Here is a 133,565-nt window from a genome sequence, read left to right on the forward strand (position 1 = left end):
TTTTCCGCGTAGTTTTTCCGCGAATGAGCACGTTTTTCTACACACCACAGCGTTTTCCGCGTAGTTTTCCGAATTGGGGATCTTGTTTCTTGGTATGTTGATGAAAACTGAGAAAAATTTGGGATATACTGATAAAATATTACTCTTATTGACGGGAATTCTCGTCACTGCTTATCGAATGTATAACACCTTTTAAGGAAAATAAATTTTTGAGACAAGGCTGCCATCTATAGAAGCGTTTTACAGTTCATTTAAAAATCTAATTTTTTTTAAATCATCATCTCGTTCGTAATTGCCTTTCTATCTCTTCAATTTTAAAAGTATCCTAATTAATTCTATATTTTTAACATTAACAAGTCTCCAAATTATACCAACTTTTAACCAATTTTCCCCAATTGTACTAATTTTTAACAGAATTTCCTAAATTATTCTAATTTTACCATAAGCCAACTTAATTTCAAAACTACTGTTTATTTATGAAAATTGAGTTTTCTACGTATTTTGAATCGTTTCATTTTTATCCCTTAAATGGGTGATTTGTAGGAAATTTATATTATTTTTATTGGCTTTACGATATTTCAAGTTAATTTATAAAATTTATAAATGAGTTTAATTAAATTAATAATTAAGTTTCGTTCGTATATTGAATCGGTATTTATTTATAATAATTTTTTCATCTAGATTAATTTTTTATCCCCCACACTCTCGATCCAGCTCCCTACTATACGTGTCCATTTATAATATCAAAATTGAACCGTCATGAATAATCCATATAAACGTAAAAGACGCGGGCGTCTTGAAGTCCAAGTTTCGTTTCCGCTGAAATAGAAAGAACAAGAGGAAAGGGTCTTTCTGGTGACCTAACTTTTAACATTGCTGGACGTTTTATATTTATTGTGTTCTGTTACTGTAGCGCGGGTGTCGAATGTTGGAGATCTCAACCTAGGGACAATCGACTTAAGCGAACCCCTAAGGTACCCGTCTACAATTAATAATAATGACTGAATACGCCCGGGACTACTCGCGTAACGTGATATGGTGGGGTTAGCGAGGGTCCTCAGTATTAAATTGGTGTCTAGGAGAAATTTGTTATTAAACGTATCAAGCCAGTTGTTAGATTGCCAAACACTAATTGATTTAATTTAAACTCAATATCCTAACCAAACATTTAAGCTAACTTAAAACTACCTAAACACTAATTAAACTAAATGAAATATTATCAAACTAAGCAACTGGCCAGTGCTCGCGGCATTAACGAAATGTAAAATCTAGGTTGCAACCATTACTTAACAAAGTTCATCCCGAAATGTTCAGTTGAACTGCGGAAACTTTATCGAAGTGGCAGAGTCCGGTTGGAGCCGTGGAAGAATCTGAGCGACGTTGTTGACGTTTCGGAACAGCGGAACACAGAATTTATGTTGGTGGCGATGGTATATCGTACAATATGTTGAATGTAGCCGCTGGATGGTTGGGCATAACGAATTGGCCAATATAGATTGTTCCTGTCCTTATCTTCAAGTCAACACGTTTACAGCTCGAAGGTTAAACAAAACACGACTTTAACGTCCAAAATTAGTTGAAATATCAATTATTTTGCTCCGATCATAAAATGGAGTCCTTTTCAAATCAAAATCCGAACCGTTACTATTTCTTTTTTTTAGCTCGCGTCCGAGCGCGCGTTATTAAAAAAACTCGCGTTATTTATCTCGCGTATTATTTTCCAACTCTTCAATTTTGAGAATAAATATAAACGTAAAAATATGTATAATACATGTAAGCATATTTTAACACAATAAATAATTTATAATATATATAATGTATAAGAAATATAAATGACTATCAAACAACTGGTCTTAGACACGTCGGCATATCAATAAGGGGTCAAAGGGGCGCTGTGATCTCCTCGCTATCCCACAAAAACAAAGATCTCCCGGTAAAAGGACGGGCCCTTCCCTTACCTGGGGTAAAACACAAACAACCGAATCACCCAATCGCCAAAATATTCGACCAGCAATTATTTCGGGGGAAAGGGGATGGTATATTTCTTATTAATTTGATATTTCGCATTACAATTCCCCCCCTACTTAAGTCGAACGTCCCCGTGAGACCACTCTTTTAACAGTGATAGATAAACAAAAAAAAATAAAGTTAAAAAAAAAATATGAGCTCAAATGAAATAACTACAAATCTTCTGGTGCACCATTTTAACAGGCCTTTAGAAACTACAACAAACCAAAAAAAAATACCAGGCACACTATCGTCGGACTCTTCCAGTTTGTGGGTCTCGTTGACGAAGGTTGTGAACACCATAACTTGCCGGGGAGCTAGTAACTACAGGGGCATCGACATTTCCATCTATATCTGAATCCCTTAAAATACAATCCGTTCGCTGTACATATGGTTTTAACTGGCGGATATTATGGGTCCCTTTCAAAAGTTTTCCCTTACCGTCCGCTAACCTATATGCCCATTTGGACAACTTCGCGGCCACCCTGTACGGTCCATCAAATTTCGGCGCAAGTTTCACGGCATAATTATCCGCGTTGCTCGATTGAAAATGCGTTTTTTTTAATACTAAATCACGAACGTTTAATTCGACATCCCGATGACGCTTATCGTAAGAAGCCTTCTGAGTAGCTTGCGCTTTCTCAATATTTTTACGGGCGTTTTCTAGTGCTTTGGCTACATCTTTAACAACCCTAAGAGAATGAACTTTTTCTACGTCTGCGCTCAAAAAGTGGTCGGGATCGTGTTCGCTTTGTATACTGAGTGCAGTTCGGAGCTCACGACCGAACATCAAAGCGGCCGGAGTGTATCCGGTGGTTTCAGAGGGGGCGGTTCGCATAGCCATAGCGTATTGCTGTAATCCGCTATCCCACTCTTTATGATTGTTTGTCACATAGGCCGAAATTTTTATACCTATAGTCGCGTTGAAACTTTCGGTGAGGTTCGATTGGGGTGTATAAAATGAAGTAAACCGCTGTTTAACATGGAGCTTTTTGAAAACAGCTGCCATTAACTTAGACGCGAAGGAACTTCCATTATCCGAGACAACGACTGCGGGAAGTCCAAACCGAGAAAATACATCGTCGACTAAATGTCGAACGATCCCGGGGCTACTCGCATTACGCAGAGGGAAGACTTCTATCCACTTGGTTAGGTAGTCCGTTATGACTAATATATAACGAAAGCCACGGTTGGAACGCGGGTAAGGACCTTTAAGGTCCATAGAAATTACTTCCCATGGCTGGGGAATAGCGCTGGGTTTCATTAGACCCGGGGGCGCCTGATGAGAAACCTTATGCGTTTGACAAACATCGCACGAACGACAGTACTTGAGAACATCCAGAGTCATACCATCCCAACTATACTGACTTTGGATGCGTTTTAATGTTTTTTTGACGCCGAAATGTCCCGCGGATGGGATATCGTGGCTAAGATGCAAAATCCTAGCGCGTAGGGATGTAGGTACTAAAACTCGAAATGTTTCCCATTCGACTGGGTTGGCTTTACCGATGTCTTGGTATAAAATTCTATCGCGGATATCGCAACGGGGCGCAACTTTTTCAACCCAATTTCTGATTGAACCGTTAGCTGGGATTTCATTATCCTCCATATATCTTATTAATGCTCCTAATTTTTCATCAGCTCGCTGCGCGGTGATTAATTCTGTATTGTCGAACCGAACTATAGGGGTAGAGTTCGGTACACCGACGATGGCATTTACTTCTCCTTCGGGGATCCGCGATAACGCATCGGCTACCACGTTATCTTTGCCTGGAACATGGTGGATCGTGAAGTCAAAAGCCTGCAACCTTGCGTTCCAACGAGCGAATTTGCCTGTTGGGTCAGGAGCACGATGTAACCATTTTAGTGCCGAGTGATCGGTATAGACTTCGAAGTGAGTGCCTTCGACGTACGGGCGGAATTTCTCTATGGCCCAAACAACTCCGAGACACTCACGCTCCGTCGTAGAATATTTTTGCTCAGTGACGCTTAGTGACCTACTCGCGAACTGAATAACGCGGCGCTGACCATCAATGTGCTGAGCCAAGACGCCTCCGAGGCCTGTCAGTGAGGCATCGGTAAAAATTTTAAATGGGTTTTTATAATCAGGGGTGCAAAGAACCGGGGCTGAGGACAAGCGCTCTTTCAAAACGTTAAAAGCGCTTTCTCGCTGAGCAGACCATTTCCAAGGAGTGTCATTATGCAACAGCGCGTTCAGAGGGCTAGCAATTTTGGCAAAATCCTTAACAAAACGTCGGTAGTAGGATGCCATTCCTAAGAAACGCCGAAGCTGTTTAACATTTTTCGGAGTTGGAAAATTTCGCATCGTTTCAGTCTTTGCTGGGTCGACCATTATTCCGGAGTTGTTCACTATATGTCCTAAAATAGCGCATTCTTTTTGGCAGAATTGCGTCTTTGAAGCTTTAATAGTTAGGCCCGCCTTTGACAACCGGTTAAACACCTCTTCCAATGTTTTAATGTGTGTTTCAAAGTTCGCAGATGCTACAATAATATCGTCAAGGTACGCGCATACGCCACGTCCCGACATATCCAAAAATAACGAATTTACTAGGCGTTGGAAGGGAGCGGGTGCGTTACAAAGGCCGAACATGAGTACTTTAGGCCGAAACAATCCTCTATGGGTTACAAAACTAGCTATGTCCCTATGACCCTCAAAAATTGGCATTTGCCAGTAACCACTACGCATGTCAAGGGTCGTAACAAAGTTGGGTTTGTGTAGCGAATCGAGAATATCGTCTATCCGTGGTAACGGATAGACGTCGCGTCTTGTAATTAAGTTAATTTTTCTGTAATCTATACAGAGTCGCTGGGTTCCATCTTTCTTACCCACCAACAAAGTGGGACTGGCCCAAGGACCAGAAGAGGGCTCAATGATGTCGAGAGTAATCATCTCGTCGATGATTCTATCAATTTCGGCACGCTTTGCGGGAGAGAACCTATACGGGGCGGTCGAAATTGGCCTATCATTTGTCAAATCAATATAATGTTGAACGCGATCAGTGCGTCCGGGTACTGTAGAAAATATAGGTTTAAATCTGTTAACTAGGGATTCTAATATTTCTCGTTGTTCTAGATTGACCGGGGCGGCTTCTAACGCTTTAAAAAGTTCGTCTTCATCGATTAAACCTTCGGTAACTGCTAAGTTGAAAATTGAATTGTTACTAAAATTTTCCTTGGGATAAATACTTATAGATGGTGGTTTATCATCAACTAACTGCTGAACGCTTAAGTGAAAACAACTACCTGACCTAAAGGAGTCACTACAGTTAATTCCACCCTTAAATTTCAATAAATGATTACTCTGATCTTTCCAATAAAAACTACTCAACTCGTGGTCTACGACCATGCCGGTATGCCTTAAAATATCTTTCCCTAAAATACAAGTGTAGGGAATATTTGGGCAGTAGACTGCCTCAAATTTTACCAGCTTTCTAGGCAAACCAAAATTGACGGTTACTGCCCCATCAGTGGGTAAAAGGGTTCCATCGGGTTGACGAAGGCCTAAAACAGATTGAGAAGTTTGACAACCTAAATTTTCTAATAAGGGTTTGAGACTACTATGAATTATCGTATGTGTTGAACCAGGGTCAATGAGGGCTACGCACGGAACAGTTTCCAAATAAATGTCTAATAAATCTTGGCCCATATTAAAAATATCTGGGTACCCTGGTGGAGAAACTGCCGCGCTAGCTAATTGGGTTGTGTTTATTGTTGAGATGGCGGCCTGCTGCCTGTCAATGCGGCAGAGGCCGTTTCTCTGAACCGGATTCGGAGGGTTCCTAAGGTTAGGACAACGATTTCTAGCGTGGCCGACTTCTTGACATCCGTAACAAGTCAAGTTCGGGTTGAAATATGGTCCTGGTCTACCATTAATGGATTGAGTGTTTGGAGCCTGACTACCAAGGTTGCTAGGTTGTTGCCCGCTATAACCACGCGAGTGAGTATTATTATGAGCGCTTTGATTATGGTTTTGGTGCTCAGTTTGGTTAGTGTGATTAAAACTGTGATTACCCCGATTATTACGGCGAGAGTTCTGGTTGCGAAAACCATTAGCGTTACTATTACCCCAAGAGCTGTTGTTGCTTGATAAATCATGGTTTCTCGAGGAGCCAGATTCAGCCTGAAAACTATTTTCACCCTTACGGCGTCCATGCTTTTTCTCAATTCTTTCCACCTGGGTAGAACTATCAATAAGTTCACGTAATGTATCGTATCCTCGCGGGTTTATTAAATGAATTCTAATATCATCTCTCATGTTTCTTTCTACATATCTAATCTTTTCACGTTCGGACAAGGAAATATTCAACTGACTAAAAAGTTTTTGCATTTGTTCAGTGTATTCGTAAACCGTTTCCTGAGCGTACTGGAAGCGATCGAAAATTTTATCCTTTACGTGATCGTCGTGCGCTGTACGCTCAAATTGCGCGCGCAAACCCGATTCAAAATCATTCCACGAACTAAAAGGCTGGTTATCACAAAACCAGTCGAGCGCGGCCCCATCTAACATAGCCGGAATGCATTGTTCCAGGAAATCGTCCTCACTTAAGCGGCTAGTTAAACGCATTTGTTTGGCGCGTCTGAGAAAATCTTTCGGACCTGTGTCCGTAGATTTACCGGAATAGGTAGGAGTTTTAAATGGGTTTGAGAAAATAAATGGCGCCAGACTCATTGGCGCGGCTGGCATTTGACCTTGAACATTAAAAGCAGAGTGTTGCACTGAGGAGGTTACCATCGGGTTCCCTGAATTAGTTGTTACCAATTGTGACGATAAAGAGCTAGGCATACTGAGGCTGAGATTAGCCAAGGATGGGACAATTTGATTCACACCAACCGGTGGAATTGCTTGACCCTGATTTGCAACCGTTGATGCCAATGGTGACGGACTTTGGTTCGTGGGAGATTGAAATGCACTTGTCGATGCCAAGGGCAAAGTTAGATTACTAACCGAAGAAAGTGCCAGTTGCGCCGAAGTTACAGTAGGCATTGTTGCCGGTAAAGTAATAATTCCCATGACAGGTGCAGAAGACGCTGGAGGCGCTAAGGGCGGCCTTGCATTTTGGAGTTGGGTTAATGCGTTTTGAAGCTGCTGCTGCTGTGTCGCTAAAGCTTGCAATTGCGCTAAAATATTGGTCAATACGTCCGGTGGGACGTTAACTCCACTACCACTAGCATTACTCGGAGACAGGGGGTTGGTATAACCAATGCCCGAGGTAGCAACATTACTTGCGGCTGGAGATAGCGTTGGGATAGGTGCGATGACCTGATTGGCGGAACCATTACTTGTATTCATCGTACAAGGTATTAAGCTAGCGGGGTTCGCGGATACGGGAGTTTTCGACGCGTCTCTATTTGCGCTTCGCTTTTGGTAACGAGCTTCTCTTTGTCGTTTGCAATATTCAAGGTAAGTGGGACTGTAATCACCACTCATAAAGCTATATAAATCTTACCAATAAAATATGGAAATGCAGATAATCGGTTAGGGACTCTAAATCAAATCTAGCTAACTTTCTGGAATAGCCGACGAATTTAAAATAATAAAAAAAAACCACACACACACACACACCTATTACGTATAGGGAATAGCAACAAATATCATTGCGTTGTCAACCAGAGAGAAATGAGAGACTTTGATAAAAACTACCAACTAACAATTGACTACCAAATTATAAGAGGAAACAAAATTACTCTTCCATTAAACATAAAAGATCCCGGCTGGGCCCCCAAATTGTAGCGCGGGTGTCGAATGTTGGAGATCTCAACCTAGGGACAATCGACTTAAGCGAACCCCTAAGGTACCCGTCTACAATTAATAATAATGACTGAATACGCCCGGGACTACTCGCGTAACGTGATATGGTGGGGTTAGCGAGGGTCCTCAGTATTAAATTGGTGTCTAGGAGAAATTTGTTATTAAACGTATCAAGCCAGTTGTTAGATTGCCAAACACTAATTGATTTAATTCAAACTCAATATCCTAACCAAACATTTAAGCTAACTTAAAACTACCTAAACACTAATTAAACTAAATGAAATATTATCAAACTAAGCAACTGGCCAGTGCTCGCGGCATTAACGAAATGTAAAATCTAGGTTGCAACCATTACTTAACAAAGTTCATCCCGAAATGTTCAGTTGAACTGCGGAAACTTTATCGAAGTGGCAGAGTCCGGTTGGAGCCGTGGAAGAATCTGAGCGACGTTGTTGACGTTTCGGAACAGCGGAACACAGAATTTATGTTGGTGGCGATGGTATCTCGTACAATATGTTGAATGTAGCCGCTGGATGGTTGGGCATAACGAATTGGCCAATATAGATTGTTCCTGTCCTTATCTTCAAGTCAACACGTTTACAGCTCGAAGGTTAAACAAAACACGACTTTAACGTCCAAAATTAGTTGAAATATCAATTATTTTGCTCCGATCATAAAATGGAGTCCTTTTCAAATCAAAATCCGAACCGTTACTATTTCTTTTTTTTAGCTCGCGTCCGAGCGCGCGTTATTAAAAAAACTCGCGTTATTTATCTCGCGTATTATTTTCCAACTCTTCAATTTTGAGAATAAATATAAACGTAAAAATATGTATAATACATGTAAGCATATTTTAACACAATAAATAATTTATAATATATATAATGTATAAGAAATATAAATGACTATCAAACAACTGGTCTTAGACACGTCGGCATATCAATAAGGGGTCAAAGGGGCGCTGTGATCTCCTCGCTATCCCACAAAAACCAAGATCTCCCGGTAAAAGGACGGGCCCTTCCCTTACCTGGGGTAAAACACAAACAACCGAATCACCCAATCGCCAAAATATTCGACCAGCAATTATTTCGGGGGAAAGGGGATGGTATATTTCTTATTAATTTGATATTTCGCATTACATTACTTATAGTCATATGGATTTCCATTCAGTCGAGGAAGTTAGTGAAATAGTGGAAGAGTATAATAGGACGTGGTTAGATATGCAAGAAATAAAAGAGCATTTGGACGAAATAAAAAAGCATTTAAAAAAGTGCGAATTGAAGTTAGAAGAAGCTTGTCAAAGGGAAATTGTACTAAGAAATAAAGTTAAAGATATAAAAACTAATACAATTGGATTGAAAATATTGCAAGATGGTTGGAAGGGAGCAGAGAAGTAAAGGGATAATATTGTATGTCATTGATTGGCTTAAGACCTGTTAAATAAAATATAAAATAAAATATGAAATAAAAATAAAATATAAAATAAAATATGAAATAAAATAAAATATAAAATAAAATGAAATAAAATAAAATAAAATGAAATAAAATAAAATATAAAATAAAATGAAATAAAATAAAATAAAATGAAATAAAATATAAAAAAAAAATAATAAAATATTAAAATTACTAATTTTTAACAGAATTTCCTAAATTATTATAATTTTAACCATAAGCCAACTTAATTTTAAAACTATGGGTTCGGGATCGGGTTCCGGGATTTAAGGGGTGAAATGAGGGTAAAATCGTCGAAAAGTTAATGTATTTATGATATTTCTCGCGATGATTTGTTTTTTTCGTATATCAACATACTATGTTCAGGCCAACTTGTTCATTTATCTCGAAAGACACTTGAACGTATATCTTATCAAGTTTTATCGTACGGAATAAGTTGAAATGATGTAAAAATTGATAACCTAGGCGGCGCGCGCGCGGATTACCCGAAGGACGCGGTTAATTTGAATTTAAGAGTGTTTTGACGTGGGCGGCGCGCGTGCGCGGATTTCCCGGGGTCCCGCTCTTGTAACCCATACGGGCGGTGGCGCGCTTGGAGATGTTCGCTCCGTCCAAATGGTCCTATCTCCACCTCCGCCTTCGGTCCGGTGTGGGCTGGTAACTGGGCTTCGGCCCAGGCTAGCGGAGAGGGTCCGGGCAACCTGGCTGCGTCGGCGGATTGGGTAGCCTGCTGTGGGGCTGCGGGCCTCCGTATGAGGGCACGGCGGTCCTGTTTCCCGGCCTTTTGGACTCCCGGGTTACTTGGACTGCTGTGTGCTCACCGTTCCCCTTTAGGCGCTCTTTCCAATGGGCCGGAGTTGCCAGAGCATCCGCTCTTTTTCCCACTGCTGTGTGCGAAGTGGCGTGCTGGTCGGCCCATTGCTGCACCTTCTGCTGGGTTGAGCGGCGTGCCATCAGTAGTGGGGTTCTGCTACCTATGCTGGTTTTGTCACCTGTCTGGGCTTGTGGACGCTGGCGTAGGGCATTATTATGATTGACCTCCGGTGGTGTGGTTTGAATCTTACCGGTACACCGGGCTATAAATCTGACGCATGTATTAAAAGTTTGAGCCCCGTATCTCAAATTCAGTCCAAACTACGAAGAAAGTTCTTGTAGGATCGATAAGCCTTGGCGCGTGCTAATATGGTAAAGCATAGTGCCAAACCTAACCACATTTATCTATATTCAAAGTTTAAGCCCCATTTTTCAAATCCAATAGGAACTACGAAGATTATCAATTTTTCTCTAAGCCTTGGCGTTTATCAAAAAGGTAAAGCATGGCGTCAGACGTAAGCTACTTTATCTGTATTCTAAGTTTGGGTTCAGTATCTCAAATCCAATAGAAACTAATCTATTAATAACGGGAGATTTTTGGAACTTTCGTACCCTGCGTAAATCTACGCTAAAAATCGGAAAAGGGGGGCTGTTGCGCACCCTGTTTACCTGACAGAGCTCAAACGTGCATACATTGCAGAGGTATAGCAGTAATAAAGATTAAAAATGAAACGGGATTTATAAGTCAATTGGATCCAAAATTATAAGACTGCCTAAAAATGCTAAGCCTTCGTTAATTTAAATTTAAATCTGGTAAAATATCCGCAATACCCATCCTAATAACTACATCAAGTTTCAAATTTATGCCTCAAATCGCACGCGAATAGCGTTAAAATTAAGGCAAAACAAGCTAAGCCTTGGTTAAATTAAAATTAAGTCTGGTAAAATATCCGCAATACCCATCCTAATAACTACATCCAGTTTCAAATTTATACCTCAAATCGCACGCGAATAGCGTTGGCCATACACGGCTCCGTTAAGTAAGTGTCACACTTATTAGTTACTTCTGGCCATACACGGCGGCCCTAAATGGGTTAGAGTGTGCAATAACTAGTGGATTTACCGGGGAGTCGGGGTCCGGCTCTTGTAACCTCTAAGGGCGGTGGCGCACTGGGAGATGTTAGCTCTGATCAAATTGTCCTATCTCCACCTCCGACTTCGGTCAGGTTTGGGCTGGATACTGAGCTTCGGGTCAGGCTAACGGAGAGGGTCCAGGAAAACTGGCCACCTCGGTGGATTGGGTAGCTTCCATATGCGTGCACGGTGGTCCTGTTTCCCGGCCTTTTGGAGTCCACCGAGATCTCCGGTGCCAGCTGTGCCGGGTTACTTGGGCTGCTGTGTGCTCGTCGTTCCCCTTTAGGAGCTCTCTCCAAAGAGTTTGGCTCCTTACCTACGTAGGTAGGGTGTCGGCTGGAGTTGCTATAGCATCCATTCTTAATCCCACTACTGTGTGCGAAGTGGGGATTGGTCCACCCATTGCTGCGCCTTCTGCTAGGTTGAGTGGCTTGCGTCAAAGGTGCGACCATCAGTAGTAGGGTTCTGCTACCCATGCTGGATTTGTCACCTGTCCGGGCTAGGTGGACGCTGGTGTAGGGCACTATGATGATAGGCCTCCGGTGGTATGGTCTCTGTTACTAGGTACACCGGGCTATAAATTCTGACACACTGTTACTTCTGGCCATACACGGCTCCGTTAAGTAAGTGTCACACTTATTAGTTACTTCTGGCCATACACGGCTCCGTTAAGAAAGTGTCACACTTATTAGTTACTTCTGGCCATACACGGCTCCGTTAAGTAAGTGTCACACTTATTAGTTACTTCTGGCCATACACGGCTCCGTTAAGTAAGTGTCACACTTAATAGTTACTTCTGGCCATACACGGCTCCGTTAAGTAAGTGTCACACTTATTAGTTACTTCTGGCCATACACGGCTCCGTTAAGCAAGTGTCGCACTTATTAGTTACTTCTGGCCATACACGGCTTCGATAAGCAAGTGTCGGACTTATTTGTTACTTCTGGCCATACACGGCTTCGATATGTAAGTTACGCACTCTGCGTAAGGTAAAGACGAACGCCAGCGGGAATGTGTTTTAAGTGGCGCCCAAGGGCCCCTTAATTTTTTAAGTTTATCAGTTCGGTAATAATTAATTAGAGTGCGTAAATCAACGCTCAAAATCGGAAAAGGGGGGATGTAGCGCCCTTCGTTTAATTTACAGAGTTGAAACTTGCACACATTGTAGAGGTATAGCAGTAATATAGATTTAAAATGAAACGGAATTTAAAAGTCAATCATATCCAAAATTATAAGACTGCGTATTTTTTTAAAAAAGTGTCTAAGGTGGGACGGATAGAAGGGGCGGGAACATCACCGCTAACTACTTTTAACGAGCGGGACTTAGTTATGCATATAGTGGAAACCCTATAAAGTATTCTTAGAAAAAACGGCATAGTTATGTCACCCCTTTAAAAAGATATGAAAGGTTTTGCAATTGGGGGTAAATAGCTTGCTCCGCGCGGTCGTTGCTATTTGCCCCCGAAAGTTGGGGGTAAATAGCAACGGCCAAAGAAATTAGATTAAATTAAATCGTCGCTTACCTCTCTTAACCAGATGTTTGAATTTTATAAAGGAGTTGCAATAACGGAAAAAGGAAGTTTCTCGAGACTGATTTTCTTAGTCGATTTATTCTAAATTTTGGTTTTACAAATTGGTTAATTCGAGATATACACTTTTACGCTGGATCCACTTCTACTGGTAACAGTTTGTTTCACTTAAAATGCTTTAATATTTTGAAATGAGATGTTATATACATATTAATATACCACATCTTCTCTTAACTGGTTAATAATATTATTTGTTTAAATTAATAAGGGAAGGCTTATCGAAGCGCCCACCTGCAGCTACCGCGGATTACAACAAGTTGGCAAGCCAAAATATACCTCTCCTCGGAAGAATTGCCCCTAGTGGTATTAATTTCTCGAGATAACCCTTAAAGATATATCTCCGTAATTAAGAGTTATTTGTTAAAAATGTTATCCCAGTTCTATCCCGCCCGGTATAAAATTATAATTATAATTAAAATAATTGAGACGAAACGACCAATTTTAATTTATTCAGAATATCATAAGTTAAGTAGTTACAACAGTTAGTAAGACGTACTATAACAATGCACAATTGAATTAAACCCTTTTAACAGTACAAGTTTATCAGTTGAATATAATACGAAGCAAATTTTAATGAAAGAAGTATCTACAGAGGGTATTAAAACGACCGTTCGCTTTTTGGTTTATAATTTTAACGGAATCGGGCCGATTTTAATTAAATGATAGTTTATCGAAATTTTGTTAAAAGAATATTCCCTAAGGCCGCGCGATAAATTTACGAGAATAATTTCCCGTCGCCGTTATATCGAAAATTTATTTGATTTGGGATTGCCAGAACTGTAATGTTGTGGGCGAGTGATTAGAAAATAAAATGGCAACCAGAATTATGCAAAATTATAAATGTTTATTTTTATTCAGAACAGTCTATGGAACGTTCTAGATTTAACTTTCATCAATAACCCAACAATATATATCCCTTCTACGTAATTGTACAGAACTGGTACTCAAGTGTCTAAGACTAGATTTGTCTTAGTTCATCGTGATTGAAAAATAAACCAAAACACACTTACACTTAAGTAAATATCATAAATAATACTGAGTAATTTTAACTAAATTCAAACTACCTAACTATAAACTGTCTTAATTAACAGCTGAGAGCTGTTCGCTACTAATTACTTCCAATCTACTTAATTAGCCTCACAGGTTGAATTGATAATTTCAAGGGTATAATTAGGTTATTCCAATTCAAAAAATAATAACAATCAATTTTATCTTACAGCTGACTTGAGTTAGTTCACAATTACTTTAACACTTTCAGTCTTAAACACGCACTGTTCATAAACTTAAGTCCATTCACTCACGTTCCAAACGAAAAACACAATTTAACTCTTTTCTTGACCGAAGAACGAACATACTTATTAAAACCGCAAAGTTACCTAATAACTTTTGACCGGCACCAGGACCCCGTCCTGTAGTAGTTCGTCTGACAGCCAAGAACTAAGAAAGACTATATCTTCTATATTGACGGCAACGGCCTTAAATACTTTTATTTTGTGTTTATTTTGACCCGTCGAGATTTGACTAAAGTTCGAAAAATTGAAGAGATTATATGTTTTACCCGGTTTGATTGATAGTTCTCCACATGGTGGCGCTATATTATTACTTTGATATAGTTTCCGCGGGTGTTTTGAATAATTATCCTTTTTCTAAGCGTTATTAAAAGGTAACAATGAACTACTTTTTGTGTTTTAACGAAATTTTGTAAAGAATTAAACAAAAATTTAACACAAAACAAAAAACCGTACCAAAGAATAAACAAACAAAGTTCAATAAACAATATATACAGATATTGTATTAATCCGTTTAGTAAAAAAACCCGCCTTATCATAGTAGTTCATTTACTTTAATATTTTCTAAGGAAGTCAATGGCTCGGCGGTGAACTATCCGCATTGTTACAATGCGACCCGAGTTCAAGTCTTGATCACGATCAAATTTTACATTAAAATACTAAAATATTTAATTAAATATAAGATTAATATAATCTATAAATATTTAATTAAATATAAGATTAATATAATCTATAAATATTTAATTAAATATAAGATTAATATAATCTATAAATATTTAATTAAATATAAGATTAATATAATCTATAAATATTTAATTAAATATAAGATTAATATAATCTATAAATATTTAATTAAATTTAAGATTAATATAATCTATAAATATTTAATTAAATATAAGATTAATATAATCTATAAATATTTAATTAAATATTAGATTAATATAATCTATAAATATTTAATTAAATATTAGATTAATATAATCTATAAATATTTAATTAAATATAAGATTAATATAATCTATAAATATTTAAATAAATATAAGATTAATATAATCTATAAATATTTAAATAAATATAAGATTAATATAATCTATAAATATTTAAATAAATATAAGATTAATATAATCTATAAATATTTAAATAAATATAAGATTAATATAATCTATAAATATTTAAATAAGTATAAGATTAATATAATCTATAAATATTTAATTAAATATAAGATTAATATAATCTATAAATATTTAATTAAATATAAGATTAATATAATCTATAAATATTTAATTACATATTAGATTAATATAATCTATAAATATTTAATTAAATATTAGATTAATATAATCTATAAATATTTAATTAAATATTAGATTAATATAATCTATAAATATTTAATTAAATATTAGATTAATATAATCTATAAATATTTAATTAAATATTAGATTAATATAATCTATAAATATTTAATTAAATATAAGATTAATATAATCTATAAATATTTAAAATGATGTAGAATAAATTATAGTACCTAACGTTATAACTTTGTAAAGGACACTCGCCAAAGCTGTTTTTAGAAAAACACCGTAACTTAGCAAGCGTTGGTGGCTGAGTGGTTAGAGTAAATCTTCTATATACTTTTATTTTGTGTTTAATTTGACCCGTCGAGATTTGACTAAAGTTCGAAAAATTGAAGAGATTATATGTTTTACCCGGTTTGATTGATAGTTCTCCACATGGTGGCGCTATATTATTACTTTGATATAGTTTCCGCGGGAGTTTTGAATAATTATCCTTTTTCTAAGCGTTATTAAAAGGTAACAATGAACTACTTTTTGTGTTTTAACGAAATTTTGTTAAGAATTAAACAAAAATTTAACACAAAACCAAAAACCGTACCAAAGAATAAACAAACAAAGTTCAATAAACAATATATACAGATATTGTATTAATCCGTTTAGTAAAAAAACCCGCCTTATCATAATAGTTCCTTTACTTTACTATTTTCTAAGTCAATGGCTCGGCGGTGAACTATCCGCATTGTTACAATGCGACCCGATTTCAATTCTTGATCACGATCAAATTTTACATTAAAATACTAAAATATTTAATTAAATATAAGATTAATATAATCTATAAATATTTAATTAAATATTAGATTAATATAATTTATAAATATTTAAATAAATATTAGATTAATATAATCTATAAATATTTAATTAAATATAAGATTAATATAATCTATAAATATTTAATTAAACATAAGATTAATATAATCTATAAATATTTAATTAAATATAAGATTAATATAATCTATAAATATTTAATTAAACATAAGATTAATACAATCTATAAATATTTAATTAAATATAAGATTAATATAATCTATAAATATTTAATTAAACATAAGATTAATACAATCTATAAATATTTAATTGAATATAAGATTAATATAATCTATAAATATTTAAAATGATGTAGAATAAATTATTGTACCTAACGTTATAACTTTGTAAAGGACACTCGCCAAAGCTGTTTTTTAGAAAAGCACCGTAACTTAGCAAGCGTTGGTGGCTGATTGGTTAGAGTAAATCTCTTCCACGAGGCAGACCCGGGTTCGTTTCCCGGCCGGTGCCAATGAATCGCAAATTGATACTAAGACGAATACCGTGTACAACTGGTGGAAACCCTGGCATTGGACGTTGAGAGGTTGCATAACACTCAGCACTCGGTCCGTCCCAAAGTCGTTAAGAAGAAGTTGGAGAGAAAACGCCCGTACAAACACATCAGACTCAACATCCACAACCATCATTACAGAAACACAACAAACTCAACACCCACTACCGTCATAACACGTACTCAACATCCACAAACTCCACACCCACAACATTCACAACACGAACTCAACATTCACAACCTACACATAAACATTACAATAACGAAATGTGCAGTTAAACAAAATTAAAACAGTCGCGACGGTGCGCGTTGACGAAAAAAAGACAATCCAAACAAACCCATCCGCAAATCAATCCGTTAACGCTCACCGTCACATGGTGGTTTGGCCAAACTTTCGAGAAACTGCGAACGCAGAAATTTCGAGAAACTGCGTACGCAATGATTACTCTTTGCCCGAAAATGCGGCCTGACAGACAGACCCACAGACAGACCCACCCACCCATAGACAGACAGACACGGTGATTGTATAACCCCTCCTAGGGGACTTTGTCCCTTCGGAGAGTTAAAAAGGTCAGAACTGAGCAACGTAAAACGATTTCAGACAAGCTTCAACTGGTAGCTCTGTTATCTGCAGATGGATTAAAAAATCTGATTATCTACAAAATGATCGATTAAAAAAGGTGCAGATTAATTGATGCAACAGATAACAGATTTGGTTTGAAACACTGGCAAGCGTTTTTGCTCTCAACTTGTAATTCTAAATTTTCCAGATAGCGCTTTTCTAAACAATTAGTTGTGCAAACTAAATGTTACTCATCTTTAAAGCAGGTGAGTTTAATACTAACACACAATGTTATGCCTCAGTCACAACTTCACACTGACATTTGTTTGTATATGTTTCATTAGGTAACTATTATGATATTTTTTTCATTAAAAAATGAAAGATTAATAAGAGCAATGGTTTAAACCAATCAAATAAGAACATGCTATCAGACAATGAAACTAAAAAAAACTTTAAAGGTTACACAAATCAGTCACGACAGATCAGAAATGTATTTTATCAACATCAATATTTCTAACGAGCACGAGGCTAGTTAATTCTAACTAACTCTCATTTAAAATATTGTATCAGTACACGATGTTTATATGTTAACGTTTCTTAAAAAGACTATTGCAGCAGAGCATCTTATTTCTGAGAAAGATACTACCCTTCTACTGAAGGTTGATTTAAAGGAGTTGCCACGGCAGATCTTATTAATTCTCCATTTTTAAGTTAACTGGTGGGTTTGCGCTGTAAGTAACAGCGAGAAAAACAGATTAGAAGACGAAGAAACGGATTCAATTTGGATTGACCTTACAACGTTTGATTTTGTAAGTAATTTTGAATAAAATAAGATAAAACATATATGTCACATAGCAACATTAGAAAGAATTCTACTATTTTATATAAAATGGTAAATATAACTTTGTTATCCTATATTTTAAACTAAATGAACTTTGATCACGCACGAAAAATTTCATTATCCGTTTTCGTTTCAACCTTAATGGTAGTTTTATAACTAGATAATATTAAAGACTTACTCAATATATAATACGGCACTTTATTTTAAATAAAGGCAAAACGATTTAGTTTAAATGGTGTCCTCGTTTTCATTTCAAAATGAGTTCCTGTAGACTGCTTACCTTTCTCTCGATTCTTTCTACTCAATAAACTGCTCTTATAGATTCAATAATTGTAAATTTTTGCAATGCAGATCTCAAAATAAGTTAAAGTCGAGTTAAGTTAAATTTCAATGTTTTTTAAAGGTTTGATGTTGAAAAAGTTAATTAATAGGATTTTTAATATAAATTAAAATATTCAATTGGATTGTTTTTTCACATATTTCTACCATACTATCGTTATGCTCGTTATCCGTATTCGAAGGATTTTGATTACGCAGTCTGTTTTTAAACTTAACAAAAGTAAATAATTTTAATCACGCTGCTAAAATATCACTTCAATTTTCGTAAAAACCGTAATGAGTTTTGCGTAATAATATTTAATGTTCTTTATATATTTTGCCCAACACAGAAATGGAAAGTAAAACTCATTGATTTGTATACGTCTACAAAGTTTAACTCTACTTCGTTATAAAGACTCCCGTATCTCGCTTTCTATCTCTCTCAAACACGAAATATTTCAGTTCAAATTCGATATTAAAGCGTCACGCAAGCGACGTGAAATTAAATAAAAAGTATGCGCCATTGATTATCAGGAATTTTTTGGTTTTAATAAACGTGTCTGTAACTGCTACAATCAGTTTCTTAGAATGTGAGTGTCACTAATGATATTACCATTCTTTAACCAAAATAATTAAAAGAGACCAATGTTGGAGTAAAACATTCTGAAAACTCTTGAAGATTGATATCGAGCCAGGTTTGCAACTGAACATTTTTCTGCTTTCAACATTTTCTCTTTTATGTGAAAAAAGGAGAGCAGAATACGAAAATTACAATAATCAGAGATAATTTCTCAATTCACAAATGCATTTTCTTTATTTGATGTTCTTGTTCGTATAATATCAGCACAGTTCATAGAGTGTACGATTGATAACCAATTATTTAGTTGTTCAAAATTTAAAGTATATCAAAACTTTCTTTAAAGTTCTTTATTAACGACATGTTATCCTGGGCTTTATAACTGTGTATTTGTTGTTTCGCCCTAATTTGACATTATTTATTTTCTTTTTAAAGCTTTATCTACCGCTTGTAAAATCTTCGATATTTATAAAATTCCCAGTTCTTTTGGGAAAAGTGAAATAAGGATGATCTTTCGAGTGGGAATTGTAAAAGTAAGTTTAATTTATGTTCGTCTTTACGACAAATAACAATTTTTCAGCTTTTAGAGAGCGCTATTATTAAAATAAAACAGGCTTATGTTACATTATGTAAATAACTATAGTATGGAAATAAAGTATAGCTTTCAGCAAAACATTTACAGTATTTTATAAGACTAGGAGCATTCTACTTCGAATTTTGATAGTGCAAGAATACGAAAAAGTTATTTTCCTAGAGACAACATGTTTATTTAACATTCATTATAGGAGTCATTATACATTGATGCAGTGAAAGATCAAATACGATTACTTGAAAATGTTATTTTCCTGTATTTCAACGCAAGGTAAATATTAAAGATTCTTATAGATTTAAATAAACTTAGATTTAAAACGTTAAACGCTTACTAACAAATTTCAGTCGTTTAAGTGCGAAAGAAATGAATAATTGGAATTGTACTTTCTGAACGTAACATATTTACGAGGACTCGTTAAAAACTAGGATTGTCTTTTGATAATTAATAAATTGTGTTTCTTTGTATATTGGGAAACCCGTTATGTTCTTAATTGTTTGTATTAAATAAGCAAAATATTAGGACATTTTTTATCGTAAAATGTTTTATAGTGTAGCCATCATTTTGACTCAGCAACCTATTAACAAATTAAATAAAATCAAGTTATTTCGAAATAAAAAATGCGCCGTCGATTCTAGAGGAAGTTGTATTTTCGAGAAAGAAAAGAGAAACGGCCTAATTTCTCAACTACCTTTCGTTTGCAAATATTGCAAGATGACTAAAACTATTGCTACTACCGAAAAGGTTGATTCAAATGGAGATAGACCAAAAATTCATCATCATAATAGCGTTACTGACGAGAAGAACAATGCAAACGCAATCGCCAAAAAACAATTGTCCCTAAATTATTTGGCAGTTTGGGGATTTGTCGCAATAGGCAGTGCCCACGAAAATATGGATGAAGTTTTGTCGCTAATGGGGATACCAAACATGAGCAAAAATGCGTATCTAAAACGAGAACAAGAAATCGGAGAGGTAATAACATAAGTATATAATATTTTATTTCATAAGTAAGTTTGCGGGAAAAACTAAAAAAAAACTTTATAAAATATGTTGATAAAAACATAGCTCGGCACCTAGTGACGTGTATGTTATATAGTTGAGTTTACTAGAGTATAAAATAAAAAAGAATAAAATTAATTTGAATGAATTGGAATAGCTAGGTATTAATTATTTTGATTTTGTTTTTAGGAATGGTTTAAAAATTTAGCTCGTGAAATGATAGAAGCTGGAAAACTAGAAAGAGAGCTTGCAATTGCCAATGTTGATGTAATTGACGGAGTAGTAGTTATCGCAGTTATAGTCGACGGAGGTTGGTCGCACCGTAGCATGGGATTTCGATTTTCTTCTAAGAATGGCGTTGCTATTATTATTGGCGCCAGAACTAAGAAAATTTTACTCATACTGTTGCATTTGCGCGAAGAAAGAGGCAGGCGCCGATTTACAAGTACCTTTATATAAATGTTTTAAAAATTGGGAAGGATCTTCAACTAGTATGGAATCTGATATATTGATCGAGGGTTTCAATAAAAGTATGGACATGCATGGAGTCGAGTACAGGACGCTAATCGGATATGGAGATTCGTCAGTGAATCAGAAACTGCAGGAAAATGTTCCATACGGTAGCAAAATCCGAAAAAGTGAATGTGCCAACCATGTGGTACGTAATTATAGATCGAAGCTATACGCATTGGCCAAATCCTTCAAAGGAGTTCTAACTCAGTCAAGAATCGTAAGAATGGGGAAAGGAGTAAGAAGTGCGATTGCTCATGTCGCCAAAGAAATGAATGAGGAAATGAACCTAGAGTCGGAAAAAACCAAGAAAGTAAGTTTGATTTGGTTACTCTTCACAAGAAGTATGCCGAGCGTCTACGAAAGGACATACGAAATGCTCACAATCATGTCTTTGGCCGCCACACCAATTGCAGACTATTTTTGCGACAAATCGAGGCCAGACAGAACGGATTTATTGAGTAAGCCTCTCGAGATGAAGCTGCTAGAAGCGTCGCAACGTGTTCATTATTTATCTTCTTCTTTACTAGACAACGAGACCAATAATTTAGCCGAAAACTATATGTCTCTAGTTGCAAAGGCTGTCGGTGGGAAACAGATATTCTATTGCCGTAAAGGATCCTATTTCACTAGATGCGCAGCTGCCGGGCTACAGTTTCAGTTGGGACGAAATTGGCATGGCCAAACAATTAAAAATATTACTCAAGAAAGTCCATGCACTACTGTAAAAAAAAACACGCTGCAAGATCAGAAAAACAGAAGAAGTGGAAAAAGCGATCGCTAGAAAAGAAATTCGACGAGTTGGAAAAATGTAAGATAACAATTCAATCCACGGACAAAGCAAACTACGGAGAAAATTCGCAAAAACCGGATATGTCAGCGGAAGAGTTGGAACGAAGGAAAAACGAAGTTTTAGATGAACTACGGGTAAATGTCCAAGAGCAACAAGAACTATGCTCACGGACTGTGAAACAAGCTAATTGTGAGGAGTGGCATCTTCAAAGTCAGGAAAGAATAACTGCTTCCAATTTCGGTAAAGTTGTAAAGAGAAGAAAACAGAATGGGTATGCGAAGCTCGTAGAGAGTCTGCTTTATTCAAAACCATTTACCTACGCGGCAGTTGAATGGGGGAGAGCAAATGAAAGTGTAGCAATAGAGCAATATCAAAAAACAACAAATACCATTGTGCACTCTAGGGGACTCCACGTTGATATTGCAGACGGATTCCTAGGTGCCTCATCAGATGGCCTTATAGGAGAAGACGGTGTTATAGAAGTAAAGTGCCCCTATAAAGCTAGATTTAAAACTCCTGAAAACGCGGCCAAAGAGCTGAAAGAATTTTGCTCTAAAATAGTCAATGGAGTTTTAAAATTGAAGAAAAATCATGACTACTATCACCAAATACAAGGATTGCTTTACATTACAAAACGCAAGTATTGTGATTTCATCATATGGACTACGTGTGGAATCAGTGTTGAAAGAATTTTATATGACCAAAAATTTTGGGCCAAATCTTTGGAAAAGTTAAAATATTTTTATTTGAATTGCATGCTATTGGAAGTCGTCGACCCACGATTCACAAGGTCAATGCCAATCAGAGAACCAACTGATACAAATGAAAATACCGGGAGCAAATTCTCGGGCAACAAGAAAATAACAGTAGCATCCCGGGAAAAGGTTCCAAAACATACGCCAGTAGCTAATAAAAGAAAATCTGCTAGTAAAATTGAAGCCCTTCAAGAAAATTGTCAAATAAAAAAGAAGCGCGGCTAGTGAAGTAAAAACACTAAAAAGATAATGCATAATATGTCTTGTTTGTAATTTTATGAGGCGCGTTCTAAACCTTGAAAATTTTCGTATAAGTAAAAGCAAAAATATAAATATTTTATAGTGTAAAAAATATTATTTTCATAAGTATCGTCTCTTTACTCCACTTTTCGGGAAAAATACTCTTTATATTTTTAGGTCTGAGTTGGCTGTAGAGTGTAGACCATAGTTTTGCCGAATGCAAAGTGACCCTCCTTGACTCGCATATACCGCCTCTGGAGCCGTCTCCAGCTGGGAAGGCCCAGTAAGCAGTGAAGGCGCAAGCTTATTTTCTCTCGTAAGGCGGCCCATCTCATTTCTACAATAAAATAAAAGCAATAACCTTATAAACGCCATTTTCGAAATTTTGGAGTTATTAGTAATTTCGGGGGTTATTTGTAATGTTACATCATTTTTCAATTTCAATTCAATTTATTTCGCATAACATAAGAATTAATTACATAGTTGATTGAGGGCTAAGTCAACTTAGCTACTTGTAAGCCCTTGTACCGACAATTTTTTATATTAATCATAACAAAAAGAAAAAAACCAAAATAGACCAACAAAGAAACAGATAAAAATTAAAAGGATAAATAAAATATAATATAAAAAGGTCCAGTGGTATTTTTTTCCTTAACTAGTTTTCAATTTACACTTACGAATATTACAAGCTAAAACGCAAAACCCCAAATATCTCGATTTAACTTTTATGGCGCTTAAAAGGTTTTGCCATGGGATAGCCATGCCAGAGAGTTCCTAGAAAGCGCCTCGAGCAGTATCTTTTGTCGACTTATAATCCCCAAATTCCACAAGCGGTCGTTTTCCCTACCACACGAAAAGCGTCTTCGTCGCTCTAGCTAGATCGACTCTATTGACATCCCCTGTCAATCAATATCTCTAGTTGTAAATTCCAAAGTTTTCGCGCGTAAAAATCAAACGGAAATATATTCCGGCAACACTGCCAAGAGACGAGTTTTAGCGCCATCTAGTATTTTTTTATCGAGACACAAAACCTCGAACTTCCGCCTTAAAATTAATTGGATTGGTGCAAACGGAAAGTGTGGTCTTAGAAATCACAAACTCATAAAAGCAATTAAAAGTAAAAGACCTTGCCTTTTCGCATCATTTAAGCTATCATTAATTATAACCACTGTCACACATAGAATATAATGATAGACTTATGTTGTAGCTTAAAGCGAAAATAATTTTATTTTCAAATTCCTAATTAGTTTTTTTCTTTGTCACTTTTCACAGATGCGCTTCGAACGAATCCAAAGTGCTTTCGTGCAACAGATGATGTAGTTGAGCAAAATATCCGTGATTGGATTAAACACGCCAAAGATAGAAACGGAGGGCGAAAAAAAAAGATCTGCAAATATTTAACAAATTTTAAAAAATAAACAAAAATACAACTTTAATATCAAATTCTGATGTGTGTGTAATGTTTCTTTCTTTATTGTAAATTTTACAGCTCTCATAGGGTTTAATCGACTCCTTCCCAACCCTTGAATGTAAAAGTTAAACCAACACGTTAAACAGTCTTGCCATTTTAACCATTTTAGCCACTTACTATTTGAACCGGCTAGGAGTCGATAAGGTCTTATTTTCAGTATCTCAGCCAACAACGAAATGTGTAGTCATTTTCGAGTCGGGTCAGAGTCGAGGAGGTCTTTTTACAGTATCTCAGCCGACAACGGAAAGGGTAGCCATTTTTGAGTCGGCTCAGAGTCGAGGAGACCTTCTAACCGACTCGCGTCCGACCACTAAATAGACGGTAATTTTTCAGTCGGCTAACAGTCGGTGCGTATGCTTTGCGATTATCCGATGGATAGTCAGTGCCTCGGACATCGAGTCCAATGGCCCGACTACGAAAATCGCACGCCAGCCGACAAAGATTTTCGCCGTCGGCCCGACTGTATTTTGCTATTGGGGTTCGTTTGATAGAACCAAGATAAATAAATAAATGATTAAAATCAATATTTTTTTATTCAAAAGAAACTAAAAATCAATCCTTTAACATTAATTCAGGCAAAAGAAGATGTTAACTACAACGAAATATTACACATAGTTGATGCGCACGAAAACTTTCGTGTTGAATTAAAAGAGCTCTTTTTAACTGATATCGTCGATGACTTTTTGCTTCAAGGGAGACAATTCTTCGTAACCACAGATATTCACTTTCAATATTGTGTTCTGTTTAAAGACGACGAGTTTAAAGAAATTGGTGCAAGCCAAGTGTTTATTTCTAACGCTTTATCTGTTAATTATGAAATATTGCTCATTTCAAGAAATTGCTCTCAAAAAGAAATCAAAATAATAAATTCTGTGTGAGTATGAACCTTTAGAATTGTAATCGCTCAAGAAATTAATCCACTTTATAAGTTCGTCTCAGACTCCAAAAAAATTCAGACAAATTTAAAAATATGATGTTTTCTTTTTTTCTAGTATGGGACTGGGTCTATATATTTGTAAAAGCGCCCAAGTTAAAAAAACACTATTTGAAATTAAACTTATAATTAAATAATATCAAAAATATAATTATTTCAGTTACTTCAAAAAATACTTCGCAGATTAGAAAGATTTTTCTTTAAGTTTTTTTTTATTTTAAGTAAATCTGGTGTATATTAACAAAATGTATCATTTGATTTAGGCTTTCATTAGGATTTGAAAATAAACTGACAAAGCCGGTGTTTCAAACATATGAAATCATTGTGAGCCTGGCCCTCTGGAAAAAACCATCCACGGACGAAAAGGTCTTAAGGACTTTCGATATTATAAATTTGATACAAATATACATCGCAGGAAATGGCATTGGTGCTGGAATACTTTTGCTTGAAATTGTGTTTTTTTATTTGGAACAATAAACATCGTCGTTCAACTGACTTATGCGTGAGGTCCGTATAGTGCCAAATTTACCTTCGAATTTTCTTTTAATTTCAACCATTTTTTTTGTTAAGTGTGAGAACCGTCTGGCTTTTGATGAATAAATGGTTAGCTCTTTTCATTCTCGGCAAGAGAGCCGAACTCGATCCCAATTTTCCGCAAAGGAAGAAAACTCAAAACAATCTGTTCTGCTTTGAGTTAACAATTTATATCCCATCTGTTTAACTGATTTTCCTCCGGGTTATTGAAAGCACAAATATTGTGAATAGCCAATTGATAGGTTTATTGACACTTTGTCATGATTGATAGAAGTGCATTAAAATATTTAACACTGTTGTAATTTTTCTGGAGTTAAAGCTTGAATTTTGTCGACAATATAGTTATTTTATAACTTGCGTTCAAATTTTTAGTACCATTCAATTAAACAACCATTAAAATTATTTCTATAATTTTTAGTGTTTTATTTAACCAGTTTAACGATGAAACATGTTGTGCTATCAAGTGTTCGGGTGAAAAGAATATGGTGAATATTGAAATGTGTTTTTATGTCAATAAATTATTTAATCCGAAAAATTTAATAAACGATTATTATTTATGTATCCTTAAAATTGGTCCTGGTTAATACAATAAAAATAAAATATCCTTTGTAATTGGGTACGTGTCAAAAAACAAATATGTCTGAATTTGAAATGGCTATAAAGTATTACGCCTTTTATACGACATTAAACTGACATTTACTAACTTTTCCATTATTTAATGATAGTTGACAGTTTTTTTAATATGCGTACTTAAAACTTATTATAATACTAAATAAAATAAATAGAAAATAGCCTTCAATTAAGGTGACGACCAATAAATCCTAATGAACCAATGCCAAGAAATGTAAGTTTAAAAAGTTTCCATAAAAATAAAACATTAGTATATATTTGAAACATCTAAGGACTTTACCTGCGGCCACTTAATTGTCAATAAATTATTTAAAAGTTACAACCCACCACGCAAGGGCAATTTACAAAAATGTTAAACAAAATACAACAATTTACAAAAATAAAAAAAAATAATTCATAGCAACATTCGTACTTCAGATGCATATGAAAAGTTATACAGGAACAACTTTTGAAGATTAAAAAGTATCCGTTAGGGTGCGGGTGGAAAAAGATGGCAGAATTTATCCTAGTGGTGATTTATGGTAATAATTTAATAAATTATTCACCCCTTCAACTTACAAGGAGACTACCCTACAAAACATTAATAGTGTTACATTTCAACCAGTTTAAACTAGTCTATAAGTTTAGTTTTACTTTTAGATTAGAAAAAATGAGTTGAAAATTCCGCTTAATTTAAATTTGCAAACAATATATTAGAAAAATCATGGAATGAAAACGTTTTTAATATTTTTCGGAAAAATACGGCAAATTGTCCGGAAAAAAGGCCTCGGTAATTTTCCGGAAAATTTTCCGACTTACAACACTAAAATAAACCGTTTCCTCTATAGACGTTTAATTGGAATATTTTAAGCTAAAAGCACTATTTTCTAACTAAAGCAAACCAATTAACTAATTTATCCTTTAAATATTTATTTAATCCGTTAAATATTGATTTTATCTAATAAAAATTGTTTTTATCGGTTAAATATTGATTTAATCCGTTAAATATTGATTTAATACGTTGAAAAATTGATTTAATCCGATAAATATTGATTTAATCCGTTGAAAAATTGATTTAATCAGATAAATATTAATTTAAACCGTTAAATATTGATTTATTCCGTTAAAAATTGACTTTATCCGTTAAATATTGATATAATCCATTAAATTTTGATTTAATACGTTAAATTTTGATTTAATCCTCTAAATATTTATTTAATCCGTTAAATATTAATTTAATCAGTCAAATATTGATTTAATCCGTTAAAAAAATTATTTAATCCGTTAAATATTGATTTAATCCGTTACATATTGATTTAATCCGTTAAATATTGATTTAATCTGTTGAAAAATTGATTTAATCCGTTAAATATTAATTTAATCCGTTAAATATTGATTTATTCCGTAAAAAATTGACTTTATCCGTTAAATATTAATATAATCCATTAAATTTTGATTTAATACGTTAAATTTTATTTAATCCTCTAAATATTTATTTAACCCGTTAAATATTAATTTAATCCGCTAAATATTGATTTATACCGTTAAATATTGATTTAATCTATAAATATTGATTTAATCAGTTAAATATTGATATAATCCGTTAAATATTAATTTAATCAGTTAAATATTGATTTAATCCGTTAAAAAATTATTTAATCCGTTAAATATTGATTTAATCCGTTAAATATTGATTTAATCTGTTGAAAAATTGATTTAATCAGTTAAATATTGATTTAATCCGTTAAAAAATTATTTAATCCGTTAAATATTGATTTAATCCGTTAAATATTGATTTAATCCGTTAAATATTGATTTAATCCGTTAAATATTGATTTAATATGTTGAAAAATTGATTTAATCCGTTAAATATTAATTTAATCCGTTAAATATTGATTTATTCCGTTAAAAATTGACTTTATCCGTTAAATATTGATTTAATACGTTAAATTTTGATTTAATCCTCTAAATATTTATTTAATCCGTTAAATATTAATTTAATCCGTTAAATATTGATTTATACCGTTAAATATTGATTTAATCTGTTAAATATTGATTTAATCAGTTAAATATTGATATAATCCGTTAAATATTTATTTAATCCGTTAAATATTTATTTCATCCGTTAATATTGATTTAATCAACAATTGAAACCTGAAATCCAATTGTATTTTAATTTCAAAAATAAATAAATTTTGAGGTACTACTTACTCTGGACTTTCTGCGGCAGATTTTCCTGATCACTTCACGTACTTTTACTTGTAAGATTAGACAAATTTTCAATGAAAATTTTCCTTTTCCAGAAATTACCACACTCATTATCACTTCTTCTACTTTTTCTTTAAGTGTCATATACTCAAATTAATAACCATTAGCAGTTAAAAAATTAAGCAGCCTTGTAGATTTATCATTTCTAGGGCTATTTCATGCATCACCGAGTTTCTCTAGAGATTCACCTAAGTTTGATTGAAATCGATTTACAAGAATATATAATAAAAAAATTGTTAAATAATTATTAATTATTAGTAGTACTTAATTTGTAAAAAGAAACTTCACCTTTCATTAGTTTGAGCTCGATCTCCATAGAGGCTGATATCTTGTACTATATCTTTAACTACAAAAGAATACATCGTGTGACGCTGCTGTAGTTTGTCGATGAATTATGAAAACCAATTTTTTTTGGATACAGTCCACTACTGCCAATACCCAATGCAGTTAGCGACTTCTTTATGGTGGTGCCTTGGGTATTAGCCTAGCTGATTAATATTATTATAATATTAATTCACGCAAGCCCCTACACGTCCTTTTACCGTTAACCTCAACAAGGCTTTATGAAAGGAGAAATTCCCTTTAACCCGCGGGAAGAGAGCTTGAAAACTCAACGCAGGAAGAGTTGCTCTTAGTTTTTACCGCGTGCCACAAGCTGGAAACGAACCTGGTTTCTCTATCTGCGAGGCAAAAAGGCTTACTTATCCTATCCGCAATTACATTCAATGTCCATATTAAGGTTTCAAAACACATAAATCAAGACATTTCTGTTTATAAGAAAGTAATCCATGTGTGTTTCAGCCGAGAAAGCAGTTCATTACTGACTTGGAATTTTAAATTTCAGTCACGTAGTTCGATTCTCAATAGTTTTAAGTATAATCATTTCAAAAACTCAATTTCTAAACTGGGTTTGGTAATTTGATTTTGAAAATCCTATTTGTTGAATAATCTTCATAAAAACTGTAAAAGAACCCGCTTTATTTACTGATCGTTTAAAAGAAGATCGAGAATCATTTTGTAAAAACGATAAAAAATGAAATCTCTATTATTACGCAAGCTTTTTATTTCCCTTCACTTACCGCAATAGTTGCAGCAGCGAACCTGTAATAAATCTTCTCTTAAAAGAGGTATTATTACGCCACTAGAATTATCTCAACGAGGTTAGCAAATACAAGTGCAGTAGCTTAACCAGACACACGCAATGGGATTAAGTTTGTTATTCGTTCTGGAAAAATGAGCTTTCTCCAAAAAAAACAAACATTGAATAATCAACAAATTATCCATAAAGTTTTTATATATAAAGACAGAGCAAAACGTTTTTTTACTATTGGACTTATTGACTTCAATACCTCAGAGTTAAAATATTTTCTCAATTTTTCGAGAGTTTAAATTTTCTTTTACCACGGCAAAAAAATGTCCAAAAAGAATAATCATTTCAAACTGGCCGTTATGCAGGTAGGCAAACAAAATGGTTTTGAATCCAGTAAGAAATATTTCTAAAGAAATTCTAAAGAATCTTTTGTAAAGCTTTGTAGATAAATTATGTTGGTATTTAAATACTTAAAGTAAAAGCGCATGATTTGTAAAAGTTTAATTTTACAATTCTGCGACCACGTTGAACACAAGTTAAAAGTAATTTGCACTTAAAAACTAGCAGACGATTTTTCTATTTAGTTTATAATCCCTTTGAGATGAGCTTTAAGGCCTTAAAGTGACATATATTATAAGCATTTTTAAAAAACTACTGTTTGATATTTTGTCTTTATTTTTATATTATATTTACCTAAAAATGTAAAAAAAACCACAACAATTGTTTTGTTAAAATGTCACGACCAAACCCCTTCAAAGGCATCACCCAAATTTTCCACCCGTTCCTTTAGATTTTAGAACTAAAGAGTGGACTTATGACTTTCAGTACAGAGTTCTCTAAGGCTTTATTTGAAAGGGTTTTATGGATAAGGTAAAGAAAAAATCAATCGTGGTCGAGGAATTTTGTAGATATTTGTATCTTTTATTTAGAAACAACTATAACATATTCGTAGACTTTGGTATTTTTTTTTTATGATGAGGAAAATCAGTGTTGATCATAAAGTCAAATTTGAGTTCAGTAATCGTATAAATAAAACCAGAGAATCTTAATATTTGAAGAGATAATTTAATGAAGCAATAACATAAATAAAAAATGCAGGAACATTAAATCAACATAATTTAAAAATATGTATTAAAAGGTGTGGGAGTTAAGAATCAATGGTTTTATGTTAATGTAGATAAAACGCATTTACGAATATAATTTATATGAAATTGTCATTCTAAACAGTCAAATGAAAAGGGGTTCACTATTTTAAATGTTTTCATTTATTAGTTGAATGATATAACCATAGTAATTAAATTTTTACCTCTCCGATGGAACTAAAAAACGCGTTACCGGAGCAAAGTCGAAAAATCGTGTTACCAATATAAAGGTTGGCAAAACTACCGTGTGACAGTGAGCGTTAACGGATAAATTTGCGGTTGGGTATGGTTGTTTTTTTGGTTAACGCTCACCGTAAAGTTTGTTAATGTAATGTTTATGTGAAGTGTGTTATGACGGTTGTGGGTGTTTAGTCGGTTGTGTTAGCGTTATGACGGTTGTGGGTGTTTTCTCTCCAACTTCTTCTAATTGACTTATGGGACGAATCTAGTGCTGAGGGTTACGGTAAACGTCTCAGAGTCCACATGGCAGAGTTTCCACCAAATGTTAACGGTATTCGTCTTAGTATCAATTTGCGATTGCATCGGGCGGGATTCTAACCCGAGTCCTCCTGTATGACAGGCGGACATTCTACCACAGAACCACCGATACATATTACAATTTATTGAAAATTATAAGCTCAGCTTAAGCGGAAGAATATATTAATAGTTTATAAAGTCTTCATTTTTTACGTATGAAATTTTAAAGGTCAAATTTTGTTTTAGCCCAGTCAGCAGAGATAATAGGGTTAAAGGGTAGAACCCGTGGGTGTCCACTACTCCACTTACGTCATTAGTTAGTTTTTGGTCTATCGGTACTTTTGGTTTTCGCTTTAACTTTGGTTTTTCCATATAAATTTGATTGTTTAAGACCTATAATACCATGGGTTGGTTTTTCTCTGTGAAATAGTTTCTTGCACGTATATTTTATATTTTTGGAGGAGCGAAGTCAGTGACTGGTTGCTTTTCCCCTCGTTCCCCCTCTGTTCATTTCCGGGTTTCAAAGATTTTCGAACAAATTATACGAATACGACACTTAAAATAAAAGCAAACAAACCTAAATATATAAGGAAGCTGTGACAAATATTCATCAACTATAGTAAGAACACAATTGACGTTTCCGTAATTAACAAGAATGTGATTTTTTAGAAATTGTAAAATTAATTAGGATGGAATTAAAGTTTAATTTGATTGAGCTCTGGATTGGTACTAATACTATGAATTAGTAATAATATAAGTGGCATCAAAACAAGTTGAGATGGACTTAGGACTTTTGGTAATACCAGAAGTAAATGAACCGAAGTTATTAGAATTGTCCTGAAAACTGGGAGGCGTTTTCCTTATGGAAATCTAGTTAAAACGAAGCTGATGTACAGCCCCATCTACTCCGACGATAAATTGCCCTAGAGAATTGTGGGTACTATATTCCCCATGTAAACGCTGTATATAATTCTGTAATTTAAGCACGCGCTCCAAAAATGACGTGAAAAATCGTTAGCGCGAGTTTTGAAATTATGTAAAGACAGACATCATTTCAATATCACGTGTTATTTTATCCATTGTATTGTAACTAAAGCCTAACAATGGGTAACATCAGACTGTACGGTGCTTATCTGTTTTACCCGAGAGACGGTAGTAAAACTTAGGCTCGATAGTCACTTAATGCATGAAATTTTAAAAGATGCTTTTTACTATGGTTCCATAACGAAAACGTCTTCAACGTGGCCAATATAGCGGTCTGATAGCTTCGGTTCATTTACTTCTGGTAATACTCATAGAATACATTGTAATCAAGGGCCATATCCATGATTTTATTTGAAGGGCTGAAGTTGAGCCCCCAAAACCTCTTGATTGCAGTGGCGCAACCCAAATTATGTGCATAGATTTTCTAAGATCCTGGGAAATGTTATATTGTCAAAACCCTTTCTATTTGCACCACCCCCTCTCGAAATCTTAAAACGTTTTTAAAATTTTGTTGATTTAGCTCCTTCCCCCTTGAAATACGGTAATTTGATTTAGGTAAAAATTGGTGAATAGTTTCCACCTAATTCGTACATATTATAAACTTTTGCCCTTACTTATTTACTATTAAAGTCGGATTTTTGTACACGGAACCCCCTTCCTTGCCTATGCCACTGCCCCTCCACAGTATATAGAGCGCTTTCGTTTGATACGTTTTTGAAAACGCGTGAAGTCACAGCTGTAGTGTTCACCATGGCCGCCATGACAGTTACCGGTTTCTCTCAATAGGCGAATAACATTGGTGAAGTCATGAGTTTCAAACTTAAAGCACTCTATTTAAGGTGTTATTCCGGTTTCCCTCACTCACTTCGGCCAAGATAGGGGGGGTGATATTCTAGCCTTTTCCCTTACAGAGCAGGCAAAACCCTCAAAAGATTGCATTATTTTATAGTTTATTAATAAATACCTTTTCGATAATAGGATGAAATATTATACAATGCGTAACTCCAAACTAGTGTAAGAGTTATGCGAAGGAATTAAAAACTCAACGATTCAAAGTACAGTATAAAGCTATTTTATTGTTACAATATTTAAAACATTAAAATAGTTCAACTAAAAAAAAAAAATAAGTCGCGACATGTTTCGGCTTGTGGCGAGTACGCCGCCGTTTTCAAACACAGTTACAAGTCTAACTACAGGATGAAATATTAGTTGGTAGTAAAAATACATCCGTATGCTGAAGCAGCGAAGATTGAAATGCCTAAGCATTGTCAAGGTTTTTGTTGGAAGAACGCCAGCAAAAAAAACATAGAAGCAGCAAGTAAATAATTCCCCCAAGAGGTGAACCCAAGCATTGGCTGGCTCTGCCACTTGAAGACATGGCCATCCAAGCATTCTGTTGTAACGTGTAGCAAAGATCCTACAGTTCTACGCGTAATATTGATAAGTGGCTTTTGATGGCACATGTGGCAAGTTGTAACAAGGTTGAGTAGACAAGAAGAAAAAACTATAAATTTTTCTTGTTGATGTGGAGGTGTATCATCTATCTATATTTAATATAAATCTATTTAAATGGAGTAGGACCTTCCTAGTTCAGTATGGTGCTAAAATATCCACACGAGGCGCTACGGTTAAATAGTAGAATTAATTATCCATATAATTTCTACTTTAAGGCTGTTGATGACCTATTTGTTCATTATGTTGATTTTAGTTCAAAACCCTACTGATTTTACGTTTATTTTTTAAACAAAACCATTGTAACTAGTGATTATGTAAATAGTTAAGTTATAAACAAGCTATATTTTGAAATACAGTCTCTTCATGTTTGCTACCTTAGCTATATGTTAAAAATAAACTTTAACCGCATTTAAAAAGAAAATGATCTGTAAAAAAATCCTATTAATTCTTTCAAAAATACAACTACACTTTCTCTTCTTTCACACCTGAGGGGTATAAAAGACTTTTCCCTAATTAACGACAAAGGTTAAGCTCCCTTTAAATATCAATACTCACTCTTCAGTTTCTAGCGCTTCACTTTCTTGACTAAACTCCGTACTTTCATTAGGATCGTACGATGAGTCAAAGTCCTGGTCACGGTCAATTTCACTTAATCTTGATAATGAAAACAATGGAGACCCAATTGGTTCTGCCACTAGTGTTGAAGGAGTGGCCTTAATTTCATCTTCATATTCCTCATCCGAGTTGTAGAAAATGTCTTCAGTGCAACCAGATTTTAAAGATTTAATAGGAGACGGTGTTGGACTCTGAACATTCAAAATCTCGCACTGAACACTTTGAGAAACACCTAAATCTAATGAAAGTTTTTTCTTCTATCAAGTATTTTTTGATAATTTCATTATTTCTTACTGATAGTATTCACTTGCACTCCAATACTTTTGTACGATGGTTTTCCTTGGGATGCAGTAGACACAGATAATTTCTATTACGATATATTTATATTAATTAAGCCTTCCAACATTAAATTTAGCTAATTGAATATTAACTTACTTTAGAAGCGTAAGTATGGAACTGTGTCCGATCTTCTCTAAAAACTAATTGGGACGCATCTGTTATTTTTAATGATGGCTCACCTAGCTCCATATTTTCTACTGTCGGATTGGTTTCATCTTCAGACATTGTAGGACATCTTATTCTTGCTTTTTTTAAAAACATTTGGGTCTAATACACTTGGAACAGCATTTCTTTTCAAGGATTGTTGCTTAGTGCTCTTTTGAAAAGTAATCGGATTATAGTTATCGGTGTGAAGTGAGCTGAGCATACTCTCCAATTTGAATTGGTATAATTATTATCACAGTGTGTTACTACACAAACTGTTCTGCTCGACATTTTCAATCACGCCTCAACTCTCAAATCTCACTATAGTTATTCTCCAAAATTTTCAAACAAACCAAATATGTCGAATTCTAGGAAAACATGTTAAGCCTTGGTAGTTATTAGTAAACAGTGAAAAAAATTGAAGATTATTACGTAATAAGAAACTTCCAGCTGGCTGACAGAAACGAATTCGTGAATATTTTCCGAAAGATAGTTGAGCGCAAAATGGATTTGTGTACTTGAATAAATGTTAAAACCTGATTTTTTTACGAAGAAAATGCTTTAAGAGTGAAAACGGAAGTAAATCAAGTAATGCAACAACGGGCGGGCGAGAAGCGTTTCTCCAATTGGTTGAACACTCTCAAGACCAGAGAGGCCTCTTATTGGACGTCAGTATTCGAAGCGGCATTTTGAAAGTACACGGAGATTCCGAGTCAAGTTAGCACGAAACGTTTTAGGCCCGATTTCGTCCAAGTTTTTAATTTTTTAAAATTTGAATTTTAACTACTTTAACGAATGGAGATCGAAAATAGGAATATTATTGGAAGAGAAATACAATAAAAGTAGCTTATTTTTCCATTTCATTATCCCTTAAAGTTAACCATAACTAAAAGCCATAATTATAAGTTGAAAGAATAATTTCCAAAAGAGTAAAACGCAAAGAGGTAAAAAGACGGAAAATATTTCAGCCACGATAATGACCTTTCCGAGAAACATTTCTAATAGTTGTGAATTTCAAAATAATTTACTTCTAATAAGATTAAACACCGTCTAAAATTTTTGGAATGCTTAATTCAAATTTATAAAATACTTGTAATAACGTCGGCTGGATTTCAACACATTTTAAGTAAACATATATAGCTATCTCATATTTTAGAAGATGACGCTCGTGTCAAAACAAGTCATCTAGCTACTTTAAATGACTTTAAATCAGGTGGCTGCTTTAAAACGCGTAAGAGGGGGGGGGGCAAGCCCTCTACACTAGCCTACACCTATCAACACTAACTATGACCGTTAACTATGCCAAGCTAGCCAACAGCTCCCTACACTAACTATTACCGTTAACCTCAGCACGTTTTTATGGAAAGGGGACGTCGAAGAAAACCGAGTTTTCGGGAATCACACCTAGCTCCTCCTTCGGCAAAACGAAAGTGATAACCACTCTGCCACCCTAACATAATATAATGGTATTAATAATAATGTTATAATAAATTACATAATAATTATAGTATTTTTCAACAAAATATGTACTAAGGTTTCAAATCCGGAATATATTTCTGTTGCAGTATCACCCTTGGCTGGAAATTTCCAAGGATGGATCCACGACTGGAGCTCTATCTCATATGCTGAGAGAAACTTCAAAAGCGCTCAATTTTAGGTAATACAATTTTTGGTCTTGGAGGTACACTTACAGAGATGCAACCATTAAAAAAAAATTAAAAACTAAGAAAGTTTCCGTTAGTCTTGAAATAATGGGAGTACATTCTTCATCGAAAAATCGTCTCCTAAAACGCGCTACGATTTTTTAACGTATCTTGCGTCAGTTTATGTGAAATTAAATGACCCACAATAAGTATTGACTCTTTGTTGATTTAGAGGATGTATTTTCACCCAAAAAGGCTAAAGTACCTCGATTATCACTTAATGAAGCCTTGATTATTTTGTTGACTTTCTTTTCTAATTCACGTAATTTCTGATGAAAAAAATCATGTAAAATATAGATATTTAATCGCAATTTCCGTTTAGATAAAGCTTAGAATGAATCTCTAGGTTCTAAATTGAAGGGTTTGAGCAGGGTACTTATGGTTGGTATATATTTCAATAGAAGACACGCGAATCATGATATTAACGGAAATTGATAAAGCGGCGAGTTGCTATTTCTCTGCTTTATTTTCTAAGAATTTTTTTAATACAGGAAAAACGAATCATAAAATTTTATAAATATATTATCTTTTAGTGCAGATCCCCGAAATAGCATTCCCCAAAAAGCCTTTCACCCACTCGTCGCATTCAACTTTTCAACCCCACCGAAAAAGTATCCGACCAATTGTTAAAAGATATTAGAACAGGAGTGCGTAAATAGGTGATCTTTAGTAACTGGTGATTTTAACGTCCAAATAAGTTATCTTTCTCTTCAAAATGATTATCTCGAAAATAAGAAAATTTTATATATAAAAATATCTATTATAAACGGCGATTTCCACTTTGAAAATGCTGTTTTTTTAAATTGTTAATTTGGGCATTCGATGGTGTAGAATTATAGCCCCAAGAGTGAAGATATACTAATGAAATACTATTTTGACTACAACGCTGACCTTAGATTTATTAGCTTCATTTCTGACTTTCTTCTCCACAGCTTACATTCAACCCATAAAGCTCTTTCATTGAGATATCTTGATTAAACTGTCTCCAGATGTTTAGAACAATAAGTGATATTTTCTCTTAGCTACGAATTCTGTTTCCCGAACGTGAATGAAGGCTGGGGAAAGCTTCGTGAAGATGGAAACTGGACAGGAATGATGGGCATGGTACTCAGAAAGGTCGGTCACGGTAATTAACACCGACATTTCTCAGAAAGTTAAGAACTTATGCAAGCGAGAGAAGCTCTTTGATAGGCAACTTAACTTCGTTTCGCAACTTCTAGCAGATCTCATAAACTAGTAAATCAACATTATTTTCGTAAAAATTTAAAAAGAAAGTGAAAGCTCTTTTAACCCTAGGTTATATCCTCCAAATTGTTAGAGTTTGTCCACAAACATACTGCACGAAGACGTTATTTTTACATTGTCTTAAATTTAATTAGTTACATTATGAGCTAGATTGTACACGGCAAACACTTAGAACACTATTAAAAATTCATAAAACATAATATAATGTTCCTATTTTTAAACCAAACTGAGGTTATACACCGTCGAATTAATCTCTAAATACTTTTAATGGAAGTACCAAAAATCTGGAGAATATCGGAAAATAATCCTAGAAATGCTGGCCAATAAGGTGCTATCGAACACCTAGAAGTCAGGGCCACGTTACTGACCAAGCAAGGTAGGCAGTTACCTAGATTCTGGAAATGCTTACCTTTTTTAAGACAACTGCCCATTTTTACAATTAAAAACTTCTTAGGCATAGATAAGATAACAACCCTTAGAAAATAGTTTGCAAACCGTTTACCCGTGTACCTTTTTTTATTTTTATCTTTGCTCAATGATTGAAGGAAGCAGACATGATCGTTATTCCGATATCAACAACGGCTCTTAGGATGGAGTACGTGGACTTCTCAATCCCTTACTACACTGGTCATCTAGAGATCATGTCCGGGATCGACACGGCTCCAGAGAACGTCTTCGGGATTCTGGTCACCTTCGATCTAGACGTAAGTTCGATAGGGAGGAAAATGCGTTACTTTGTTAATACGTGTTTGCGGTGTAAGCAGGTTAAAGACCTTTATATGACCTGATGTAACTGTACCCAGTGACAAAACATAGTTATCTAGGTCCGCCCGCGAAACTAGTTTTGGGCCACTTATTATCTTGTTGACCTTTTATCCGGGAAAGTTTGGCGCTATTTACGTCACTGGCTGCACCATTTGCAGTTTTGCACCATATGGTCATTAGTAAATTTGGAAATGGAATATTTTCATAGTACCAATTTCCCTTGATGTCCTAAGCACTTACTTATTTTACTTCATCCAATCCTGAACTAATGGTGGCATTCCTGAACAATATTTACCACACAATAAAGAAACACTAATTGCCTTGGTTAAAGACGATAAATTACTAGTATGAAGCTGGTTACTTTAAAAGTAAATTATACAGTAGTATTTGAAGTGACAAATACAACATTAGCTAGCTTAAACATCAAATACGAAAAATGTGTCAATAAACAAAAATTAAATAACATGAACGAATGAGTATGACCAGATTAAGAAACTTAATTTTCTCAAGTAAAAGAAGGTGACACGAGATGCGGCCTTGGTGCACCACTTTCGCCTAGTGAGACCACTCCGTGTATTAATCATATTTATAGTAAAATAACTTAAACAGGTCTGGTTGGGAATCTTAGTGGCTATTATTATGTTGGCCAGTGTTTCGACTCTTTCCGATTTCCTTCCGCGACCATTTCTCCGGAAAACGACGCATGTCTTGGCCACTTGGTCCACGTACTTTTTGGACTATTTAGCGGCTTTCTTTACAGAAGGTAAATTATTTCATTTTAATAGAATTTTATTATCGATTGTCTAGTAAGAAGTTTCTAACTTCCCAATCTGGTAACATAATTTGCTTCACACAAGTTCTGTTAGTTTTGCAAAAAGGTTGAAACAAAACAATCGTTTCCTTCGTGATGAGGATAATGCTTCCTCCGTTTTTTTTAAATTGGCTTGCACAAAAAACTGTGATGGTTTTATTTAATTTCTATGATATAGATGAATATCTCTCTCGTTAGAGGTATTGTATCTTTTTCTGATTTCTTCAAATCTTTAATTTTCATTTACTGGTAATTGGCCACTTATTGCTGCCTCAATACGTTTAAATTAATAAAAAATCCTTATTTAATGATTAGCATTAAATAATACAATGTATTTTCGATAGCCACGCCTCGTGAAGCGAACAGTAACCTTTTGAAATCTTTGGTTGTTTTGTGGTGCTTGTCCGTCTTAGGTAAGATAAGTATGTTGTGTTTAGATAATTTTTATCGATCATTTTCATCTCGTCTTTACTGAACAGTATTGATGAATTCGTTCAGTGGTCACTTCACGAGTACGCTGACGATTGCCAAAGAACCTGACTACATCGACAGCATCGATGACTTGGCATATACGAACGGCAAAATGAGAATTTTGGTTTGGAAAGCGTTAGTTAATATTTTATATTAGCAAGAATATTTTTATTTCTATATCGATAAAATGGAAAAGTCGAGATGATTTTTCGCGTTTCTCCCAATCCTCCTAAAACGAAGCACATTCCTCCCCTGGTTAGTCAATAACCATTGGTTCCCTGAAGATAATGATGTGATTTAAGAATACCCCGGTGACGTTTCTCTTTCCCACCCTTGAGCCCGCAAATCATCCCAATTTTGGCATTATCCCTTAAGGCCTTTTCACACGAGTCAACTTTTTGATACAACTAGATGAGTCAACTTGAGTTTAGTGAACTAGTTGGTTCGTGTGAGTAAAAGTTCGATGAGTTGATCCACCAAAAAAGTACGCGAGAAAAAAATTGGATCAATGATCCATATTTGCTGACTCAGCATTTTTATTTGAAAAGTTGGCTCGTGTGAAAAGGTCTTAAGTGTAAATAAATTGGTTATGGTATTAGTTGTAATCTAAAAGCATACAATATCTTTTTATATATTCTAGATCTTCCTTTGAACTCCTGCTAAGGGTTGGTAATGTAGAAAAATAATAATAATTAGTAATAATGCAATTTTTTAATGTTTGACTGTATGTATACTACCGTTAAAAATGAACGTTTTTGTCAGGTACTTATTTCAACCTGAAAAAATGCACTACGCAGTATTTAAAAAATAACATTAAAATTATCGTTATTAGAATGGAATTAGAGTAAGTTCCCACACAAGCGACCTGTAATACTAATACTAACTATCGCCCATTTTTTATTTTGAAATATTATCTAAGTGTTTTGATGTGAAAGTGTTAAGTTTACTCGAAAGCTCGTTCATATGTTTGAGCAATATATTATGTGACTTTTATATAAAATCGTAATGTAGTATATGCTTGTTCAAATGATTACGTTGGCTTGGTCGTTCTAGTAGGTGGTAGCTACAATCAGACTTTCTCACTGAACTTCCCGAGAGCTTCAGTTAGTTTTATAATTAATTTAAATTGCTAGAATACCAAACTACTATTGCCTTTGATTTAAAATGGACTTATATCTTTTCGAGATATGCTTTCATTTCCCAAAATGATAACTGTAATGCTAAGCGACCTTAACTAGCTACAATAAAAATTGAAAATTAGTGCATGAACTAGCCATTTGAATAAAGATAGTTTGACATAATAAATCGAAATAAATTAAATTAATATAATATAATATAATATAATACAAATGGATATAAATAATTAACATTAAATATAAATAATAATTCCGTTTTTGAAATTAGACTTTTACCAAATGTTTCGGTTTCTGCTTTCCATAAAAACTTGTTGAGGTTAACGGTAATAAAGAGTGTAGGGTTCTTTTGGCTAACGTGGCATGAACCCGGCCTCCTGATTTAAATAGAGTTATTGTACACTGTTTAAATAGTCTTCGACCGGTGAAACTTTTTCCCTCTTTTTAATTCTGCTAGAAAACTATAATAGATAGATCGATGAAACCAATTGCAACTATTATTTATTTTCCAATATCTTTCGTTATTTATCGGTTTCTTCCTCCAAAAATTAATAGTTTGGCGGGAACCGTCAAAACTCATTTTTGACAACTTTTTATATATTGGTTCTACGGCACTGACTCGCGCGTTTTTGAAATCACAGTGGTCGGTTCATATTTAGAAAGTGAAAAAATTATCCCTCTACAACCAACGGTTGATAAGTTATCGCGTTTACAAACTTTCGTCGAAACTAGGAAACACCTAAAATGCATCAAGCGATTATTAATACTGCAACTTCGACAGTGATAAGTTGCGTTATTAATAATCGCTTGATGCATTTTAGGTGTTTCCTAGTTTCGACGAAAATTGTAAACGCGATAACTTCTCAACCGTAGAATCAATATTTAAAAAGTTGTCAAAAATGAGTTTTGACGGTTCCCGCCAAACTATTAATTTTTGGCGGACGAAACCGATAAATAACGAATGATATTGGAAAATAAATAATAGTTGCAATTGGTTTCATCGATCTATCTATTATAGGTTTCTAGCAGAATTAAAAAGAGAGCAAAAAATTCACCTGTCGAAGACTTTTTAAACAGTGTACCTAGCTGACATGGTGCCTTGATTGTTATCCTAGTTGATTATTACTATTATTATTATTATTATTATTGTTATTATTATTGCTAATTAAATAATTTATTTTAACAGGCAACAGAGCAGCAATCAATGAAGAGAGTCGGCGAATTAGTGGTGCAGACGAATGGATACGTGACCGTCCGAAACATGTACACCCGTCAAAACTACAAGGACGTCGTGAACGGAAAGTCCGTCATTTTGACGGAGGACACCACGCTCAAGTTCTACATGGGCGTCATGTGTCAGCGTGGACGTGGAGGGAAAGTCCATTTGGCGAAAGAGAGTGTCCTCTCAGTGCCTATTACTTGGGCTTTCAACAAAGAACTCGACGCCCAATTGAAAGAATCCATTAACCAAATGTAGGTTAAAAATTGAGCACGTAGCTGGAAAGACCATTTTGAACCGATTCAAATGCATTGGAATTTTTAACTTAATTCCTATCAACGGCAAATGATATTTTATGAGTTCTGACATAGCGACATTAGTAATTATAAGTTAAGCTCAAACCCAAGGCATCGAGCGACATTTATTGCTTTTAAATCCGTTTGCTGGGTCACAATTCATAAGAAAGTGCTGAAAGGCATAATTGCTAACAATTCTGCCCCTCACCCTCTTATATTGATGAATCTGATTATCGTGCAAGTGTTTAGATAATTTAGGAACGGTTTCAAACATAATTTGAAAAAATATAGCAACCTCAAAATTAGAAGATTGATTACCATCTGAAAAAGGAGAACAATGCAAATTTTAACTGTGCACTCTCATTTCGTTATAGATTATACCGTTTATCGGAGAGCGGTCTCGTTTCAAAGTGGATGAACAACATGTACCAGGATTACGGACGATGTCTCGGGGAAGGAGAGGACAGTGTGCAGAGCGAACGGCCTCTTGGGTTCAACGACTTGAGGGCCGCCTACGCCCTGTGGGCCATTTCGTCACTTATATCGATATTCGCATTTGTCGCTGAACTGATCACATTCAAAACCAAAAGAAAACAATAATTATAATTAAATAGCGTGACTTGAAACATTGGGAACCACGCAAATTGTTTGGGAGGACTGTACTTGGCAACTAAAGCAATAATCTTTAACCACCTGTAATGCTTATCCTGTCAAAGCTTTGCAATTAAACGCCTTTCCAGACATTTTGTCTTACATAATATATATTTCAGAAGGTCTTCGTTTCGCTATAGGCGTCCACCGCCTTTGCCTATGAGCGCTCAACCCTGGCCGAAATGTAATCTTCCAACTTGAGGTCCCTTATGCTTTTTTCCTTGAACCCCTTATAATTAATGTCAATTTGCAATATATAAAAACTTAAAAACGTTAAACAATTTGTTCTAGTATCTTAAGCATGCCGATTTTATCAATGTGTCTTTAACTAACTAGGATATCATTTATATGTACAAAACTAGGAAATCATTTATATGAATTAGTGCCTTAAACTAATATGTTTTTTTATCATCTTTATCTTACGTATTACGCCTTAATATTTTTATTTTGGCAGATAAAATCTTTATATCTTAATTAAGGATATAATTTCTTAGCCTAATAAAATTTATATCAACTACTGCGAATTATGTATGTTATATGTCTGTTACCAAGAATGAATTCAGGTACAAAAGAATGTTAGACTGCAGAGATTCTAAGCTCCACGCTCGCATCATTTTTAGCGAGAGTTCGTCTGGAGTACGGGTATACGAAAATGGAGCCGTCACGGAAGCGTGCTGCTTTAAAACAAAAAAATAACTTACTATATATTGTATCTCTTTTTCTGAAGCAAGATTTCCGTAACAATGGTCATGCAAAATATGTCTTATTGACTGTGAAATCTCTATATCATTATTTCAGTAAAATTAAGAATCGACATTTTTTTACTTTGGTTTTTTAACTTTGAATCTACGGTTATCGACCTTAAGCCTTGGTTCCTTAACTCGAGGAAAATATACTTGGCTTGTTCTCGAGATAAATATAGAAAAGCTGTCTTCTCAACTATTATTTAAAACCAAACTGGTATTCAAATCTGTTAATCCATTACCTGACATTATATTTCTTACAAATAATTCAACCGAACAAGGATACAATTCACCTTTTGCCAGATTTGTGCCAAGTGAAGTTACTACCACAGCCATTTTCACGTAAAAAAATAAACGCAACGTTATTAAAAAAGCAGGCTAATTTTCACAACAAAGTAAGCGAGGGTGGAACTAAAGCTAAAGGAACGGTCCAAAATTCTTGGGTACCTAAATTCATTCTTGCTGTTATTTTGGAATATATTTTTCAATATGTAAATGACCTTGGTAAATCGTTTGAGACAACTTCCATAGCACTAAGAACAATATGAAAAAGTATAAAGTTTTTTTTTAATATTTTGACCTACATTTTTAAATGTTATCCTAAGTAGTGTTCGTAGGAAGTCGGCAAATATCACTATTCTAAATTTGACTGTTGGAAAGCCTACTCATTAATATCCATTTTAACTACTGCCACGCAGTATTAAGTAAGATAACGAAAATTGGACCAAAATATGTTGAGCTAGGGTCCGGCTGTAGTTGGGAATAAGATTTCTTATGAGTGAGACTACTTACCCTTACAAAAGGAAAATCGGTAGTTCTAAAGCGCTTCTGGATTATTACATTAAATTGCTCTATATAAGTTTGTCAGATGTTGAAAATAAAATTAATTTTATACGATATAAAACTAAATTTGATTGTTTATGTAAATTTGAAATGCAGTTTTTTTTAACTTGAATTGTTTTTTTTTCATGTTCAGTTTTGTTATTTTAAGAATTTCCATGCAATTCTCTCTTTACTTTTTTTTCTACTGATTGTATTATTGCGCAAGACACAAGCTGCAATAAGTGTAGGCTCTATGCATTATTTGTCCAATAAACTCTTATTTTTGTATATTCATGTACTAAAATACTGGAATATTCACTGAAAACAGAAAATATTTGAACAACGATTTTTAAAATATTTTTTTACAATAGAGTAAAAAGGTTTATGCAATGTGCTATTAACCTTTGAGAAAATTGTTATTTTACTATTTTAATACAATATGAATTATGATAATACAAATAGTTAAAGGCAACTATTTTATGAAATGAAGTACCCCTTTACATTTTAAGATTTAATCTCTGAAAAAAAAACATGTCACATTACGGATTAATAATGACTGCTAAAGCGAAGAAATTGAAAAGTTAAGAATCTAAGTTGTAAAAAAATATTTGGTATATGAATAGACAATAATCATTTTATTGACTACAAAGGTTTATCCGACTAAAGACAAATTGAATTGAACTAGAAAACGCGTTAAATTTCAACATAACATAATTTAACCTGTCGAACGAAATAAAGCGATTCATTCATTATGGAGGGATATTTTATGGTTTTCAAACTTTTTTTAAGGATTAGCTTGGTTAAAGTTTTCAGGGTCATTGAAGAAATTTGGGTCAATAAGGATAATTATAATAAAAATTGATAGTGTGATTGTATAGCCTACAATATCTTTAATTGAAAAATAAGGGTGGAAAGGAATTTTATCTAAATTTCTATTTAACCCTAATGGGTTATTGGACCCTTTTTGGTGGAGAAAAACAATATGGATAAAAATTAGTGCAGTTAGGATAAAAGGTAGTAAAAAATGTAAGGTAAAAAATCGTGTTAGTGTGGCGTTATCAATTGAAAATCCTCCTCAAATTCAGATTACTAGATTGGGGCCAATATAAGGAATTGCTGAGAATAGGTTTGTGATAACTGTTGCTCCTCAAAAAGATATTTGTCCTCATGGTAGGACATAACCAAGGAATGCTGTTGCTATTAGTAGAAGAAGAATTATAACTCCTGTTACTCATGTAGTTAAGTTTTTGTAAGATGCATAGTAAATCCCTCGTGCAATATGGATATAAATACATACAAAAAATATTCTTGCGCCGTTAGCATGAGAAAAACGGAAAAGTCAGCCATAGTTAACATCTCGCATGATATGGGAGATGGAGTTGAAAGCTATATTAGTATCAGGGGTGTAGTGTATGGCGAGGAAAATACCTGTGATTACTTGAATAGTTAAACAAAGGATAAGGAGTGACCCAAAATTTCATCAATAAGAAATGTTAGAAGGGGCTGGTAAATCGATTAATGCTGAATTTAAAATTTTTAGAATGGGATGTGTCTTACGTATAGGTGCTGTCTTTCAAATTAGTGAAGAATCTAGATTATGTCTGCTTTATCAAAGCAGCCCTTTAAGTTTAAGGTACTTCTCTTTAATATTCTGTTTATGGTTAATGGTTCTCTAGAAAATTGAGCGAAGTGGGCCACTTGTTTGTGTTGTGATTTTTACGATTGTAATTAGAGTGATAAGAAGATATGTTATGATAATTGTTATTCATGCAAGTTGTAATATTAGGGAGTTGATTTTAATTATTGTGATTGTATTTAAAGGGAGAGAATTATGGAATAGTGAAATAGAGGGGGTTAGTAGAAGTGTCCCTATCAATAGATTTTTGTTTTGAGTAGTCGAGATAGGTTCATTTGGTGAAAGAGAAGCTATGTATAAAAATAAAATATTTAAACCCCCCAATAGTACTAAGATAATAATGTAACTGATAAGACTTATTTTAGTTAAAAAAAATGCCTTAATTGCTAAACTTACGGTAATAAGAATTAATGCCAGAATTAGTGTAATAGGGTGGTTTGAAAACGTAATTAATAGTATGGTAAAGGTGATAAGGAGGGTAATTAAAACCAGAAAATAGTTAATTTATAATATCAGTTTTGGGGATTGAAGTAATTTTAGATTTTTCTGAGTTTAGCTTAAGGGTAAATTTCCTATTTTGGTTTACAATACCAGTGTTTTTAATAAACTACTAAAGCAGAATTATGGAAAATCTCAATTTTTTTGTTTACTTAGTTTTTTTGGGGGGTTTTATAAGTTTAGTTTTAAGCCGCTCCCACCTGTTATCCATAATTTTAAGATTAGAGTTTCTAATATTAAGTGGTTATCTTCTAGTCGTTAATAGAGTTGGTTACATACTGTTAGATAGTTTAGTCCTTTTTTTGTACCTTTTTGTTGTTGTTTGTGAAGGCTGTTTGGGTTTGGGTATTTTGATTAGCCTTGTAAAAGGGTTTGGGGGGGAGATATTTAGTATAATGAATTTGTTACAGTGTTAAGGATTTTTTTATGTAGCCTGTTTTTGACCTTCTTTCTGGGTTTGTTAGAGTTTCCTCTTATTGTAGCTTTTCTTTTCTTTTTAATGGTGTGTATAGCTTCTGTGTATCCTTCGGGGGAATGGGGTTCTTTTAGAGGATTTTTTGGTTTAGATAGTTTAGGGTATGCTCTTTTGTTCTTAACGGTTTCGGTTATAGTAGTAAGTCTATTGAGCTCTTATTCTTTATTGTTAAGGGGTGGTAGCGGTGTATTTCTTTCCCTAAGTTTTATTCTTATAAATTTTTTATTTTTAAGATTTAGTGTGAATAATTTAATGCTCTTTTATATTTTTTTGAAGTGTCTTTGGTCCCTCTTTTAGTTATCGTTGTCGGGTATGGTGCACAACCTGAGAGGGTCGGTGCTGGTCTTTATATGTTATTTTATACTATTTTTGGCTCTCTACCGTTGTTAGTCGGGATTTTATTAATTGGGTTAGATGTGGGGAGTTTAGACTTTAGCTATTTGTACTACATTAATTGTGACTTTGACTTAATTATGTTCCCTCTAATTTTCTTTGCTTTTTTGGTTAAGTTGCCTGTGTATATGGTGCATTTGTGGCTTCCTAAAGCTCATGTGGAAGCACCTGTTTTTGGTTCTATAGTATTAGCTGGTGTAATATTGAAATTAGGGGGTTATGGACTTATTCGATTTTTACCTTTTTTTGTGAATACTCTTAAAAGTTGACTAGACTTAGTAGTAAGTTTTTCTATTGTGGGTGGTGTTTTGTCTAGAGTTATTTGTTTATCACAGGGGGACTTAAAGTCCCTTGTAGCATATTCTTCTGTTGGGCATATAATAATATTTTTAGGTGGTGTTTTTAGTATAAGAGTATATGGCTATAATGGGGGGGTTATTATGATGATTGCCCATGGGTTTACATCTTCTGGGTTATTTAGCTTAATTAATATGGTTTATGAGCGTCTCCATTCTCGTAGTCTTATACTAATTCGTGGGATACTGTTAGTAAACCCTTTTATGGGGTTATTTTGGTTCCTTTTAAGTGCAAGAAATATGGCTGCTCCCCCCTTTTTGAATTTGGTAGGGGAATTAATTTTATCTTTTGGGATTTTGGGTGTTGAAAGATTATACGCAGTTCCTTTAGGGCTAATATTTTTTTTAGGTGCTGCATACTCCTTATATTTTTTTTCTTTAGTTCAACATGGTCCTTTATTGTGTAGTTATAGATTTTATAGTTGTTTTAATTTGCGAGAAAGTTTTATCATTCTAGCACATATTATCCCCCTTTTATTCTTTGTTTTGAAGTTAGATTTTTTTTAGCCTTAAATAGTTTAAGAAAAATATCAATTTGTGGTATTGGAGATAATATACAATTTTTAGGTAGTGAATATTTTTAAATTTTGATTTATACTATTAAGAGTATGTTTCGTAGGGGTATTGTTTTTTGGGTTAAATTTATTAATAAAAGGCCAAAGTTTTGTTTTAGAGTATTCTCTTTATGAAGGGGGTGTTAGAATGAGTTTTATACTTTTGTTTGATTGACTAGGCTTATTTTTTTTTTCTGTGGTGTTGATTATTAGAAGATTTGTACTTTTTTATAGAAGAAGTTATATAGGGACTGACTTAAATTTTAGGCGATTTTCTTAAATATAAAACTTATAGAAATAATGCTTATGAATACAATAATAAACATGCCTAGAAATTTTCATCTGTCCACCGTTCACTAGAATTTTATCAAAGAACTGCACGTACGTGACTATTAATTTAATTTCTAATTGTTCTATTTGGATTTTAAGAATGGAATATAAATTTTCCATAGGTTGAAAATTTAATGTCTCATACAATAGTATCGATAGTATCATGTATATGTATATGGAAATGATGCGGTTGATTTTAAACATTTCCTTCTTCAATCTTCAAAGGAATTAAAGGGACGAAATACAGTCGATTTCGAGAGACAAGATCAGTTTGAGATTATTCTAAAACAATCATGAAATTACTAATATCAATCTTCATCTTGACTTCGCTGCTGGTTTCGTCCATGTCGCGATGGAATCAGAGAAAGGGTTACGGTGAATATTACTGACTTTAAACTTTGATTATTTGAATAACAGCGGAATAAAAATGTGCAACATGACTTTCGAAATTACTGCACGGCTCGTTTTCAAATCCGATTGCTAAACCAGTTGATTTATTCCAGGCATTTAGTGTAGTGCAAACCTAATAAATAAATATTTCAAGGTGTCTTTAGAGTTAAAGCTAAAAGTTCTGACGAATATCACGTCAAAATTTAATTTTGATCAGTGGCGTGTCAACCACGAGGGCAGAGGGGGTGATTTGCCCCCTTTTTAGTCCACCTGACAGGTCGACTTAGCATGCGACAGACAACCTTTTGTTTTGTTTCCTATCTCTAGGTTTTTTTTCGGACGCAGTCTATTTAAATCAATGTTTTGCACCTACGATCGTAAAAAATGTTGGCACGCACCTGAGTTCGATGCTTACCCATTTAAAGCAACAGTTCATTTTTGAAAGGCAGACTTTATTTCAGACTAATGTTACTTTATTTCCAATGCACTGCAATTAGATAACTTTTAATTTCAAAAGTCACAGAACGTTTAATCAATCCTTTAAGAGCTGGGTAAGCGTCTGATGCTATGACGTTTTTTTAAAACCTTCAGTGATGTAATACAAAAACAAGTTTTCAATAGAAAATCAAAATAATGAATTTGCTACAGTGGCGGATACATATGGTGGGCGCTCCCCCCCCCCCCGTTTACGCTTAAGCTTTGTATTTGACTTGTAGATTTGTTATTACACCCTTAGCTCAAGATGTCTTTTAGCACCCCCCTTGACTTTTTTTCATTATCTGTCATTGATTTGCTAATTATGATAATGATCATAAAAACAGTTATAAAATGAACGATAAGTAAAATAAATTCGCGTTTCATTTCAAAATACGTCACAATAAAATATCCCATCTGTAAAACCTTATCCTTCTACCAGTAACGTCAAAACGAATAGAAAGCGTCAACCCCTACCACGAAAATCGGCGGCAATGGTTACTAATAGCTGTTACATTTTTATTTTCAAGATTGTAGAGACGAGCCTGCGGGTTACTGTGGTGACTTTTGTTATTGCAGCCGACACTACGGCTTTGCTTGTTCTTGTTTCGAAGAAGCTTATAAAAAATATATAGGTAAGAGAACGGGAGAAGACTTTATTGAAGGCGGAGATTGTACTCATTACGGAGATTAAATGAATTGTTACTTAAAGCCAATAAAATAAAATTGTAATTTAAGATTTCTTTAAATATATTTTACAATTTTATTTTGTTTAATTTAATAAAATATTAAAAATTTGGGCAGAATTTGATTGCTAAATTATCTTTTTAAATTTATCATGTAACATAATCACTCATAAGTATGCCACAAAAGGATTTTCTTTACTGAAACCTTGTTCACCAAATATAACATAAATTTCGTAACTTCCAGCTCTGAAGAAAAACGCGTCATCAACTTTGTAACGAAAGTTAGTGAATTCCTGGCGCCTTTCTGGCTTTGACAATCTGGATCTTAGCTAGCGACTCGATATCACGATATTTTGTTTCCATGGTAACTTCTAGTATATTCCGTGTGAAACCAGGTTTCATTGAAATTTTTTCTAAGGAAATGTTATTAAGAGGCATACTTATGTGTAATTATGTTAAATATGGTTTTATAAACGAGAATTCTCATGAACATTCTGTTCCTAGAAATAAAGAATCGATCTGAGGAGCTAAAAAAATTTGAGTTTCTATGATTGGTCACTATTTTTCACGCCAGAGCCATTTTTGTTCACTTTGGAGTTAACTCTGGTCATTTTCGGGCGGTTTTAAGATGTATCTCAATATTTGCTTATTTCTAGTAATTTTTAATTCTTTTTCCGGTTATTTTTGGATTAACTTCTTACACCACTTTTATTAAATATTATTTTAAAAGTTATTATGCAAATAAAGCCAGTTAAATTATAAAAATTGTGTCATGTCTGTTTAATCATTTTAATAATAACAATATAAAGTAAATATAATTTTTTAAATTTTAATCTAAAATTGTGGACAATGTGCCCTTTTACATTGTAATGCTAATTGTGACACGTTTTGATAGTTACGTCCTACAGAGTGCAACTGCATATTCCAATTTCATTTTATAAACAATTTTAGCGTTGTTAGGCTTAACTTTTTAAAGTTCATTTAAGATTTATTTAAATTGGACACACTGGCCTGTGGGAAACACTGGGAAGAGATAGCTAATAGAAGACCGATATTTTCTAGATGCCAACTCGGCCTATTTCTCGAAAAATGGCTGGTAGCACTGCCATTATTTGTTATTAGCAAGATAACGAGATGGCGTTTGATTATTCTTTCAAATGATTTAAAAATTGGTTATAATTCGTCTGATCTTAAAAATTGGCGGAAAATTTTATTAAATATAAATAATTGAAAATATGTAAGATTAATAATAATAATAATTAGCTATTCTAATACCCAAGGCACCACCTTAGGCCTAAGTCATCAAGCGATTTTTGAAGCCTTTAATTCCGGGGGCCGGGTTTATAGTGCGTAGGAGGGTGGTGGCCAGCCTTGCATGCCACGCGAGTCAACAGCTCCCTACACTAACTATTACCATGTCTCCTGCTATTACCGTTAACCTCAACAAGTTTTTAAGGAAGGGGAAACCGAAGAGCTTGGGGGAAAACCCCTTAAGAAAAGTATGCTGTTTAATTTAATTAGATTAAGGTGTAAATATTTATGAGTTTGAAAATTGCCGAATAATTTAATACAAATAAAATTTTAGTAAATTAAGAAGAGAAAGATAAGTGTTTTATATCTGAAATATTAAGGTTAAACTATTTATGAGTAAGTTTCGAGAGTTTGAGGGAAGCAGAGTTCCTCTTACATTTGTGGTTTTTCACTTATTTTTATGGTTTTCTTTCCTTTTTTTCTTCACACAACCACCTGTTTTTAGGTGAACATCTCGATGTATTCTTATCCGAACTAAGTTTCATAATTTTTTTTTGGCTACTACACATATTTCGGAAACGAGATTTTATTAAGACAAGACAAAAATTTGCTCGCTAGTCCTTCCTCCCTTATGGTTTAAGCAAAACTCTCCTGATAAATAATTCCATTTTCTCAAATGCATCGTAGATCTATTGTGCCAGAAAAGTTAGTTTCCCAAAACTGTATGTTGAGTTTTTAGTACCGTAAGCGTGGACGTAATTTTTTTGCCTTTCATGATTGAATTCTTGCAAACTTTTCACTCTTGAAATGATGCCATGTAGACAACAATGTACGTCTTAACCTTGGCATGTTTACTTTCCTCAGCCATTAATTCAGGTGGCCGGGTTACAATGCGTAGGAGGGTGTTGGGAAGCCCTTCACGCCACGCGAGTAAACAGCTCCCTACAATAGCTATTACCGTTAACCTCATCAAGTTTTTATGGAAGGGGAAATCGAAGAGCTCAGGGAAAAACCCCTTAAACCAGAAAGAGTGGTTCCGAGTTTTCACCCAGTGCCATAAGCAAGAATAATTTCGATTTACTAGAGTTTAAAAAAATTTATAGAGTTGGCATAGATTTACACTTCTCGTACCAGAAAATGGGGGTACTAACTTTTAAGAAATTTATATGAATAAAATAAAGAATTTTATGTTTAATAATTCAGTAAGTGATATATATGACTTCAGTGTTATCGAACACTGAAGAAAATAAATAAAACATGTATAAAACTTTCTTTTATTTGTAGGAAAAAAACTGTTTTAAACATTACATGTTTAAAATAAATTGTAGGAATATATACTAGTTTTAAACAACTGAAAAATGCCTTTTTTTATAAAAAAAAATCCCAATGCTTCTCAATGAGCATTTGATCAGTTAATTTTTGGTGCTGGTGCATTTTGGTTTAAAATAAATAAAAGGGGACAACAAACGAGTCGAAAATATGGGGAAACCTAATTAGAGCATTTTTATTGGTTTTGTAACTTTTTATAGAAAACATCAAAATAACTGATTGTTCAGAAGTAAAAAATATAAAAATACAAAATGAATTTAGAACGATTTTGTTTAAACTGCGCTCGTGACATTTCCCAATTTATTTGTTTAGTTGTTTCAATCTGAACCGGAAATGGGTTACTACCCAAAAGCACCTATCCTTTTCAAATGCTTGTAAATAACGTAAAAGCTCAACAGATTGTAATGTGATACTTGTCTAACAATAATAATATCAGAAGAAATAATGAATTGTGATATTTCACGGTAACTCGAAAACCGCACAAATTAGATTCTTTCTGTCGAAGCAGTCGGTCGGATGGTTTTAAAACGTTTTCATTAGCCTGGCAAAATACGGTGTTTAAATAATAACATTAAAATTACTTTCATAACTGCCCAATGTCTATTTTTAGGTGCATTATCACAGAATTATTGTGTTCTTTGAAAAATTTATTCCAGAAGCTTGAAGAGTGAAGTGATACTGGCAAATGGAAAGGCTCATAAAACTTTCGAAGACATTATTGACAGTGAAATTATGAAAGTTTTTGGGAAATAATTTAGCTTTTGGTATTAATGAGCTTAAGGTTTTAAACGTCGCTTTCTTGTTAGCATAGATTTGATCATATATTTTTAAGAAAAACCAGTCTGTTCGTTGCTATTAAGTTCTTGACCAATCATTTAATCCCGTGGTTTTTACGCTTCAGTCCCATTCGACCGAAATCCCATTCGGCCAACGGCGATTTGGGATTCTTCCTATTCGACCTAAATTAGCTCAAAAAACGGCACATTCATTACGTGATCAAAACGCCGATGTTTAATATTTAATTATCACTCTTCCCGAGATTTACTACACCATCATTTTATCTTTTTTTGTTTTTGATTAATATAGACCAATATGAAAGTTTGATTTAATGCTTTATCTGGGAGGCAGATCTATAGAACAGCCCCAATCTAAAAATATTCGTTAGAATGAGATGGCTATTTATCAATTGAATGGGACCTTTAAACTTTGTAGCCCATTGGCTCAGTGGGCTGGAAAAAATAAAATTATTTGGTTGAATGGGAATTCGGTAGAATGAAAAAACACCGTTTTTACATATAAGTCATAAGATGTACAAATAATAACGATTTAAGAATCCCACGTTGTAATCTTAAAACTTTCATTGATTCATAATTTTTTAATTTGTTATAGCATTTTTTAGAGGTTGCAAAGTCATAACTATAAAATAGATTGATATAAATTTAGAATTTTAATAAAATGGAATTTTAGGCAAGTTAACCAAAAATAGCATTAAATATTTTTTTGGAAACTGGAAGCCAAAATCAATGAAACAGAGTTTTTGTTGGGAAAAGTTATTTATTAGTTGACATTTTTATAGAATATCGAGTCAATTCTCAGAGAAGAAGCGGCGGTAACTAAACATCGTTCCTCACCCCGAGTATAGATTCCCAAAGCTCATTTTAAATTCCTGTAAACCAAGTTTAAGCGTGTAAATCGTCTGTTTAGTATGAAGATCAATGTTAAAAATTTATTTTGGACAAACTACTGCCATAAAGTATCAGGAACCTAGTAGCTTCAGTGTTAGTATTGTAACATTTTTTTTAGAGCTAACGAAAGCACAGGTGTACTTACAAGAACAGACCTGATGATCTGACCGGAGTAAAACATAGGTGGACCTCGAGCTAAATGCAAATGATCTAGTACCATTGTCTTACTAAAGGTAATCTAATTGTTTTTTTTTTCAAAAACACAGTTTGTAACTCATAAAATTGTTTTTGGTTTATTTGCCCAATTTACTTAAAATATTCAGGGGAAGCTTTAGTCATTTAAGGAAGTTAAGTGTGATTTGTGGTTTTGACTTGTTACCAGTTGTGTGACTTTAATTCGATTACTCTGAATCTGCTTTACCTTTTTTATCTGCAGTTTTCTTAAAAAAGTTAACTAACAATATTATATTTAAAAACAATCCCAAACATTTAGTGATGTTTACTTTTATTTTAAGGTTTAAAATATCAAAGAAAGGCGGAATATGGGTATTGTTAGTTTTTAATAAACTAACGCAATACAGACAATCATCTCTAGAAATTGCCGAAGCTGAATTTGAAATGTTGTTATTCTTTTTTAGTATTGCTTGATATTATGAGACATCGCAGTGCGCCCCTTAATAGATAAATTCCAATTTTTCTTCGATAAATGTTGTATCGGCAAGTTAACCGATGTGGTTTTGTTGAAGTAATAAGTGTCAGATTTTGGCTATTTTTTTAAAACATGGATTTCATCAACTAAAAACAAATAATGTTTAATTTACTAGCTAAACAATGCACTTAAAAATTATCAATGAAAACGACAAATTATAGATTGACACATTTATTTCCAAGTGGTCAGCAGTAAGCGTGTCAACACATCCGAGTGTAAATTATTTCCATGTTGTAATAATTTGGTTGGTACCGAAAAAACTATATTTTATGACCTTGAACACCTTTTTCAAGGTCATTCACAAATTATATCTAATATCAACAGATTAAAATATTCAATTCGAACTAGAATTTTTCTTATAAATTTTTAACCAAACATTTCTCATTGTTGAAACATTAAATGTATGCTTCTTGGGTAAATAGCTAAATAATATAAAAAAATTAAAAAAATCGAAGGTGACGTCATTTCCGTTTTTTGGGGGTTTCTTAGACCCCCCGAAAACATTAATATCTTCCAAACCAATATATACAGGTACCTTTTGAAGCGAGAATACGATTTCTTGTCCAAAATACACCTAGAAAACAAATTTGCGATAGTTTAAAGGTATTTAACTGGAAGATATGGCCAAAAATGTTGATTTTTGGGTCGGCGGAGCCTTTGGTGTGGGAAAATTTCAATTGTTCATAAAATGGCCAATTTTATCGATAGAGGGCCAAAATTTTGAAAATGGTCATTATTTCAAGGCTACTTACGCACCAAAATTTGATGTACAAATTGGTGAGGTAGTGCCTCCCAACCTCTCGATTTGACATGGACTGACCCAAATGCGAGTTAGGCCACCGGGCGGTAGACGCCTAACTGCGAAGTAACGCCACAAGGTGGTAAACACTGAAATATTTTTGATAATGGTTATTTAAAATTTTATTCACTCATTTTGAAATAAATTACCACCCTAGTATTACTCTGCATTTTCACTTGTTTATTGTTGAAAATATAAATTTTTAGTGCTGCTCAAATTTCTTAACAGTTACAGAAAATTTCGAAATTTTACTATTGAAAATTGTAGTGAAATACTTATCGCGAACCTGGGAACGTATCCATCTGTCACTTGGTTCCACGTACAATTGTGAATCGGATATATTCATAAATATGTGCAAATACAAGTACTAGTTTAAATAAATGTAAATGTTAAGTAATAAAAAATTTTCAGTAACAAACTTAATTCTTTGACTGCAGAGATAAAGCATTGGCGCTGACGCGTTTATGGTTCGAAAGTTGTTAAACTAATAAGCTTAAAAATTTAACTTATTCGCAAGATCTTTGTTTGTATTCCAGCAAACCACTTTAAAGGCGTTTCCGACAGTATCATTATAATTATTTTATTAATAAGGTGGGTAAAAATATATTCGCACTTTCTTAAATATCAATCGGACTTAATGAGCCCTAATAAGACACTTCAAAATCAAATAATATATCAATCATTTTCAATTTGACTGGAAAATATTTTAAGATTTCTCTATTCCTCTTTCTTGAGAGTGTCGGTTCGAATATCAAATCGAAATATCTTTGTCGAATTTCGTATTATGTTTAAAATAAATCGATTATCCGTTGATAATTGACCGATTTTCAAATAAAGACACTACCTCCAAGTTAACTAGACTCCTGCCGTGTTTCTTCTCTTAAATATTGACATATTTTCATGTTAAGCAGCGTTAAGACTATACAAGTAATTTTGCATTTAAGTGGCATTGAAATGTAAATTTTAAATTAAAATAGTAGTAACACTATTTGAGGGAGCGACAAACGACGATTTAAGGGAAGTGTGTCTTTAGAAGATAAAGATAACCAAATTTAAACGCAGTGATTACTATTGTGAATCTATTAATTTGGGTCTTTTCGGCGACGAAGATCGTCATTTAAAAAATAAAACATTTCACTTACCTTAAAGTTATAATTTTTTTTAAAGTGTATGCTTTTTAATATAGGTCTACCGTCAGACTATCAGCTCCTCGCTAAAAAATAACTAATTAAGATAAATGCCCACTCGAAAAATTGCTAGCGCTGCAGTCAACCCAGTCTACAATAATCCTCTTTCTACGATGGAGCTTTTGTTTCGCTTTTCGGACTATATCTTGTCGCAAAACGTGTCTGTTGGTTTGGCTAGTCTTTGTTTTGAATTTTGGTTTGCCGTCTTCTCAGACTTGAGCAGCCATTGTTATATAATTTTTTTGATTTTGATCATTGTAACACTGTAAAATTTATGGTCTAGTCACTCAATTAGATAAATCAAACATTAAGATGTTTACTAAATTTATTCAATACTTATCCTTAATTTTGTTATTGCAATCCATTAGGAACGGAGTTTGCAGTGAACTTATGTGAGTTGGTTAATTTATGAGTTCCATACTTTTACGCCTGTATCAAACCAGTAATTTAACATTAGCCGACATTAATAGGTCCTCGTCTAATTGGTCGACGGATGAATTAGGAAACAACACAAATGCAATTCTCAGTCCCATCGGCGATGGACAATCTTCGGGAGAATCCAGAGACGAAGATTGGACTAAGTACTTTCAGTACATGAGGTCAAAGGACAACGACACTTGTCTGTCTCGTTTCATCTGCGAAGTCGTGTCGAGGCCTTGGAATTTTGGAGAATACGGATACAAAGTGCAAAGATTCTTCTTGTAAGTTATTATTTAATAGTCAATTATTAATTGCAACAAACCGTGAAGTGATCGTTATTTTATAACCGCATCGTAATTTCGTGAAAGGTTTATATATCTACAATAATTTTTGACGGTTTAAGATCTATTACAAAGTTTGGAATGCCGAAGAGACCTTTGAGTCATTTTGAAATTTGAACATCCGGTATAATCTGTCTCACTTCCACCTTTTCAAGAAGGCTTAATTTGTTTGTCCTAAATTAGAGTATTCAATTAGGAACCTGTAACATTTCGCGCTTGGAACTCAAAACTCCTGTCCATTGTTAAGCGTTGAATGTTTCTAATTTAGACTTATATTCTATCATAGAAATTAAACCAAAATACGAAACACCTGAAAAATATACGAAATCTATCGAGTTTTAACCTATTTCACGTAAAGTGTCGAAGTCATATAATTTCGGAGATTTTCGCGAAAATTAAATGAGTTTAAAGCATTTGTGTTCCGTGGAAATATATTTTTTAGAAACCCAGCAAATCTTATCGCATTTTAACTCTTGATATAAGTTTAGTCGCTAAACGAATAAAATCGTCTTTTTAAGTTTGCTGGCAGCTCTAATTTAACTGAAGTTAGAAAAAAAAATTTGAAATTTTAATTTTTTCGCCCTGTAAACTATTCCTCTTCTGACATTGGAAGTCCAATTGGCAAATAAAACTTATTTATCTCACTTCAATTTTTTCACCAAAAAGTACATCTTCGACACCCACTTTTAACGGTATATAAGAAAATTACGTCACCAATAATCCAATCCCCTCAATTATAATAGCGCCATAAACACTTAAATTATTTAGTTTCTCTGAAAATTAAGCCATATTATAAAGTGGTTAACCTCTATAAAACTAATCGCTACTGTTATATAAAATAGTTGACGGATATAAATCTGTTTATGACCTAACATTTGAGCGATTCCTCTCCACTTAGTAAATATTAGTAACTATAACAGAACCCTTATTCCTCTTTGCGTTACGTTTCTTGTGAACGGTCCATTATTGTTAAGTTAACATCTGCAGGAAATAATTGTCTCAACCGTCAAAAATGGCTTTCTTTAAAATTGGAAACTTGGATTTTACGCGCGATGTATGTTTTCTTCGTTTTATATTTGTTACTCTTTGGTACGTGGAGATATTGGTTCCGGGAAAAATGCGTTTCCTAATTTATGAAAGGCCTCAAATGTGTTATATTCCCTTTAAATACAACGGAGGGGGAAACGTGCTAAATCAACTCAGTATATTGATGAAAGTATTTTTAATAAAATATTTCGCATATTACGTTGCGCAAATTAAGTTCGACGTTACCCTAGTGTTAGAAAAAGATTGAGATTATTGGATGGGTTAATGGCTGTACAACCTTTTTTTGTAGTCTGCACACTCCGGACGACTCCGACGAAGCTGGTACTTACTTTAAACACGTGGCCACGACCAGCTATTTCACTTGGAATTGCGCTTCCCAGTTCCCAGCCTGTACGCTGAGTGTCACCAAAATTCGTTCCTTGAACTCACGACATGCTATGGCGGGCAAATAAATAATTTATGTACCATGTTTTAAGGTTATAACTTTAATTTTTTTGTGTTATGGTAATATAATAAAAATTTGGTCTACAACTTCCATATTTTCTGGATTAAAGAAAAAACACCCATCACTACTCTCACTATTGTTATAGTGGGGGATTGTAGCCGTGGGGGATTGTAGCCGTGGGGGATTGTAGCCGTGGGGGATTGTAGCCGTGGGGGATTGTAGCCGTGGGGGATTGTAGTCTTGGGTAGGCCCTGGCTAGTGGCTTTACCGGGGAGTCGAGGTCCAGCTCTTGTAACCCATAATGGTGGTGGCGCACTGGGAGATGTTAGCTCTGAACAAATGGTCCTATCTCCACCTCAGGCTAACGGAGAGGGTTCGGTCAAACTGGCCGCCTCGGAGGATTGGGTTGCCTGCTGTGGGGCTGCGGGTCTCCGTATGAGGTGCAGAGGTCCCATTTCCCCTTTAGACACTCTTTCTGAAGGGTATCTTTGTAGGTAGGGTGTCGGCTGAAGTTGCTTTAACATCCGCTCTTAATCCCTCTGCTGTTTGTGAAGGGAGGAGTTGGTTGTCCCATTGTTGCACCTTCTACTGGGTTGGGTGGCTTTCGTCTATGGTGAGACCATCAGTACTAGGGTACTACTTCCCATGCTGGATTTGTCACCTGTCCGGGCTGTGGACGCTGGTGTAGGGCACTATGATGATAGTGCTGTGGTTATAATCTTACCTTTCGCACGTAGTATAGGCTATAGTTCCGGTTGAGGTAAGGTAAGATAAGATAAGGTTAGGTTTAATAATAATAATATTAATAATCAGCTTAGCTAATACCCTAGGCCCCACCTTGGGCCTAAGTCATCAAGCGACTTTTAAAGCCATTAATCCAGGTGGCCGAGTTACCCGGTTACTCGGCCTAAGGTGGCGCTTTTTTTAAATGTATTACCCAAAATCGTTAAGCTCTTACATGTTTATTACCATAAAGAATACAAGAATTTAAAAATAACTTATAATTGAGGTGTAAAAGCTTAAATTTGTAGCAATTGCGTCGAGTAGTGCTAGAGCGACTTCTTCTTTCGATTTCTTCGGTTTTCAAGATTATTTTTGATGGCAAATTCGTACCTTTCGTTGCGGGTTAACCTACATCTCGATCTAATTTATGGCCTTGGAATTCCATCTGTAAATCTTGAATTTCACAAATTAATAAAATTAACGTTGGTTTTACGTTGAATTTATTGTTTAATTTGTGGTTAATCCCCAAAGATGGGCACTCGTTTTTCCTATCTATCTCTTTACGTCACAAAATCATAAAGATGGCGCCACTATCACTATCCCAATCAATTTTTTTAAAACCCCACAACATTTAAATATCAATTTAAAATCAAAGATGAGTAACTTTTCTTTATCAATTTTCTTTCCTCTCAAAATTTGCATAGAGAAAATCACTATTACGATAATTTTTTCTATCAATATCCCAAAAAATTTAAATATCAAATGAAAATCAAAAATGAGTACTTTCTATCCAATAGATTTTTCAAAAATTTTGTAAACACCACTTTCAAATTTCTATCAATTTTTATCTTATGGTTAAGTCTATATATCAAATCAAAATCAAATGAGTACTTTCTACCAGATCAATTTTGTTCCTTTCAAAAATCTTTACAAGGTTCCTCTTATTAAATTCCAATCAATTTTTCACTAAAGTCACTTAAGTATATATATCAAATCTAAATCAAATATACACTTTTTTCTCCGAATACCTTAAATAGAAATTTACAACCCTAATCCCTAATCCACCGGAATAATGTGAACTACGGTTTTGGTTGTGGTTTTAGTCTTACTTTGCCCACAACCAACTTCGATGACGCGCTTTTCGCGCTTAAGCGCGTCATCAAAGTTGGCCGTGCTTTAACCATGCCGAAAATAATTCATTGCACGCGAAATCAGGTGACTTTCGTCAAAAGACATGTTTTAGAGGAAGCATGGTCGAACTGCCGCATAAAAAAAACAACGGTTTACCCCTACCCCCCCCCCCCTTTTACGTAAGCAGGAAAAGGAAAAGACTGTTAGCAATCAACTTTTTGACCGAGAACCGGAGATCATATTAAATTCAAATCAATATTTTAACTCAGTTTTTCGAAACTATCAAAAATTAAGTTTCACCTAACCTACAAAAATCTATCTAGTTTCAATTTTTTCGGTAGATGGCGACCTCTATCACTTTCAAATCAAATTTCAGTTGACATGTAAAAATGAATATCATTTCAATTTTTTTTTCAATAGTTTTCGACACGTGTCCTATCCCATTGACCCACGAGGGGTCGGAGTGTGCAATAACTGGTGGCTTTACCGGGGAGTCGGGGTCCGGCTCTTGTAACCCAGCACGGGTGGTGGCGCACTGGGAAATGTTAGCTCTGATCAAATGGTCCTATCTCCACCTCCGACTTCGGTCCGGTGTGGGCTGGTAACTGGGCTTCGGCCCAGGCTAACGGAGAGGGGCCGGGCAAACTGGCCGTCTCGGCGGATTGAGTTGCCTGCTGTGGGGCTGCGGGCCTCCGTATGAGGGCACGGCACCCATCTCCCGGCCTTTTGGGATTTCCGGTGCCAGCTGTGCCGGGTTATGCGGTCTGCCGTGTGCCCGCCGTTCCCCTTTAGGCACTCTTTCCAAAGGGCTAGGCTCTCTACCTTTCTAGGTAGGGTGTCGGCTGGCGTTGCCAGACCATTCGCTCTTATTCCCACTGCTGTGTGCGAAGTGGCGAGTTGGTCGGCCCATTGCTGCACCTTCTGCTGGGTTGAGCGGCTTGCGTCGAAGGTGCGACCGTCAGTAGTAGGGTTCTGCTACCCATGTTGGTTTTGTCATCTGTCCGGGCGTGTTCGTGATAGATGTCAACAGAATAAACGACGGTTCATGATATGCAAACTTTTAATTTAAAATCATATTTACAGGAGACGAACAGGAATAAAAACTGACGCCTTTTTGAGATTTACAAAGGTTTTTATACAGAATTTAAAAAATGTAATATTGATTAAGAAATGCTAATATCTGATTGATAAGCGTTAAAAACAATTATGATATAAGACAAACAAGAAGTCGCGTACGCCCAAACATCCCGCCTACCTTAAAATGTGAATTTTGAAGTTAAGGCTCCAACGGAAGTTGACACAGTTTGGTGACCGGTCGTTGCAATTCCCTGTCCGTAGTCTTGACCGTGACGACGCGAACAATTTGATCGGCCCCTGGATGGATTTTAATGATTCTGGCCATCTTCCATTTGGTTGGCGGTAACTCCTCCTTAAGTAGTACCAAATCTCCGATTTCTAGATTGCGAGTACTCTTCGTCCATTTTGGACGTTGTTGGAGTCGTGACAGGTACTCGGCTTGCCAACGTCGCCAAAAGTGTTGTAATATCTGTTGTCCGAGCTGCCATCGGGAGAGACGGTTGATGTTGGTTGAAGTGAAATCGGGTTCTGGTATGGACGTCAAGGAGTCCCCAATCAGAAAATGTCCTGGTGTCAAGACTGCTAAGTCGGCTGGATCTGATGTCATTGGAGTCAGGGGACGGGAGTTTAGACATGCTTCTACTTGACAAAGTAGTGTCTGCATCTCTTCGAACGTCAGTCGTGTCTCCCCGATGACTCTCTTCAGGTGATATTTCACTGATTTCACGCCCGCTTCCCAGAGGCCACCAAAATGCGGAGCTGCCGGGGGATTGAAATGCCAGATGGTTCCTTCGTCGCTCATCCATTGCGCTATGGCCTGGTCTTTGGTGTTAGTTGAGACAATTCGGGTAAATTCCTTAAGTTCCTTGTTGGCTCCAACGAAGTTCGTCCCGCAATCGCTATAGACGTCGGTGCATTTGCCTCGACGGGAGACGAAGCGTTTGAAGGCTGCCAAAAACGCAATAGTAGTCATGTCGCTGACCAGTTCGAGGTGCAATGCACGGGTCGAGAAACAGGCGAATATGGCGATATAGCCTTTGAATGATCGGCATCCTTGTCCCTTCATGACTTTCAGATTGAACGGACCGGCGTAGTCGACTCCACTTTTGAGGAACGCTCGTCCGGGGTTGACTCTAGGAGCTGGTAGATTGCCCATAAGTTGAGTGATGGTTTTTTTCTGTTGTCGGACACATCTCAAACACCTTCGGACATGAAAGCGAACAGCATCACGAAGCCCTATGATCCAGAACTTCGATTGTAAGGACGCCATCATTAGTTGCGGCCCTCCATATAGTTTTTTGGCATGTTCGTTGTTGATGATGAGATCAGTGAATGTACTTTTTCGAGGCAGGATGACTGGGTGAATTTGATCGATAGAGATTTTCGCATGTCGGATTCGTCCGCCAACTCTAAGGACACCAGCTGCGTCCAAGAATGGTGTCAGCCCCAGAATTTTGCTTTTTGTTGGTAGAGGTTTTTTATCTTCCAGTTGTCGGATTTCTGCTCCGAAGTGAGCCGATTGGGTGACTTTTATCCAATGATTGAATGCGCGATCGTTCTCTTACTTCGTTAACGGGCCCAGTTCTCTTGATTCCGGCAAGGTTCGGCTGTTGCGAAGATAACGTTGAATGTACCCGGTAACGTGAAGGAGCTTCGTTAATGATGAATATCGTTCTAAGAGACTGGTATCGCTCTTGGAATGCACAGCGATGACTGGTTTGATTCGCTCCTCAATTCTGCATTCGGGATACTCTTTAATGGGTGATTCATCGGTGTTGATTGGTTCAGTTTGTAGCCAGTTTGGACCATGCCACCATAGAGGGTGCGTTAGAAGTTCCTTGGCGTCAATGCCACGTGAGGCACAATCCGCGGGGTTGAGTTTACCCGAAACGTGATGCCACTGGATAACGGGTCGTATGTTTTGAACTTCTGACACCCGGTTTGCGATGAATGTCTTCCATCGTTGAGGATGTGAGGCCAGCCAGGACAGTACGATGCGACTGTCGCTCCATCCATGAACTTCTGATATGGTGCTTCGTAGAGACTGTTGTACGAGTGTGATAAGTCGTGCGAGAAGGACTGTAGCGCATAGTTCTAGTCTAGGTAACGTAATTTGTCGAAGAGGAGCAATTCTGGTCTTGGCGACGATCAATTGAACCGAGACCAGTTCGGCTTCATCAATAGTTTTCAAATAAACCGCCGCCGCATACGCCTTTTCCGACGCATCGCAGAAGCCATGTAAGCTCAAGTTTGAGGCTTGAGGTTGACTGATGAAGCGCTGGATTCGGATATCTTCAATGCCGGTTAGATCTTTTCGGAAGGTATGCCATTTGTGAACGATCGTCGATGGTAACTCTTCATCCCAGGTAACCTTGATTTGCCACATCTCTTGCAGCAGGATTTTCGCTCGGATCAGGATTGGAGACAAGAGACCTAAGGGATCGAAAACCTTGGCGGTATCAGACAGGATGGTGCGTTTAGTAACGACTTCTCTGGAATTCGGTGATGTAAGAACAAATGAGAGGACGTCTATTGCCGGTTTCCATTGTAGGCCCAAGGTTGGGATTGATTCGGCGTTGTTGATATTTAAGGGAACCAGGATTTCCCTCTGCTCCAAAGGTATTATTTCCATGACGCCTGGATCGTTTGACGCCCATTTCCGCAATGGAAGTCCTGCTTCGCTCGTGGCTTGACTGAGCTGTTGTTGTAGTTTTATGGCGCTGATTGTATTGGTTGCGCCTGAAAGGAGATCGTCCATGTAGAAATCGTCCTTGAGGACTTGAGAAGCCAACGGATACTTGGACTCTACGTCTTTAGATAACTGTTGTAAGACCTTAGTAGCCAAATAGGGTGCTGACGCTGTCCCGTATGTCACCGTACGTAGTTGATAATCTTCGATCGGATCTTCCTTTCGATGTCTCCATAGTATTCGTTGGTAGCGGAGGTCTTCGTTGTGAATTAAGATTTGGCGATACATTTTCTTGATATCGGCCATTAGTGCGACTGCGTGGCTTCGAAATCTGATGAGTAGGTTTACGAGATCTAACTGTAGTTTTGGACCTACGAGGAGGATGTTGTTCAAAGAGACTCCGTTGGAGGTTTTAGACGACCCGTCAAATACGACTCTTAGTTTTGTTGTCGAACTTGATTCCTTGAAGACTGCATGGTGCGGTAAATAGTAGGTGTTATCTGCGAGTCTGCTTTCAGTGGAAACGAGCTCCATGTTACGCAACTGGATATATTCTTCCATGAATCTTCGGTATTTCTCGTAGTTCAACGGATTAGCTTCTAAACGGCGTTCGACGTATTTGAATCTTCGTAATGCTATACTCCTAGATTCACCGAGCGGCTCGGGACCCTCCTTGATTGGAAGTCTGACAACGAACCGTCCACTAGCGTTTCGGCTGAATGTGTCTTCAAACTTCTGTTCGCACTGGATCTCGGTAGATGTGAAATTGGACTGATCTGCTAGTTCTTCGATTTCCCAGAACCTGGCAAGTTGGGTTTCAAGCTGGCAATTATGAACTTTAATTGACGATGTGGTACTGTTCCGGTCGTGGGTTCCGGTGGTACCCGCTACCACCCAACCAAAGACGGTCTTGAACGCTCCAGGTACTCCAGATCTTCCCATTAGTTTACCATCTCGAATGAGGTCTAGGAAAACGTTTGCTCCAAGCAGTATATCGACTGAGCCTGGAATGTTGAACGTTGGATCTGCAAGTTGTAGTTGCTTGATGCGCGACCAGTTGCGAGTATTGACGGCGAAATTCAGAAGCCTTTCCGTGACGTCTTTAAGGATCAGGACTTCAATTGTTGCCTTGAAGGTGGGATCGCTACTGGAACTGATGGACAGCGTTGCGCCTCCTCTAGATTGGCTGAGACTGGTCGCACCAATTCCACCTATCATCAGGGTCTGGTGAGTTCGTCTGACTTGTAACTTTTGCATGAACTGTTCGGAAATAAAACTCGCTTGCGAGCCAGAGTCGATCAGCGCTCTACTTGGCCAGATGGAACCGTTACCACCCCGGACCTGAATGATTGCTGTCGGCAGTAGAACTTGAGAAGGCTCGATATGCTGGCGGGATACATGTGCAAGGACTTCGCTTCTCGAGTTTTCACGGGACGTGGAGTTCATCTCTTGCGAATCTTGATGCAAAAGAGTGTTATGCCTCGCCTTGCATTTTCGACAATTACCGGATTTGCAGTCGTGGCTGACGTGGTCGTTTCTTAGGCAGTTGAAGCAAAGCGAGTGCGATTTGACTAAATTCCATCGAGCTTCATGCGTAGCCTTCAGCAAGGATGGGCATTTGAATGTGGGGTGCGAGTCAGTGCAGATCGAGCATGCGTTGTCTCGTATGGAACCGTGATGTGATACCGGATATTTCCTGGGAAATGGCGTTGATGCTTGCTTGCTTCTGGTTTCTCTCGATGTGGATTGGGAAGCGGCCAAGGCTCGAGCTCTCTGTTCGAGAAACGTGGTTAATTCCTCATACGTAGGTCTCGTAGTACCTGTCAGCGATAGCTCCCATTGTCTTCTAGACTCGTTATCGAGTTTTTCTCCAATTACATAAATGAGTATGGCATTCCAGTGTTGGACGGGTTCTTGCAGAACTTTCAGAGAGCGAATACACTCTGCCGTCGTGTCAATCAAGCGTCTTAGCGAAGCTGCTGATTCGTCTCTGACAGAAGCTTGATTAAGTAGCCGTTTGATGTGAGCGTTAACGATCTCTCGAGTGTTGTTAAACCGATTGAGAAGAATATCCCATGCCTCGCCGTAGTTTCCATCCGTGACTGGGATCGCGTGGATAAGCATAGCTGCCTCACCGCGTAGAGATGTTTTGAGGTACTGAAACTTCTGGGCACTTGATAGAGTTCCATTGTTATGAACCGTGGCTGTAAAGAGGTCATGGAACGGGAACCAGTCTATGTAGTTTCCTCCGAAGACTGGAAGCTCTAGTTTCGGTAGCTTAATATCAGCTGTCGGTAGACTACTTGGTACGGTTGGCACTTGAATATTGAGCGTGTCGAAGAATATAACGATGTTTTCCATACGGGTGACGAGAGCATTGTACTCTGCTTCGTGCGCATTGAAATCATCTACTGGGCAGTTGGTACTGATGTACTGTTGAACTGTTTCCAAATCGGCGGCTAATGCATCGGCTTTCTTTTTGTACGTTGCCACTGCGACTGGTGTGATGGGCATGGTGGCATGATTCGTGATGACCGCCTCGAACCTGGTAATCTGACCCTTGATCGATCGTCTGCGAACTGTATGATGATCCATACCGATTGATAATGGAAGTTACGCACTTGAATCGGACTCTGAATGGTGACACTACTTCCCACGAAGACTGGATACTGGTAACGGCAAGGAATTGGAAACCTCAACTAATTACCGCGACTGTATCCGGCTCGACGGACCAAAAATATGTTCGTGATAGATGTCAACAGAATAAACGACGGTTCATGATATGCAAACTTTTAATTTAAAATCATATTTACAGGAGACGAACAGGAATAAAAACTGACGCCTTTTTGAGATTTACAAAGGTTTTTATACAGAATTTAAAAAATGTAATATTGATTAAGAAATGCTAATATCTGATTGATAAGCGTTAAAAACAATTATGATATAAGACAAACAAGAAGTCGCGTACGCCCAAACAGGGCGTGTGGACGCTGGCGTAGGGCATTTGATGATGGACCTCCGGTGGTGTGGTTTTGAATTTTTAATGGAGTGTACCTTCTTCGAATGCGTGTGTACTTTTTACTACTGTGTAAATTGACGGGAAAAGACTGAAATTTTAACACAGTTGAGGTTCTTTACGATTTATATGCTTTTAAAATCAGAATTTAACCCTTATGAATATTTCAACTGACCAAAAGTTTGGAGGGGGCAATAACATTAGTTGCCCCTCCCAGCAAAATTCTAGGGAGGGGCATTGCCCCCCCTACGCCCCTGGTAAGGAGTTTTCAAGCCAAGCTTAGACAAAATAGTTTAGGAATGGGTTGATATTATCAATATTTGTGGGAAAATAATTATCTATGCTTAGCCAGAGGTCGCTGTGATCTTCTATTGGGACTAATGCCCACGCGTTCATGCGTTTTACCATTTTTCGTACCGTTGTGTTAGATTTGAAAGCATTTGCTGCTTACGGCTCGCCATATTGCTTTAGCGTAGTAAAAATGGCACCCCTTTAGAGTTGCATTTGGAAATTGACAAGTTAGGGTGGAAATAATTGCTTTTTCGAAGTCTATTTGGAATGATTTTGGGTTGAATTTTAACCCATGCAGATTGGTTGCTTCATTAATAATTTTGAACGACCTATTGTAAATATTACTAGAATGCCCAGGCGTAAATTAAGGGCAGTATTTTTCCATTATAAGGTGCGTGATTTACAAATAGTTGAGCAAATTTATTTTGACATGAAAAGTGCGTGACATCCATAAATAAACACTCGGAGTAGAGAGGGACTAAAACTTAGCGCTTTTATTTCCAAGATGGCCGCCAAGATGGCCGACAAAACAACCCCCAAAAATATTTTCAAAAAATTTTTGTCCTTGGAAAAAGTCAACATAATATTTTAATTTAAATCTCAAATTTCACCTTGAAGATGATCTTTGACCTCGACGCTCGAACACTGTCCACAACCACTAAGCCTCGGTCTATCACCCCAACAAGTTTGGTCACGATCGGACAAGGTCGAACCGAGATATCGGCGGTAATATGTAACCCCACCAAATACTTATGTTAAATTACTTTTGATATCGTTTTTTCGTTTTTTCGCCGTTTAAAATGCTAATTAGCTATTTGCGAGATGGGGAAACGAATTCGTGACCTTCGCTTTATACCCTTGGCGGTTTTGGCCCCACCCAAAATACTTTAAATAATTAAACTAATATAAATAAGTTTTCATTTTTCGCAAATATTTTATTATTTTAAAAACAATGCTAGTTTAAGTAATCAAAAAAACACAATTAGTTATTGTAATATTTAATAACTAATATTTTCAATATATTTTTTTAAACATTTAACAAAATATGAAACACTAACAATAAAACTAAAAGCTAACAAATTAAATTAATAATAAAGAATTAAAGAAGGTTGTATAAATAATTTGAAGGCTGAAAAATATAAAAACACAAATGTTAAAAATATTTTAAGTGTATAATAAAAAATAATTATAATTACATCAATTCGTAGAAGTTATTTTTCCTCTTCGGTACAAAACAAGATGTCGGGTTGGAAATTCAGGCTAGAATTTATAAATATAAATAAATTAAGCTATTAAAAACGAATATATATAAAAAATATTTACCACAAGAATTCTTTTTGTTGCTCTAACATCGCACGAATAAAAACACTGGTTTTGGTCTTAATCGCTTCGGAAGTATACAGTTCGAGAATGTGTGAATTAAAACAGATCGAATGTTGTACAGTGCCAACATGTTGAATTTGATCTAACACACGAAGTTCAGACTTAAACTTTTTAAATTCTTGTGATTCCACCACGAAATTTGACGAGTATTACAAAGATTATACATTCTTACTACTCGAAGAGAGAGATAATTTTTAAAGATCGTGGCAAAGAAAGTACAGGCTTTAGATGTAATTCACCAGACATCTTAATTATAGATTTCTTTTGAGATTTTATAGTTTAAGCCTGACATATATTTTTAAAAAATTTAAAAATATTGTCTTTGGGAATAATTATTAATTTTTTAATACAACTAAGGTTAACTAATTATCCCTATCCTTCTTAAACAAGTTTTATAAATTAATAAAAACAATTATATTCAATTTTTAAAAACAACCTAGTACAAAATGTACTTATACATTTTTTCAGTTAATATACTAATCAATTACAAAAACAAACATAAAACATTAACGTTTAACCGATATTAGTATAAAAAAGTACATAGAGTACATGAAAAAAATCAGAAAGAATAATAAATAATCAATGGTTCGTTTGATATAGGCGATAGATTTTATCCCAGATGAAGTTTGTTGAAATCGGTTTTAAACAAGAAATTTTCAAGAAATGTTTTAAATAATCATTATAATAATAATAATAATAATAATAAATATAAAAAAACTAATATTAATTAAAAAAAAACAAAAAGATATTTATATCAGACAATTAATTTAACCAAAAAATTTGATACCTGACAAAAAAGATAAGAATATCATTTCTGGAAAACTTATTGGATAAAAAAGATGAAAACAAAGAATGTTTGCTATAGAAAAGAAATGATAATAATCTCAGGTAGACTTTTAAGATTGCGGTTAGGCTCAAGGGTATATAGCGCAAGAGATGAAAAAAAAAACCAGAAAGAATAATAAATAATTAATGGGTCGTTTGATATAGGCGGTTAGGCTCAAAAGTATATAGCGCAAGAGATGAAAAAAGAACTTTACAACAATCCCAACATTAAATTAATAAAGCTAGTTAAAAAAGAAAAAGTAGATTATGAAATATTAAAAACAACCTCCACCGCCTGAATTAAATTAATAAAGCTAGTTGATTTGGAAAACATATTTAAACACTTAAACTTTCTAAAATAAAAACATTTAAAATAAAAAATATAAAACATTTTAAAAATTAAAACCTTTCACCAAAATAAACAAATTAAAAAATAAAAACACAAAAAGTCTTTAAATAAAAAAATTAAAATTTTATAAGGTTTGAGTCCTATTTCAAAAAATAAATAAATTATTGTAAATACCTTGAGTCGCAGTTGGAAAAGTTGCCGACGATCGTTTAAATTCGAATTTGGTCGAGATAATTTGCAACTAAATAAAAATATTTATTTTAATTATTGTAATTATTTTTTTAAAATTAGTATTCCTTACTCTAAAGTTGTAACTATTTTAACTTCTTGTCGATCCAAATCATTAATAAAAAATAGAACGATCATGCCTAATTCTAAACGGATGTTATATCTCGTTAGGCGAAAGTCAGTTGTAATAGATAAATGTTTTTTTCGAAAAAAGGAAACTTGTTGTAATTGAAAGAGTATCAAAAGATCACGTTGAAGGCTCCTACGATTTTTATGTTGATGGAACCATGGGATCTTATTTAAATTTTTATATAGGCGCATATGTTTTCCAATTAGGCGTAAAATTTCGTAAGAAAACCAGCCTTCAAGAGAGGATTGAGTGTGGAACAATAAGCCGTCAAACTCAAAAGCCTCGTGGGGACAGACAAAATTAACAGAATGAACGTCAAATAGACAAGAATTGTTATTGATTCTTCTAGAAAAAACCGAAAGAATTTTTTATAAAGGGACAGGCAAAAACATTTTTTTAAAGGGTTCTATTAATGCTTTACACTCAAGAAAGACAGTTCTCATACAGTAATTTTCAACTCTAATTGAAATATCGTTAATTTTAAAAAGGTTATAATTCCTAACTTTACGTAAAGCTAAATATTTTAGTGAAAAAGGGTTAATAGCGAGAGAATGAGAAATCTTACCAGAAACAGTCAAAACTTCGCGAGAGCCCATGGTTTATAAAAGGAATACGTTGAAAATCACGCTTTTATAAGAAAGATTTCAGAATATTTAATTTTTACATCCTGATTTTAACCTGTTTTAAAATCAAGTCAAAAGACAATTTTTTAGCAAATACACCCTGCAGAAATATAATTTTATCCTTTCGTTTAAATTTTATACCTCGCAGAAATATATTTCTTCCCATAGAATTTTAAAACATCTAACCCTGTAATTACCAAAATTCTTACATCCATAATCGATTTTTAAAGCAAAAATATTAAAACTCTTAGGGCGTTGTCTTTTTTTGTCACGAAAATTAAATATAAAGCCCTTCAAAAAAATAATTAATAATTTTATATTTTTATACATGTCTACATATTTAAATTGTTATTCACAAACAATTTTAAATACCTTTTACATACTGATAAATTATAACTGGGTTCTATCCTTGTAGTATTAATCACTTTAATATTCAAGGTTTTATATTTTGAAAAAAATTAATAAAAAATACATTTGGTATAAAAGGGCAAAATTTTACTATTAAAACATAACAGGTTAAAATGGCGTCCACAAGTAATAGTCAAATCTCCGCGAGTCAGGTAGTTTCAGTTCTTGATAGGCCTGAAGAGATGTTATTAGAGTCGGATGAATCGGATGGGGACTATATTCAAGAGATTCGTCGCATGTCAAACATCGAAGAAGTTGGAATCGAACAATCAGTGAAAGTCAAGAAAGGGGGAGTGTCTTACGAAACTAAAACTCCGAGAAAAAAAGCGAGCGACAAGGGATTATATCTAGATATCCAGATATATTCATATAAAAACATCAAACATCTTCCCCAAGATGAACTCTGGAAGGGTGATTATAAGAGGGTGAAATTCTTAGCTAACACCCTATCCATGGATGTTATTCGAATAATAAACTCAACAAACAGGCTGAAAAAATTAATTGAGCAGACGGAAGGAAAAATTGTTGTTCCACCCACGAAGGCAAGTTAAACTCATTAATTAATTATTCGTAATAGTAATTAAAATAATATTTTAGACCTGGAAACGAAATTAGAACATGGAAGACTCCGACGAATACGATTCGGACTCTCAATTAGACTTTTCATCGTTAAACAGTTTTAATTATAAAAAGTTTTATAAAATTAAAAAATTAAACCCTAGAAATTCAAAAAAGTGGAAATGTAAACAACTGGACATTGACCTAGAACTAATATACTTAAACGAAATCCCCACACATTTATTTTTTACAGTATTTGAAAAGATTCTGTCCAAAATTATCAAATACGTAAGACAAGAAGCACCCGGTTTCGATTTCCTCAGATTTGCAATTCAATCGGAAAATTTAGAACATCCAATTAACATTAAATTTATTAAAATTGATCAGTTAACTGTTTCGCGAATATTTAACCATATAGCTCGCGTTGCTCAATCGAAAAAAGATTTCTTACTAGATGGAGAAATTAAATTTAGTATAATTATTTTGAAATCCCCACAGAAAATGGGAAAAAAATTTTTAGCTTTAAAAAACAGAGATATTATCGATCTTGATGCTTTTTTGAAATCTAAAGCCAATTTCTACTATATCAACAATATCGATAATTTATGCGTAGCAAGAGCCCTTACAGTAGGAATAAAGCTCTGTGAAATTGCCGAGTACAAAAAGAAAAAACTTTCGTTAACAACCGTTCTTAAAGAATATAGAGCCTTAACATACTTTCGTAGTAAATTACAAACTAAAGCCGCTAAGAAATTACACGACGATGTAGGAATTGCTCAAGGCGCTGTAGAAATTGGCGATATAGCTAAATTTCAATCATATTTAGCCCCAAAGTATCAGATAATAATATTTAACGCCACGGAAAATTTTCAAATTTATTTCAAGGGTTTTCCTCCTGCCGAACACAAAATTCTACTTGTAAAAATTGGCACGCACGTTCATTTAGCTAAAAATCTACATTCCATTTGGGGCGGTGTAGCTTCATGTTTAGATTGCGAAAAAATTTTTTATTCTACCGCTCGTAGGAACAGACACCACTGTTTTGACACTAGAAATATTAAATGTAAAAGATGTTTAGGTCGAGAATTTCACGAAATTTTAGAAATTCCTTTAATTCGTTGTAAACTTTGTAATAGATATTTAAAACAAGGGGAATGTTATAGTTTTCACCTAAAAAATGAAACTTGCAAGCTTTTCCACAGATGCGAAAAATGCTGTGTTCAATTTGAAACTTCAAAAACTCACAAATGTGAAACAGCTTGCGAATCTTGTAAAATCGATCATCCTCCAAACCAACATTATGTTAAACAGTCGACATTTAAAAAAGAACCACGATCCTATGTATATTTCGATATTGAAACCATAATCGAGAATAATGTGCATAAACCCATGCTCTTAGTGGCCCAAAGTGAAATTTTAAATCAGCCTGTGGAAACTACGGTTTTTGAAGGACAATATTGTGTAAATAACTTTCTCAATTTTTTGTTTCAACATGAAACTATTTTACTTTCTGATGGGAAACGAAAGAGAAAAACTATTAGACCAAAATTTACCAACCTCATCGTAATGGCCCATAATCTAAGATCTTTCGACGGAATGTTTATTATTTCTAAATTAATTAATCATGTCATTCCCGAGGTTATTTACGATGGAGCCAAGATACTCACTATTTATATTAAAGGGTTAGACATTCGTTTTATAGATTCTTTGAACTATGTTAGTGCTCCTTTAAGACATTTTCCTAAAATGTTTTCTTTGCCTCAATCTAAATGATATTTTCCCTATATTTTTTGGACGAAAGACACTTTGAACTATTCAGGTAAAATTCCGGACGAAAAATACTTTGAACCCCATAAAATGAAAGAATTTGAATACCGAGAATTTAAAAATTGGTATTCACACAAACAGCTCGAACCGGTCTATTGTATTAAATCAGAATCCAGAGCGTATTGTCTTTTAGATTGTAATTTATTACGCTTAGCTATGCAGAAATTTCGCATCTTATATAAAGAACTAATTGAAATTGATATCAGTAATTATGGGGGTATTTCTCTTTCTGGGGCACTTAATAATGTATTTATCGACAAGTTTTTAGAACCATATACACTATGTACTACACCGGCTATCGGTTTGGCAAGTAGACAGAATCAAAGCGAGATTGCATTAAAATATTTATCTTGGTATGAAAAGGAAAATAATTTAATTTTGCAAACTGTCAGATCCGCGGCTGGGGAACAGGCTGTAGGTCCGTATTTTGTAGATGGTTACTGTGAAAATCCACCCATAGTAATTGATGTAATGGGTGATTTCTGGCACGGTTGTCCAAAACATTTTTCTGGTTCGAGCTTTAATTCAATTGTCGGAAAATCATTCAAAGAAATTAGAGAAAGAGAATTAGATCGAAAAGAATTTATTGAACAAAATTTACCAAACCATACATATATTCAAATTTTTGAATGTGAAATATTAGAACTGTTGAGAAAAAATGCCGAGGCGAAAGTATTTTTTAATACAATTAAAATTATTCCTAAAATTAACCCTAGAGATTCGCTAGTAGGTGGCCGTGTAGAAACAATCAAGCTGTATCATGAAGTAGAGCCCTTACTTGGAGAACAAATCCGATATTTTGACTTTTGTAGTCTGTATGCCTATTGTTTACAAAAAATGGAATATGGTTGTAAAAATGTTAAAGTTATCACACACAATTTTGATTATGCCCCAGACGCGTATTTTGGAATAATTAGTTGTCGAATCCTCCCCCCCAGAGACCTCTACTTACCCGTTCTTCCATACCGATTTAATAAAAAACTTTATTATCCTTTATGCGGAAGTTGTGTAATAAAAAATGACGACAAATGTACCCACAGTATTGACGAACGCGCTATAACGGTAGTCTTACCCTCGGTGGAAATCTACTATTCAATAAAAGAATGTAACTACAAACTGTTAGAAATTTTCGAAGTATACCACTATAGTATTACAACAAATTTTTTCAAATCATATATTGATATTTTTTTTAAAGCAAAAGTTAAAAATTCAGGATTTCCACCCAATATTAAAACATATCAAGAGCAAAAAGAGTATTTAGACGCGATATACGAAGCTGATGGAGTACGGTTAGAGCCTGAGGAAATTGTTGATAACCCATCCTTAAGAACTTCCGCGAAATTGGCGCAAAATTCGTTATATGGCAGAATGGCGTTAAGAATGGACAAATCATCAACTAAAATTATACATAGATACTCCCAATTAACAGAGATTATAGCAGACACATCGAATAAATTAACAGACTTTCATTTAATCAACAACGATGTTGCCATGGTTAGCTATAAAAAAAAAGTGAGCTTGCACCAACTTTTCGCAAAGGTAACGTTATTGTGGCTTCCTTTGTCACCAGTTACGGTCGTATTCATCTGCATAAGCTAATTAATAGGCTGGGGAAGCGTGTAATTTATTATGACACGGACGGAATAAAATTTACACATAAACCACACGAGTGGCTACCCCCCCTCGGTGGTAATTTAGGTGAACTTACGTGCGAGACTCCGAATTCATATATCACAAAATTCGTATCAACTGGACCAAAAAGCTATAGCTATAAACTTGAAAACTCAGACATCATACATTTCGACGCCTTCAAACAAATGATTTTTGTGCCAAATACCGAGTTTAAGGTGAAAATTCCCTTTAACGTAATAAAAGATAAGTACAAAATGCTTTTACGTGTTGGCAACTTAAGTAAAACTTTCAAAAAGACTTTTTGTAAACGTGTGCTACAAGATAATATTTCCAGTGTCCCCTATGGTTATTTAGAATGTGAAAATGGCGAATTGTAAAATAAAGTTGTCTTTTAATTATAAATCTAAAAAACATGTAACAAAAAAACTTGCAAAACAGGTGTCATTTAACCACATAGTTATAGTAAATGAAATCTCTTCCGAAAATCGAGTAAATACTTTATTTTTAAATAACCTAAGATTTAAACTTTTAACTTCCAAAATTGAATTTTTACTAAAAAACGGGAATTAATTATTTTTTGGTGAAGGAGATATTATGATTTTATTTTTTTATTCAAAATGTTATTTTTGTATGTTATTTTGAAACTTTATATAACTGGTGAAGGGATGTTTTTGATAAGAAACATTAAACTTTAATAAAATAATTTTTTAAATTTAAAAATGTGTTTGTTTATTTTTTCATATATTCTATAAAACAGGCAATGTACTAACAAAATACGTAGTATGTTGTTTTTGTTTAAACAGTAATGTCTTATATAAAATTTCTTTCACCGTTTCGAATGATGGTATCAGGCCCTACTATGTCGGGCAAGTCAGCATGGACGAACTCACTAATTAGATGGAGGAATGAATTAATTGATAAACCTCCTATTAAAATTATTTATTGTTATTCGGTTTGGCAATCAGGTTACCACGATTTATCTCAGTTTTTAACCGATATAGAGTTTATTCAAGGACTTCCGCCAATGGACAGCGAGTTCTGGGAATCAAATAGAAAATCTTTACTTATTATTGACGATTTAGCAGACGAACTTTACAAAAATGATCAAATTGCGAAATTAGTTACCGTAGACAGTCATCATTATGAAATTTCAGTTGTATTAATCTCACAAACCCTATTTCCTCGAGGCAAACAATCTCGTTTAATCTCTCTTAATATGTCATATCTAAATCTGTTTAAATCTCCTCGAGATCTAAGTCAAATCCAATATCTGGCCAATCAAATATCTCCAAATAACACAAAAATAATTAAAATGGCCTACGATATGGCTACTGGAGAACCTTACAATTCACTATTTATAGACACATCTGTAACCACTCCAGATAGCTTACGATTAAGATCGTACACATTTAATCAAAACTGACCACAAATGGTAGTTTTTTCCATAAATAAATAATTTACTATATTATTATCAAGTTCATTAAAGAAAATGACACCAAAAAAGACAGTACGTAAAAAAACTACTCCTATTGCAAATCCCTCTGACAGGTTTAAAACACACTATCCATATTTAAATTTATTGTATAAATCTAAAGGAGGGATACGTAAAAATTTATTAGCTAACAGTTCTCCAACACAATTAAAAGCCTTACAAAGCGTTTGCAAAAACTTGAAAGGTGGTGGAATTATATTATCTAAAGCCAAAAAAAAACAACTTTCTAAATATAAAAAAACAATACGCTTCTTAGCCAGTCCGAAAATTTCGCAAAAAAAGAAGCGTGCTCTAATAATTCAGAAAGGTACGGGATTCTTCATACCGGCTTTATTAGGCTCTATTGTTCCTTTAATTGCCAATTTATTCAATAAAAGATAAAATGAAAAAAATGATTTTAGTTCCCGCCTCGAGTGTCGGACAAATATCTCAAGAAAATAAACAGCTTGTTTCTCCCCAGGAAACGTATTATAACTTGTTAGATAATGAGTTGCAAAATATATTAACTTCTAATTTAAACAGCCGCTCTAAATTACGAGAATTTCTAAAAATACTGAGCGAGGCCCGGGAAATGAGAAAAGCGATACCGGTACCTAAAGTTGAAATTACAAACTTTCAAGCCCCCGGACCTGTTGCTCCATTAAATTCCCCGTTCACCTCGCAAATTTATTCACCTTTCAAAACGCCCGAGGGAGTTAACGCTGGCGACGCTGCAGAGGTGCGTTTAAATACTATGACACGCAAAATGAAAGACTATCTCAGCGAGAGAGAAAACGAGCAGAGTAGAAAATTCCCGAGTCTCTTAAAAAATGTAGAATCTTGGAAGAGGAAAGCATCTACGCCGATTGTTAAGCAACAAAAGACAATTACCGATGATAGAATGCGTAAACGATTAAGTCGAGAAAATGAAATATTTGAAGAATACTTAGAAAATACCGATATTGGAAGTCAATTAAGCCAGGAAGATGATTGGGATCGAGAGCTGTCTTTGGAGGAGGGTGCTGTCGGTGGCGTTCCAATATCGCCGCAAAAAAAATTAAAATTACCATCCCCCCCAAAAAAATCGCCAAGGCCTAAAAGACAGACCCGCCCTCCTTCTCGTTGGCAAGAATAATAAAAATGTGTAAAAATAATTATGTGTGAAATAAATAAACATTTTTTTATTTTAAACAAATTGATTTATTTCGTTTCCACTCTTTCATCAAATGAATACATATATTCAACAACGCTAAACTATCGTTTCTTTTTAAATCGAAATTATACAATTCGTTAATTATTTTACTGTAAGAAATCCCCACACATCTCGAGGTTAGAAAATAAATCACATGTGGTCCGCAGTTTTGGCTTTTATTTGATTGAAATTTATGAGTATTGTGTCGAATACGCTTGCTATATCGCTCTAGCAAAAATCCATAGTCACGATGTGATCTTCCTAGAGAACAAAAAAGTCCAGAGTGTCGCCCGATTTGTAAACAGCCGTCCAATGAGACCCTGGAAGCGTATCAGGATCGGTGTTGATTACGAAACAATATGATTTTTTTTTAATTGGAACTTTTGGTAATCTATTAGCGGGAAACACTCCGATAAATTTATCTCTCGAGCGGGGGTCACACTTAAGTATAGCTTGGATTTGATTAGTATTCATCTTTCACGTCACTGTCAAAATGCATAATTTATCATATTGATCTTTTGTTAAGTTGATTCCTCTGATAGATGGTTTTAAACTACCGTCTTCTTTTTTAAAATGTCGCACGTCAAAAGTTTCGTTACATTTTACAAGGTACGTGTCTCTTCCTAAATCGAAGGCTTTGTCGCAAATTCCAATATCTAAGCTGTATTCGGGACTTCTTTTTTTAAATTTCATCGCGGATGAAACTATTGTTGCGCTCACGCCAAATATTACAATCGCGAGACCCAGGAGAATGTGTACTTTACCCATGGGTAACAAAATGTTGAATAAAGACTGTAGCGCTCTACACTTGAATTTTAACTATTTCTTGAGCGTAAAAAGCTCCTTTAATTATATTGCCGGTCAAATCTTTCACAATATACATACAGGGATCTCTCGTAATTACTCTATGAATTTCAAATATTTCGGCTGTAAACGTTCCCTTGTATGCTTTATCAAATGTTGCTTTTGCAACGGCTAATCGAACTTTATCCCCAATTTTTAAACTTGCCTTTCCAATCATACTAAGATTGCCATAGTTTTTTTCCCAAATTGCCGATTCATTGTTTTTATTGACATCTTTAGGGGCGATTCCCGTTGTTGAATGTTTTCGAGCGTTATAAGCTTTTGCAATTAATGGTAGTTTATTAAGATAGTGTAAATCGCCGGTCTTGGTAATTATTTTAAAAATTTTAGATTTTACCGTGCGAACGAGTCTCTCGACCATAGAAGCTTTTTTCTCGGAGTACGTGAGGTAATGGTGGATGTTATAACGCTTTAAGAGAGCGCGAAATGGGGCGTTTCGAAATTCTGTCCCTGCGTCGGTACATAAATTAAGGGGTACCCGTTTTTTGAAAATCTCTCTAAAAGCCTTCACAATCTCGTTCGAGGTTTTATTTTTAATTGGTAGAATAAAAGCGAATTTGCTTAATATATCCTGAACTAATAACATATAGCGGTTCTTTTTATTAAAAGTTTGTAAAATAGGGAGGTCTAATAAATCGGCCATAAATGTCTCATCAATCGTCGTTACATATAATTTGTTACGTTTAAAATTTAACCTCCTAGCTTTGTGTTGTGTGTAGGTTGGTTGTTTACTGAGAAAATTTTTAATTTCTTTTTCCGAAATTTTGGGAAATTTTTTTCTTAAAGTAACACTGTCAGAATAACTGTATGGGTTTTCAACATCGTAATAAACTTTACTTAATTGTTTGTCTGTTTTTGACAACACCATCTTTAAATGTGTGAATAGAAATAATAAAAACAGATTATAGTAAAAGTTTTATTTTAATAAATTAAATCGCATTTTAAGTTTGAAACATTTTGTACAATATCAAAATATAATTGTTTTTCTACTATTAAGGGATCAAGACCAAATTCCTTTTGGAATCTTACAACAATATGATCGTAGTTTAATTGGGGGATAGCTATTAATATCATATTTTCCACTCGGTCTTCAAAATTTGTGCTAAATCCTAGTTTACAAGAGACATCGTGAGCAATCGAAGATTTACAATGCGGATTCTCACAATTTTCGGTAATTTCAAACATTTTATCCGTGAGCTCATGTACAATTATGTCACGCATAATATTTTTTGCCGACAAAATTAAATTAATTTCCTGATCGATTGTATGTTTACAATGTTTTAATCTTTTCCACCCTGCTTGGTTGAGATTAAAACCATAATTTGTTGAATAAAAAAGATGATACAAATGGTTTTTTCCTCTGGCACAAGCGCGTACATCCACGAGTTTTTCCTTTTGTCCCTTGAAACAGTCGATTTTTATCTTTGAACCTTCAAGAGGAAGCCAGGTGTGAAAACTAGCAACTTGGTCTTCAAAAAAATCAGTTATTTCCTTTTCGAATGTGAATAGAGATTGCCAGGCTTCCAAATTCAGTTCAAATTCGGCGCAAGTGTCTAGTCGGTAAATTTTGATGGATGGATTTACATAACCTAGCACCGTTACTTCTTGTTTAGGTGAGAGACTGTGAGTTCGAGACATCTTTACCACTACGATTTCGCGAAACAACTAACCAATCTTTGCCCTCGTTGATTGATTTTATTCCGTAATATACGTAACTTGACGCTCTTGGTTAATGACAAATCGGTTTTCGTATTCTCCAATAATAATTATGTTTTGAATATTAGTTAAGGGGGAAGAAAACTTCATTACCATACGTAAACTACCATTTCGTTGAATTGAGAGGTTGTTAGAGTTTGCCGAGGAATCGTAAGTTAAATCAAACGCGAATAATGTATTACCGTTTTTATAATTTTCGTAATCAATACAATTACCAGAGTTATTTCCAATTAAATCCATTGCCGAGAATAGTGAATAATACGACCTAGTGTAAAGGTTTTTATTAAAATCTGGAGTTAGAGCAGTTTCTGGTATATTCTGGTCGTCTAATGAAAGTTGTAAGAACGAGAGATTATTATGGTTAAATTGAAAGGGATTTTCTCTACTAGATCCATTGTAAGCTGAATTGTTTACCATTCCGATTATTACACGATTTGGAATTTTACCTAAAAAAATATTTGACTTCACGAAATCGCTCGCGCCTGCTGAAATTGTCAGAGTTTTAACAACAGTTTGTGTTAGATCGTACAAAGCCCTCTGTTTGTGCAATATAGCATTATGTGCCAGCTGGAGATCTGGATTTACGAGAATATGTTTAGCAGTAAGAACCGCTTCTTCGATAATCAATCTATATTTGATATTAACATCTTCTTGTGAAATAATTATAAATTCATCGGAATTTTTCAAGAGTCGAATTCTTAAATTCACTTTGTTTAAAAGAAATTTGTCTATTTTACAAGAATCTACATGAAGTCTTCCCATATATTCACAAAGTTTCGATCCAGCAATATCTTTACTTCTTTTTAAAATTCCATTATTTTTCATATCTTTATGAGCATCGTTAAACGCTAGCGTTGGGTCGCAAAACCCGTCTTCGTAATAGCCCTCGGCGGTTTTGTAAGATTGTTTGGCGCCTTTATCAAAATTTAAAACTGTTGCTAAATATGCTAAATATGGGTAGCAGTTGTTGCTAGATTGTACTAAAGTCTCATTCATAAACACGTCTATTTGGCTAAAAATAGAATGCAATGGAAGATTGCATAGTGATACTTTTTTTTCGGCTGCAGGTATATCTATTAAAACACCGTTTTGTTCTTTTTTAACCCGAATTCGAATTTTAAGCATCAAGTTTGACATGTCAATATAATAATCTCCCCCGGGGATAGAAAAATCAATCTGTGTAGCATTAGATAAGGGAGCTATAGGGAAATAGTCTACAAATTTATTCCCCTCAATATTACCATTAATCAGGGGTTCGTTAAAAAGCTCCAACTCCGAACACATAGATTCAAATTGAGACATAATGCTTTAGTCAAGAAAATCGGTTTTTGTTCTCTTGCGTTTTCTTTGCTTATTGCGTAATTTTGATTTGCGCTTCTTTACTCTTCGAGCTCCAGAGCCTTTCTGTGTATTTAATATGGTATCACCGAGACTATTTAAAACATTTGTTCCAGCAATTTTACTATTTTTTTTAACGACTCCTTAAAATTTTGACCTGCAGCAACATCGTCCATAATTCTCTTCCCCATAACCAACCCTTGAATACCGAGTGATTTAGCTACGGGTCGAAAAAGAGGTGTTACGAATCTTGCTAAACTTTTAAAAATTGCGCCAAATCCACGACCAGTCTGATATTGACTTCCTCGAAAGATGTTATATCCGCGTCCTGTTTGAACATAATGATGATAATATCTTTCCATGATGAGCTTGTTTTAAGTGTACTTTAGACTAAGCATCCAGTCTTTTAAATATTAATTTAATAATAGTCTTGCCTGTTTTATATGGCAGGAGTTCACCGTAATCCGACCTTAAAGAAATTTCTAGTCTGTATTTGATCGTAGAGAACTGGAAAATGGTCTAAAAATAAAATCTTTCAACCTGTGCTCGATTTTTATTTTCGTTTAATTTGATAATTCTCAGCAGGGGGGTATTAGTGTGTCCTGTTATTATAGGTTGTATAATATTTGTATAGACATAAATTCCGGATATTCCGTGGTTGAGATCTGCGGGGTACATACCTATTTCGTTAAAAAGAGGCCTTTCAATTTGATTGTTTGAAAAACCTAACATTCGCCCGAGTTTGGGGTTATCTATTGGAAAGGTTAAAAAACTGTTTCCACCCAAACCTTTAACTGAAACTGTCGAATCTGAATTAAAATTAAACTCGAATTTAGCCCAACTCTGATGTGGCAATGATTGTTTCATTGCTAATAAAATATCATCAATAGTGTGGTACACACCAGTTGGAATTCGACAATGGAATTTGTCTACAATATTTAGTTTATTATTTTTACCATGTTCGTAATTGTGGAAATCAATATCACGTTTTTGTCGTCGACTATTCTCAACTCTGTTTAAATCGTTTCGAAAAATTATAAAATTAGCCGTATTATCTAATTCTAATCTAATTTGAAGAGGGTCTAATGGTTTGCTTTTATAAACTGAGGATATATAATCTACTTTGTACTCAATTTGTAAGAGGTCTGCTAGAGGACCGAATATTTTAATTTCCAGCCCACTCATTAACTCAATTTGAAAATAATAATTTCCATTTTCTTTGAAAATAAAAAATCCAACCTTAAGTGAGATATGCGAATCAAAATATTTTTGAAGTTCATTTAAAATTTTGAAATGAACAGATAACGGTTTAAAATTCCCGCTTAAATCTTTATCAGCCTCGTAATAGTTTCGTTCAAACGTATAACTGTCATTTTCCCAGTTAGGGTGTTCGATTGGAATATTTTTATTGTACCTAAAATCTATAACAGATTCCTCATCTGACATAAATTTTTCCTCATAAACTTTTAAAGGATTTTGACTGCTAATTACACCATTTTGAAATTCTGGCGCGTTTATATTAAAAATATTTGCTAATCTCCCAGTGAAGGCAATTTGTAGATCTTTAGGAAATGAAATTCTTAAGTAATGACCTCGATTTATTTCTTCTATTGCGTAACTAATTTCGTACCGATTTAAAGGGGGGAAGTTAGTCGCCTGTTGAATCTCGTTTTTTAATTGCCTATGCAAAGATAATGGGATAATATTTCCAAAATCATCTCTCTGACCTTCAAATAAAAAAGGTTGTATGATTGATACGGAATAGAAAGCCCAATCTTCCTGCTCAAATTGCGGTATTTTTGTAGTCTCAATACGTATGTCGATAAAATTAGTACGCGAATTAAAAGTAATATTATTTAAATTATTTAACGGTCCAAATTTTTGAATACCCGTAAAATAAGTGTCTGGTGGAATTTTAAAAAGATCTGCTAATGGATTTTGAAATTTAATTTCCATTCCTACCGGTATTTCTAAATTAAAATATAAATTATCTTCATCATCGGAAGATATTGAGGTTTTTAATCCATCAAACTGTCTTGGTTTACATCGTTCTAATAAATCACGTATAATTAAGTGTAATGTGAACGGTTGAATTTCATTATTATATTGTCTTTCTCCCTCATATCTGCCCGCTTCAAAAACAATCGCGTAATTATTCCATTGTATTTGTTTAATAACAGGCTGAGATGGTGGATTAATGGGTATTGGGAGAGAACTTGGTAGAATATTTTCTTCGGAAGGATTTAAAACTTCTGGTTGGTTGACGTCTTCATTAATATTTAGAATTAAAGGTTCTGTTGGTAAAATGTTGTTTATATTTTCTTCTAGTTTAAAATTTGGCTTTTCTTCTAAATTTGTTTTTGGTTCAAGTTTTGGTTTTTCCTCTTGTTTCACTTCTGGTTTTAGTTTCGGTTTCTTGTTAATTTTCTGTTTTTTTCTCCTGGGTTGTGATTGTATTTCTTCCACGAGAATTTGTCGTGGTAAATATTTTTGTTGATATTTATTCACAACTAACGCTTTTTTAATTCGTACTTCGATAAAATTTGTTGCGTAAGTTAAAGAAATAGTTTTAGCGTGATTCGAGAGAGGATAATTAGAAAGATAATCACTGTCGACAAAATCATTTTCTCGAAATTCCAGAACAGATGCTAGGGGCGATGCTTGAGGTATTCTTACTTGCACATCTTTTTGTAACTGTATTTTTAATTTTGAACTGTCTTCGTTTTCGTCAACTTTTACCGTATTCATATGTATTTTTCCTTTAAGTACTTGATTGGCTTCAATAGTTTTAGCAAACTCGTTGAGTATATTATTTTGAAGAGATGTTGGAATATTATTCTTATTTCGATCTAGATCACCCTCGTAACGTTTTGGTGGAATTTCAATTTTAATATAATCCCATTGATTTTCTTCGGGTGAAATAACATCTGACACGTGCCCTACTTGGAAATGCGAATACTCATTTGTTATATTCGAATAAGTTTCAGGAAGAATTATTTCTGCTAATGCGCAAGTCCATTTTTCATTATTAAAATTTAAAGGTTTTGCTAATTGAACTTTAAAACTAGAAGGTGTATTTTCCGGGTAAATATCGGGTGATGCGTTCGAAGGTAGAAATACTACGAAACTTGACATCTTTATAATGACAGTTTCAGTTGGGCGACATCTCGTTTTATACTAATAAAAGATTTAGCGTGATAGATCGAAAGGATTGTGATTTGAACTTGAGACTGTTTGAATAACGTCCTGCAACGCTACCGATCTACCACGCTAAACCTTAACATGAAAGAGTTAAAATATCTATTTTTACGTAGGAAAAATAATCACAATATATTAGAAAATCAGTTTTATTTACATATTTTCAATCATTTGACAAGTTTGTTCAAGATTTTCCAAAACCTCAATGGGTGTTTCAACTTGATTAAGAGTTAAAATTTGATTATTTTTACAATATTCTTGAAAAAAAATAATAGCTTCCATCTGCTCATCAGATGGCATGACAAAGTCCGGTGGAAATACAATATTTGATTTCATTGTTGAATTTAAAGTTTCTTCGGACTTAATAACAGTTGTCTTTTTTTTACGTTGAATTTTCTTTGGAGTTCCAGTACCATTAACAAACTCGTTTAACCATTCTTGATGTTTTACGTTAAACTCGTTCAAATAATCAATAATTTGATCGTCTAATATTTCTTCTTTGGTTGTATATTCTGGTTTCTTTGAATGAAGACAATCGCAAACATCAATACGAATTTGATTTTTATAACTACTCGATAAGTGATCCATTAAGTGTTGTTTAAAAATTGTCTTGTCAAGACATTGTTCTTGACAAATCCAGCATTTAACACTAAAGTTTAAATTATCAAAGAAATTAAAAGCGTGTTTGCGACATGGCTCATTATAATAACAAGGATTCTCGGTAGGCGATTTGCATTTAATTTCTGGTTTCCCCATAAATAACTTCATTTTTTTAACCTTTAAAGAGCTCGATTTTTGAGACGTCTTACGCTTACACATATCCTTTGACTTTTAAATGTACAAACAATTATTATTTATAGAAATAGTTATTATTGCAAGTTTAGACACGTTTATTAGCTGTTTAAAGTATTTTGGGTGGGGCCAAAACCGCCAAGGGTATAAAGCGAAGGTCGCGAATTCGTTTCCCCATCTCGCAAATAGCTAATTAGCATTTTAAACGGCGAAAAAACGAAAAAAACGAAAAAACGATATCAAAAGTAATTTAACATAAGTATTTGGTGGGGTTACATATTACCGCCGATATCTCGGTTCGACCTTGTCCGATCGTGACCAAACTTGTTGATTTGATAGACCGAGGCTTAGTGGTTGTGGACAGGTGTCAGGCGTCGAGGTCAAAGATCATCTTCAAGGTGAAATTTGAGATTTAAATTAAATTTTTTTTTGACTTTTTCCAAGGACAAAAATTTTTGTTTTTGAAAAATATTTTGGGGGGATGGGGGGGGGTTGTTTTGTCGGCCATCTTGGCGGCCATCTTGGAAATAAAAGCGCTAAGTTTTAGTCCCTCTACTACTACTCGGCTTCACACCAGGCTGAGAAATTAGGAAATTTTTTAAACTGGACCTATGGCCAGTAGAGCCTAGGTAGTAATATATGTAAAGCGACTTGTGTTTAAACTCAGATTGAAAATTTTAGAAACACAACTTTACTTACACAATTCAGTTTAAATCGTAAACTAATACAATTGGACGACTAGTTTCGCGTTTATGCAAAACGCATTGTCAGGAGACGTGTATTGTGTAAACAAAGTTGTGTTTCTAAAATTTTTATTCAGAGCCTAGGTAGTTTAATTTAAAAACTGGCCACTGGTGACTTACCATATTTAACCTTCAAAATCAGGCTTTCATAATTTATGGTGAAATAGAGTGTATAGTAGACAGACTCACGTCACCCAGTCACCCAGCCGTACACCCAATTGACACAAGGCCAAGCACACAGCATAGAAGACCAAACAATTTTAGGGAATAATATAGTATTTTTTAAATGAAATAAAATCTTGAAGGGAAAAAAACTTTGAATTATTTAAGTCGATTAAAGTGGTCTCCCGGATTTTAGTTTACATCTGCCCCAATATTAGTTTTGGGTGACGTAGGGCACGCGACGATTGTATTAATGGTTGTAGACAAAACTAAGATTTTAGTTTCTTATTATCTTATAAAATGTTTTCTATTTGTCATTTTTGTTTTTTCTCCAGTATTTTTTTTATTCTAACATTAGGTTAGGTTTAGGTTTAGGTTAGGTTAGGTTAGGTTAGCAATTTCTGGTTCTTTTGTAGCTGATTCGTAATTAATTACCTTGTTTTACATTGAAACCAGCCATCTTGGGCTCTTTGTAGCTTCTCCGAGTGCACATTCCCTGTTTTTCATTGAAATTAAAAATTTGTTTCTTTTGTAGTTATTCCGTATTTAATTACCCTGTTTGCTATTGAAACAAGCCATTTCTCGCTCTTTTGTAGCTGCTCCGTATTTAAATACCCTGTTTTCTATTGAACAAGCCTTAGTTTAACTACAACTATTAATACAATACGTACCCTACGTCACCCAAAACTAGTTTTGTGGCAGATGTAAACTACTTCCGTATCCCGGGCCACTAGCACCCCAAGCATTAATTTTTAAACTGGCCCAGCTAATTTTTAAACTGGCGGTTGGCCTGTGCTAGTGCGTTATTTCTCACACTGCTTCACACTTACTTTTCAGTTATTCTTCTGAACGCTTATTTGGTTAGAAGTTCAAAGATTCAATCGTTCGTCTATTTGGTAAAACCAGTCGAAATATTATTAGCACCTCTCTTCAGGTTACATGCCAATCACAAAAAAACAATGTTTAAACTTTGTGTCGATCTGACACCAGTCTTTTAGGAATCTACTGCTGGTTGAATCTTTGAGCTTCTAACCAATTTTTCTTGAGCCCGTCCGTGCAATAAGCGTTCCTAGACCAATGTGCCATATTAGCTACAAAACGAATTAGACAATTTTAAAACCATTCCTTTAGAATTTTTATGACATTTGTATCTTTAAATTTAATAATTAAAATCGTATCACTAAATTAAAATGGCTTTGTCTTCCAACTCATTTTACTTCTAAAAGGACATTAATGAACTTTTGCCACTTTTTATTAAAGTTTCTCGCCTCACGGATAAAAAACAATTGATAGTTTAATGAAAACAATTGAAGAATATTGTTTGCCAGATTTACGGCTGTGTCCTGTTTTTTGGGGTAGTTTTTTGGGAGCCCATATCTCTGAAACGAAGCACTTTAGGAACCATTTTTATGGGACATTTTTTACTCATAGAGACCCATAGAATGCATATAGAAAGTTTCGATACTCTTATCCCTAACACCCTGTATACGTAAATTGGGGTGTAGAATCTAAATATGTCAATTTTTACAAAACCACGTATCTCAAGTTACGTGGTTTTGTTTTAACGGCGACGATTTTGGTTTCTCTTTATTGTCCATCGATCGTATAAGTCACAACGCTGCAGCAGCAAGCTACTATTAAAAAATTTAATAGTTATTCAAACACAGGTGAAGTTAGGCAATTGTGACGATATTGGTTATTTTTGCATGTTAAGGTTTTCGTCAATTCAGCAAAATATTTCTAAAGGCGATATTTGTCAAGAATTTAAGGAATTTTAGGGCGCCAGCGTTTAGGCGATATGTTTCGAGGGTTCAAAATGAAAAGCAAACGGATGACGATGTTAGCTAAAGGCAATTCCCGCAATTATTCAAAATTGTAGCCCAAATAGTATGGGGCCAATTAGAACAAATTTTTAGAACTAAACTTTGTCAAATTAAAGAACTCATACGATATTATTGTAGTCAATAATAATAAGGATAATACTGAGGTCTATGAAAATTGTGCGAACAGTAATAATATTCTTTTATTGGCCTTGATACTTTAAAAAATCTTATTTTAAAACAATTAAACAGAAAGTGCCAACTCAGATGAATTCGGTCCAATAGTATACAACCAAAATTATTATATTGGTGTAAGTCGTAGCCTGGGACTATCATCAGCTAAGCTAATACCCAAGGCATCACCTTAGGCCTAAGTCATCATGCGACTTTTGAAGACATTAGTTCAGGTGGCCGGGTTACAATTTCCCGTGACTGTGAGATAAGAAAACCTAATTTATGTCTTGCTTTCAAAAGTGTTCATATTCTGTTTCCCCATGCGATTGTGAAAAACAGGGAATTCAGAATTGCCCACGAAAACATTTCTAATTTCTTGCGGCTGCATGGACTATGATGGGTAAGATAGAGCCTATGAAATTTATTCCTTGGTTCAAAATCTCAATTATTGATCCTAAAAATGTGTCCAATTACTCTAAAGAGTAAAAAATATATGATGTTATTGTGCCTACTGACACTTTCTTCAAATAAGTAATTGACAAAAATTAATTTGTTTTAAACAAATTGAATCTACTCCCACTAGATAACATATTTTGTGTGATTTGTCGTAACGCTGTTACTAACACTACAATTTTTCTAGGAAGAAGGTTGAAGTTTTCGCAATTCATCGATTGATACCCCAAAAGTTGATTCGTTAATTTTACTTAATCATAAGCAGAAAGCTCACGAATAAAATTTAACAAAATACATGAATTGTGAACGTGATAAGAAAGATAATTTGTTTTTCAAATCCAATGTATTTGTTCATTTATTTGAGGAGTATATTGCTAATTCTAATTGCTTTTTGGTGTAGACGAACTCTTGATTCTGCTCTTCATTATCAGTTCGAATACTAATTTTTGAAGTTTATAAGAACATTGCTGCGGAACAAAAATTTCATAAATTAATTCGAACATTTGAAAATATTTAGATGCCTGATTAGGCCGCACCTACCACTTGTTTCAAGTAAAGATCAATGGATGTTGACCACATCTGAGAGTAAAAAAGGAGATAAGTTTCTATACGGTCTTGCATCCAACTCAATTCAGCTTTAGCGTGAATTTAAGAGACTAACGTTATGTCGTTTCAAACTGATATACACAGTTAACTAAAAACAAACAAATTTTGGTACACAGAATCCAGGATTTGTTAAAAGTTACCCGGATTGAATGTGATAGGGCCGTCACAAGCAATTGCATTATTATCACGACTTGTTGGAAAATATTATTCATTTTAGTATGAACTATCATTTAGTGTGTTATACTTCCTAGTCCTAATGGTTCGATAGACATGTTAGTCAGGTTTGTAGCCCGGGCTCCTGGGATTACGCCCTTATCACCGGAGGTCTCATCACTAAGCGTCCACAGACCGGACAGATGACAAAACAGCAGCAAGAAACCCTACTGCTGACGGTCGCACCTTATACGTAAGCTGCTCAACCCAGCAAAAAGCGCCACAATGGGAGGACCAACCCCTTACTTCGATCACAGCTGTGGGAATAAGAGCGGATGATCTATCATCTCCAGTGGACACCCTACCTACATCGGTAGAGAGCCAGCCTTTCAGAAATGGCTCCAAATTGTGAACGACGAGCACACTGTGACCCAGCGCAACCCGGCACAGCTGGTACCGGAGTCCTAGTGTGATTCCATAAGGCCAGGATGCAAGGGGCTTTCTTGTGGGTAGTGGAGTGGCTAATACTCCTCGCTGACAGAGGGGCCGGGTTCAATCCGAGCTTGTGGCATTGGTTTAAAATTCTCTCTCCACATCATAAAGAGTTTTTCTCCAAAGTTCGTTTCCGCTTACCATTGAAACTTGTTAAGGGTAATAGTAATGGTTTTGGGATGAGGCTCGTGGTTTGAGAGGCTTGCTACCACCATCCTACGCGGTATAACCTGATTGGTCGATGACTTAAGCATTTGATGTAGCCTTGCTTATTAGCCGAGCTGATTTTTATTATATCTTCTATCGATTGTTTAATTATTAACATTTCTATCTCTTTTCGTTCAAAAGCTATCTCAGCTATGTCGAGGAAAAAATATAATTTTAAAATTAATTTAAGAACTTGAAATTAAATATCAATCAAATCTAGTTTTAGTTAAGAAATGTTTGTATTTGTACCCTTCAAGTCGTGGATACTTATATCGTAGAAGAAATGTAATATTATTTACTCACTTTAGTCCATTTGGCACCATTGGTTTCACATATCTATGTAAATAATTATTTTTAAATTTATGAAAATATTTTCTAAGAAAAATTACATTACTTTTCCCATTTCGGCATCGCTGTTGGTAGTGTTGCTCTGTCGCGTTGAAATGTGTCAAAGATAATAAATATAAAAGACCCGAGATATTTTAATAAAAATCAAATCTTTTCAATAACGCAATTGCTACTCACCACTTGCCGGTATTTCCCGCAGATTTCAAACTTCAATTTCTTTGTTTCAAGGAAGTCCTATGAACATTTCACATTGTAATTGAGCCAATATCAGAGCCATCTCTCCAATAAAATGTATGCCTTTTTCCAGGTCGTAAGCCCCATACGTTCTGAACCCCTCGCTTGAGACGTAAAATAAATAACAGGTTTTGTAAGCCTCGACCTAGATCGGGGGATTAAACCCTTTCACCCACCTAAATACGTCCTTGTTCTTTTCCTCGTGTTTAAACTCGATTGTGTAAGATATAAAAAAATATTTTTCAAACAAACAAGGCTTCAAACCAAAAGTTATATATACAAACACACTATTCTTGTTTAAATATGATTTTAAATTCAACTTAATACCCATAAAGAATAAAGCATTGTTTTAAACAATTCGCCAATTTTTTGGGCGTTTAAATGTAAAAGTTTAAAGATGCTTAAGAATGTTTATAAAGTTTTAAACAAATTATTTTTTGCTGTTCGATCGTTTGAGGCATGTTTCAAGAAAATCGTAAAACAGTATTTAAAATGTCGACAGAACTTGTATGTAAAACTGTTAACTCAAAGGTATGATAAGATGAGTTTCGGGATCAAACTATTTCGTTGAATGTGATCCATATTAACTGAACAAATAATATCTGGACGTAAATTCAGAATATTTGAAGTCGGATCTATCAGATAATGCAGCTGTTATTTGATAATCAGTTGGAAATATTTCTTTTGAGTTTTGTACCAAGATGGTCTTTCTAAGTGTAGGGCTCTGAGATTTAATCTGATTTTAATGTATCAAGTGTTGATAACGGAAATTATCTGAGCTTACAAATTTTGCCCCTATAAAATAGTTTTGGAACTCTTAGATTGTAGAATTTGAATTTAATAAATGTTTTCCCAAAGGTACGTACTTTAAAACATGGGTATTCATCGGATTTTATGGATTTCAAAATGTCGTTCATTAAATCTGAAACGAAGAAACCAAACCTTTAATTTTTAGTGTTTGTTATAAAGTATTTCTACATATCCAAGTAAAGTATTTGAAGGTCCTGGGGATAGGAGGGATCGTTAAAGCAGTGCCGGATTACCGAACACGCTAAGTAAGCTGCAACTTAGGGCCTCAGACCGGAAGGGGCCTCCAAATTTTCAAATTCATAAAAATTCTAAACCGTTAAAATTAAGGAAATTAGTCAAATTCAGTCAATGACCATGCTAACAAACTTTTCGTCTAATACAAACATACAGATGTAAATATGCCTTTTAATAAAACAAGTTCAGAGAGGCACCGAGGAGTAAGATTCAATTACAATTGCCAATTGGACCAGCCAAGTGCTCTTGAGTTAGTCCGTGTCAAAAATCCAAATACATACGTCTTTCCAGCTGATGATCGTATCGTCTGCATCGAGCGCGTGGAAGTGCCCCTCTCTTCTCTTGCTTTCTTTGTTCTAAGATCCTAGATCGCCCTTTCACGGCGTATAGAGATATACACTCTTTGCGAGCGCATCGCCCCCCCCCTTTACAATCCCCCATGTGGCGGCCGCCACGGCCGTACTACCTATGCCTCGACTCTTGAAATTTCTTTCCCTAACGGTGCCCCTCCCCATATACGTAAGCTATGGATTCCACCACGAATATTATCCGTAAAAGAATCTATAGACATTTATCGAAAAGCCTATTGGTTATTTATTTGCTTTTCACTTATGGCGGAAAAAGAAGACTTATTTAGCTGCATATCTAGTAGGCCTTGTGATTTCTCGAAAGTGCTCTGAGTCGAGTAAAAACTTAAAGAACGTCTCTGACAGGTATGCAAGATAGCTGATGAATGAATGATGTGGTTAACACTAAACAATGGTTTATGTTTTAATTAAAGGTTTAGAATTAGATAGCTCTTTAAGTAGGATTAGTCTAAATCCTTTTTTGATTAATGCTTATTGAGATCTTAGAATTCGTAAAAATTTGCTAAGCGAGTGCAGTGGAGTACGCTAGGCAGAATTTATATGGTTTATAATACCTCGTATTTTAACAACCACTTTTTGAATAGAACACTAGTCGATAAGACGAAACATCACGGAAGACGGACTTTGAAAGAGATCCATACAAATTAAGAAGCTAAAAGTCTAAAACTAAAACTTGAAAGAAAATCATAAAGTGAAACATTATGAAGAGATCTTTTGAAAGCGGATTTCAAAAGATGAAAACTAAAAAAAACTTTGCTAGAGGAAACTAATACCTTGCCAAAGGTTGAAACCTTTCACAAAAAAGTTGATTTAATTTTAACTGATTACAGTTATATGCCAAATTTGCCATGCAAAAAGGTGATATAAATCATACAACTGAACTTACTGAAACTAGTGTGGAAAATACAGATAATGATCCTGATAAAGTTTTTGCCAATCAAATAAGAGATATACGGTTATTACCTTCTTCATCCCTGATATCGGAGACGCGCACAGATGCTTCAGATACAGATACTAGAATACCGATAGCGATAGCAGGACCATACTCTAATCATTTGGACTTTGAGGCAACAAAATAAATGAGAGTGATATCGAATTTTGGTTAGAAAAAGGTCCGTCAGAAACTCAGAATGCCAATATTGGGTAATCCCCTTTACTAATTCAAAACGAACATATAAAGACTAATCATGGTTTTGCACCAAAAGTCTCTTTCAATTATTCGAAGTTAATGGAGCAAAATATGAAAGAGAATGGATATTTAATTTAATGGTGTGTGTTTTGTTGGATGTGTAAAATGTTTTCTTCTTCGGTGACTGAATCCACGAATGGGTTTAGTGACTGGTGAAACCCAAAATTGATTCAACGATAGAAATCACAGAAGATCATAAAAAGACTTTACTAACGTTTGTAACAAGAAAGCGTTTCTAAACTATAAATCATACTTTGGTGGAACTAAAAAGGAGCAAAGATACTGGAGAAGCATCCTTGAACATGTTGTGGCCGCCATATACAAAATTATTTTAAGTTATTTTATGTATAAATAATGTCGATTAACAGTTTTCCTTTAGTTCGTGGGGCTTCAAGTAACTCTCAAGCCTAGGGCCTCAACAGACGTTATTCCGGCACTGCGTTTAAGAAGAAAATGTCCATCTCGGCATTTTATAAAAGAAGTATAGCGAGCTAGTTTTGTAATCTTGACCACACCGGAAAAACCCAAATCAAGACCTAAAAATTTTCCCAATTAAGTTCGTTCATGGATCTTTCCCAAACTACTTGAAGGTGAGACGTATCGGCCATTGTTAAGTTATTGTAATTGAATATACCTTGGTGAGCCTGAGCCTTGAATCCGCAAAATGCGATAACTTTGTCTTTAGTGCATTCCTTCATGCGATACTCGTGCAAAATGCGCCGACACAGCCGTCTCGTTAAGGTCGGTTCCTCTTTTCGTATCTCGAAATGAAATTTATAAAAGCTAAAATTTTGGAATGCTACTCGAAAGACGTTTATGAAGAACCACGTGCGTAGTTTGAATTTCAGTGATAGTGGAGACACATGGCGGTGAGCAATTGAACAAGTCGCTTAAGGTCCTTTTTCCCATTGAAAAAGTTTCCCGCGACAAGAACAATTTCGATATCCAACCCAAAATATTCCGCGATGGAGTAAATTATAGACCAGTCGAAACCATGTAATGGAAACGTCTAGGAGTTCAAACGTAGTTTAATTCATACAATCTAAATGTACACGCCTCTAAAGCCACATTCACACGACGGACTAAATCGGTTCAATACTGTAATATTGTCATATTTAAAAACCGCACCTAGTCTACTACCGCCATCTAGCATGTGATAAGTTAACACAGTACAGGTAGTAGAGGATCGAGACGATATCTATGTAGTGCGTGTGTTATCTTCGAGGATAATAAATGATGTTTGTATTATTAACCTAATGTCTTTTAATTATCATACCTGAAGGCATTACAAATACTGAGTTTAAAACTTACTATTGAAAACGGTTTCGATGCTAGTTTACTCGAAGAAGCTCACACTGGCTTACATAGCAACTAGTATTAATCTTTATTTCGTGCTTGTAGTTTTTAATAAAGCAAGATACACTTTGTGGAATTATTAGTCTGCCGTCCAATGGACCTTTTACCAGGGTTGTAGTATCGTCCAATCACTTCATGTACCCTGGTTTATCGCAAAAACATATCCCTCATAACTACCCACCGAACCGTCGGCGTGTTGCATCCAAAACCAGCGCAGCCGAACCGAGTTTACAACAGGTATATTCGCTACTCAATTAGGTATTTAACTAGTTAGTGGGTTTTAGTTGTCGTGTGACCGTGGCTTAAGTAAATTTTCCCTCCAACACTTTTTCAACGTGTCATTTAAACGGTTTATTATCATAAAATATTTAAAGGAAGACCAATTTAAAATAGTTTAAAACAATTATCAAAAACACCGAAAAATACAATATTCGGTCGAATATTTTAAACTAGTGACAGATTAGTAGGTTTTATAATTAGGAAACGAAATAATGAAGGTTTTAAGCCATGAAACGGTTATTCTTATTCCATATTTTTGTGGACAACGTAAAAACTCAGAAACCACATTAGTTTATTGGAAGGTCACTTGATTATGTTTTAGACACAAGGTGGCAGTTTTCAAACTACGCACGGGTCCGTTATATGTCATTTGGAACTTACAGCACTCGCTAGTTCTTCCATTTTCTTCAAAATACATAAATAATAAATATTTATTGCGAAGATTATGGCGCACGTTTGTATAACCATGGATCAGGAATCCACAGTAGAAATGAATTAAATAGATAGTCAAGTCAAGATGCACTTAAGACTTTTTGTCAACAATCGTAACGCGAGCTCAGAAATTGACATGAGAAGAGAACTGAACTAGATTCATTTTACCTTTGGATCCATGAGTTTGCAAACCTAGTTAAATAAATTAAACGTTTTTTCTCTGAAATATTTCAGGTAGCATATTTAAAAACGTATTTAGGTTACTGAGAACGTACAAGTCGGACCATTTCAAAAAGCAAGAAGCAAGACGTAGGCCATACTTAAAATCACTATTCAAATTGAATTAGTAAAGGAAGATATGTTTTCATGGACGCGCTTTTAGAAAATCTACGAAATATTTTGGTTTTTAAGATTAAATAAATTATTCTATCATTTAATTCAGCGTTTAAATATAGACGTTTTGTCTTAATATAAAATTAATCGATCCTGAAAACGATTTAAGATGGCACTACACCCAAAAAATGAGAATATGGACGGTTTCCATTTGAGCAGTATCTTAAGGTTATATATCATGTTAGCGGGTGGACTGGACTCGCTAGGAAGTCTTTTAAGATCTCTGTAACCTTTGTACGTTTTTGATTTAACCTACTTCGGTCATTTTTTCTTCCTTTATCTTAGTCTGTCGTTTGTTTGCAATGAACGGAAATAAAGTTGATTTCCTCATGTAACACATTTTTATATTTTATTTTAAATATACATGTACCTCGTTTGTCTCGAATTCGTAATATGGTTCGGCAATTTGGCACAGATTATCACTTAACTCTTGCAATCTATCAGATACCTACGAAAAACCTTATTATCGATCAATAAATCAATAATTTCTAAATTGCCCTTTTTATAAAGTTCTCAATGGCAATTTTATAATTGGATTATATATGTAATATAAGCTTTAAAAATGTTATTAAAACAGTTTACTCTTCAACGACTGTCTCAAAAAAAATTTTGGAATAAAGTAATAGAAACTAAATAGGTGTTTCTAAAAAACAATACAAAATTAGCAATGCATTTATCGGCGTCACGAGTGCAAGTTATTTAAGTGCAAGCGAGTTTTGCACGCAGGTTTCAGATTCCAAAGGGTCTCGCGACTGCAGCGCATGATCATTACATTCAAGAGCTACAGCTAAGTGCCGTAGACGAAACCTTATCACATGATCTCCCGTAATTTATAGAAACTATTATTGAAAAATAGTCTGCTAACAGGCGTTTCGACGGGTTTCTAACAGAACTAACATCAAACATCTAGAGATACTGTTAAACCTAGTGGGATAAACTTTAAATAATAATCCACCTTTAATATGGAAGCCGTTCGTACATTGTAGCTGCCATTTTCCAAATTGGCTTTGGAAGGTCAAATCTCCCAGAGTAACAATTTTTACCTTGTTGTCAAGTATATGTAAAGTGGCCCTTTTTTCCCTAATAATAACTCCTAGCTTATGTAAAGCCTGCTGGTTGAAAGGTTTTAAAGTTCACACTACGTCGTTTCATTAATTTTATATTTTTTTAAAAGATATAGAAATAAAAGAACAATATAATCCCCATTATATACTTTGCAAAATGCTTTTTTCAGCATCGAAAGCGCTGGTTGGGACAACAATTTCTTCCTTTATCGCTGTCAGTTCGTTTGCGTTTTAGTTTTACTTAAAAATTTAATAAATTGCATTTAATTCTTGCCTTTACACATTCCTGCAGATTGAACTGTTTATATGCTTTGCGATCCTCAATTTCCAATTCTTTTCCTGAAAAAAAAAAATATTATTTAAACCAAGTTATCGTTTTCTCGAATTCCCCCCATATTTCGCTACAAACTCTCCCATTCCAGATAGCTTGTTCTGCAAGAAAAGACCCTTTTAATCTTAATATTTTTGATCAAAGTCGATCCTCATTATTCAGGAATATGTGACTTATGGGTACATTAACCCAATCAAGATCTAGCTTGGTACGAAGTCAATTCCATCGTAGGAGGAATCTACAGGACGAGGTACGGTCTCCAGATTATATCTTGTCGAAACGAAACCAAAACTAAAGAAATTATCTTTAAGGCAGAAGGCTACTGCATCTTGTTTTTCCAGTAGTGGTACTTGATTTATAATTTGAACCCAAATCTTATTTGTCTTTGGAGGGCGATATTGACTTTATGTTTAAATATAGACCAACATTTTTTGATATTTCTGATGAAACACACTTTAATAACGCTGAAATACGTTCCTGGCAACCACTGTTACTAACGCGCAATCTGCCATAAGGAATATACCCTTTTATAATATTATAGGCATTTGAAAATCCCTGGATATGGCGCCAAAATGAATACTGAAGTACAGTATTAACGTCAAATTCAGCTTTGTATTCCTTTTAAAATCTTTTTCAAAAAAACAGTGAAATTAAAAGTCGCTTTGTTGATTCGAGGAAGCGAGTCACTGTCGATTTTAACCTTTTTTTAAGTAGTGAGCACCAGTAAAAATGGAAATATTAGTGTTATGCTTTTAAATATCTTCTTTGGATATGTTCAATTTGGGATAAAAATTTTATTTTGTGCAATACCAGCTGAAATGCAGCGCTATTTCCGTTCACAGTTTTTTTAAAGGGTGTTTCACAAAGGTATGTCGTTATCTCAAGGATGGGTTCTTTCGGTCCTATATAATAAGTCAAAATTGTCTTATAAAAATTGGCCGTACAGTGCTTCGATTCAGTGATATGGGCCTCAAGTACCGTCCAAAACAAAATTACCATTAAATAATCGTTTGTTTTAGGTTATTTTATTTTATTGATTGGTACTTTTAGGGGGCCCATATCACTAAAATGAAACATTGTAGGACCCAATTTCATTAGATAACTTTGACGAATAAGGACCCAAAAAACACGCCCTAAAAATTACGACATACGTTTCAGAAACACTGCGTAGAACTATTTACAGCATAGTTTGTGCGAACAATATAAATTACCTTAGGGTTTTTATTTATAATTAGTAAAAGTTGAATTTATAATTATGAGAACTCTTATAAGCTGTCGACGAGACGTTTCTGATCGATAAAATGAGATTGACGAGTGAACAGTGAAAAACCCAAACCTGGTTCCGCAAGACGCGTCCAATCGTAGAATATACAAATATTGAAATTTTACCTAGCGCATAAAATGAACATCTTTTGATGGTGAATCGACAGTTAATTTTTTCCTGGTCAATTTCTGATCGAGCATTCCTATAATGCGCAGTAGCAATATATTAGTAATGGAGATAAAACTGTGCTTGCATAATTTCTTAATCTTACATAACCGTGGTTGATTCTTTTGCACTAGTTTTCTTAACTAAATTGATGCAAAAAACAAATAATAAAAAGGGCGGAAACTGCATCTTTCTTAAATTCACTGTTTCTAGGGTCACAAGGAGAGCACTGTAACCGATTTAGTCTTGGGTCATTATAAATTTTATACAACATTAATAGTGTATACCAATATATAATATAGAATATGTAACTAGCTGAATTGTGTTTTCTAAAGGTATTTAAATGTCTGACAAATAAATCGTCGCTTTATCTTGTCATCTGTGTTTACGCCATAAAACCTAATGTTTGATTTCCTCGTTGCTTGGCTCTCTAAAAAGCGCACAATTTTGAAAGTGAAAAAAGTCGGTTTCCTTAGAAATTCAATGAAATAAAAAAATTCAGGGTGTTTTGTAGCATGTAACTGCCAAAATTTTCTCCTCATCAAACATTTCAAATTTCTCACCTGCCACGCAAAATCACATCCTGTTTTTTGTGGTCACGACAATTGTTCAGACGCTGGATTTCATTCAAGGATAATTTATTTTGGAACCGTCAGTTAATAATGTTTAAAAAGAGCAAACATTTCAAATAGTTCATAATTTTTACTTTACTTACCTTTTTAAAATATATGGGTTAGATTTATTTATTTAACAATTTTATACGATAACTTTTAACGTCACGGTAAATCACATTTAAAGGTACGATCTGAAATTCTAAATATTTCGTGACGAGACTAAAACAATTATGAATTCCAAAACAACCGTATTTTGTCATAAAACGCTCCTGAAAACCTAAGATTGAAACATTTCTGTGCGTTTAGTTTTCAAAAGAACGAATAGTGGAGCAAATTATAATATCATCCATTTCCATTCCATATCAACTTTATCTGGATTAGACTAATGAACATTTTATCCAATTACATTCCATATCAAAGTTATCAGCATTCGACTTATGATCATTTCATCCATTTTCATTCCATATAAACGTTATCAGCATTTGACTAATGATCATTTCAAACAAATCATAAATTGCATGAGTGATCGCTTTAAAAAAGGGGCCAGGATACGCAAAAGAAGAATAACACAGTGGTAGAGCATTCGACTACAAATCGAGAGGTCCTTGGTTGAGAACTGATTTGCCCCGACGCGGCGGTTCACCTTCTTTAACAATCTTCATAGATTCTTAAAGAATATGTCGTTGAACAAAGAAAAAGTTACTCAAGGAATTCTAATCGAAGAGTATGATTGTTACCTCGGTGGTGAATAAATTGTATTTTAAGGGGAAGAAGCTTTATTAGTTAGTCTGTTCGACTACTAAAAAATTATATGATTTGAGTTCAAACCGGTTTGAGCCAGGTTGGTTTCTACCTTTAGTGTTTTAAAATATTTTGGATGTGAAAGGACCAGAATCTTTAAATTATTAAAGTGGTTAAAAAAAATTTTATAGAAGATTAAATAATATGGCAGATAAGTGCGATGAATAATAATACAAAATGTCTATTTGAATTAAAAACTTATATTACAGTGACTAGGTCCGAAAACTTTTTAACACTGCCAAAATGTAACATATCAAAGAAAATAACACCTGTATTCTACTTCGGAGTAAAACTTTACAACCAAATTCATAGAGACCTTGCAAATTTGAAAACTTATCATTCCGTGAAGAGATACGTAAAAAAGAAATTTCTAAGCTAATGATTGATTTTTTAAATTTACATGTAAGAGTGATAGAATATTGGTGTTTTCTGTAAATTGGTTAACGTTTCTTAGTAATCTTTTATTGTATATAATTCATTTTTACAATTTTATAATTTTGATTATTTTTTTCTTTTTGGATAGTTGTTTATTTTTACTTTTTTTTCTTTTTTATATATATAACCTTTGTTAATGTTTTTATGGTTCAGTTTTAAATTTGTTGAAAATAAATATGACTACTGTATAAGCACGAGGGCTATAAGTCGCAAGACGACTTGGCCCTCTCCACCCCAAAAATATTTTAAAATAAAAATTATTTTGAATTTGAATTTGAATTTTATTTTGAATTTGAATTTAAGCTTCATTTATAATAATTGTAAGTTACACCTTGATATTAGTGTGTCTTTTAGTAACTGTGGAGTTCATGAGGCGCTAAATCCAAGGCCTTACGGAAGTCGAAGAAAACTACGTCTACTCGACCGGAACTGTCGAGACCAGAGGACCAGTTCTCAACACCACAGAGAAGCTGAGTTTCAGAGCTGAACCCACACCGGGAGCCATGTTGATAAGGGCGGATCAGGTCATGAGTAGTCATATGAGCCGTGATGGCAGAAGCACCAAAGTGCTCATTCAGCTTTAGGACCTGGGCTAGTAATGTTATCAGACCATAGTCATTAGGATCTGAGGCATCACCCCCTTTCGGCACTGCGATTACATTCGCTTTACTCCAGTTATCCGGGATAGTGCCGGAATCGTAGGAAAGCTGAAACAAGGCAGTCAACGGATCCGCAAGGACATTAGCACATCGCTTTAGGACAAGCGGGTCAATGTCGTTTTTCCGAGCTACAAGTTGGTAGAATTGTCGTATATTGATCTTGGGGTACAAGGCAACAGAGTCAACGTGGTGCATTCTGGGAGCCCTTAGGGGCGTACTTAACCATAGCTCGGTGGCGGGTAAAATTTTGGAGGTAAGAGGCCGTGGGGAATTCTGGCAATATAGAGTATTGACAATAGGCCTTAGCTCCGGCTTCGTTGCCATAGCAACCAAGTCGCGTCCTCACCTGGCAGTTCAGTATGAATTTTTGGCGGGAAAGCAGATTTTTGTTGGAAGCAAATTATAATACTATGGAAGTTAAATAGGCTTGTTTTTAATTATCGATAATTAGTAAATATTTTGTAGAGTTGTTCAAGTCGAATAAAGACCAAACGGTATAAATAAAAATTATGGTAATATATAGAGAAGACCCTTTTTTATTCAATCCTTATAAAGAAAGTGTAGAGCTTAGGTTATGGCCAGAAATTGCTTATCCTGATATATTTACTTGTCTGATTCATAATGTAAGTTCTTTTACATTTTGCGAATTGAAAACCTATAAAAGTCTAGAGTCATATAAATTCTACATATCTGGATTTGTTCGGAAACTCCTGGTTCAGGAAGTTTCGAAAAGTAAGTAAGCCAAAATTTTTATTTAAGTTAATTCACAGAATTATCTTAGGTCAAGCATTCTCAAAGGTTTGTTTGGCTCCAGCTTAACCTTGGATCATATCAAATAATGATGGTACAATTATATTAGGGCATTGTACCAGTGTCGCAGGCCTTGGAGAAGTTTGCTCTCATGTTGGTGCCATTCTTTTTTTCATTGAGTGACAAAGGGAAGGCCCAAAGACCTTTACTGAACTGCTGTGCCAGTGGCGAGCACCGACTGAGTGAGAGGTCAAATATGCCAGAGTTTGAGATCTAGATCTTTCTTCCACAAAAAGAAAATGTCTTGCTTTAGAAGGTGAACAACATCCGAGGAAAGTAAAGAAGAAACAAAGAATTCCATCCGATGCAGAGAAAGCCAAAATCTATGCCCAGCTTAATACTTTAATCCCAAAACCCGTTGTACTTGCCTCCATACCATCTTCTTCCAGTAATTTCATTCCCAAGCCATTCCCGACCAATTACCTTAGAGCTCTTTTTTAGAAGATAATTTGAAGCTTACACATAATGAAATAGTGAAACTAAGCAACGCCACTTCTCTTAGCATTAGCCAAGAAGATGCCACTGAAATTGAAAAAAATAGTAGGAGCCAAGCAAAATCAAAACTCTGGTTTGATTTCCAAGCTGGAAGAATAAACGCCTCAAATTTAAAAGTGGCATGCAATACTAAATCAGCCCTATCAAGTCCAAGCCTATTAAAATCCATTTGTTATCCTGAAACATTTAAATTCTAAGCCAAAGCCACAGAATGGGGGTGCAATTACGAAAAAGTCGCATTGAAAGCCTATAAGAAGAAAATGAAATGTCATCACCAGTCATGTGATCTGAAGATTTACAATGTAGGTTTGGTTATTAATCCTAAATACCCTCATAGGGCCTCATTTGGGTGCCTCTCCAGATTCGTTAGTCAATTGTGATTGTGAGGGAGAGGGCTGCGTTGAATTTAAATGTTCTTACTGCATTAAAGGAGAATCTGTTGCAGATCTTGCATTGAAAAATAATTGCCTTGTAAAATATGGAGATAAATTGGTCCTTGATAAAAATCACATTTATTACTACCAATGTCAAGCCCAGATATTCATATGCGAGAAGGAATATTGTGATTGTGTTTTATGGGCCGAAGAAGGAGAATTATTCATACAAAGAATAAAACCCAATAATATTTTATGGGGAGAAAACTTGGCTAAAGTGACCTCTTTTTTCAGAAATGCAGTAATAGCTGAATTATTAGGGATACATTTTTCAAGTGGAAATCAAAATCACCCACAGCTTCTAACAAACTTAACTCTCTGACTCGGCAACCTTCAATTTCTAATGAACCTAAAGTCTTTCAATCCCAGAATAATAAATAAATTGTGCATTTATGATGGAAAAATAGGTGATAACGAGAACATGATATTTTGTGAAGCTCCTGGCTGTGATATAGTTTGGTATCATACAAAATGCCTCAATTAGAAGAGAATGCACAACGGATATTGGATTTTCAAAAGAGGCCGTGCTGTCGATCATATCTCCTGGTAGAAAATTGTCTAGCAACCCGCCGTTTTCAGTTATATGTTTGTCTGATACTCTCCCACCCCAAGCCTCAGAAAGTAAAGATACTGAACATTGCCTAGTAATGTCGATTAAAAACTTAATAGACTACATTGTAAAGGATGAAAAAATTAGCGAATAAGTAGATTAGTCCATTAAGAAAAGGGATCAAAAAGCTAAACCCTAAACAAATTTGAAGAAATTTAAAAACTTACTAATAGCTCGTACCGATAGGTTTTTGAGCAAACAAAAAGACGCGAAACTCGGATGTACATGTACATACTAATTTCCACCATTCTCACCCTATTCGGCTTTCCGTTGCTATGCAACTCGTTTTGAAATTTTTAATGTTTAGGCTTAGTTTCTCTTTTCGGTGTTATAGTCGCCAGCCAGATTTCCCGCATAGTACTGACGAGTCCCAAATAGGACGAAACCGGTCTACCGTTGGAATTTCTGGCTATTTAATTTCATTTCATTTAGTTTTTCACTCGAAGATCTATTTGGTCCGAGTATCGCGTCTTTTTGGTTGCTCGAAGACCTATCAGTACGAGTTATTAGTAAGTTGTTAAATTTCTTCAAATTTGTTTAGGGTTTAGCTTTTTGATCCCTTTTCTTAATGGACTAATCTACTTATTCGCTAATTTTTTCATCGATTCAAAACTTGACTGTGTGGTAATGTTTATATTGCGACCAAAGCTAACTCTGGCTAATAAGTTAGAAGGTTTTTCAGTAAACACTTCAAAGAATTTATAACAATTATTATCCCCTGACCGCTTTAGATCTGGGTAGGCCTACTAGTTGCCAATTGTTACTATTATTTTACTACTACTGCGAATTTACTATAACCGACTGCCCGGAGTACGCTACTATTCGAATTTGTGGGTTGAGATGAAATAAGTAAATATATTTTGCCATACTAAAAGACCAATTTTAATTATTTAAACACTTACGCGACATAAAAATGGTTAAAACATGACACTGTTAGATGAAAATCAATTAAAAACCACTAATAAACCTCCTAAGCTAAACCCCATTTAGATGCCATTTTCACCTAACCTAATTGTGTGCCATCTGCCATGATATTAAATCTTCGGTTTAAACTTATTACTTATCACAAGTCTTTTCACTATGATACGAAGTCCATCGAAGGGGTGGCCAAACCCATTACGGTGAAGGTACTACGTTGTGGTCGTAAGTAAGAGTTGAGAGTTTTTCATCCAGCGAGAAACGTCGAAGATTCGTGCAGCGAAGCCATCTGGATGTTGATGTGACGGTTATTCTTGTCAACTAAAACGACTAAGTTATTACCCGAATAAAGATTTTACGACCGATGAAATGACTTAGAACATATTCTAGCTCGGTGGTTCAGTAGACAACCGAAAGGTTGTTCTGGCAAACCTCAGAGACGAAGTTTTTTAAAAAGATTTTTATCTCTGGGCGCGCTCCATGGTTTTGTACCAATAGACCACGTGACCTACGGGTCAAGTGAATTTAATTTTTGATTATTAGGTCCAATCATGGCTGAAGGTGGAGTTGTCCCCGACCAATGGTCAAAAGTGGTAAGAAATTTAAAATCACCGGTAAACGCGCACAGCACAAAACTTTGCTATTGACAGATATCTACGATGGCATTTAGGCAGGATGGCATTGGCATCTCTAATCCCTGCGGCATCTTCTTAACTATCCTAACTAAGAAATTCCCGGTGCACACTAGAAAACCCCCAAAAATACAACCAATTATTTCAAAATACAATACAACACAAAATGTCAAAATTGCAGACTACTGGCGCCAGTGTCGGTTTCTCATCTACTAATACAAGTCACCGTAACTAGGCTGTCACTGGCGCTGGACTGACCCACTATTGTTAGAGATTACCTATGAGTTTTTGAATATAACGGGGTTCAATATAGTTTAGCCACCGTGGCGGCCGCGCCGAATCAATACGGGTCAAGACGACCTTGACTTTGACCTTGGTCTCTTGGTACACTTGGTATGGCATTTTATTTTTAGGCACCGGATCGGCGACGGTCGGGCAATAAAGAAGGGATTTAGCTTGAGGGGAGCTCGGTGAACTGTCAATTGTAGTGACGAGCCTGAAGTAAAGGAGGGCGTGAGATAAAAACTCCTTCTAGAAACGATTTCCAAATCTTGGTTAAAAAGTAGAATTTCCAATTTCGGTGTTTAATCCTAATTTAACGTTATATACCAGTTTTTACGTTACACACCCTCCCTCTCGGATCCGAACGTCCCGAGAGGTAAAACTAACAACTAGAGTGGACTACTGAATACCAAGAAACTATAAAATAAAATGGAATGGGTATTTACACTATACATATGTACAAAAACAATGGGCCTAACTTGATCTGGGCTTTTGAACGAGAGTAAAGTATAATTTCTTTAACACTAATACACGGAAGAGCCGCTAATTTACTTGAGCGACCACAAGGTCATGTGGAAACTGTCGTCGGCTGGAGTCTCAACGACATTCGGTGTCACTCGTTTAACTGGGCCTAAACTGGGGCTCTTTGCTCTCTAGAGTTCTCGCTCTAAGATTAAAGGTTCTCTTCAAAGCTTTACCCTCATCTACGGAGCTCAATTTATACGTATATTTCGACAAATTGTTTTCTATCTTATAAGGACCTTCCCAACTAGGGACCAAAGAAGCTGAAAATGTCTCACCTGCGGATGATTGGTAATGAGATTTCATAAAAACTAGCTCGCGTTCTTGAAATTCGAAATCTGGCTTTTGAGCATTATAAATAGCCGCGTTTTTCTTCTGGGCGTCAATTAGATGCTTCTGGGCTGCCTCTATAGCCTGGCTAAAAATTTCAGCTTTGGATAGTGGGTATCTATTTGCTCGCAGTCTCTAAAAATTGCATTATCGATGTTCATAATAGGGACCTCTCTTATTTCACGACTGAAATTGAGGAAAGCTGGGGAAAACCCTGTAGAGTCATTTTTAGAAGTTCTTAGAGCCTTTACAAACTGCTGAAGACCTTGATCCTAATATTGGTGACTATTATCAACAAAACATTTATCATCATTCCTAAGTCTCTATTCGCGCGTTCCGTTTGATTACTTTGTGGAGTATAAAACGAAGTGAATCGTTGTTTTACGTTGAAGAGTTCGCATACCTCTTTGATAAGATTGGAGACGAACTGTTTTCCATTATCGCTAACTATTCGTTTTGGAACACCGAAGCGTGTAAAGACTTGATTCACTAGCAGCGTGGCTATATTTTTAGTATTAGCCTTTTTTAAGGGAAAAGCTTCTATCCATTTAGTAGAGTAGTCCATCACAACTAAAATTCATGCATTGCCTGATTAACTAGTTGGATATTCGCCTTTTATATCAATCCCGATAACTTCCCAAGGACCTGACGGGTCCGCCAATTTCGTGAATCCGGCTTCCTTGACTGGTGGGGGTTTATGTAGCTGGCATACTTTGCAAGTTCTAACATATCGCGTGATATCGCGCGATATCGCGCGTAATACCTTCCCAGGTTTAATACCTCCTAACTCCATCAAGGTTTCTAGTGATACCTTGGTGTCCGGATGAAGGGAGGTCGTGGCACGTGCTAACGACGGTTTTAATGATACTTCTGGGAACTTCTATTCGGGATGAATTACTACTAAAATTTTCTCCCGTCCCTGTTTGACCTATTTTTACTGTTCTGTGAACTATGCCGTCAATTAAACTACAATGGGGTCCTATTTTTTTAACCCATCGGCTATTTTTATCACTATTAGACATGCTACCCTTCTCCAGAAACGTTAGCAAGCTACTAATTTTATTATCCGTACGTTGCGCTTCCCCTACGGCCTCCTTATATAAAACTATGTGTTCGTCAGTTTCCGCGTCTATTGCGGCTACCAGTGGGATATCTTCGCCAGATGCTACTATTTCCGGGAGGCACGACACATCGTCGGTGACTACGTTATCCTTTCCTGGGATGTAGACTATTTTAAAATTGAACGGTTGAAGTCAAGTACTCCACCGTGTATACTGGGAAATGTTAAGTCCGTCCAAATGGTCCTATCTCCACCTCCGACTTCAGTCCGGTGTGGGCTGGTAACTGGGCTCCAGAGAGGGGCCGGGCAAACTGGCCGTCTCGGCGGGTTGCGTTGCCTGCTGTGGGGCTGCGGGCCTCCGTATGAGGGCACGGCGGACCCATCTCCCGGCCTTTTGGAGTTCCACCGGGATATCCGGTGCCAGCTGTGCCGGGTTATGCGGGCTGCTGTGTGCCCGCCGTTCCCCTTTAGACGCTCTCTCCAAAGGGCTTGGCTCTCTACCTTTCTAGGTAGGGTGTCGGCTGGCGTTGCCAGAGCATCCGCTCTCATTCCCACTGCTGTGTGCGAAGTGGTGCGTTGGTCGGCCCATTGCTGCAACTTCTGCTGGGTTGAGCGGCTTGCGTCGAGGGTGCGACCATCAGTAGTAGGGTTCTGCTGCCCATGCTGCTTTTGTCACCTGTCCGGGCGTGTGGACGCTGGTGTAGGGATTTGATGATGGACCTCCGGTGGTGTGGTTTCAATCTTACCGGTACACCGGGCTATAAATCTGATGCATGTATACTTCCCCGTGGTGTCTTTCGCGTTTTTCAGCAATTCAAGGCTTTGTGGTCCGTCTTAACTTCAAATGGCCCCCCTCCAAGTAAATCCTAAATTTCTCTACGGCCCAAACTATGGCTAAACAATCTCGCTCCGTCACTGAATATCCGCGATCGGCTTTGTTCAGGGTTCTACTGGCGTATTGCTCAACCCTATTTTCCCCATCTATAGTCTGGGTAAGAATGGCGCCTAATCCGACATTTATTGACGCGTCGGTCACTAAAGTAAAGGGGAGGGTAAAGTCTGGCGAAGCTGCTATTGGGGCTTTGGTCAGTGATTTCTTGAGAAACTCGAAAGCGTCCCGATGTTCTCTTCCCCAATTCCATTTTATATTGTCGTGCGTTAAATTATGTAACGGTGCTGCGACAATAAAACCCTGCCATTCCTAAAAGCCTTCTAAGCTTGCGCACTGTGCGTGGGGCTGGATACTATTTAATTGCCTATACCTTTGAAACCAAGTGACATAAAATGTTGACTTCCTTTCTACAAAACTGGGCTTTGGAAGCCTTCACGGTGAGGCCATCTTTATGCAAGATTTCCAACACCCTTTCTAAGCTAGTAAGGTGTTCATTAAATTTATCTGAGACAATATAAATATCGTCAAAATAGTCAAAGACCCCCAGGTTAGATAATTTACCAAAAAGTGAATATACAAGTCGTTGGAAAGTTCCCGGCGCATTCGTAAGCCCAAACATCATGACTTTTGGGCGATAAACGTAGAGCTCGGCGTTTGGATAAGAAATAATCACTTTATTTATTTTTATCCACAAACGAAAATTATCCGGGAAAAAACGATTATTTTACATGTTAAATTGCTATATAGCCGTGGATAATATCCATGGATAAACAGTTAATCGTAATTTTTATGGTTAATCAAAACTTTAGCGGTTAATTTATCTGTTTCGCCGAGCTCTAGATAAACGCCCTGATGGGTTACGAAAGCGCAGGTATTGGGGGAACCGTGATGTAAGGGGACCTGCCAATATCCCGATCGCATGGCGAGGACTGTAATATACTCTGGGGCCTTAACTGATTCTAAGATATTCCCAATTCGAGGTAGTGGATGAGTATCACGGCGAGTTACACTATTTAATTTCCTATAATCAATTAAGAGGCGGTACGTCCCGTCGGGCTTGGCTATTACTAATGTGGGTGCACTCAAGGGACTATTACACGGAGAAGAAATAACTGAAGGAATTTCTCAAAATGGTCCAATCCAATCCGCACAATGAAGCTGGCACTGATCATCTTTCGACTCATGGTATTTCTTGGCACTTCAACCCTGCAGGAGCTCCACATTTTGGCGGATTGTGCCATGGGAAGCAGGAGTGGACAAACACGACTTACTTACGAAGAATTCTCAACAGTGGTCACTCAGGTTGAAGGATGTCTCAATTCAAGACCACTAACTCCGATGTCTTTTGATCCAACTGATCTTCAAGCTTTGGCTCCAAGCCACTTCCTAATTGGCGAATCGCTTCTATCTATTCCAGATCCAGATCTATCGCACCTAACAAACTCCAGACTCAACCGGTGGCACCTACTTCAGAAGCTAAAACAAGATGTCCACAAGCGTTGGCTTCGAGAATATGTCACGAAACTTCAACAACGACCTAAATGGATGTCTCCTCAAAGAAATATTGAAGTTGGGGACATGGTACTCGACAAATCAGAGGTTACGTCTTTGGCTAGAGTTATCAAGATTTATCCGGGCGAAGACGGCTGCACGAGAAGAGTAACTTTACGTACAAGCAAGGGAGAAATCAAGCGACCAATAGTCAAATCGTGTCTATTGCCACTCGACTCCGAGGAAAAGCTGTGAAGTTCCAATATACATGTCTTGACGCGGTTGCATCAACGCCGGGAGAATGATCGGTTGTTGACTTAATTATTGTTAGATACGTTCAAGAAGTTATTTACATTGGAGCTTATAATAAGATAAAGAATAAAAGTAGACCTTCGACAAATAAACCACATAAATTATAACTCAAATGTTGCACCTTTCTTGAATTGACCTTTGTTTTATCTTATAGATTATTGTTTAGTAATGTACATATGATTTTTAATTGTCAATTTCCAAGTTAACCTCGTTTGAAAAATAAATATTCAGTTAGAGCCCTTTCAACGCTGCTATTATTCACTTTATTTCGTCAATACGTTAACCGCCAAATAGATGTAATTCTTGAAGTTACAACTAGGCACGAACAAAGCTAGAATTTTAAGTGTAGCAGAACAGTTAAGCCTTGCAGGAAAACCGGTCGATGACGATACCGTAGTTCATGCTTATAGTCTTGATGCATCTAATTTTACTACGGCGAACACTTAACCGCTTCTTATCGCAGAATATCAGCACCAACGAAGAGCCTCAAGGAAAAAGAAAACCTAACATCTGGTGCAGCTGGTTTTTCAAGAGAGGTGCGGACATATCAGAGAACAAACATCACGAGATCAATCATTTGGTCAGTCAAAGGACAGATGCTACAATTGTAATAAACCAGGACATTATTCCTGTAAATGTCGACTACTGAAGAAAATGGAACCAATTAGAGATTGTTGGCAAACGAACCAATCATATCAAACCTGATAGTCACAGAACCAAAGACAACAGAGATTATCGTCAACAACCTTTGGATTATAGGCAACAGAACCAACCAGAATGGTCAAAAAATTCTGGGCAATCCAGAGACGAAGTAGAATCCTTTTATTCATCAGCTATGCTGTCTGCAAATTGGAAAGGAGAGTGGATTATCGATCGTGCAGCTACCCACCACTTTTGCTTGAAGAAGGAGTGGTTCTTTAATTATCAAGATGGGACTGAAGTGAATTCTAATGCTGTCGGACAAGATGATCAATTATTAATGGTTAGGAGAGGCGTACATGAGAAAATGATTTAGCAACGCAATGTATACCATCTACCAAATTACCAAAGAAATCTGATTTCAGCCAGATTTTTTTAAAAAGTGGATATGAAATAGTCATTGTAAATAGCGATATCAAATCGCGTCGCGTCGCGTGACTTAAATAGAATGGAAGTCATGGCGCATGGGCGCGTGCGCGAAAATCGCAGGCGAAATCGCTTGCAAACCGTATGTGTGTTTGGGCCTTTAGTTTTTACCACCACGTACCTGAAAGCACATTTTTACTGACTCGGCCCAACTAATTTACCAGCAATTAAAATATTAGCCATGGCATCACTTCACCAATGAAGATAAAAGTAAAAGGCCTAAGCTACAAACACGTAAAAGCGTAAACGTCAAAAAGCATCGAACTCAGAAGTATTGAAAATCTTGAGAAGCCAAACCTGATTTTAAGGGATGGCTGTGTTTCGTTCCTCAAAACGAATCTAAAAGTCAGTGCAAAATTTGTAACGTATCGTTCACTTCCGAAATAAGCGTTATCAAAAAAACATTTGAAAAGTACGGGCCACATTAAAAACTCGCAAGCCATTTCGGCCAAAAGTAAAAACTTAATGGAAGCGTTTTCAAAATCAACATTCAAAGAAAGTAGTATTGATGAAGCGGTCATAGCAGCTGAAATCCAGATAGCCGGATTTTTTGCCAAACACAATCTTTCATTTCTATTAATGGATCATTTGGAAGAATTGTTGAAGGTTTGTTTCTACGACTCCAAAATTGCCCAAGGGACAAGGATGAAAAGAACAAAATGTAATAGTGTAGTAAAAAACGTCATTGCAAAGTCTTATACGGAGGAATTGGCAGTTAAGCTTCGAAAAACTAAATTCAGTATACTAACCAACGAATCAACTGATATTGGATCTGTCCAGAATTCCTGTATTGTGGTTCGATATTTCGATGAGGATTCAATGATGGGGAAGAATAATTCCGTTGCATGGAGGATGGAATTACTGTATTGAAATGTGTGTGCCATTCTCTACATTTATGTACTGTACAAGTGAAGCTTGCCAAAAGTTACCGAGACGTTGCGAAGATTTGGCCAGAAACATATATAACTATTTTTTGTAACTCCAAACGCATCGCTCAACTTCAAGAATTTCAAGACTTTGTTAATGTAAAACCATATAAAATGCTCCACCCATCGCAAACACGATGGCTGTCTTTAAATTCAGTAGTTTAACGATTACTAGAGCAGTGGGACGCTTTAAAATTGTTTTTCGATAGCCAGTGGAAGTTAGAAAGAGTTGTAACAGCCGAAGAAATTCACAAAGCTTTGAATGACCCGTTCATAAAACTGTTTTTCAATTTTTTTTGCATATATTATCCCACAGTTTACCCTTCTCAATCAATATTTCCAAAGCAAGAAAGTTGTAATAACCGACTTACACGGTCGAATGTCAAACACATACAAAGAAATTTTACTTTGTTATATGGACCGAACATATGTAATGCGAATGAATATTGAAGATATAGACCCTTCAAACAGTCGATATTTCATTCAGAAACCTCAAATGTATCTGGGAATAGACGTTCTACAGAAACTTCAAGACCCAACGATTATAGCCAACGGAGAATGTGTGGCGGATTTTTTACAGAAATGCCAAGATTTTTTAAAGACTTCTTGTACACAAATAAAGAAAAGGTACGACTTTGGTAATCCAATGTTACCCCAACTTTCTCTATTAGCCACAAAAAATGCAGTTTCAAATAAGACGATATCGTTACTTCCACTTTTGTCAAAACGTTCAAGAGTGGTAAACGACTAAGCCGATATGCAAAAAATTGATGACGATTGGAGGAGGTTATCATTAGCTGAACTACCAGAAACGTTATTAAATTGTGAAGCAGCCGACCATTTTTGGGCCGAATAAGCTAGTTTAAAAAATCACAATGATGAAGAACTTCTCCCAGCTTTACCAATGTTTGCTCTTGCGACATTATCATTGCCCCATTCTAACGGCGACTGCGAACGTGTTTTCAGCAAAGATAATTTGATAAAAGAAAAAACGAGGAACAAATTAATAACTTCAACTATAAATGGTTGTATATTAGCCAGTGACATGCGCCAAATTCCAACCAACTTCTGAAATGATAAACAGGATGAAATCGGACACCTTATATGACAGTAAAAAGTCTGAAACGGATCAACGTGATGACGTTAATGATGATGGTTTTTCATTAGAATAGATCGTAAATGCAAACTTGCTAAATAAAAATAAGGTTAAGTAAACCAACAACAAATTTTGTACAAAATAATTTGTACTTGTAAAAAAATAAATCAGTGTGTAAAACTTAAAATACGCATTAACCAACTTGTTTTTATTTTACCTGTATACATTTTTGGGCTTATTCCACTTGTTTTTAAATGTACGATTTTTTTTCGTAAATACGATCCAAATTGAAATTGAATTGAATCGAAAGTTCGTACGATAATTCGTCACCATCTATCTGGCAACGCTGCCCCAGATGAATGTTATATCAGAATGTTTTAATAGAACAGCGATGGAAGGGGTCAGGACTTTACTAGAAGAATGAAGATTACCACAAATATTTTGGGGATAAGCGTTACCGGCATTTACTTATTTATCAAACAGACTCTCTCACTCGAAATTTACCAATTAAGTTCCAGAAGAACGTTTTTCTGGAAAAAAATCGTCTGTTTGTCATTTACGCCGCTATGAATCCGTGGCGTATGCCTATATTCCGTCAACCTATCGAAATAAATTATAAAACAGAGCAAAACGAGGGATTCTCGTTGGGTAGGCAGAATGTACACGTGGTTACCGAATTTTTATTACGTCTGAAAATAAAATAGAAGCTCTAGACAAAACACGTTAAATTCAATGAAACGAAGATTGGTATGGTGGAATTAAAATAAAATCAACAAAGTATTGATGATAATGATATGGTTTATGTTTTAAATCAAATTTGGACTCAAGTAATTTAAACTCCATGTGCTGACGAAGCTGAAGAAGAAACGGATGAAGTAGAAACGACTAATGGAGACTTCGAAAAAAAAACGAAACAGATATAACTGAGGAGGAATGGTATAGTTAAATTTTTTAAACCACTGCTTCCGAAAGAAAAGCCTCAAATTAAACGGAGAAGGGAAGAAAAAGTTCGGAAAACTGGACAGTCGGCAGGAAGAATAGATGTATATTATAATGATGAAGCTAGCAATAGGATCAGGTCGAAAGCTAAAGTGGAGGTTTTTCATAAAGAAAAAACATACCATATAACGAAAGCGATTTCAGTTTCAAATCGGACAATGTTGAAGCTCATTGTGTACAAATACCATTTACCTTCGAGGAAGCTGTAAACTCGAATGAAGCCAAAAAATGGACCAAATTAGCTATGGAAACTGAGTTGAATACTATGAAAGGAAGAAAGTTTATGATATTGTTGAAGATACAAATGGAAATAAAATGATCGATAGCAAATGGGTAGTTGATTTGAAGCGAAAGGCCAGTGATAAATTGTACGCTTTCGGGCACGATTAATTGATAAGGGCTTTACGCAAACATATGGACGTGACGATATCATGAAACGTAATCTACAGTCGTATCATTTGTTTTAATTCGACTGTTCTTATTGCTATTGGTTGAATGTTTGGGATGGACACATCGTCAAATAGATGATAGTTTTCAGGTACCAGGAAAGGAAAATTATGAGTGGCACTTGAAAACGGCACTGTATAACTAAATTATAATATATATATACACAGGGCCAATAAGTCGCCAGATGACTTCGGCCCTTATAACCTTGGCTGTATCTGAATGATAATAAAAAAAATTCTAATTCTGATTCTGAAACAGAGCCCTGGTATGCAGAATTAGACCAAACGCTACTGGAAATGGGACTTGTTCCATTGAGAGGATGCAATTGTGTTTATCGCTATGGTATTGATGGTATAGTAAAAATGTATGTCGATGATATTATAATTCTTGTGAAAAATCAAGATATACTGACGAAGATACGGGACTTAATAATGAACAATTTTAAAGCTACTGATCTTGGGGATATTAGATATTTCCTGGGAGTGGAATTTAAAGCTTAAATTATTATTTAATATACAAGATAAGGATAGGAAATTGGAAATACCACTATCGAGCCTTTCTAACATTATATCAACAAAGACAACAATTAAATTTTCCATATCGAAAATAAATAGGATCACTTACTTACTTAGCCCAGAGAACAAGGCCCAACAATACTTACGCAATTTCAAGTCTATCAAGATTCTCTAATAACCCGTTGAAAGAACATAGTAGTTTATTACAAGGCGTACTCCAATTTGTTTGGGACGCAAACGACTTTTGTCTACACTATCAATGTATCAAAAATATGAGACAAGACGTTTTTACAGATGCATCTTGGGCCTCGGATGAAGACGACAGAAAGTCCAAAAGTGGGATCTTACCAAGAGAGTATATAGCCCTAGCAGAATCGGTGAAAGAACTGAGTTGGTTTAAAATAATTATAGCAGAAATCTATCCTTTGTATAATAGTGAATTAGAAATCAGGGAAATGCCTCCGTTAGGTGTCATTATCAATCGGCGATTTATTTTTCAAACAATCGTGTTGAAAATACTAAAAACAAACATATTGATATAAAATATCATTATATAAGAGACTGTTTCGATAAAAATCTTTTCAAATTAACGTATATTGTCACAAATTAAAATTTTGCTGATTTATTTACCAAAGTAATTCCTTAAAGGAACTTTCTTAATTTTTGTATAACGTTACGTTTAAAAAACATAATGCGACTATTAATCATATTTATTAATCTGTTCTATTTTCTTTTACTTATTAAATATCTAATTAAGGGGGCATTTATTAGGACAAAATAAAAATAGTGATTCATAATTAGATATTTTAGAGTATCATTACTCCTTGTTTATTTAACTTTTCTTTGTGTCACTACTCCCTAGTACTGGGATTTATTATAACTCCTTGTAACAATTCAATAATCGGTTAATTTTGTAAAAACGGGAAATGGATTTGAACTGTAAGAAAACACACCCTTTTTCGCTGTTGAGGGAGGCGGTTATGCTCATGAGTCATGACGTTCCTTGTAATTAATAATAAGTATTAACATTGTATTTAATAAACTAATTTAATATGCAATATAAGATAATATTTTCCCCTTGGCAAAGGGGGTTAGCAACTTATAAAATGTTGGTTGGTCACATAAACAAAAACAGTTTGGAAAACTCGGAGACGGAGATCGAAGGAAGTAACTCTGATGCTATTAAGGAAATTTTAAAGGCGAACAGTGGTTAAAGCGGTGTGCAATTTGGAGAGGTAAATCTCCGTGGGAGAGTCCGCTGCTTGTAGACCATCTGAGTTAGAAGAATATGCAGAAACTCCCGTAACCGCTTGCCTGTGAGCACGCTTTCCTTGTGCAATTTGGGATTTAAACTGGTCCCCTTTCCCCGGATGCCCCTTGCGTACCTCAAATTGGTGCCAGGCTTTGTCTTGGTGAAGAGATGGCGTAGACCCTGCCAAAAATGGGTTAGAAGGGTGACTCAGAGGAGTGTGAGCCATCGCTGCAAAAAAGGGACATTAGCTATAGTAGCTAAATATAAAATTTCAATACTTATAAAGGCGGCAATCTTCAAATATGAGCCAAATACGAATAATTTTTGGTCTTTAACCCTCTAAGTAGAGGTTTTACCCTCACTTTATACTGCCGGCTATTTTCTTCTATACTAAGGACAATTTTTCTCAATTCTAAATTTAGAGTGTAAGGATAATTTGAAGTTTTAAGGACCTTTTGATAGTTACTCACATTATGTTTATAACTTGGAAAAAGTTGGGAATTGAACCTTATTATTTAACATTATTTTAGTGTAAACTCCCAGAGTTGCTGCCAGATAATTGAACGATCAGTTTAAACGTCTTGTTGAAGTACTCGTGTAATTAATTTCCATTCCCTTCTATCACAACGGTGATCGACCGAGTTCTCAGTGGCAGTGGCTTTCCCTATCCGCCAGTTCTGCTTCTTGAAAACGTTTTTTATTTTATTTTTGTGTCTTACCACCACTCAATATTTTTTTAAACTAAAAATTTGTATTTGAGGTTTCAATAGCCGCAATTTAACGTGTGTAAAATTTAATTAAAATCAGCAGACCCATGGTTCCTTCTGTGTTTTAACCCCCGTGGAATGACCAACGAAACATCAGGATAATTGTAGAATCGAACCCCGGGTCGTTTTTGAGCTAGATTGGCTGTACTTAAGCAATCAGTCTTTGACAAAGGTTAGCATGATATTTCGTTTGTAATTAATGATTTTATCAAAATAAAATTAGTTAAAGAAAATGGAAAGGGAATCCCGATTAAAATTTTAAAATAAATACCTCTAACTTCAAATTGAGTCTTAAAAACAAATTTGAATTTTAATTATGAATCTTAGATTTCGTCACCAAAATAAAAAAACGTTTTAATGTTTAAAAATTTAAAAACGTCACTAACGACATCTAAGTGGGGTTGAACTAGTGGTTAGCACTCATTCCTCACTGCAAGAGGTCATTGATTCAATCCCGGCAAGAAATATCTTCTTCTAGACTTCGGTTTCCACCTTTCCTAAAACTCTTGCAGAGGTTTTAAAGCAATAATAAGTGGGACGCTACTGATAGTCTTTCGCAGACATAACCGTTTCACGACGTTTAATGCATTGATAATGAATGGATTATGCATACAATTTTTTTATATATTTTTACTATTAAACATTAGTGCTTATTATGCGGGTCAAAACTATTTTTGCCTTGAGCTTGTGTACCGCGATGATTGTCGTATTTTTACACAAATTACAATGATATTTTCCACATTTTTTGTAAACCAGTGAAATTTGGTATCAATTATGGAATTCCGGTAAGGGTTTGATGTAAACGGTTGCAATGACTGCCAAAGTTGAAAGTTGCATCGCAAATTCAGCTACGTCTTAGTTAAGAATTATTCCCCGTGTGTGGAAACCTAAAACTATAGTTAAAATTCAGTTTGAGAACACTTGCTAGAAAATCATAACGCTCTTAATGTCGTTCTAAAATCAAGATTTACAAAAGAATTGATATTGTATGTATTTGTACCACGATAGATAGATGAAAGTAAACTTCTGAAAATGTTAGCTGATAATAACAAACAATGATGCCACAAGCATTCACGACTTGGTTCAGAGCCAACCAGCGAAAGCCATCCTATGGACAACAGAACAAGACTTCATACAGGAGTTAATGATTGTAGTAATCGGTGTAAGCAGCTACTTTTCCATTTCTGGGCCAGAAAAAGACGGAAATGGGTGTTCCGTAGAGGGGTCAGAACAGGAAAGAACTTGTAGCGTATGTAGGGAAACGGACAATTATTTATATAATTTGTTATTAGCCATAATTCGTCACGTAACGAGCCACTTGGCAAAATCCGCACTATCCTGCGAAATAAACATGTGACCACCATGGCCGTCTTTGTCATGACGGACCTTCACGTGTTGCCATGGCAACGAACACCGGAAAAGATAAGATAAATTGATTATGAAATTGTTAATTAAGGACCCCCGTCCAAAATACTACTATTTGCATGTCTGGACTGAACGATAGCAGCTGTCTTCATTTTCATTGGTCATAAATCATCTCACAATCAAAGGTAAGATTAAATCAAAAAAGATACATGACCTTAGTATTATATTAACTTTTTTAACCTAACCTTAAATTAAACAAAAACTATGAAAATTCAAAGGATCGGTAAAAGTAGTAATATATGCGGGAATTGAAGAAACTAGTAACCATGAAAATGAAATAAAGTGAACATGTGAGTTATATATCTTGGAATGATTTTGAAGCTATATATAAAGACACGGAAATTCGTACAAAAATTAAAATGGGCTTTTACGTGCGTAAATACTGGTACAGTTAAAAAATATATTGATAGAATTCATCTGTCTAAAACTACCGGAATTGATGGAATCCCGGCATTTATTTTTAAACTACTTAAAAATGAAATTGCGCAGCCTTCATGTAATACTTTAAATTATTCGCTAAATAGGTCTATTTTTCCTGAGTCGCTTAAGATTGCAAAAGTGGGTCTTCTTTTCAAAAAAGGATATTAGAAAAGTCTCGGCAATTATCGTCAAATTTCTGTTCTATCCATTGTTTCTAAACCAAAATTTTGAGATTTCGGATTACGATCATTCATCGAAATCTTTAGAAAACAATCCAATTAAAACCTCATTCCACTCAGGTTTTCGGAAATGTAATTTCACACTTAGTTTAATTACCCATCTTGTGGAAAATATTATAACAAATAGTTACCTAGGCCTCATTTCTATTGCTTTATTGATTGATCGTTCAAAAGCATTTGATACCGTAAATCATGAATTCGTACTATAGATTTTTATAAAAATCCGACACCATTTTATAAAATGGCGGATACAAATATAAATCATGGTGCAATAAGTTAGGTAATTTGTATCCGATTAACCTGAGATTTTCTACGTTACATCATCTGCCCGAATGAATTCGTACTATAGATTTTTATCGAAATCCGACACCATTTTGTAAAATGGCGGATATCAATAAAACTCATCGTGCGACAAGTTCCGTAAATATTAGTCGATTAATCAGAAATGTTCTACGTTTAATTATCTGCCCGAGCTAATTAGGCCTATGGGTTTTCCAATAATAATCCGACGCCATTTTGAAATATGGTGGATATAAATATAACTTATGATGCGATAACTGCCGAAATTATTTGTCGATTTACGTGAAATTTTCTTCATTACATTATCTGACCGAATAAATAAGCCCCTTTACATTGTGATAGAAATCTGGCGCCATTTTAAAAAATGGCAGATATCAATATCTCATAATGCGATAACTGCCGAAATTATTTGTCCATGAATTTGAAATCTGCCGTTTGCAAAATAGCGCATAACAATGTATCTCTTGATTGTTATTAGAAAAATTATCGGGAAATGTATTTAAAATGGGTATATTTCGGTATATTCAGATTCGGTCGAAATCCCATTCGACCGAATTCAATATGTTTCCGAAATATAGCCCAAAAGGCGGATTCGGTTCATTGGGACCTTTTGTTTTGTTTTTTACTTCTGCCCCGAGATATAGCAGGGTATGCAAAAAACGTTATACCTAAACAAAATTGCTACAAGTGTACTAAGGTAAGGTAAGGTTAGGTTAGGTTAGGTTAGGTTAGGTTAGTCTCTCACTTCCCTAGGGTGGCGCGCTTTTATAAATATATTTATGCTTTGAACTTTTTATTTATATCAAGAATACAATAACTCGACCAATTTCATTTTTTAATGTGAATGGTTAAGTTTGTAGCAATTGCGTCAATAAGACTATCAACACTTATTTATATAAGAAGTAAACCTATTTAAAAAACGTCTCATAAAAACGAAATTTGATGTACTATAAAAAATAATATAAACGTGCAAAATTGGGCTGTAAACCGCTTAATTGCGGTATTTTCGACGTTTGTTACTCAATGTTAAATCGTTTTCGAACGAATGGGACTTCGGTCGAATGGGACCAAAGCTATATTTCAGAAAATTCAAATAATATTGGATAAGTTCTTATATCATTGGGTTAACTGAAATAATTAAGGTTAATTTCACATTAAATTAGGAAAGGAAAACATTTAGGTAAATACTTATTATTTGGGTAAAATGGAATTACATTAAATTAGTTCAAATTACATTGTCGACATTCATATAAATTGGGAGAAATTCAAACTATATTTGGTGTTTTTATAATATTGAGTAACTTCAAATAATTTTGATTAGGCCTACATTGGAACAATTTTGAGTAAATTCCAATAATATTTGGTTAATTGAAATAATAGTATTGTGTTTATTTATATAAAATTGGTAAATTGAAATAACATTGTGAATATTTGAATATATTGAGAAAATTCCAATAATATTGTGCAATTCACATAATTTGGTTTACAGTCTATTAATTTTCACTAAATCCAATTTATATAGTGTAAGTTCTTTTAACATTGGGCAAATTATAATAATTTTGGTAAGTGTATATTATAATATATTATTTGATTAAAATAAATATCGGAAAAATGTATATTACATTTTGGAAATAGACGAGTAAAGAAATTAGCTTTTAAATTGTTGCAACGATTTTCCTAGGGAATTGAGGGAAGGAGAAGATAAAGTGATTGGCTATTTCAGGGGTCTACACATAACCTTACTACTCTTTAATAAAATTAATAAATATATAGACCAATATTACGCCTCCTATAGGTGATACTTTAACCCTACTCTTTTGCTGTAATGAAGTCCAAACGTTAAAATATTTTTAATTAGTTCTACCTTGCCTTGACGCATAACTGATTTTGACCATGTTTTGACATATTGGCATATAATTACCAATAATTTCCCGAGTTACCAATAATTTACCGAATTACCAATAATTTCCCGAATTACCAATAATTTCCCGAATTACCAATAGTTTCCAGAATTACCAATAGTTTCCAGAATTACCAATAGTTTCGAGAATAACAAATTATTACCCAAATTACAGCCATTTCCTGATTTACCAAACATTTCCCGAATTACGAATAATTCTACAATGCCAATTGAACTAATTTAATAATATTTCCATTTACCCATATTATGCCTAAATGATGAATTTAACCATAACTATTTTATATTAATCCAATGATATAAAAACTTACGTAATATTATTTGATTTTGCCGAAATGTATTATATGAAGTTTCCTATAATTTTTTTATAACAATAACAATACGGAATTTATCGCACCAAGGGATACATTGATATTTTGAAAAACGGCTTATTTCTCTCAAAAGAAATAGGACTAATATACTCGGTCAGAAATAGAAAATTTCAGAATAGTTGACGAATAATTACGGAACTTCTCAGACATGAGCCATTTTGCAAAATGGCTTCGGAATTCTTTCAAAATAGAAAGGACTTATATATTCGATCATTTAAAATTTATATTAAAATTAATAGGATTAATTATCTTTGATAGGTAATGTAAAGTAGAAAATTTCAAGTAATTGGACAAATAATTTTGGGAGTTATCGCATTATGATGTCTGCCATTTTGTAAAATGGCGTCAGATTTCTATCACAGTGAAAAGGGTCTTATTTATTCGGTCAGATAATGTAATGTAGAAAATTTCACATAAGTCGACAAATAATTTCGGCAGTTATCGCATCATAAGTTATATTTATATCCACCATATTTCAAAATGGCGTCGGATTATTATTGGAAAACCCATAGGTCTAATTAGCTCGGGCAGATAATGAAACGTAGAAAATTACTGATTAATCGACGAATATTTACGGAACTTATCGCACGATGAGTTTTATTGATATCCGCCATTTTACAAAATGGTGTCGGATTTCTATAAAAATCTATAGTACGAATTCATTCGGGCAGATAATGTAACGTTGAAAATCTCAGGTTAATCTGATACAAATTACCTAACATATTGCACCATGATATATATTTGTATCCGCCATTTTATAAAATGGCGTGGTTTTTCTATCGAAATCTAAAAATCTGTTAACATCGTTCGGATAATGTAATGTTGAAATTTTAAGATTCATCGGCGAAAATATGTGGCCGGAATAAGTATTACAAATATTTTGTATTATACCTAAAATTTCGACCTTTTTATTCAAATTAGCTCGAGTTCACCCAAAATGGTTTTTATTCCCCCCAATTTGTCCAAAGTAAACCCAAAATGTAAAATTTACTATTTTTTAATTTTATTAAAAATACTTTTTTTTTGGAATTATTGAAGTTTTGCACAGGGGGGACCCTTAGAATTTGTGGTAAAATAGAACAATAGCCCCTTTCTCGAACCCCCTTTAAGTACTTTTTAAGGGGATTCCAATGGTGCGAAACTTATTCCCCGCAAAACATTATTTAAAAAGTTAATTAAAAAATGCCCAAAGACTATACCTTGGCGGCTGACGGCGCCGCGCACTCGTGTTGGATGAGGTAGGACTGATGACGTGGATGATTCTTTAAATTCCTAGATTTAAATACTGTTTGGATAACGTAGGACTGATGACGAAAAAGAAGAAGGCTGAAATGCAAAACAGTACTAACTTTTAAGGGTTGGGATTTCCCCCCGAATTTCAACGCATTTAAGACTTTTTTAATCGTACTATGTCATATTACATGTCTTCTGTGTGATGTTGGCTTAAACAACGTTGAATGTATTGTAAGTAATGGCGCCTGACGGCGCCGCGCACTCACTTCGCTCGAGCGCTGGGGGCGCGCGGCGCCTCCCCAACCCCATACTAAAAAAAGCTATGGGCCATCTATAACGCAACCTAGAGGACAGCACCAAGCCGGACGCATCAAGTATCGTCAACCCGATATTAATACAACTAACCTAATAATATAAATAACCTAACCTATTTTCCCCACCAAAACCCCTAAAATTCGTTGAAATACCGCGAAAATACCGAAAATATTAAGTTAGTTATGTTTTGCATGTCCACATTTTTCTTTTTCGTCATCAACCCCACGTTATACAAAACGCATTAAAATTTAGGAATTTAAAGGCCAATATTTAAAAATTAATTTCTTTGTAAATATTCATTTCCGGCAAAAAGTTATTTAACATTAAACTACCCCCTACTTGCCCTCTATAAAAATACATATATATATATATATATAAAATAGGGTGGGGGCAGCTATTCTACACTTTACCCAAAATTTCTGCGTTAAATAACGTTTAAATCACTCTCCTCGTCGCCAGAATTAACAGAATTAGAATATTCCGAACTTGCGGAACTACGCGAAGACCCGGTATCGGACATGGTTAGTGAAAAATGAGGCTTACGGTTTGGGAAATGTTTCTTTCCTACCTATATAGTAGCCCGCCGTCATTTTAATCCTTTAACAAAAGCTTTGTTTCGGGCACCGTCATTTTAATCCTTAGACCCCACGTCTACTACAGCAGCATATTTCGAAAATATTGTGGTCCTCTCCTCGTGAGTGGTGTGATAAACTGCCGGTCCAATATCTACGTCGTACGTCGTATACGAAGTGAGCGCTGAATAGGCCTTGATTAGATAGTCTTTATTGTTGATCGGAGATTCGAGAATTATGAAAGTATGAAACCACAGATAAAGTTACATACATTCCCCAGGACGAGTAAAAAAAAACATATCCGGCGCCATTGTAATGTTTATCGGTTTAATAAACATGAATAAGATTTAAAGTAAACACTAATTTTATTCATCTCCGTTACATGGCTTTTGTACGGTTCCAAAATCTGATCTAAAACTAAAACTCTCAATTGAAACTATCGGCGTCTGCTAATATTTCTGTCCCAAATTAATAATAATAAGCCTATCTAAATATTCAATCATGAAAATACAACAATCATTAAAATACTGTTCAGAACCCTACATTCAAATAAGAAAAATGTGTCGATTTTCAAGCCGATGAATGCATTGAACACAACTCCGACCATTTCAATTGGAGTAAATGTAGCAGCCTTGCAAAACATAGCATTCATAAGAGGTGAAAATCAAGCACAACAAATAGACATTAATCATGAAATCGTGATTGAGAAGCTTTAATGATTATCTGGTAGTAGTGAGGTTACGGTTTATGACCAAGCCAAAACCTTATTGACTGACTACTTTGCGCCAAAACATAACGTAGATTATGAAATATTTAAATTCAGAGAAGCTAAACAAAATCAAGGTGAATCAATCGATGAGTATCACATTCGCTTACGCACACTATCTACCTTCTGCGAATTTGAGGACTTGGATTTGGAATTAAAACGGCATATTGTGCAAACGTGCTCTTCCAAAAGCTTTACAGGAACCTACTCTGATACTCACCAATCTTTTACAAAAAGGACGACTAATGGAACAATCGGAATCGCAGGCTACTAGGGCTCGGATTTTTTTGATCGTTTCAACCGGTAAATTCAGTTAACCATGATTAATCGGAAAACTTCCAGATAATTTAACGGTAAAATCTCGAGTTTGTTTATCAACTAATTATATAGTTTGAAAAAAAAACATTATCTTGATCGCAATAAATTCACCGCCGCCTTACTTTCCCCGATTTTTTTTTATCATGAAGCCGAGATGAACTTTTATTTAAATAAATTTGTACACACTTGTTTTTTTAAGAGAAATAAGATCAAATTATAACTCTTCGAAATATTTACGAATTAAATATTTACCGAAAAAAAGCAAATAGTTTTTTCTGGAAATATAGACCATATTTCTTCGTTAATCAATCATATTTGTTGTTCCGGTTGCGATGTGCCTCGACTAAAATGAAATAAAACACTAATGGAAAACTCGTATTAGTCTACCCATGGATAATAGTCAACTACTTTATCTATTTTTATAATAAAAACCATGGTTTAGCAAATAATATAACTATGTTTTCATCTGGTGCTGCTAGTATCTTACACTTAATTCCGAAAAGGATGGATAGATAAATCACGAAATAAACTGAAGTGTCAATGCTGACTAATGAAACGGTGAAATACATTTTATTTTAACAAAATGGATAAAGCGAGGGGTCGGACACTTGCCATTATTTTGTACGGGATTTCGGGATTTCGTAGAGATTTTGCGATTTTATCACTACTTTTTGAAGTGGTTTTGGGATTTCAATGTTAATTTACCATAGAGAGAGTTAATTTGTTTTGAGATTTTAGACAAAGTGTACGGGATTTTGGTAAATGTCCGACCCCTCGGGATAAAGTTGGTCATAAAATTCCCTTTCTAATCTGGGCCGCGGAAGTCTACAGACATCTGGCCAGAGCGCAATATAACCTGTGTCGTTTGCGCAGTTTACTAAAATACGGAGCGACGTTTCAGTGAGACGGGCATTTTTGGTTCTCAATGCCCCCACAACGCGATTGAGTGACCAGTCCTTACAAGCACCCGGGTACAAGTATCGCACTTTCAATAATCAGCCTTTTCAGTTTACATAGAGCCACGTAGTGGCAAATGCAAGAAGCTCATAAACTGCTGGATTTTCGTCTGCTAAGCAGACGCTTTATGGAAAAATCGTCTGCTTAACAGACGAAAATCCAGCATTTCATGAGCTTCTCGCATTTGCCACTATGTGGCTCTATGTAAACTGAAAAGGCTAATTACGTTTCTTTCTCCACTTCTGAAATAATATCCTTTTAGTAAGCTATGGAAATTTTACTTCCTTAATAGACAACATAAGTAAGGACTAGTAAACGTGTAGGGTGAATAAATATAGGAGTTATAGTCTTACAAGTTTACTTATTTTCTCCCAAGTTAATTTTTTCTACGCTTAACTTCTATAGTGTGCGTATAGATAATGTCAACAGTAGCAGACGTTGTCGTAGACAAATAAGTTACACGTAGAAAGGAGTTCTTCATAGTCCTTCAAAGAAAACAGGTGTCGGTTGCACACAGCAAAGCTATACGATATACACTCAGTGGCGTATATAGCGCCCCCGCAGACCTCGCGGCGCGGGGGGGCCCCCGAGAACTAGGGGGCCCCCAAACGTTTATGATTGAAATTGATGCTTTTTAAAAGGACCCCGAGTCGTTTTTCTAGGGGGGCCCCGGAGTTCCTAGTTACGCTACTGTATACACTCCTAAAAGTTGCCGCTGATAATTATTGTTATATTATTTATTGGCTTATATATGGGGCGCCAAACCGTAAAAACTAAATAACATTTCTAGGAATATTTTAACAATTCTAGGAATATTTTCAAACTTCTAGGAATATTTTCAAACTTCTAGGAATATTTTCAAACTCTAGAAATATTTTCAAACTCTAGGAATATTTTAAAATTACCTATCAATTTTAAAAATCCTATATATTTTAAAGCGTTTCCTAGTTATTTTAAGAGAGACGTTTCCTACATATTTTACGGACATAGAATATTTTTCGGCAAAACGCGGGAGAGAAAGCAGCGCTTGTAGTTTCCAATCGGAGAGTTGAGTGTGAACACTGTAAAGGCTAGCTATGATGGGATGGTACTTGTACCGTTGATGGAGTGGTACTTGTACCGTTGACCATAAATTTTCTTGAGGTGAGAACACGTAGAGCTCAAGCATCCGAGTTCAATTAGGAATTAGGAGACCAGGTTTTCCAGAGGATACCCGTAAATCAGATCGCTTATTGAAGGATGCAGATTCGGACACTAGATCTTTCAGTGGATGCTTATCATTAACGGTACAAGTACCTCTCCATCAACGGTACAAGAACCATCCCTGCAATGGTACAAGTACCATCCCATCAACGGTACAAGAACCATCCATCAATGGTACAAGAACCATCCCATCAATGGTACAAGTACCATCCCATCAATGGTACAAGAACCATCCCATCAACGGTACAAGAACCATCCCATCAATGGTACAAATACCATCCCATCAATGGTACAAGAACCATCCCATCAACGGTACAAGAACCATCCCATCAATGGTACAAATACCATCCCATCAATGGTACAAGAAACATCCCATCAACGGTACAAGAACCATCCCATCAACGGTACAAGAACCATCCCATCAATGGCACAAGTACCATCCCATCAATGGTACAAGAACCATCCCATCAATGGTACAAGAACCATCCCATCAACGGTACAAGAACCATCCCATCAATGGTACAAATACCATCCCATCAATGGTACAAGAACCATCCCATCAACGGTACAAGAACCATCCCATCAATGGTACAAATACCATCCCATCAATGGTACAAATACCATCCCATCAATGGTACAAATACCATCCCATCAATGGTACAAGAACCATCCCATCAACGGTACAAGAACCATCCCATCAATGGTACAAATACCATCCCATCAATGGTACAAGAACCATCCCATTAACGGTACAAGAACCATACCATCAATGGTACAAGTACCATCCCATCAACGGTACAAGTATCATCATAGTTCGCCTTTACAGTGTTCACACTCAACTCTCCGATTGGAAACTACAAGCGCTGCTTTCTGTCCCGCGTTTTAAAAATATTCACTGAAAGATCTAGTGTCCGAATCTGCATCCTTCAATAAGCGATCTGATTTACGGGTATCCTCTGGAAAACCTGGTCTCCTAATTCCTAATTGAACTCGGATGCTTGAGCTCTACGTGTTCTCGCCCCCAGAAAATTTATGGTCAACGGTACAAGTACCATCCCATCATAGATAGCCTTTACAGTGTTCACACTCAACTCTCCGATTGGAAACTACAAGCGCTGCTTTCTGTCCCGCGTTTTGCCGAAAAATATTCTATGTCCGTAAAATATATAGGAAACGTCTCTCTTAAAATAACTAGGAAACGCTTTAAAATATCTACAGAAAATCTATTAAAATATATAGTATTCTTAAAATTAATAGAGTTTGAAAATATTCCTAGAGTTTGAAAATATTCCTAGAGTTTGAAAATATTCCTATACTAGAAGTGTTAAAATATTCCTAGAAGTGTTAAAATATTTCTAGAAATGTTATTTAGTTTTTTCCGGTTTGGCGCCCCATACGTTTCAGCCATGGTTAATCGCAACAATTAAACGTGAAAAATTTATTTCAACTACCTTGCGCATAAGTTTTAAAAATCGTTTTTTTTAGTACGATAAGAAACCAAAAGTCTAAAGATTTTTTTCCGGTAATTGATAAATATGAATTTTTTAAATATTACCAACTATAAATAATGAAAAACTCACGGAAGATAATCAAATAAAGTATTGGCCAAAAAGTGATAGAATAATTTAATTTTTTGGTTGAAAAAAAAAACCTTAGGTGAATTTTAGATTATTGGATAATAGTTGAACTAAGAAAAAAACTATTGAACATATTTGCTAATAATTACATCAAAAGATAACTTTATTTAAAAAAATATACGTATTAATCAAATTATACGAATAAAATTGATCGAAAAATATTAACAACATTTTTATTCAAAGAAATATTTTTCGAAAAAATTCGTTTGTGTCTTAGTTACGGTTAAAAGTTTACCGATACCGAGCCCTACCTGAGGCTACCAACACTGAAAAAACAAGCCATCTCGCTACCAGCAATAAGGAAGATACTCTTTTTGCTCGATCTAAACCTGGATTTCGACAAACACAGAGTTCTGCATCCAACCAATCAAAATCATCTTATAACCGCAATCGCAACAAACTGTTAAATGTGGATTATGCGGAGGTACCTATCCGCACCCTCAAAATCGAACCTGTCCAGCCAATGGGAAAACCTGTCACAACTGTGGGAAATCAAACCACTTCAGCAACGTCTGCCGATCAGCTTATATGAAACCACTTCCGGCTAAAAATAAGTTTGGCTACAAATCTTCGTCTCGAGTCAATACCGTTCAAACTCAGCAACTCAAGTCTCCTATGTCACCATGGCACTATAGAATCTCTACCAAGCTCTAGTCCTTTACCTCGAGTAACCATACATATAGGTACTAATCCTATTGAGTTCATATTGGACACTGGGGCAAGTGTCAATATTTTAAATCAACCAACCTACCACGCGCTAGTCAATAAACCATTTTTGGAACGAACGAAGCTTGAGGTATTTCCATATGGTTCTAACAAGCCGTTACCACTACTTGGACAATTTACCTCTCCTGTTTCAATACCATCTAGTCAAACCCTAGCTACTTTTTTTGTGGTTCGGACTTCACATACAGTATCACCATCGATCATTGGCTACAAAACATTACGCGAATTGAACATTCTACCTAGTGACGCCTATCTACGTCCGACTATCAACCTATTAACGTCTCACGCTATTATTCAAAGATATCTAAAGCTGTTCACTGGTATTGGCAAAGCCAAAAATATTAAAGTTAAACTCGCTATTGACGAATCCGTCCAACCAGTTGCTCAACCCCATCATCGCATTCCATTTCACCTCAGGGAAGCACTTGAAGAAGAATTAGCACAACTTTTACAGGATGATATCGTTGAACCGGTCACTGGACCTACACCGTGGGTGTCCCCGGTTGTGATAATCCTAAAGAAGGCGGCTTCTGAACCGAATCTCGATGTTAACGGTCGAATTGATTTTGTTAAGGAAAGAAAAAAGAAGATTCGACTATGTGTAGGCATGCGTGTTGCGAATACCGCAATAATCAGAGAGCGACACGTGATGCCTACCATCGATGACATAGTACATAAATTAAATGGCTCAACGGTATTTACCAAGCTAGATCTTAACAAAGGATATCACCAATTAGAATTGGATAAATCGTCACGATCGATAACGACTTTTAGCACCCACAAAGGTCTATTTCGTTATAAGAGACTCAGCTTTGGAATAAGCTCCGCTGCAGAAATCTTCCATCACACCATACGATGCCTAATTCATGACATCGATCAATCCGTCAACGCCACTGACGACCTCTTAGTATTCGGAACAAGCGACGCTGAACATGACGAAGCCTTAGAAAAGGTCCTGAGACGACTTGAGGAGAACAACATTACCTTAAATTTATCTAAGTGTCTGTTTAAACAACCTGAATTGCACTTTTATGGACATGTGTTTAGCCGTGAAGGTGTAAAAGTAAACCCATCGAAAATAGGGGCACTTCAACAAATCAAAACACCAACAACGCCCGATGAAATCAGAAGTTTAATGGGCCTGGCAACTTACTGTGGAAGGTTCATTCCTAACTTTTCGGATGTTCTTCCACCGTTGAGAGCGCTAACAAAGAAAAATGCAACCTGGGCTTGGCGTAACCAACAAGATCACGCTCTACAGTTATTGAGAGGTTACTTATCCAAGGAAACGGTGTTAGCGTATTTCGACCGAAACAAGACCACTGTTCTCTATGTAGATGCCAGTCCAACGGGTTTGCGAGCGATTCTAGCTCAAGTTGATACTCCAGGAAACCATTACATCATATCATTTGGAAGCAAAGCCTTAACCGATGTCGAAATGCGGTATTCACAAACCGAGCGTGAAGCCCTGGCGGTAGTGTGGGCCTGTGAACATTATCATTTGTACCTTTATGGTGCTGAGTTCAAGGTAGTAACTGATCATATACCGCTTCTAACGTTACTCGGAAAACCACAAGCTAAGACATCAGCAAGAATTGAACGATGGAATCTGAGGCTTGCTCCTTACAACCTAACCCTAGAATACCAACCGGGAAAACTAAATAAAGCCGATTATCTATCCAGACATCCGTTACCACACACTTCACAAAAATGCTTGTCACCTGCCACAGAGAGTCATTTTCGCATGTTGCTCATTCATGCAATTCCCAAGGCAATTACTCACGAAGAGGTTGTTAAAGCGTCATCCCAAGACACCACGACTCAGTACGCAGTAAGCTGTTTAATCAAGAACCGTTGGGAATTTGACCCTTTATGTCAGAAAAAGAATATTGACTGGGATACCATCAAATCCTTGGCGCTTGTCAAACACGAACTGACCGTCGTGGATACAGTAATTCTGAAGGGCCATCGCCTTTACTTACCCTCTACCCTACAGAAACGTGCAATTGAAATTGCACATGAAGGGCATCTCGGTCTTGTAAAAACGAAGCAACTGTTGTGAACGAAAGTTTGGTTCCCGAAAATGGATCAAATGGTAGAGAAAGTAGTACGCTCGTGTATGTCTTGCTTAGCCGTAACACCTCAATACGTTACTGAGCCACTGAA

General features: G+C 35.2%; 5 protein-coding genes and 1 long non-coding RNA gene across 6 annotated transcripts; 3 read left to right on the forward strand and 3 right to left on the reverse strand.

Annotated features, from left to right (window-relative positions):
• Positions 1-38,528: 38,528 nt before the first annotated feature.
• On the forward strand, positions 38,529-43,572 carry LOC149963112 (uncharacterized). Its single transcript, XM_090170479.1, has 7 exons — positions 38,529-38,625; positions 39,296-39,449; positions 39,842-39,910; positions 39,977-40,103; positions 40,609-40,633; positions 42,288-42,574; positions 42,991-43,572. Exons 1-7 carry the CDS (start codon positions 38,563-38,565, stop codon positions 43,214-43,216), a joined length of 951 nt encoding a protein of 316 aa, XP_090026605.1. The 5' UTR covers positions 38,529-38,562; the 3' UTR covers positions 43,217-43,572.
• A 5,694-nt stretch (positions 43,573-49,266) lies between these two features.
• Positions 49,267-51,383, forward strand: LOC149963113 (uncharacterized). Its single transcript, XR_016480182.1, has 3 exons — positions 49,267-49,449; positions 50,469-50,573; positions 51,129-51,383. It is a non-coding gene; the product is annotated as an uncharacterized LOC149963113 (long non-coding RNA).
• A 6,466-nt stretch (positions 51,384-57,849) lies between these two features.
• On the forward strand, positions 57,850-59,929 carry LOC149963114 (uncharacterized). Its single transcript, XM_090170480.1, has 3 exons — positions 57,850-57,976; positions 58,055-58,285; positions 59,682-59,929. The coding sequence occupies exons 1-3, from the start codon at positions 57,897-57,899 to the stop codon at positions 59,842-59,844; spliced, it is 474 nt and encodes a 157-aa protein (XP_090026606.1). The 5' UTR covers positions 57,850-57,896; the 3' UTR covers positions 59,845-59,929.
• A 3,038-nt stretch (positions 59,930-62,967) lies between these two features.
• On the reverse strand, positions 62,968-64,038 carry LOC149963115 (uncharacterized). Its single transcript, XM_090164559.1, has one exon. The coding sequence runs from the start codon at positions 64,036-64,038 to the stop codon at positions 62,968-62,970; it is 1,071 nt and encodes a 356-aa protein (XP_090020685.1).
• A 291-nt stretch (positions 64,039-64,329) lies between these two features.
• Positions 64,330-68,052, reverse strand: LOC149963116 (uncharacterized). The gene has a single exon (XM_090164570.1). It carries the CDS (start codon positions 68,050-68,052, stop codon positions 64,330-64,332), a length of 3,723 nt encoding a protein of 1,240 aa, XP_090020696.1.
• A 22,978-nt stretch (positions 68,053-91,030) lies between these two features.
• On the reverse strand, positions 91,031-93,751 carry LOC149963117 (uncharacterized). The gene is made up of 6 exons (XM_090164576.1): positions 93,557-93,751; positions 92,634-92,690; positions 92,503-92,538; positions 92,412-92,444; positions 91,191-91,229; positions 91,031-91,117 (listed from the first exon to the last, which is right to left on the reverse strand). Exons 1-6 carry the CDS (start codon positions 93,605-93,607, stop codon positions 91,031-91,033), a joined length of 303 nt encoding a protein of 100 aa, XP_090020702.1. The 5' UTR covers positions 93,608-93,751.
• Between the last annotated feature and the right edge of the window lie 39,814 nt (positions 93,752-133,565).

The sequence above is a fragment of the Leiobunum rupestre genome, chromosome 1, assembly GCF_980474605.1.
Source record: "Leiobunum rupestre chromosome 1, qqLeiRupe1.1.hap1, whole genome shotgun sequence".
Classification (NCBI taxonomy): domain Eukaryota; kingdom Metazoa; phylum Arthropoda; class Arachnida; order Opiliones; family Sclerosomatidae; genus Leiobunum; species Leiobunum rupestre.

What these genes read in the sequence shown, in the direction of transcription:
- LOC149963112 (XM_090170479.1), top strand. Translation starts at nt 38,563, where the DNA reads ATGTCCGGGATCGACACGGCTCCAGAGAACGTCTTCGGGATTCTGGTC. An exon ending in TGGTCACCTTCGATCTAGAC is followed by an intron (nt 38,626 to 39,295) that starts GTAAGTTCGATA and finishes TAACTTAAACAG; the next exon opens with GTCTGGTTGGGAATCTTAGT. An exon ending in AGAATTTTGGTTTGGAAAGC is followed by an intron (nt 40,104 to 40,608) that starts GTTAGTTAATAT and finishes TATATATTCTAG; the next exon opens with ATCTTCCTTTGAACTCCTGC.
- LOC149963117 (XM_090164576.1), bottom strand. Translation starts at nt 93,607, where the DNA reads ATGAACGACATTTTGAAATCCATAAAATCCGATGAATACCCATGTTTT. An exon ending in ATGAATACCCATGTTTTAAA is followed by an intron (nt 92,691 to 93,556) that starts GTACGTACCTTT and finishes AAATGTTCATAG; the next exon opens with GACTTCCTTGAAACAAAGAA. An exon ending in GCGATGCCGAAATGGGAAAA is followed by an intron (nt 92,445 to 92,502) that starts GTAATGTAATTT and finishes TTATTTACATAG; the next exon opens with ATATGTGAAACCAATGGTGC.
- LOC149963115 (XM_090164559.1), bottom strand. Translation starts at nt 64,038, where the DNA reads ATGGCGTCCTTACAATCGAAGTTCTGGATCATAGGGCTTCGTGATGCT.
- LOC149963114 (XM_090170480.1), top strand. Translation starts at nt 57,897, where the DNA reads ATGTTTACTAAATTTATTCAATACTTATCCTTAATTTTGTTATTGCAA. An exon ending in GGAGTTTGCAGTGAACTTAT is followed by an intron (nt 57,977 to 58,054) that starts GTGAGTTGGTTA and finishes CGACATTAATAG; the next exon opens with GTCCTCGTCTAATTGGTCGA. An exon ending in AAAGTGCAAAGATTCTTCTT is followed by an intron (nt 58,286 to 59,681) that starts GTAAGTTATTAT and finishes CTTTTTTTGTAG; the next exon opens with TCTGCACACTCCGGACGACT.
- LOC149963116 (XM_090164570.1), bottom strand. Translation starts at nt 68,052, where the DNA reads ATGGATCATCATACAGTTCGCAGACGATCGATCAAGGGTCAGATTACC.